The 120,409-nt window shown below is 47.6% G+C and overlaps 2 protein-coding genes across 3 annotated transcripts; both read left to right on the top strand.

Moving 5' to 3' along the window:
- The first annotated feature begins 16,213 nt into the window (after positions 1-16,213).
- On the top strand, positions 16,214-75,993 carry PINX1 (PIN2 (TERF1) interacting telomerase inhibitor 1). 2 transcript variants are annotated; one of them, XM_042032778.1, is made up of 7 exons: positions 16,214-16,260; positions 21,611-21,720; positions 23,490-23,582; positions 23,928-24,006; positions 27,666-27,758; positions 30,304-30,380; positions 74,775-75,993. In XM_042032778.1, the coding sequence occupies exons 1-7, from the start codon at positions 16,242-16,244 to the stop codon at positions 75,378-75,380; spliced, it is 1,077 nt and encodes a 358-aa protein (XP_041888712.1). In that variant the 5' UTR covers positions 16,214-16,241; the 3' UTR covers positions 75,381-75,993. The 2 variants fall into 2 exon arrangements, with proteins under 2 accessions (XP_041888712.1, XP_041888713.1); XM_042032779.1 differs by lacking the exon at positions 23,490-23,582.
- A 7,695-nt stretch (positions 75,994-83,688) lies between these two features.
- On the top strand, positions 83,689-88,160 carry SOX7 (SRY-box transcription factor 7). Its single transcript, XM_042032932.1, is given in 3 exon segments — positions 83,689-83,823; positions 83,825-83,958; positions 85,904-88,160. Coding segments are annotated over 3 exon segments (1,131 nt in total). The 5' UTR covers positions 83,689-83,731; the 3' UTR covers positions 86,809-88,160.
- The last annotated feature ends 32,249 nt before the right edge of the window (positions 88,161-120,409 follow it).

Raw genomic sequence — 120,409 nt, 5'->3', positions numbered from 1 at the left:
TTCTTTCTTTCTTTCTTTCTTTCTTTCTTTCTTTCTTTCTTTCTTTCCTTCCTTCCTTCCTTCCTTCCTTCCTTCCTTCCTTCCTTCCTTCCTTCCTTCCTTCCTTCCTTCCTCCTCTTTATTTCTTGTGAGATGAGGAGCTTCCACTGGCAGCCACTGGAATCTGTGAAAGAAAATCCCTCTGGTCTTTCCATCATAGTTCCAAAGCTCGCTTGAGAGGTGCTTGTGAAGAGCCCACAGATGTCCCTTTGGAGCAGCCTTTTGAAAATGCTTTTCTTCATGTCCCCCCTCCACACCTGACATCCCAAATCTCCTGCAATCTCTCTTCCACTGGTCTTATGCCCAGTGTACTTTTTTGACCTTGAACAAGCCAAATCCTGAAATACAAAAGGAAAATGAACGTTGACCTGCTGTCCCAGGAGCTCCTTTGGTGTCTGTCCCACCTTCCAGCAGACAGACACGTGTCTTCTTCTCCAGAGAGGAAAGCTCCCTGGAGCAGCAGGCTGGCATCCTGGATCCCTGGATCCTTGCCGTGGCTTTTCCTCACCCTTTCTCTCTCCTTTCTCTCTGTGTGACTCCATTTGCCCACCAGGTTCAATATCTACCTCACAGGGCTGTTGTGAGACCCTTGTCTGGGAGGTGGGGTAGGAAAACCCACCATTCATGGATCAGCTCATCAGTGTTCCCGAACTCTGTCTTGACACATCCGTGTTGGCAAAAATCAGGAGTTTTACTCATTCCTTTCATCTGATGCCAAAATTTGGGGCATTTATATCGACATCCCACAGGCTGGTGTGAGATGTGGAAGAGATCAGATACAGGAATTTCTGCTCTTATTCCTGAAGTACATGAAATTTCCAACACAACTGAGGACAAAGGAGTTTTGTCCCACTGTCCCAGGCCACCACCAACCACCTAACCACCTTTTCCAAAGCAAACTCAGCCTTTGGATTGCAAAACTCACTGAGGAATGGTGCAAGTGCACATTTAGTCTGCGTAAGAGACGCCAGTGCTTTCTGTGCCACAGTCCAGACTGTCCTACAGCACCGCAGGAAATGTTTCCTGGTTGCTATTTGAAAGGATGTGCAGGGAAAAGTAATTTTAAAATCATTTCTCAGCTTCGACAGGAGTTTAGCACCCTCAGCCAGCCTCTCTTTGGCTGTACACACTTCAGGCAATGGATTTGGGCTCCAGCAGACAGGATTTAGGACATGTATCCCATGGCACTGAAGAGGAAAACTTCATCACCATCTTAGCCTACCCCATAGTCAGCAAAGAATGCTATTATATCCCAAGTTTTATCTTAATCGTGCTTAGCAGGATGAAAATCATTCTGTTCAAGTGCAGGAATTTCTGCTCGGAATTTCTGCTACTTCCTTCAAGAGCTCCACTGAGGTGGACTTTTGAAAGCTGTAAGAAAATTGGATTAGGGAACAAAAAGGTAAAAATTTAAAGAAGAAAGAGCAAAATGCCCTCTCAGGGGTGGAAAAGGAGCCCACAAAAGACCCTTCTTGTGCACCATGTGAATTTGGTTCAGGGAAAACAGTAGGAAAAATTACTTCATTTCAGCCACCCTGGCACATGGAAATTCTTGGAGCAGCTTCGAGTGGGTCCCTCCTGCCAGAAAATAGCGCTCAGAGAACTTCTGCTTTGTTTGCCTTTGAAAACCGAGTCACAAGCTCAAAAATAGAGAAAGGGAGAGCTTTAGCTAAGGTGAACCAAGTCTTCTGCACAGGGGAGTTGGAACTGTTCCATCCCTTAAGAATTTCTCCGAATTTATTTTTCCAACCCACATGGAAACCTCAAGGCTAAGAGCAAACATGAAACAAAAATATGCAAAACAATGCATATGCCAACAAAAACAGTTTGGGTATCGTGGATGGAGATTGTTTTGATCTTTTCCTGTTTGCATCCTCTTTTTTTTTTTTAATATATATAAATTATCCTGCATTTTGAAACAAAAGCTTTTCTGAAATGAAAAGAAAACAAACTGAAGGAAAATGTCAAAGAAGACCACCAAGAGCTTCAAATCACATCATTAGTTTCCCAACAGATATGATATTTTCCAACAGGAAACGGCCTGAAGTTGGCATTTCCCAAAAAGTTCTAACTGTGACGCACTGGCTTTTTGTGGAGGGAGAGAAAACAATTTTCCTTCCCAAATCTTGACCCTCTATCACATCTTTACAGGGCTCTCTTTACAATGCGATTCCCTTTGATATGGGAGTCTGCAGCAACATTCAGAGCCCTGCAAACAGCGGGGGCCACGAGATCCTTCCTCACAGGATGGGAACAGCCGGGTTTCCAAGAGGATTTAATCCCCATCAGACTGTGGAGCACCAAGAACAGCACAGGCAACACCTCCTCACGTCCTGCCTGCCCTTCAACCCAGCCAGGATGGAGCTGTCCTTCATTTCTGAGGTGGTGGAGTCTTCTACTGCCTTCAAACCAAGCAAGCAAAGAAAATCCACCCTTTGCTTTGTGTGGTTTCACTGGCCAGCAGCAAAACAACCCAAGCCTTGAGAAGGTTCATCCAGAGGTTGGCAGGAAGGTTCTCTTTAATTCTGTTTTAACAATACCATGTTTCTTTTCCCCTTCTGAGTGAAACTTGAAGAGTTCCTGGAATGCCGAAATTTGGAAGAACTCACCATTATCCATCAGGGAAGGCCATTCTCCCACACCCAGCCCCCAGCAGGACCTTGCCCATTGCCCAGAATGATAAGCACATGGTAGAGATCAGAGGGACCACGACAGCCCCTGGCTGCAGTGACAAAGACAAAAAGCACACTTGAGATTAAAGCACACCTCCAAGCCTGCTCCATGATCCTGATAAAACCTGCTGCCCAGGAGGGAATTCCTCACTGCCTCTCCTCCAAGGTCCCAAGCCCACACTCACACTTCCCCCTCTGCCCCTCTCGCTCTGTGATTCCTCATCTCGATGTCACCGCCTCTCCCAGGCCAGGCTTACTCCAGGATACTCTACGGAGCTCAGCTCTTGCTTCACCACCAGCGAGGAAGGAGTCTCTGCAGAAGGTTCCTGTGTGCCAAGGGGGGATTTTCCTGGGAGCATGAACACCCCTGGGGGCTGCAGGGGAGCCCAAAATACCTGGTGTCATCAGGGCTGATCTCCAAGCCTGCATTCCCCTTTGGAGAAGAAGCTTATCCTGGCCAAAGCTGTTTTCTTAGACCTGGCCTGGAGCTGTGCATCAGATCTGGGCTTGTGCACTTGCCTCTTCCTTGTCCCATTTGTGCGCTTTGGTTTCTGAGCTGTTTTCCTTTTTTTGCACTGTCAGGAGTTTCTTTACCCGTGTTTAATTGTCGTCAGCTGCAAAATGTTTGTTAAGCCTCTCCACCAAGCTCTTTAAATGAACGTCAGTGGCTGTCTTCCCTTGGACAATAATGAATGTATATATCGTAAGTGCAGACTATACAGAAAAGTGGCTAAGTCAAGGATCAGAGGGTTTTGTAAAGCCTGTTTATTTTTTTAAATAAGTTTGAGCATTTATATTTTACCACCATTTACGTGGTTTTGGGGAACCCAGATTGTGTCAAGATCTCATGCCAAAACAAGCCAAAAGTTGTTTGATTTCAACCTTTTCTTCCATGAACCATATTTTAAACGATACTTTGTCATTTTAAATGTTTTATTGAAACATGTACTGATGAAAAAAAAAGAAAAAAAAAAAACGAACAATGTCATCTTGACAAAAGATTTATACATGAATCAGAAAGTATTTATTTCAATTTTGTACCTTTCCATTTTAATACATTATAATGTATTGACTCAACTGAGATAATATAAACAGTTCATTTTAATAACATGTTTGCAGTGTGCTGTGTCTTCTTATTCTTTCCTTTCTACTTCACATTGAACACAGAGATTACAAAACCAAAAGAAATATTTTAGATCCTGGCAATCCTGAGGTTTTTTTAGACCAGAACACGAGTGTCTCTTGAGCAGAAGCCTCCAGGAGAACCAAATGGGCGCTGGGTCAGACCATGGGATGAGGTCTCCTGAGAGAGCAGAGGATAAGAATGGTCCAGGGTTAGAGTAACCCACATGCAGCTGGAAATCCAATTGCCTGCTGCTGGCTCTGGGTGATGTGACCCCCTGTGGAGTCCCCGGGCAGGGAATGGCACCACCATCACCCCACGTGTCCCGTTTCCATCCTCTGGCAGAGGTGTGGTCCCTGCATTGAGACCCCAGGTGGGCCACTCCCACAGGGACTGAGTGTCTGACACCTGTCCTGGCCCTCCTCATCCCCACTCACTCAATCCCTAAGTAAGGGATCCCCCAAATTCAACGCCTATTCCCAATTTTCTTCATTCACCTCCTTTGTCCCCTGCTGCTCCTCCAGTCCCTGCCCAGGGAGATGCATAAATCCCTCACACACACAGGTGGCCACATCTCTGCTGCTGCCCAGGAGCTGTGCTTTGGCTTCTCTGCTTTGTCCTTTGTTGGGGCAATCCCAGACATCAGCACAGACTGGGAGAGGAACTCGCTGAGGGCAGCCCTGGCAGAAGGATTTGGGGCTGCTGGTGAGAGCTAGACATGACCCATCCCTGAAACCCCCATGTCCTGGGGCAGCAGGGGAGGGGGGGGGGATTCTGCCCCTCTGCGCAGCTCAGGTGAGACCCCACTTGCAGAGCTGCCTCCAGATCTTGGATCCAACAGCAGAAGGACGTGGAGCTGCTGGAGAGAGCCCAGAGGAGGACACAAAGCTGCTCTGAGGGCTGGAGCCCCTCTGCTCTGGAGCCAGGCTTGGAGAGCTGGAGGTGTTCACCCGGAGAAGAGAAGGATCCAGGGAGACTCCACAGTGGTAATTAAAGGGAGCTTGTAAAAAAGAGGAAGAACAACTTATTACACAGACAGATGGGGATTGGACAAGAAGGAATGGGTGTAAACTAAAAGAGGAGAGATTTAGATTCGATGGGATATTGGGAAGGAATTCCTGTCTGTGAGGGTGGGGAGGCCCTGGCACAGGGTGCCCAGAGAAGCTGGGGCTGCCCCTGGATCCCTGGAAGTGTCCAAGGCCAGGTTGGACGGGGCTTGGAGCACCTGGGATAGTGGGAGGTGTCCCTGCCCCATAGCAGGAGGGTGGAACTGGATAATCTTTGGAGTTCCTTCCAATCCAAACCATTCCATGATTCTCTGATCCAGTTTTCTGGCCTTAGTTTGTGTCTCCGGTTCAGTCCCTCTCCTAACCCACTTCTGAACCAAAATATACATTTGATGACAGCTGACCCTTCAATCCATCGCTCCACAGGGAAAACCCAAGTACTGAGCAGTCTGTGCCAGCAGTCCCCCCTCAGACATGGGTCTGCTGTGCCATGGTAATTCTTGTCCACGGGCACCCAGGACATGCTGCTCATGAGGACAGAAACCTGCTCGTGAGGGCTCTCTGTTGGTGCTGGAGGTTGGTATCATGTGGACAGCAAATCCTTTTGTGACCATGAGGGAAATGCTGATTCCTTCCTGGGATCTCAGGCACCTCTGGCCAGGTTCATGCTCCCAAACTCCAGGGGAGTGGGGGTCACATCCAAACCACCTATTGGGAATAGTCTGTTCCAACTCCCAAGACAAGTCCAAGGATTATTTGGGACGTTTCCAGCTGACCTGGTCCAAAACTGTGCTCAGGAGTGTGCTTGGAAACCAGCACTTGTTTAATTTACTGCTATAGATATAAGCAGTGAGGACCAAAGCACACAACAAGGGAGGGGGGACACTCATTGTACAGCCCTACTGAGTGCTGATTGCTGGTGGCAGCTTTTGGGTATTATCAGGAAAAACAGATCATATTCTCCATGACTGAAGTGTAAAGCTGTTCCCCTCAAGAAACTGCTGTTCTCTTCACTCCGGAGGGGGCTTTTGTGGCAGTGGAAATATGGACCTGAAATTTCTCCACCTCTGCATCTCAAAGCAGGGTGAATGCCCAGTACAGACTCCAGGAAAGTTCCTCATCGTATTTGCCAGTTTGGTACTGGTTCTTTTGTAAAATACCTGATCCTGGGAGGTGATGGGGAAAGAGGATTTCTGGTACAGTGATGGCCCAAAATCTTGGCAATTTTCTCCAACAGTTATCAGCTTCATCTTCAAAAACTCCCTAAAAGACAAAGATTGTAACATTTTGTGCCACATCTCTCCCAGTCTGCTGCAGGAAGGAGCCCACAGCTCTGAAGGTCCAGCATTTCATTGCACATCAAGGAATACAGAGTAGGAAAGGAGGTGTCCCATACACAACAAGAGTGCAAACCAAACATCCTTGTGCTTCCAGATGCTCTGGACTGGATCTGGAATTCAGGATACTGCCAGAGTTCGACTGGAAGGCAGGTCTGGGAAATATTGAGCGGGGAAGGAAGGAGAAGGGGGTGGGAAGCTGTGCAGCCTCATTGTCACACCTGAGGGACATCAGAGACGAGAGTTCATGGTTATGGAGAGGCATCTGGAAGAAAACCAGGTGAGGGTGGGCGCTCCCTGCACACGGTGTCCTTCATTCTGGCCTGACTTTCCCTCTCTGGGGATGTCACAACAAACCCCTGCAGCACTGCAGGCTGGGGCAGAGTGGTTGGAAAGCTGGAAAAGGACCTGGGGGTGCTGGTGACATGAGCCAGGTGTGCCCAGGTGGGCAAGAGGCTGGGTTGTCCCAGCTCTGGGGTGGCAGCACCTCTGCTGGGGCACCTCCAGTGCTGGGGCACCTCCAGTGCTGGGGGCAGCTCTGGGACCCTCCCAACAAGGAAAACATTGAGGGGCAGGAGTGTGTCCAGGGAAGGGAATGGAGCTGGGGAAGGATCTGGAGCATCAGGAGCGGCTGAAGGATCAGCCCTGAGATGAAAAATTCTTAGCTCTCCATGCCCTCGACTCCCCAGATGTGTCAGGAGCAGTGAGATTCCTGCACTTTTCCATATAAAATGGCAAGTCTGGGCCACAAATCTCAGGCAAATGCTTTTGCAATGGGGTCTTTGAGGCTGAGACATGGAGGAAAAGGGAGAGTAGGATATAGGGATGAGGCTGCAGAGATCCTGAGATAGTGGGAGAAGCTGAGAAGAAACCTAAGGAAAGACAGAAAGGGAGAGGAACTCCTTAAGGGTGGGAAGGGAGACAGAAATAAATACCAAGGGAAGAATTCCAAGGAATTTTAACCCGCACCAGGGCCAGAGCAGAATAGCAATCCTGGAAAAACCATCCTTCACCTATTAGGGTGGAGAAAAAACAAGTGAAGAAATTACTTTACACAGCAATTACTTCTCTCCTGCTAACACCCATCCCAGGACAACCTTTTGACAAATCAGGCTCCCTGTTCCCTTTCATCAATCTGCCAGCTTCCATTTTAGCACTTTGCCTAATAATCTTCCCTGGTTTGCTGCTAACAAACAACTTCTGGAGAGGACAACTGCAGCTCAGTCCACAACCTGGCTGCTTTTTGTGCTGCTCCCCACCTGCCAGAGAAGCGATCTCCTGCCATGTTACAGCACAAGGTAGGTAGCGGCTGCCTCCACCTAGACCAGATATTCAGTGGGAATTTCCTGGAGACTTTCCCAGTCTTGGGTTTTGTAGGAAAGCCCACGGAGAGGGTCAGCATGGCCACACCCAAGCTGCATGCTGGGACTAGAAAACAAATGAGTAAAACCAAAGAAATGGGTTGAAAACCAAAGAAATGGGTTGAAAAGGAGCATGGGGTGACACAACAGGAGCAGCTCTCTCCTGGTAGGATAAGTGGACACTGGGGAGGTTCTGAGGATGGGAGCTGAGCATTCCCAAGTGGAGGAAGAAGGGGTTGGATATAATTGAGCAGGGCCGGTGCAGGTGGCATTGTCCTGCCCTGTGGCAGCACCCGCTTCCCGAGGGCCACTGAGAAGGGGGACACTGCTCCAGGGCTTGTTAGGGGTACCCCTCAATAGATTAAACTGATTAAACTACAACTTAACAAATCCTCTGACCACGTGTGCATGTGCATTTCACCTGTTTGTGAATCTCTCTCTCTCTCCCTAGAACAAGCTGGGACCCCAGCGCTGCAGTAAAGTGGAGATCTTCTTCCCAAGCCGAGCACTCTCCAAAGTGCTCCAGAGAACCTTAAGCAAGCAATGGTATTTACAAGCCCTGGTAGTGCTGCTGCTGCCTTCAACTGTGGATTTGGAAGTGTCTGTGGGATAAGTGTGCCACGATAAATTCCCTGGCTCATTGACTCCACAATGGGTGAGCAAAGGAAAGCTCCAGCCCAGCTCCTGCTTTACAGGGAACAATTCCTTCCCAATATCCCACCTAACCCTGCCCTCTGGCAGTGGGAACCCATTCCCCCACATCTTGTCCCTCCATCCCTTGTCCCAAGTCTCTCTCCAGCTTCTTGGAGCCCCTTTAGGCACTGGAAGGAGCTCTAAGGTCTCGTTGAGGTTTCTCTTCTCCAGCATGAACAGTCCCAGTTCTCTCAGCATCATTCCTTGATGCTTGTGCTATCTTGGGCTCATGGGGGAATCCTGTTCTTCCAATGTGTGGAAAAGGTAAGGACAGGGACACAGACTGGCAGTGAAAGACAGCGGTGTCCCCAGACCTGGCATTCCCAGTCAGTGTCTGTGGGGAGCTCACAGGACAAAGTGTAGACGGGAGAAAGGAAAACTAACGTGTAATTAAAGAGCTAATGAGCCCATCTTGGCTATTTTTAGAGCTCTTTTATTTTCCAGTGGTTGCTCAAACAGCCCCGAAATGACAGTACTGGGTCAGCCTTGAAAGTGCAGCTCCACTTTGAAAAGTGAGCAATGTCCTTGTGGGTTTCCCTCTTTATTTCTGTTCAAAAGCCCTAAATCTAATTTGCTGTGTTTACAAAGCTGAGCCCTGCTGGGACTGCGAGCAGTGCTGGTTCTGAAATCTTCAGAAGGAACCTCCATCCTGCCACAAGAACATCCCAGACAGCCAGGGCTAATGAATAAAACGGGCTGGAAATTGGCTGCGTTCAAACAGTTTAAAACCCATTGCAGGTCTATTTGCTTTCTTCACTGCTGACCTCTCTTTGCTGCTGCTGGATCCTGACAAGTCTTCAGCACATAATTCCTTATGAATAATATATCAAACACTCTCTGCTGGGCCTGGCATTTCCTCCTGCTTGTGGAAAGCGATGAACTTTCCCTGCAACCATTCGCAAATCCAAAAAAAGAAAAGATATCTGGAGTAGGGATGGTTTGTTTAATCTTACCAGTTTCTTCCCAGTATTTTCTGTGGGTCCTGTTGAAGTGAGCTACTGGCATTGCTTTTGTGCTGCTCAATATTTCTTTTTGTGCTTCATGACCAGAGGAGTGATTCCTGCATCTACAAAAGTACCATTTTCCTCTTATCTCATGTGAGTGGTAAATAGCACTCGAACCCCTGGCAACAAATGTCTCGTGCAAATGAAATTTGCTGCCCAGCTGCTTCTCAGAAAAAGAACACAACGATGGTGGAAGGGGATTAATTTTGAAATCTGAACCAGCATCTGCAGGAAATATTTTTTTTCCCCTCTCCCATCTCAGTTTGAGCAAAGCAAGTGAGTGTTTCATGGCATCAAATGGGACACTTTATTCCGCAGAGTGAGCTGCACTTTACAGAGGAGCAGTCAGCACAGGATTGGGTTTGTGGTTAAGTCATTGCATCAGGCCTGAGGGAAGATGCCCTCTCAGATGGCTTCCTGAATTAATTCATAAAGTGATAAGGTCTGGAGAACTGGAGGAGCTGGAGGAGCCTTTGGGCAGCCACCTATCTCCTTTCCCCATTCTGTGGTCAGGTCAAACAATCCATCCCCAACAGATGTGATCATCAAAAAAGACAATCCCAGCACCCCTTAGCCATTCCCAGGTGTTCTGTCCCCTGCCTGTTCCCCAACACGCTCAATTATGTTGATTCCTGCTTTTCCAGGTGGCAGTGGGCAAAGAAACCAATCCATCCCTAGCAGCTCCTGCGTGCTTTTCATTTCTGGACCAAACAAGCCCAGTTCATCCAAGCTCTTCCTCAGACCATCTTCTCCAATCATCTGCTTGTCCCTTCCTCTCCCGTCTGCTCCATACCTGGTTCATTCCTGATTTCCTGAAGTGCAGTGGCCAGATATGGGCACATTGTTACAGCTGTGGGGCTTTTCCATCTCCGAGACTGGGAGCAATTATCCTCTTCCATCACAGGTAATGGGTCCAGAAAGAAATTGGTTCTTCTGAACCATTTTTTTACTACAGGTTTTCATTTCACTTGTTATTTTCTAGCTTTACGCCTTCCTCCTTTTTTATTTCCCCCCAGTGTTGGTGCCTTTTGGTCGTTCCCACTTTCCCAACTCGGCTGGTGCCCAGATGAAAATTTTGCTCCCTTTTGACCCTTAGTCACCAAAACCAGCGTCATCATCAGAGAAAAAAATTGGGTTGGTTTGTGGAGGATTGTCCCCAGTGAATTATTCAGGTGGTTTTTCATCACTCTGCTGTCCTCCAGTGTACAAATATTGAACCAGTTACGGAACAACTTCAGCAGGGTTTTCCCAGGGACTGCAGGCAAAGTAGCTCATCTGTGATTCCCTGAATTCCACCACTCTCCTCTTCCTCCCAGTATGATCATTACTGATTCAAAGGGTGTTACATGACAGTTCTCCAAATTTCCAGGCTGAGCTTTCCCTCAGTTACCAACCTCCCAGGAGAGGCAGAGCTCTCTCTTCCTACTCCCAAACCCGCACCGTTAAATTGCGCTGAATATTCACTCAGGATTTCGGGGAAGGCTGAAAACAAGAAACCTGCAAAGCCCTCAGTCTCCTGTCAATGCTTCTTATGGGCTTTTCACCTTCTCACCCAGATCAAGGTGAGATCAAGGCCAGGTTGGACAGGGCTTGGAGAAATGTGGGATAGTGGAAGGTGTCCCTGCCCATGGCAGGGGGTGGAATGAGATGAGCTCTAAGATCCCTTCCAATCCAAACCATTCCATGTTTCCATTATCCCATAAAGCCCATGCTGATGAAATAGCAAAACGAACAGCAATAATAATAATAATAATAATAATACCACACTGCACTCATGGGATAGAAGGAAAATCATCAGAATTCCTCTCTGCTGCCTCTTTTGCCACACTCCCTCCAGTGTTCCCAGCCAGCCACTGCTGAGCTCTGTGCTGGCAGCACTTCCAGGAACAGCAACCCCTCTCCCTGAGCCTGTTCCTGCTCCTCAGTGCCCCAGTAGCTGTTCTTTGAACCCCTCGTCTCCTGGCTGTGGGCACTCGTTGTGACATCCTTTGCTCAGTGGGTCACACGTTGTTAATCTCTTGCTCCCTGCCTGGCGCTTGATGGGCAGCTTCTCCCACCAGAGCTCACCTCTAATCCGTGTGCTCCCTCGAATCAGTGTCCTAAATCAAAGCTGTCTTGTCGTTTTAAGGTCTCCAGGCAGCCCTTGTCCCTAGAGCTTCCATCCCACCTCTCCCAGGACTCCCTCAATAAGCATTTCTAGCCTGGCCTCAGGCCATTTATCACACAACAGAGGCCGAGTTGCCTCACAAAGGACTTGTTGCACAGCCGGGACTCACATTCTGTTTCTTTCCTCGCTTTCCTCCTCCTTCCCCCCTCCCCTTTTCTATTCCTGGCTGCCTCTCCTCTCTCTCCTCACATCTCCCAGGTTTATGGGCCATTGGAATGGGGCCCTTCTGCAGGGCACGGAGCTGCTCCTTAGCTGGGAAATGTAATTCTCTCCCTCCTGACTTCCAAGGGTCTCCTCCAGGTGGGAAGGGGTCGGCAAGGTGAGTATCTGGCTCAGATGTGCTTCCAACCCTCCTCCACTTTCCGGCTGGTTCAATTCCCATGTTGTTGGCTCTGTCCATCCCAGCTGGATTTTTCCCTGTGACCCCAACTCAACCTGAGAGTGGCACCAAAGGAATTCCCCAAAGCCTGAAGGGACTCTTGAGCTGACAGCAATTGATAAGGACGTGCTGGGAGGAAAATTCCCTGCTCAGACCCCGAGCCCTGGGTGATCCTTGTGGGGCTGGCTCTCGGGAAACACCTCTTTCCAAGGAAGACCCTTGGGAGGAATCGCTGGAGAGCTCTGGATGGAATGCCCACCAGGCATCTTTATCCCTCTATTCTTCAGACCAGAGCTACATTTCAACCTCCCTCCAAGCACACTGGAAACAGGATTTTAGGCTATTTTCTTAGAGGGCTGGAATCACCCACAGCTGCTGTTATTTCTCCTGGCAGAAAGTATATATTCAAACATTCACACATTTTTCTTTCCTGTGACACCAGCTTTTAGTCAGGGATGTAACTGGGAAGCACAATAATTGCCCCTGGATGGAACCTTTTCTCTGCCTGATTTCACTTCCCCTGTGCATATTCATGGACTTAATTGTTTTATAAACTCCTCATTTGCAAGAACTGTGTCAGATAATTTGGACCTTGACCTCGAGCCTCCTGTTAAGCAAATATTAAGTAATAATTAAATCATGTGCGACCTCCTTTGTGTTTTGAGTTGTGATTCTTTGCTGGCCGGGAGTGAGAGCTCTGGAGGCAAAAGTGCTCTGATGCGGCCGAATATTAAGTTTCAAAACCAAACAAGAGAAAAATCTCAACCTGAAGGCATCCTTTAACAGAAATTACTTCACGTTTTCCACCTCCAGCGATGTCTTTATATCACCACGAAGCTGTTCCAAACGTGGGGAATGCTGCTCCCTGTTGGAGCGACCAAATACAACACTCAGCTCTCAGCCGGAAGATTTAAACGTCTCCAAAATTAAAAACAGAGCAGAACTTGGCTGGTGTGAAATGCATCACACAAGTGACCATCAAACACTCCACACATCAATTTCATTGATGTAAAAGAGATCTTAGAGGGATAATTCATGGAAATGGCTGCTACTGCCAGGGAGGGCACTTGGATCAGGGAATACAGGTAGAAGGATGAGGGATTACTTCAGATCCAGATGCCAGCAAAGAGTGGCCACTACAGAGAATCCCTGGGTGGTAGTGAAAGGGGAGAAGAAGGCTCCTACAACTCCCTGAAAGGAGGAGGAAACAGCCTCAAGTTGTGCCAGGGGAGGTTTAAATTGGGTATGAGGGAAAATTTCTTCAGTGAAAGGGTGGTCAAACATTGGAACAGCTGCCCAGGGCAGTGCTGGAGTCGCCATGCCTGGAGGGATTTAAAAGCCTTGTGGATGTGGCACTTGGGGACATGGGTCAGAGGTGGCCTTGGCAGTGCTGGGGGATGGCTGGACTTGGAAGTTTTTTCCAATCTGAGTGATTCTATGAGGATGCTGGTGAGTGACCTGTGAGCACTGGAAAGCAGATGAGGTGACACAGAGCTGGGAAGGGGCTGGAGCACCAGGAGTGGCTGAGGGAGCTGGGAAAGGGGCTCAGCCTGGAGAAAAGGAGGCTCAGGGGGGACCTTGTGGCTCTGCACAACTCCCTGACAGGAAGGGGCAGCCGGGGGGGTTGGGCTCTGCTCAGAGGGAACAGGGACAGGATGAGAGGGAACGGCCTCAAGCTGTGCCAGGGGAGGGTCAGGTTGGACATCAGGAGGAATTTCTTCATGGAAAGGGTGGTCAGGCATTGGAAGGAGCTGCCCAGGGATGTGTTGGAGTCCCCATCTCTGGAGGTGTCCATGGAATGACTGGAGGTGGCACTCAGTGCTCTGGGCTGGTGACAAGGTGGGGACCAGTCACAGGTTGGACTCAGTGACCTTGGAGGGCTTTTCCAACCTAAATTCCATGATTCTGGGATCCTGTGTGACTCTATGAAAACAGAAAGAAGGCTCTTCTGTGGTTGATCCTGATCTCCAAGGATTTCCTCCTGGAGGAAAGTGTTAAGTGAAACTTTTGAAAGGGAAAATCTCTCTCTCTCCCATGTAGTGAAGGTCTGGGCAGTATTTATTTGTTTTCACATCAGTCGAGCCTGATGAATGTGACCTGAAAGTGCAGAGAACTGGCAATAAAGTCTGGGGAGAACAAACCCTGTGAGGATACCTGGCAGCGGGAAATGGCCTCAGAAAAGTCTAGAAGGACCAGTTCAATACCCTTGTTTAAAGGAGGAAGTGGGGCAGCCAGAGCAGCCAGTGTAATAGGACCTGAATATGGACTATTAAAAATAAATCATCAAGATAATTGTAAATTTAGAGATTTGCCAGGATCAAGCTCCATCGTATCAATGTAACTGCTGACAGACAGAAGGGGTCTTAGAGAGGAAAAGCCACAGATATAATGTTTGCTTGCTTTGCCTATGAAAAAACACAAATAAACCTTATCAAAACTGTCCTGCACAGTGTTCCCAAAGCAAACAGGGAGCTGTAACATAAATCCAAAGGCACAGAGGCAAAGCAGCGGGAAAAGCTGAGCCAGGGGAGCTGTAACCCAGCTGCCATCCAGATGGGAGGATGGATGGAGAAAGAGCAGTGGGAAATCTGTCCTGATCCTCTCCTGTGAGGAAAAGCTGAGGGAATTGGGCTTGTTCAGCCTGGAGAAGAGAGATTTGGGGTCACCTAATTGTGGCCTTCCAGTACCTGAAGGGAGTCTACAGGAGAGCTGGAGAGAGACTTGGGACAAGGGATGGAGGGACAGGACACAGGGAATGGCTTCCCAGTGCCAGAGGGCAGGGATAGATGGGATATTGGGAAGGAATTGTTCCCTGTGAGGGTGGTGAGGCCCTGGCACAGGGTGCCCAGAGAAGCTGTGGCTGCCCCTGGATCCCTGGAAGTGTCCAAGGCCAGGTTGGACAGGGCTTGGAGCAGCCTGGGATAGTGGAAGGTGTCCTTGACCAGCAGTGACCGGAGGGCAAAGAAGGTCAATGGTATCCTGGGGTGCACCAGGAAGAGCATTCCCAGCAGGTCAGGGAGTGATCCTGCCCCTCTGCTGAGCCCTGTGAGGCACATCTGGGGTGCTGTGTCCAGGTCTGGGCTCCTCAGGACAGCAGGGACACGGAGCTCCTGCAGCGGGTCCAGAGAGGGTGACAAAGTTGATGAAGGGCCTGGAGCATCTCCCTGCCCAGGGAAGGCTGAGGGAGCTGGGGCTGCTCAGCCTCAGAGGAGATGCTGAGAGGGACCCTCAGCCCTGGGTGTCCCTGTGTGCAGGGAGGGCTCAGAGCAGGGCCTGGGCTCTGCTCCGAGGCCCAGCAATGGCACCAGAGGAACGGGCAGGAACTGATCCCAGGAAGTTCCACTGGACATGAGGAAGAACCTTCCTGTGCAGAGACCGAGCCCTGAACAGATTGTCCAGAGAGGGTGGGGAGTCTCCCTCATGGGGGATATTCCAGACCTGTCTGGACACAGCCCTGTGCTCTGGGATGGCCCTGCTGGAGCAGGGAGGTGGCACCAGAGGAGCCACCGTGGTCCCTTCCAACCTGACCCATCCTGGGATTCTGGGCTCAATCCTCCCATTATCAACCTCACTCAAGGTACTGAGGACACTTGGGACACTTCCAGGTGACTCCAGCCGGGAAAGAAAAGGAAAACCACCAAATATCCACAGTTCAGAACAGCACAACAACATGAACAGACGCAAGTATTGATTCAGTAAAGGGTAGAAGACAGAATTAACACACGCCATGAACACAGAATATAAAACCCCTTCCTGGCACTTCTACAAAAGGGATATTAAAAAACAAAATATTGTGCTTGGATGCAAAATGTAGGCAAGGAGGATCCAGAGGAAGCTGCCTGAAGAACTCAGTCATATCTTGGGTGCTGTTCTTCAAATAAAACAACTGAAGAGATGCTAAAAACCCAGAAAATATGAACGACCAAGGGCTTAAGAACATAACTACAAAAATTATTCCTGTATAGAAGAGCTTTGACTCAGCAACTCATCAAACAGGGGTTGCTCCAGTCCTCAAATAGAGTTTGTGGCAGAAAGGAAAAAAAAAACCTGTTTCATTTCACAGAAAGGCTGGAAGGGGATGCTGCTCAAGATGCCTCTGTGTGTCCCCCACCCTACCCTTCCACGACAGCGAGATTTGGGGAAATCCAGGCACAGCCAGACCCGCAACTCCCTGGAATATTCACCCTGCCCGTGCCCCTTATTTCCAATCACACACAGCGAGCGCTGCTCATCCCCTTCCCCCGGCACGGGAACAGCCGATACACAACCGAGACCGTGTTTTGAGATATTTACTGGAATTTCAGCAAATTTGCAAACTTCATTTTCATTTTTTCATTTTTACTTTGGTGTCCGCTACGCTCGCCTGTTTTAAAACTTTTTTAATCAGGCGCCGCTCACGCCGCCCTTTTTATGCGCCGGAGGTCACGAAAGTCCCCCTGCAGGAAGGGAGGCCCCCAAGATGGCGATGCTGGCGGAGCGTGAGTGCCGGTCCCGGTGGGAATGCCGCGGGAATGCTGCGGGAATGGGAGCGAACCGGTGCCTCGGGAGCGGTTCTAGACCCTCCCCACAGCCCTGCCTGAGGGGTCCGGGCTGCGCCGCCCCTCCCCATGGGTGCAGGGGGGTCTCAGTAGCGCATAAAGGGGTTCGGGGAGTTCCGCTGCTGGGGAAGGAGGTTTCAGAGTTAAGGAAAGGGGAGTGCGGGGACTGGGAGAGGTGGGATGAGGAGGTTCCTTTGTCCATGAATTGGGCTCTAGGGGTCCCCTGTGTCAGGGGAAGATGGGGGGTCATGGGGTGAGGAGACCTCGGGGTGGCCGGGAAAAGGGTTTAGGGGTCCCCCGGTGTGGAAGAACTGGGGGCTGGGAGAGGCAGGAATGAGGGTCCAGAGGGTCCCAGTGTCAAGGAGAAGGGGGGGTCTTGGAGCTAGGAGACCTGGGCTGGGGCCAGAAAAGGGGCTCAGGAGGTGCCCGATGTTGAAGAACGAGGGGTTTCGGGTCTGAGAAGGGCAGGAATGGGGCTGCGGGGGATGCCAGGGTGAAGGAAAAGGGGGGCTGGGGCCTGGGAGAGCTGGGCTGAGGGTGAGAAAAGGCTTCAAGGGTCCCTGGGGTTGAAGAACGGAGGGGTGTGAGGGCTGGGAAAGGCAGGAATTGAGGAAAAGGCAGGGTTAAGGAAAAGATGGGGTCTGGAGGCTGGGAGAGGTGGGATGGCCGGGAAAGGGGTTCCAGGGGGACACTGGTGCAGGATGAGGGGTGCAGGGGCTTCTCTGTGGGGTCTGTCGTGTCCCGGGCGGGAGCAGTGGGAATGTCCCTTGGACACCTTTAGGGACAGCTTGTCCTTTCAGGGGCTCGGTGCCATCTCTGGCCGTGTGTTTAAGGGGAGACACCTCCAGCCCAGGGGTGCTGGGGACACCCCGGGGACGTGGCAGGGCCGTGGGCTGGTGCTGGGTTTGGTGCTTGGGTCACTCCCGGGGCAGCGCTGGAGCTGAGCCAAGCTCTGCCAATCCACAGCTTTTAGAGACCCTCCAGAGGAGGCTTTGGAGGTGGGGAAGGGTCTGGAGGGGCCAAATGAGGAGGGCCTGAGGGCACTGGGTGTGGTCAGCTGGAGCAGAGGGGACTGAGGTCAGACCTCACCAGGGGCTGCAGCTCCTCCCGAGGGGCAGCTCCGATCTCTGCTCCCTGTGAGCAGGGACAGGACCCAGGGAACGGCTGGAGCTGTGCCAGGGGAATTTGGGATGGATAGCAGGGAAAGGTTCTTCCCCCAGAGGGTGCTGGGGCACTGGAGCAGCTCCCCAGGGAATGGGCACAGCCCCAAGGCTGCCAGAGCTCCAGGAGCGTTTGGACAATGCTCTCAGGGATACACGGGGTGGGATTGTTGGGGTGTCTGTGCAGGGCCAGGAGTTGGACTGGATGATCCTGGTGGGTCCCTTCCAGCTCAGGATGTCCCCTGATTCCATGGATTTTGTTTAAATTCCCATGATATTGGAAACAAAGAGCTTCACTTTTGCCTCTGAGGTGATTGAGAACTTGGGTTCCCCATTTCTGATAGAACTTTCTGGTGTCAGGACACCCTTAGCCGAGAGCTCAGGGTCTGCTGAATTTGTTTGCTGGGCTGCAGGAAATATGGACAAGACAGGCTCATAACAAATGTGGTTTCCATTGGGAAGTGAAGATGTGAATTGAGGAAAACAAATCTGCATTTGCACATGGAGTTTTCTAGATATTTTCAGTGTGAACTTTGGTACTTTTTTTTCCAGAATTTGTTAATTGTTTTAATTGGACGTGTCAATAATAGACTCACTTGGAGTGGAAGGGACCTTAAAGCCCATCCAATTCCACCCCCTGCCATGGGCAGGGACACCTTCCACTAGCCCAGGCTGCTCCAAGCCCTGTCCAACCTGGCCTTGGACACTTCCAGGGATCCAGGGGCAGCCACAGCTTCTCTGGGCACCCTGGGCCAGGGCCTGCCCACCCTCACAGCCAACAATTCCTTCCCAATATCCCATCCATCCCTGCCCTCTGGCAGTGGGAAGCCATTCCCTGTGTCCTGTCCCTCCATGCCTTGTCCCAAGTCCCTCTGCAGCTCTCCTGGAGCCCCTTTAGGCACTGGAAGGGGCTCTGAGCTCTCCCTGGAGCCTTCCCTTCTCCAGGTGAACACCCCCAGCTCTCCCAGCCTGGCTCCAGGGCTGTGTCCTTCCTGTGCTCCCAGACCATCTCTGGGCTCATGGCAGGGGTTTGGATGGGAACTTTCAAAATTATAGTTAAAAACTTGCTCCAGGCATAGAATTCATCTTGGCAAAAGGGATTAGCAATGGATCTTTTTCAGATCATAGAGTGTTTGAGTAAAGAATTTGAGTTGTCCAGCCCTGGCGCAGCTGCCCAGGGCAGTACTGGAGTCCCCATCCCTGGGGGGGGTTTCAGAGCCATGTGGATGTGGCACTGGGGGACATGGCTCAGTGGTGGCCTTGGCAGTGCTGGGGGATGGTTGGACTGGGTGATCTTAGAGGTATTTTCCAACCCCAGTGATTCTGTGATTCCCTAAGGAAATGAGGATTTTCTCCACTGGATGGTGCTGCTCTCCCAGAGTTCCATCACTGTCTGTGGCATCATTTTCGGAGCAGCCCAGAAAGTTGGTGTTAAATTAGGAGCTGAATCTTGTAGCTGGAAGTTCGTACCTGGTTTCCTCTCCCACTTTAGAGACATCAGTGAACAAACGTTTCTGATAAATTATTGACTAATTAGTGGATTTTGTTGTTTGTTTGGAAAGGGAAGATGATTTTATGTTTTCTGGAAATGGCATGGAGCTGTTCCTGGCTTTCTTAAATACTTCTCTAAAGATGAAAGCAAGTTTGCTTGGGGTTTTTTCCTATATTTAAGTCACCCTGTTTAAAAATCAGAGTATGTTATCCTGGCAGAAATCTGAGGATTAAACCCACAGTGTTTGAAATACTCGGATTGCAAGTGCTGAGAAAGGGAAGGTCTCTTAATTTCAAGCTTAAGAAATACTTGTGTCTGGTGCCCTTGTGCTTTTGTTACCAACATCCTCCCAGGAGCAAAACATCTCAGGGGCTTCTCCACAGGGAGATGCTCAGGAAAAAACAGAGAAGTTCATTTTTGAGGTGGTTTAAAGCACATCAAACAACTCAATCTGGAAGTTAATTCACCCATTGTTGATAAATCCTGAGATACATGGGGTGGTTTTACAACTGTAGGAGTTGCATTGGATTTAATTTCTTGGGGTTTGCAAAGTCACCACCTGAGGAACTACTTACAGAGAGTGTAAGAGTATGGACATACCTAAAATGTTGGATTTATAAGGGGCATTGAACCGTTTTTGGTGGCTGAGTGAGGGAAAGTTGATGTAAATTGAGGGATTTTAGAGGTAGAAATGAAGAAATGTGAGTGAAAAGGAGGGCAGCTGCTTAAGTGGGCAGCATAAACTCTATTGGAATCATAGAACCTGAATTATTACGGTTGGAAAATCCCTCAGAGATCCCTCCATCCAGTCCAACCATCCCCCAGCACTGCCAAGGCCACCACTGAGCCATGTCCCCAAGTGCCACATCCACACGGCTTTTAAATCCCCCCAGGGATGGGGGATACCCTGGGCAGCTCTTCCAATGTCTGACCACCTTTTATCATGAAGATATTCCCTCATATCCAATCTAAACCTCCCCTGGCACAACTTGAGGCCGTTTCCTCTCATCCTGCCCTGTTCCCTGGGAGCAGAGCCCGACCCCCCCTGGCTGCCCCCTCCTGTCAGGGAGTTGTGCAGAGCCACAAGGTCCCCCCTGAGCCTCCTTTGCTCCAGGCTGAGCCCCCTGGTTCTCCATGGGACAGCAGGGAACCCCAGTTTGTTTAGAAGTTAAAAATCAGAGACCACAGTGGTGCTTTCTCACATTTTGTTGGCAGCACGGGCAGGGCTTGGAGGAGGTTCTGCTCTCAAGGCTTCCTGGTGGGAATAATCACAGAATCCCAGGATGGTTTGGGGTTGAAGAAACCCTAAAGATCATCCCATTCCACCCCCTGCCATGGGCAGGGACACCTTCCACTCTCCCAGGTTGCTCTAAGCCCCATCCAGCCTGGCCTTGGACACTTCCAGGGACGAGGCAGCCACAGCCTCTGAGGTTAATAAGTTGTTTCCTGTAGAGAAATGAACCAGCCAAAGGTTGGATTCCCCTCACAGCCCTCGGGTGTTTAACCCACTGTGAAAGCTGTTTAGGGACTGTTTGGAGCTTCAGAGTTTCAGAAGCTTGTTAAAAAAAGCCCCCACCTTGCATTCTGACAGCCTTAGTTCCTTAAAAATGAAACAAAACTGGACAAAAAATGAGTCAAACATCCCTGTAATATTCAGTCCCTCTGGCCCAAATCCCAAATCTTGTCTTTTAGGGAACGATGACTTCCTGATTACATTGAAAACACCTCGTTGGATTTGGCTTCTCCCTGCCTTTGTGTGGCCTTGGGTTAACCGGTCATTTTTGATCCACCATTTCCCATGGTGTTTAATGAAGTTTGTGATCTTCCTGTCTCCCATTCTTTGTTTGTCTTGTTTATTTAGGTTCTCTTCCTGCCTGGGTTTAGGTGCACACTTCAAGTGACTGGTTAACTGGGCTGGCTTCTCTTCCTTGATTTCAAGGAAGCTGTTCCTGGTGGGAAAGGCAACATGTGGGTCTGGGAGAATGTAATTTCTTCAGGAATCTGTATAGGACAAAGGAGCCTTGATTTTCCTTTGGATCACTTAACTCCTGCAATCATTTCTGGCAGCTTTTCAGTTTTCCCATAAAGCATTTTTGAGAAATCCAAAAGCTGAAATCCCACGGGTTTGTGTTCTGTCATTCCCTTTCTCTGTTCACTTACATTGGATTTTTGATTTGGCTTTTGTTAAGAAGGCAAATACTAAAATTTCTGGGTTCTGGTTAAAGAGAAGTCTGGAGAATGGGTTTTGTCCAGAAGTGGGAGAGCTGCATCATAATCTCCTCCTCTGTAGATTCCATGTTGAAGCCAGATGTAAAACAAAATTGGAATAAATATGGACTTTACACCCAAATGGTAATCCTTAAAGCTTTCCCTGAATCACAGCCCATCCTGAGGGACAGCAACTTCCATAGCAATTCTGCTTTGGCATCTTCCCATTAATAATTAATATTTTCACTGGGCTTTTATTGTTGTTGTGGTGGTTTTTGTTTAGTAAAATGAACCCCCAAAATATGGTGAGTCTGGCCTAAGTTCTGGAGTGGTGTTTTTGCAATGAAGAGCTTTGGTTGAACTGATCCAATACCAAGAACTCTCTGGGAATGCCAGTAGAGCCTGTTTGAATTTTCCCTTCCTGCTCCAGCCCGGAGAAGGCAGAAGTGGTCCGTGGATCCACGAAACAGCGCCTGGAGCAATGATGACTCCAAATTTGGCCAGAAGATGCTGGAAAAGATGGGCTGGTCCAAAGGAAAGGTAGGATCTAAGGGAAAATTGTCGCCGAAGGGTCTAAAACTGCCATAAATCAAACTCATTTGATTTATTCTCTTAAGTGCACAGAGAATTTGAGCAGTGACAGATTTCTACACTTAGTTACAAAGTCTTGTTTGTGCCTCTCCTGCTTTCCAGTTTCTCTCCATTCTCTGACAACCTAAATTCCCAAGTGAGAGCAGGAGTTGGAACATTAAATCAGGTTAAAGGTTTTAAGCTGCCTTTAAACCCTCAATTCTCTCCGTGTTTGGTGCTCTTTAAAGCAACTGCAGGACCTGCTTTAATCTTCCACCTGGTTTCAATTTTTTTTTCTGCTCTCTTCCTTGAACCCCCAAAATGCTGTATCCTGTGAGCTGTGTCCCTTCCCAGCTTCAGCCAGGACCTGTGGTCCCAGTGACTGGTTCCTGGCACTAACAGCAATCTCCAGGTCAGCACAGACACCTGCAAACTGCAGGTTTAATTCCACAGAGGTGCCTCAGCAAAGCTGAGATTTGGGGCTGCACATCAGAGTATTTAATGGTAAGAATCCCCACAAACCCCTACTTCCTTTAATTCTCCTTCTAGATTTCCTCTTACAGACTTTCCTTAACAGGAATAAAATTAGGATAATTCTCAATTCTCTGAATGCTTTAAAGCCTATTTTTGGATTTAAACTGTTGCCTCAGTTGTCTCACAACGTTTCCCACTCGAGCTACTGGATCTTCCTTGGCAGCAGTTGTACAAGAAGGATTTATGTCTCCATTCCACTGCAAACTTGGACAAATGGAACTTTCCCTTGATCAAATTAAGGGGCAGAAGCCCATCTGGGCAGGGAAATTAAGCTGCTTCCACCAGTCCTGTTATTGGTTGTGTTGGAATTGGGTCAGGGCAGGTTGTGTGGCCGAGTCTCCTGCTTGCTTCCATATCTTTTGGTCAGCAGAAGTTTCAAGGCAAATTTTCCACCCCACTGATCAGAAAAACTCCACTTTGGTTGTCCAAACATGCCTCATTCCTTCAAATATTAGATATCCCAGGATGTGTCTGCAGGGCTTCTCTGCACTGCAGCAGCACATAAATGTTTATTAATTCTAGCACACTTGGCTGATGATTTGTGACAGATGAGGCAAAAAGCAGGTCCCAGGAGCAAAGTTTTAAACCAAAAGCTTTGCCTTTTAATTTTTTAGCCTTGATCATACAGTTAAGAAAGATAACCCTGGACCTGATTATTGCTTCATATTAAAGAACCCTAAAGTCATTTGCTCCAATATTTTCATCCAATTATGAGCACAAATGAGGTGGAAGAAGTTGTGAATGTCCTGCTGGCTCCAGTCTGCTTCTCCCCTGCCCCTCCCTGCTCGCCCCCCGTATAAATTTGTTCTGGATTGTGTGTTCCATGTGGATCTGCCTTACTCCCATTACCCTTCCCAGTGACAGAGGGATTTTTGGGGAGAGTTCTTCTTATATAGAGTCTTGTTGGAAAGGTGGAAACACTTTGGGCTTGCTTAGGAATGTCAGGTGGCTTCCTGATTAATCACCCAACTACTTCATGTTGTTGCTGTTTTAGTGTTTGTAATGCTTTGCTGGAGGCTTAAGTAGTGAATTTAAAAGCCTTTGTTTGTTGTGTGGTAATGCCTGTGAATGAGTTCAGCTACAAGCAGGCAAATTCATAGGAAGTTGTGATTTCTTGCTGTATTTCTTTGTGAACTATCTGACAATCCAAAAGCTCTAACTGCTGCTGTAAAATCCTTACATTTTTACCCTCAAATCCTCCTTAGGGTCTCGGGGCTCAGGAGCAAGGAAATCCAGAACACATCAGGGTTAAGGTGAAAAACGACGTGCTGGGATTAGGGGCTACCATCAATCACGAGGTGAGCACTAGACCCAGGGCAGGGAATGGATCCCATTTCAGCAACAGCACAATTATTTGAATGGAACATCAGTGAAATCTGTTGTCACAGCTGGTGGTAGCACGTACCAAACAGGATTGTTCAGGACTTCCCAACACAACCCTGATAATTTCATTTCACTTTGGGGTGGCTGTAGGAGCTGTTGTTGGTTTTACCACCTGTGGAGCTTCCCAGGCTCCCTCCCACCAACAGGGACTGGATATATCCAATTAATTTACTTCTCAGAGTCTTAGTTCTTAGAGTTTAGTAAAACTTGTGTTAATTCTGAAGACTTCTGCCTTGTGTTCATGTGGGTGATATTTACAGGACAACTGGATTGCTCATCAGGATGACTTCAACCAGCTTCTGGCTGAGCTGAATAACTGCCATGGACAGGGTGAAACAGGTAGGTTCATGCTTGGCTCAATCAGATGCTGGAAGCTCAGCAGAGTTTCCATTCTGTGTCTTCAAAGAGTTCCTGAGGCCCAGTTTGGGCTACAAGTAAGGTTAACAACTCCCTCTTCTTCCCCAAAATTACTGGGAGCCAAAGGATGTGTTGCCATCCATGACCATGGATTTGCAGATCTCAGTGCATCAGTTTTGCTCTCAGGACTCAAAGAAAGGCTTTTTGTTGAGGAAGGAAAACATAAGATATTGAACTTGTTTGTTTTATCCAGATCACAATATTTGGGACACTTTTCCTGGGCTGTACCTACAGGAAGAGTTATTTCTTTATGAAGCACCCCGAATCTGTCTGAAGGCTCACAAAAATCACTCAGCACTGCAATGCTTTGCCTTCCTTTTACAAATGAACTGTCACACTTGGCTTCCATGCTCCAGTGGCTTCTTAAATACCTCCTTTTCCTGTCCTTGGAGAGCTGCTCCATAGCTTTTGCCTCAGAGTTCTGCATTTCTGCTTTGAGTGTGGTATAAAGTGATTTTTGTAGCCCTTGTGTTGAGCACACAAGTGGGGAAACTTCCCCAAAAGGGCTATTTTTAAAGTCTTCTATTTTTGAAGTTTCTTACAAGCTGACCTTGCTTTGTGAAAATGAAGTTAGGAAACTGTGGTGGGTGTGAGCTTAGAGAAAGAATTGGTTTATCAAATGATTTATCATCTCTCCTCTAGTTAAACTCATGTTTAAATGCTGACTTTGTATCTAAACAGCTTTCTGAAGTGTTGTTAAACCAAGGGCTCCTGTTTGGACACAGCCTGTCCGTGTGCTGCTGGGGCAGCATTGCCAGCTTAGTGGATTCACCAACTTCATTTCATTCATTCATTTGTGTAACCTTTGAGCACTGAAGGTTTTCTAGGAGAAAAAATGTAGAAAGAAGAGGAGGAAAATCAGTTAGCAAGGAAGTTTTCTAATCCTGGTGAGCTAGGATTAAAATTCTGAGCCTGATGCCTCAAAAGACCTTTTTTAGCTTGCTGTGCAAGTCGTCCTTGTGGAATCATGAGGCCACCCAGGACTCGGTGCTGTCACTCAGCTCCTCGAGAGCTAGGAGAGCACTTCACGGGGAAATTCCAAAAGTTCCTGTCTACCTTTAGAACTAAATCCTACCCAAGTTGCAACTTGAGCCCTGGGAAGATCAGGGAGGTGTAACTGGTGGGAAACCTGCAGACTGATGAGCAGAGAGCTGAAATTACTTGCCCAGGGCCACGGTGAGTCAGCAGAGGCAGGTTCAGGGAGCAAGGCTTGGTCTTAAGCTCTGCACTCTTGCCTGGGTCACCTCATGCAAAGTGACCCTTGAAAACTCCCATTTCTCCCTGTTTCACTCAGTTCTTTTCGTCCTTTTAGGAGCTGGGACAAGTTTTCAATCACTGAAAGCAAATTTGGGTGCACCTTGAAAATTCCAGGTCAGAGTCACATTTGGTGATTTACAGAAAGGCATCACTCCGAAACTTGGTTTTTTTGACAATTGTTGAACTGGCAGAACTCATCCAGAAAAAACTCTCCCTGCAGCTGTGCTGCAGGAGCAAATGTTACATTATTGGCCATCCTCCAGTTCCAAACTGCATTAAAAGTCAGCTGAAAAACTTCATTGTTTTTAAAGAACTGGTGCAGTTGCCAGAGCTTGATTGCAATTAGAGGTCGGAAAGGAATGGACCCGTGGGGGTTGATGCCAACACTCAAATGCCCTCAGTGTCTGTAGTTTTAGCTGTCTTTTCCTTTTTTTTTCTAGGTGAGCACCCAGTGAGGGCAGGTTTAGATTAGATTAAATGTTAGGAAGAAATTCATCTACTGGTGTTAAGGCCCTGGCATAGGTTGCCCAGAGAAGCTGTGGCTGCCCCTGGATCCCTGGAAGGCCGGGTTGGACGGGGCTTGGAGCCACCCTGGATAGTGGAAGGGTTTGGGGCTATGTGGTCTTTTCCCACCCAAACCATTCTGTAATTCCAGGCTGTTTTGCTGGGGTCCTCAGTGATGATGACTGCCCCTTTCCCATTGATAAAATGTGGGAACAACACCCTGCCTGTGCTTTGGCACTTCCACTTCGATCAGATTTGCTGCAGAAATGCCACTTTGGAGGCTTTATTGCCCTGACTGAATTTCTTTGAAAAGCACATTAACATTCCTGCAGCGCTTGCTCAGTTTGTCAGGATTTTCCAGTCCCTGGAAGACACAGGGATGTATTTGCCTGCCCACTGCAAGTACCAGCATGTTCTGGAGTGAAATCCCTCTCTGCAGGCACGAGGCGGTGCTGCTGCCCCTTTCCCTGTAGGAATAACGTGGAGGAGGAAGCTCTGTGGAAACCTTTTGCTGTGTAATGCTCCTTTTGCTACCAGGAGGTTGGAAACCAGGCTCAAAGTGCTGCATCTCTATCAAGATATTTTAGTTGTGATCCTTGCTTTCCCCACAGACCCTGTTATTGATGATTTTTTTATTAAAAACTGATTTGCTGGTCCTTTCTCTTCCCATTAGGGTTTAATGTGTGAGTGAGAGAATGGATCTCAGCCTGCTGGCCCTCAGCTCTCGCACTGCAGGCTGAGGATTTCACTTTTAGCTCGGGGATTCTGTCATCAGGTGGCACTGCCTATCAAACAGGGAAGTGCTGGAATTCCAGTGGCAGAAAAGCTTGGGCTGCAGAGCTTTCCAGGGTGGGATCATATAAAAAAAGTGACTCAACTTGGCCCTCAGGGTATGGGTTGATTTCCCTACCCATTCCACTGGGAGGAAAAAAAACATCTCAGCAGAGTAACCTTCTCTGGAGTTACAGAGTAGAGACTCCTGTGGTGCCTCTTTTCAGGACTGGTAAGGCAGTAATTAGCTGTACAACAGGTTAATTCTCTCTTTCTTGTAAATTAACAGGCTCTGTGGCTGCAAAGAGAACATTTGTACCCCTGAAATAACCTTGCACAGCACAGGAACGTGGTCTCTGTGCTGTTAAATAGTGAGGTTAATCTTTCATGTGGCTTTAACCTGCTCACAGTCTCCCAAAGCACTCCTGAGTGACTCTGGGACTGAGCCAGCCCCGGAGACCATTCCCAGAGGACAGTTTAGATGCAGTCCCTCTTCTGGAAGCCTGGAAAATGAGATAATAGGGATGTGGCAATTTGTTCTAGTTGGCCTCAGGGACAGAAATGCTTTGTCACCATTCAGTTTCCTTACACAGATGTATCAGCTTATGTCCAAATAAAGGTATTTTGTGTAGGGTTAGAAATGAAAATCCTGTGGGGTTTTTTTTCCCCCCTTTTTCTTTTTGCTCAGTCAGGTTCAGTATTTTATTTCCTACTATTTTTTACATATTTCTCGGACTCTGGTTCTGAAGACACTCCATGAAAACAGCACTATTATTATTTTCTAACCACAGAGATGGATTTGCCTTTGACCTGGAGTAGCTCTATCTGCCTTTTCAAATTACATTGGATTGGAAATGGGAAAGAAGGGATGGGGCGAAAAAAAATCAAGCAAAAACTTAAGAGTGCTTCCTTCAATAATATTTTATGATATGTTGTTGACTGAATTTTGAGAGAGAAAGTTGAAAACACTGATGTTTGAATTTGGTGGTTAAAGTGCCTCTAACAGAGCTGGAACCTGTTTGCTTGGGGTTTGTTTCTGGCTTTTTTAGAGCCCTCAGTGAAAAAGCAGAAAAAGACATTCAGCCTCGAAGAAAAATCCAAATCTTCCAAGAAACGTGTCCATTATATGAAGTTTGCCAAAGGTAAGAGGAGTTTTGTTGTTTCATAAGCCCTGGCCAAGATTAGAACAAACCCTGGTCAAGGTGATCTGTTGCCTTCTGGAGTCTAAATTACGCAAGTAAAACCTGGGTTTAGAAACACCCCCTGCAGCTACTTGCTTAAAGCTCTAATGCACTGTTCCTCTTTGTTTTGGGCAATTTTGGATGGCCTTAGGCTGATGTTGGGAATAAAACAATCCCTAAGTGAAGGAGCTGAATAAAGGAGCAGCGAATATTCTGAGGGTCGGGGCGTGGGCAGGGGTGGGAGCAGGAGGCAAAGGCGAGGTGGGAGTGACTGAGGCATCTGCGTGGCACTAAACCCTGCAATCCCCAGTAACCCCTGCTCAGAGATCATGGGGATGAGATCAGGGATCAGATTAAACCTGCATGAAGGAAGAGGAAAGAGCTCTTACATCCATCAGATACTTTCTGGGATAAATTAGGGCAGCGCTTGGTGGCCGCAAAAACTTTACCAAGAACTTGTGGAGTTCAGTAATTTCTTTCTTTCTTTCTTAGAGTGATGACATGATTTGAGTCAGTCCAGGTCGTGGCCCTTGACAGTTGTTCGGTCCTGTCCCTGTTGCTCTGTTCCCCTTTCACACGGTGTGTGTGCCTGTTTCAGGGCATGGATAGGATCAGTTTCCACTAATGGCTGATTTATTAAACTGAAAGCTCTGTGTCATGTATTCCAGCAGCAAATGCCTCTGCTAAGACAGAGCTAATTGATATCTGAATGGAGGCCAAATTTTCATATCGGGGTTTGGGATTTTTAGTGGGCTAATTCAACCTTTAAGTCCAAGCTGTTAACATGAGCTTGCCACTTTATGACATTAAACAATTAAATTGGTTCAGGGCTTGCAAGTGCAGAGGCCATGGCCTACTTGAGGTAGTAGCAAAGAGGACTTACTTTGATTCGGATTTAACCTTTTACTAAATATAGAGGAAAAAAGAAGTGTCTTTTGAACATGTAAAATACAGCTCAAGGCTTTCATATTCCCAATATCCCTGATTTGCTTGGTCACATTTCCACAAGGCAACTCCTCATTTGCTTGTACCCTCTGTGGCCTGACAAAGGGAAATTGTACTTTTTCCGAGAAAGAGGAAAAGTTGAGAAAGGCTCATGCTGTCGTGGCCCTTGTTGTTGAAGTCCAGTCCTGCTTCCTTTCAGACTAAACAAGACAAGCTCACACAAAAGCGGGAGAAGGGAACAGCGACGGCACCAAACGCGGCTTCCGCTCCTGGGGCTGGTTTGGAGCGTCACTGCTGAAGGAACAGGCACCCCTGGATCTGGGAAATACACCCACACCCCAACCTCAGATTAAAACACTGATTTCAGCTGCTTTTCTAGTAGCTGCTCCCCTGTGATGCTGCAGGAGATTTGGGCTGTCAGCTGAGTTGGTTTTCTGAGAGGGAAGGAATGGGGGATGCACCCGGGGGAGGCATGGAAAGGAAGCGTAGCCTAAAAATGGGAGCAGGAGGATTTTAGGTGTCACATTCCAAGCCTTGGCCAAGATAAAGCTGAAAACAGACCCAATCTCATCCAGCTTGCTTGCACAAAGCCATTTAGAGGCTGTGCAGTGAGGCAGCAGGAAGCTGGGGAACACTTGCTCCTCTAGGCTGATGTGTCTCTTTACCCTCTGGGGGTAGGAAAGGATCCCAAGAAAAAGAAACAGGTTGAATCGTCAGATTTGGGGATTTTTTTTGTTTTAGGTTTTTTTGGCCATTACGAGATTCATTTTGAGGTCAGCGATTTTGGAATCAGAAAATCAAGCGATTTAAGACCCCAGCAGACTCTTAACGAGTTTACCTGTCTGGGCTGATTTTGTTTCTTTAACTTTTGCTGACCTTTTCCAAAAGAATTTTCTGACAGAAGTAGCGGACAACTCAACAAATTCTGCACTGTGGAATTGGCTAAACCTTTGCCTGTATCTCTGAGTCTCACATCACACCCTCCTGCTTCCCCCTCCCTGCTCCGTGTCGATATCCAGCTCACCACACAACAATCAGATGGGAATAATGGACCTCCTGGAAATCTTTGCTTCACCCTTGCAGTGGTTTTGAGTTGGAATAATCCAGTGTGTGGCAGAGGTGGAGGTTTTGCTTTTCAGAAGCAACATCAGAAATCGAAGAAAAGCCTCCACATAGTAAAAATTGATTTTTTTTTTTTTTTTTCATTGTGTGGAGGAGCTGTAACTCCCTAATTCTGTCAGAAATGGAGAATCCTCACAAGAATCCAAAGATCCCAGTGCATACACACATTTCCTCATGTGTACCTTCATTTAGTGGCTTTAGCATAGAACCACAGCATGGTTTGGGTTGAAAAGGACCTTAAAGCCCATCTCATTCCAACCCCCTGCCATGGGCAGGGATACCCTCCCCTATCTCAGGTTGCTCCACATCTCGTTCAACCTGGACTTCCTGATTTTTATTCACCTCCAAGAGCAATTCCTCTCTGTGGGTCACACTGTTGCCAAAATGCATCCTCAGATGTGAAGGTTTGGGGGTTTTTTCCTCTCTTTACCCCTTCCAGGTAAGGATCTCTCGTCACGCACTGAGCAGGACCTGTCCTGCATTTTTGGGAGAAGACAGAAGAGTGCCAAGACCCAGGTAAACAAGAATCTTCTCCTTTCTCTTGTTTCCTTGTTTATTATCCCTTAAACAAAACATCCAAATGTCTTCTGCCAATGTGTTTTTTCTCCTTGAAGGACTGTGCTTGAACTGTGAGGAAATAAGAGTAAATTTAATCCCTGTTTTTTTGGATTATTGTGATGTAACTTCTTTGGAGTTGGGGAACTCTCCAGTATTTTAATTTTTTGTTAGGAAATGTACATCACAAAGGAGAATTTTGCTTGACCTGGTTGGACTCGATGCTCTCAGAGGTCTTTTCCAACCTAAATAATTCTGTGAAAGAACCATAAATACCCAAAATAAAATTGGACATTCCGTGCCAACAGGGCAATCTCCACAAAAATTGCCCTCGTTTTCACAAAATTGGGAAAGGCTGAGCAGCTGCAAAAGATTCAGAGGTGCCCTGAACAGTGATAAATATTTGATGAGAAGACCTCTCCCCTGACTTTGTGTAACGAGATCAAGGTTTGGACCAGCTTTTATTTTATTTATGTGTTCATTAGCATTTTGCTTTTGCAGAGCGCAGACCTGCTCTATCAGTGGACAAAATAACTGTGACATGACCAACATATCCAGAAAAATTCTTTTGGAAAAAAAACACCTGGAAAAGCACAAATGGATGTGTTGCAGGAATTGCCCTGTTGGTTCCAAGTTCTTGAAAATCTCTTGTTTTAAGGGAAAAATGGGGCTTGAGTTGAGTGGAAATTTAGTGGAAATTTCTGTAGTGTTTGACACCTTGCTCTTGGTGCTCTTGAAAATTGTTGTGGATCTTCACTGCAGGTCACTGGGAGCTGAAATAAGGATTTGGTAACTTCCAGTCTGTGAGAACTGTTGGAGCTCTCAAATCCTGTGCCAGGGAGCCTTGTTGGTTCTGATCACCTAAATGTACCATGGATCTGCTCCTTGGCTCCCTTGCTTGTCAGATCAATGGGAAGCAGGAAAAACTGGGATTTAAAGCAATTCAGCACTGGTGGGGTTGAGAGAGCAGATTTTGTCCGCTCATGAGTTGTCTCAAGTAGTTGGTCTTGTTTTCTCTGTCTGTTTCACATCTTTTGAAATTCCGAGTTGGAAAGTTGCTTCTTCTGGGTCTTTTTCCTGCAGAACATTTGCTCTTTTGTGGATAAACACTGCAGATCACATGGATTTTATGGAGGGTGTCTTAAGTTTGTGCATGTTTTTGCCAGTCCCTTGACAGATGCAGTGGTTGGCTGATGGCTGCTGTGCTGATTTCCTGAAATGGTTCAAGCTTCTGGCAGAAAAGTCACAGACTGTTCCCTCCTAAGCACCCAAATTTCCCCATGCAAATCCAGGCAGGAGAGAACAGAATTTGGAGCAGCCACAGGGAGAGGAAGCCAGAGGCAGCACAATTGCTCCCCCCAGCTCCCCCTTCTCCTTCTCTTCATGGATCAGAGATCTGTGGAGTTTGCACAGAACAAAAGTGCATTGCTCGGGCCCTCCAGCTCTGAGCAATTGCATTTCACTGCACCCATGAACTCTTAGGATCCCTTTCCATCATGTTCCAGAGCCTGGTCCTTAAGGTGGCACCAAAAGAAGTGCCCTGTGAGGCCTTGCAGGAATTCCCTGTGTTTGCATTCTGGTTTGAAATCCCCAAGCTCTGGGCATTTCCCTGAGTGCGCAGAGCTCACTGCAGGAGCAGGAAGGTGCTGCCGTTCTTCTGGAACTGAGTTGTTCCTGCGTGGAGATGATGTAGGAAGAGCCCTGGTGCCCAGCAGAGCCCTGGGTTTGCCTCCAGATTGGGGTAGGCTCCAATTTCCTTCTAATTTCAGCTCCTACAACCCTGGGTGGTTTCCCTGTTCACAGGATAAGGACTTCCACACTTCCATAGGGGCCAGAACTGCTCCTATCAATGGATCTAATTGCACGCTCCCAGCTGTGGTTGCAGTGGAGATGGTACATGGAAGTACTCCTGTTGACCCTGGAAGAGATGTGATCCCACAGGAATCTCATGGATTTAACAAGGCCAAGTGCTGGTGCTGCATCTAGGTTGGAGCAGCCCCTGGCATCAGCCCAGGCTGGGCATGAGCAGATGGAGCAGCCCTGGGAGAAGGACTTGGGGGTACTGGTGGGTGAGAGCCGGACATGACCCAGCCCAGAAACCCTCAGTGGGCAGCAGGAAATGGGTGGATTCTGCACAAGGAGAGCATGGAGCTGCTGGAGTGAGTCCAGAGGAGGCACCAGGATGATCAGAGGGATGTTGCAGCTCTCCTGTGAGGAAAGGATGAGGGAATTGAGGTTGTTCAGCCTGGAGAAGAGCAGCTTTGGGGTGACCTAACTGGGGCCTCCCAATACCTGAAAGGAGCTACAAGAAAGATGGAGAGAGACCATTTACAAGGGCCTGGAAGGACAGGACAAGGGGGAATGTCTTCAAACTGACAGAAGACAGGGTTAGATGGGATATTGGGAAGAAATTCTTTCCTGTGAGGGAGGTGAGGCCCTGGCACAGGGTGCCCAGAGAAGCTGTGGCTGCCCCTGCCTGGATCCCTGGAAGTGTCCAAGGCCAGGTTGGACAGGGCTTGGAGCAACCTGGGATAGTGGGAGGTGTCCCTGCCCATGGCAGAGGGTGGATCTGGATGATCTCTAAGATCCTTTCCAATCCATGCCATTCCATGATTTTATAGCTTGAATTCCTGTCTCAGACTCTTCCTGAGGTATCATCTCCTTCCTCTGTTCTCTGAGGTGCAGTTTGAGAAGCATTCAGCACACATTTGATGTGCACTGAAAGACCTGCCAGCCCCCAACAGAGCTCCCATTCCACTCTTGATCTTTTGACAATGCATTTCAGCTTAATTCTTTTTCCCTTATTTCTGTTTGTTTCAGTCTGGGATCAGAAAAGCTTGGGTGTAATTTTATGGGAAGATGCAGGAACTGCTTTTCATACAGTCACAGAATTGCTGAGGTTGGAGGAAACCTGGAGGTCTCCAGATCAGTCACCCTGCTCAGGGTCAGCTGTGGCAACTTCTTCAGGAGTTTGTCCAGAGTTTTGATTATCAGCCTTCCTTAAAGCCTCCAGTTTAAGCCTGTGACAAAATTTCAGTGGGTGGATAAAAGAGGAGGAAAAAAGGAGAAGAGATCACAGAATCATGGAATTGTTAAGGTTGGAAAAGACCTCTACAGTCCTCAACTCCAAGCCTGTTCACCACTAAACCATGTCCTCAGGCACTTTATCCTCATGTTTCTTGCACTTCCAGGGATGGTGACTCTTTCACTTCCCTGAGCAGCCTGTTCCAGTGCCAGACAACCCTTTCCATGAAGAAATTTTTCCTAAATCCAATCTAAACCTCCTCACTGTTGCATTAGAGCTGGCTGGTTGGCTGGTGTCACACCAAACTGCCTTTAGAGCTTAGGAAAAGGGAGGAAAAAAGCAAAACACAGGGAATTCTGTCTGTGCTTATGGTCCAAGGAGAGTCAGTGGGAGGACTCAAGGCTCAGTGATGGTCTCTGGACCAGCAAGATAATCCTGGCTTTTCTGAAGTGCTTGTCAGAAATCTGTCACCCCTGAGCTGCTGCAGTGATAAACAGGGTCTCAACAAATCAGATGTGTCACTGTTCCACTTAGTCCTGTCCACTCTTTTCCAATGTGGTCATTAGCAGTCATTTTATGATCTTGACCAGTGCAGCAGCCTTTGGCAGGAGATGCTCTGTGTGAGCTTAGTCTGAGCTGTCTTAACTGTGGGGCTGATCTCAGACTCACTTTTCAGCTGTCTCAGTGGCCAAGGACTGATCTGGTAATGGATCCTTCCTCTTGTTTCGCACCAGCTCTGCAGCAGTAAGTGGGGAATGTTGAAGCTTGGATTATCTACCTTATCAAAGGAAGAGGGAGTTGGCCAGAGGATTGTGAAGATTGTGAAAGAGGGGAATTGCAAAGGATGTGGAAGGAAATGCTGTTTGCCCCTGAGGGTTGAAAGGAGTTTCTCTAGAAGTAATAAAACTACAATACAGTTGTTTTGATGGTTCTGGGATATGTGTTACTAGTCAGAGGCACTTGCAACCTTTAATTCTCCTGAATGTTCAACATAACCATCCTTTTTTAAAATTATTTTTGATAAATCATCTGTCCAACTCAAACCTCCTTAATAAACTACACAGGGACCTTTGTTTAAAACGAACAACAACAACAAAAAAATACAAGTCAAAAAAATGAGGTGGGGAAGAAAACAATGGCTGGGCTTCAGAGTGGACCTAAATTGAAAACGTCTGCAGTTTTTCCCAGGGAGAGCAAGTGATCGAAAATATTGAATTGTAATTATGAGGTTCTCTGGAGACCTGCAGTGAGGACCTGTTTTGCAGGGTAAGATCTGCCAGACTTGTTTTTTGCCCCCACTTTCCCTGTGATTTTCTCACTTGCTTAGGAACACTGGGAGCTGGGGAGACAGAAAAACAAATTCCATTAGTTCCTATCTGGTTGAACTTCCTGGAACCCCCACTATTTTTTTTGCTTCTCAGAATTTCCTTCCTCCATCCAGCTGTGTTTCCTGATGAAGCCTTATCACTGGAGAAAATGCTCCTGAGTGAGGCTGAGGATTTGGGAATGAGTTGCAGACGGTCCCAACTTGGTTGCTGAACAACATGATTCTGGCACTGATTTCACTCTGGGGGCTGGGGGAGCAGCTCTGATTTGCTCAAACCCTGTTGGAGATGCATAAAAACCTGAGTGTTTTGCATCCATCTCACATCCATGGCTCAGGCCATTCCATGAGTAATCTGCTTCCTCCAAATTTGTGTAACTTGGATGTAAAACCTGCGTAAGTTCCCTTAAGCCACCCAATCCAAGTTGCTCAAAAGTCTCAGGCTTGCAGTGATTTCTTCCTTGTTAGGCATTAGAAATGGAACTGTCCACCCCTGGTGCTTTTTCACTTTTTTTTTTGTGTGTGTTTTTTAATCAGGAAATTGTCTTCTGACACATTTTGCAGAACTTCCTCAACTGACTTATATTTCCCAGCACTTATCAGAAAAGCATGTTGGCTAATCTTAAGGGACATAGCTGAAAATCCATTAAAGTCTGGCTCTGCCATGGGCTCCCTGAAGTTGTGGGTAAGCTGATATCATTCCCTGCACCTCGACTTTGTCTCTCCAAAATGCCAATCTTGATATTGGTGTTTGTGGGGTTCCACAAGTGTGACTTTTAGGCAAGTTTCAAGTTTAATCTTAGGGGGTTTTTTTTAACCTGTGACCAAATTTGTTGCAAGGTTAGCACATAAATTAATTTGCTGCTCCCTTTTGTGGCAATGCCAGGGGATTAAAAAAAAAGCAGAAGAGAAAAATGAGTTACAAATTAACACAGATTTTTCACCGTTCTGCTTTGGAGACCACAGTTAGCATGAGGTATTTGGGACTGAGAAGCAGAACAGAGGGAAAAAAAAAAAGACATCAAAAACCTGGAGAGAGTCCAAAAGGATTTAGTAAAATGGGAGACAGGGTTAGAGGGCATGTCCTAGAAGGAGAGAGTGGAGGAACTGGATACGTTCATCTCAGAAAAGAGGCAGAAAAAAAGATGACCTCTCTGCCTATAAATATCTGGGGGTCGCGGGGAGGGAGGAGCAGAGGAAGGGAAGGGACAGTAATCAGAGTAGGCAAAAGCCAGGAATGGGACTGGGGGGTGAGAACTTCAATTAGAAAGAGGAAGACACAGACTTACTCTTCAGCAGGCTTCCTCACAGTGATGTCAGCGGGGCACTGGAGGAGTCTCCTGAGGGAAATCCCAGCTCCTCAGTGAGTGACGCCGAGAAAAAAGATGAATTTAACACTTTTAGACTCGTTGGAATGGGCAGAGAGGGATCAGTTTAAGTCAAACATCTCTAAAAAGGCATTCTGTGAGCGACTCCAGTACTGAAGTTGGGTTCCTGTGGTTGTGTTGTGCTTGGATTCTGTGTGGCTAAAGGAGGTGAGCTTGGGCTGGAATCCATGTCCATGGATCTGTTGGGCTTCCTTGTCCAGTCATGAAATATTTTAGAGTCTTAACATCCTTGAAATCTCTGCTGCTTTGATCAGCATGTTTTACTTGCTTCTGAATTTTAGTCTCAAGTGGTAGGACAGGGGGGAATGGTCTTGAGATGAGGCAGGGGAGGTTCAGATGAGATATGAGGAAAAAATTGTTCCCTGGGAGGGTGGGGAGGCCCTGGCACAGGGTGCCCAGGGATCCCTTGGAAATGTCCCAGGCCAGGTTGGACGGGGCTTGGAGCAACCTGGGCTAATGGAAGGTGTCCCTGGCTGTGGAAAAGAGTGCAATGGGATGGACTTTAAGGTCCCTTCCAACCCAAACCATTCTGTGATTCTATGATTATTTTCAAGGGCTTTTTCTAGCCTCTGTAGTACTGCAGGAACTTCTTCGGCCTCTCCAATCCTTCGGCTCTGCACCCCACCATGGGCTCTCACATCCAGAAGGGCCAAAAAGAAGAGAAAAAAACAACCCAAAGCCAAGACTCTGCTAGGAGTGAGCAGAGTGCAGCAGTGCCTTTGGCTGTGTCTGAGGAGCAGTCAGGACAGGCTGGTGACACAAAGTCACAAGGAGGACAATAGGGTGGTACAGCTGAAGGGCTAAATCACAGAACCACAGAATGGTTTGGGCTGGAAGGGACCTTAAAGCTCACCCAGTTCCAGCCCCCTGCCCAAGTAGTACAGGTAGGGCAGATCTGGCAGCACACACCCGTGGAAAGTGGGTCTAAAGCTCTGTTGCTTTGAGCTGGTAACTTATCCTACATAGCAAGTCAGAAAATGAATTAGGCTCGAGGTGTTAATTTGGGCCGTATTTTTAGTATTGCTGCATGCAGATGAGACTTTCAGGAACACCAGGAAGAATTCCTTTACCCAGCATTCTGTCCTAGCTGTGCTTTTGATAAAAAGGTGGAAGAGCTAAGTATTGATGTTTTGTTGCCTATTCTATAAGCACCTTGTTAATCAACTGGAGGATAAATTATTGCTGTTCAGATATAAGGAGAGAGGGAGAGGAGGAGATATCTCCCAGTCTGGAAGAAAAGGTGCTTTTTCTTCCTCTCTTCATTGGAGAAGAGTCTTGCCTCCACATTTGTTCCTTGGGGGGGTTGTTAAGGAACAGAAACAAAACTGGGGGGAGCGCTTTTTGATTTATCTTCTCTCCTTCCCTTTTGGTCACTTCCAGAGGCTTAAAGAGCCGAGTTGGCTTTAATGTGTTACCATTAGAGACCAGGCATTAGCTGGAATAACCCATCCTGCCTCACAGTGAAAAATATCTCTTGATTGGCTTAATTAATCAGTCAAAGGGGAATGACATGGCCCTCGGCTTGAGGGACTCTGCTGCACAGGTAAACAGGTCATTGATAAATGGTTTACCCACAAATTCATATATCAAGAAAACTTGGTCATTTTTTAACTACACTTGGTGTGAAAGCTGTGCTGCGTTTTTTGGAGGTGGATTTTTGCTGTCTTCGCTTTTTTTTTTGTATTCTGGGAGCTTTTAGGCTGTGGAAGTTTGCAAGAGGAAAAGGCCAGTCAGAACTTCGTCATGACTGGAGTTCTTCTGTTTCCAGAATTGGAAGAAAGAAAACCCTCAAGAATTTTTTGTGCCCTCTCAAAAAAGAGGAAATCATTGACATGGTTTTGTGTTGAGATTGAGTGGGTCTGAAATCAGGATGGCTCAATTGCTTCTGTCATTTAAGTATCCTGAGGCTGCTCAGTTGATCATATCCAGTCCTCAGGCACTGCATGCACAAAAAATAGATCGATAAATGGGTCTGATGAAATAATTGGGGAAAATCTATGGAGTAAGAGGCAGGTCTGTGTTGGTAAAAGGCTTTAACTGACCTGATTTCCTATTGGCTTTTGGTATCTCTCTGCTGGACCTTGTCATCTGTATATTTTATAACACCTTGTCCTGCAAAGGTGGTTCTCCAGTGGGATTCTTCACTGAGATTTAAAGAAAAAAAGAGGGGAAAAAGAAAGAAAATGAGAAGGGGAGGGAGGAAATCCAGCTCTAAATTGCATAAAAATGTGATCTAGAAACACTTATCCATGGGGTAAATTGGGTTAAAGCACTGGAATCGTGTAAAGAGCTACAGAACAATGTTTGGCACAGCTGCTTAACTGGGTGCTCAAAACAAATCCTAATTGTGCTTTTTTCTTGCAATTGTCTTTTTTTTTTTTTTTTTTTTTTCTTATTTAACTGTGTATAATGTGAGAAAGTTACACACCAGTAGCTAAGAATATGGGTTTGGCTACTAGGGAATAAACCTCACCTTATTTTTGTCCTGTGTAATCCCTTCCTCCAGGCAGCCCTTGCCGTGGGCCTGAGCTTTACAGACCAGCCTTGTTTTGTTTTTCCTTTTAAAAATATTTGTCTGATCAAAGAGCTGTCCTTAAAAAAAAAAAATAAAAAAAATTCCAGCGCAGCAGATCAAAACAAGGAAAAGTACTTTTTTTGATCCTATCATAACAGGATTTGTATATGGAAGTGTGAACTAAGCAGGTGGCTTCCTGTTGATTTTTAAGCCAGGTGGGCAAGTTCTTGGTGATGAGTTGGTCTCCTTCCCTGCCCTGCTTTCCCTGGGGCAGGAATGTGCTTATTCCTGTGCCTGGAGGAGTGGGATTTGGGCTGACAGCTTGTAGGGATAATGCTGCTGTGGGAATGAGAGGGAAAAACAGCAGCTTGTTCTCTCTCAGAAATCAGGGGTTAGGATACATTTTATTATCTCTAAGGGGGCAGCTGGATCTACTCAAGCAGCCTGTGAGGACTGGGTGTTCACAGCAATCTGATTTTTGCTGACTTAGTATCATTAAAGGGTGTCTAACCTTCCTCCAAGGGTGTCTTCTGATTTTTGGCTCATCAAACTGGTTATGAAACTGCTGCTTGGTTCAGATGGGTTAAACAAACCAGAAGCAGGAGCAAAAGAAATGATTCAGCCTGAGAAAGTGCTTAAAATCTAAAGAAACAAGCTTTTCCACTTCCAATCCTGTATTTCAGCTTCTCTGCTGGGTTGTTCTTTCTTCAGCTGTGACTGTTCACTTTTTTAACTCTCCAGTCAGGAGAAATACCTGGTGCTGGAGAATGACTTGGTGGTAAAGTTCCCCCCAGAGTCCAAGCTGGTCCCTCCTCTCTCTAAGCTCCCTCCAGCTGCCTGACGTGTGCAAACGTGGCCATTTGAACTTAGTTTGGGCTTATTTGGGCTTTCCCAAGGTTAAGACAAGGTTAAGAAATCCAGTGTCTGTTTTTCACTGCCTCTGCAGCCTCACTCTGCAAACCACCATCGATCCCAGCGCGTTTCCTTTGAACAATTGTGGTGTTGCCATAGGGAGAGGGGCGAATGTGACAAAATTGCTGATTAAGGTCATTAATTTGGCCATCTGTTAATAACTGTGTGCATCCCTCAGGTGAGGAAAGAGGAAGAGGATGATGAGGAAGACAAATCGTGCAGGGGCAGAGTTGGTGCCTTCTGTGCTCAGGTGACTTTAGCATCAGCTTTAAAATGATGTGTCCCTTGTCAGGATCCTGGTGATGAGGACTTGCTGTTCTCCATCTCCTCTGTGGGAAGGGCCTCAGATTTGGTGTTAAGGATGAGTATTGTCCAATTTTGATTTCTTGAGAGGAGAGAGCAAGGACTTGTGGACCTGTTGGAATGTTAGCATCACAAGGATGCTCCCAGGACCAGAGCCCCTCTGCTCTGGAGCCAGGCTGGGAGAGCTGGGGGTGTTCACCTGGAGAAGAGAAGGATCCAGGGAGACCTCAGAGCCCCTTCCAGTGCCTAAAGGGGCTCCAGGAGAGCTGGAGAGGGACTTGGGCCAAGGGCTGGAGGGACAGGACACAGGGAATGGCTTCCCAGTGCCAGAGGGCAGGGTTAGATGGGATACTGGGAGGGAATTCCTGGCTGTGAGGGTGGGGAGGCCCTGGCCCAGGGTGCCCAGAGAAGCTGTGGCTGCCCCTGGATCCCTGGAAGTGTCCAAGGCCAGGCTGGATGGGGCTTGGAGCAATCTGGGATAGTGTCCCTGCCCATGGCAGGGGGTGGGACTGGATGGGCTTCAAGGTCCTTTCCCACCCAACCCATTCCATGATAACAACTGGAATCGGCCACAGAAAAGGCAACCAAGGGGAGTTCAAGAGTTTTGCTGATTTGGGCAGAGTTTGGATACTCTACTGAGCAGATTCCGAAATTTCTGTGCAGGCAGCAGGGTCTGAACTCTTCCCTGCACTGGATTAAGGGATGTGAATCCATCTGGGTGCAGTTTGTCCCTTCTCCCCTTGGGCACAGTTGTTGTGCCCTCAGGTGTTTGGATTCACAGACTTGCGGTGCAACAAACCCAGGGGGTGTCGGTGAGGGCAGGCTGGAGGTTGGTGTGCCTTTGGAGCAGGAGATGCTGCTGCCTGTGGTAATTCGTCAGAAATCTTTTGTTGTATCCTGGGATGAACCTTCAGAAGGTTCTGCCTGGATGATGCTGGTGGAAAACGCTGGAGTCCCTCCAGATCCAGAATCCCCGGGGTGGTTTGGTGGCCACCTTGCAACTACATCAGCTGGAGTTAAAAACCAACATATGTTGGATAAACTTCCAGCTCCCACAAAAAGTCAGGATCAAGGATGATTTCACCATGGGTAGTAGAGTGGAGAGAGGGTGGAGAGTGGAGAGAGGGAATGCTGTCCACAGCATTCGAGATTTAATTCTTTCTTACTCCCGTTTTACCAGGGTTTATTTTAAACCTGCTCTGTTTCACCAGGAGCTGAGTTTTTCCAAGTGCTGGGACGTGTTTTTGACAGCAGAATCCAGCCCAGCTCAGGGTAACGCTGATCCTGTGTCACCTGTGTGGTGCAGGTTGTTTTTTAACAAATGAAGGGAAGATCAAAAATATTGTCTGCCCTAAAATCGTGTTTTCCAGAATATTGAAGAATTTAAATGTCACTCAGTGCTTCAATACTTGAAAGAAAATTATTTATTCTCAATACTTTTTTGCAAAGAAATTTCTGAGCTTGGGAGTAGAAGAAAGTTTCTGTAGTACAAGGTAGTCAAAGGCTAATGCTAATTAGGAAATGTTTTCTAGTTCACAGAAAATACATTTTTTGGCAATTTTAAGAAAAATAAGTAGTATTTTAATTTCAAGTTGTCAGCTTGTGTGTTTCGCACTGAATATTTGCAGTTAGAAAAATAGTAATTGCTACAAAACATCTTGCTGTGGTAAAGTGCAAGCTTGAAAGTGCTTTTTTATTCTTCATTAAACCACTATCTCTCATAATGGAGTGAAAAAATCTTAGATGAGGAAAAAAATCAAGCAATTTTATTTATTATTTCAGGTAACCCTTTATTTATATATTTATTCTTTGATGTCTCATAATATGAATGTGGGGTTTATATTTAGTGGAGAAAAAGAGGAACAGTTCAAGTAAATAAGCAGAAGGTTTTTGTTGTGTCTCTCCAAATCTCAGCTACTGCTTTAACTCTTAAAAGTATTGAAAAAGCACAAAACACTGCAAGTGCCTGGAAAAGTTCTTAGGTTTAGTACAATATTTGTAAAGTCCTCCAGCTATCAGTGCATGTGGAATTTCTCTCCAACTACTAGTGGATTAACCCACTTAGAAATTTGATATGAACTATGTCTAAGACAACGTCCCAAATTCTGTCTGGATGCATTTTTGGGGGCTGCTGACTCTCTGTGTCCCTGCTGTCACATCCAAGCAAAAGCTGTTTCCTCCAACAATTCCCAAATTATTTTAGAGCTTTCAATGTTTATTGAGTTCCCTGGTTCAGTTCATCCCGGTGTCAGCTCTTTAATCAGTTTGTAAACACCACATTTAGCCTGGTGGGTTATTAAGTTTTCTAAATATCTCCCTTTTCTAAGGTCTTAATTTGTGCAGTGGTGGCACCAGTTCAAAACTCCAGTTGTTCCATGAAGACCACCATAATATATGAATGATATAAATTATCTAAACCTCCTGGTGCTGCTCAGCTCCAATCTGGGGCAGTGATATAACAAAACATGTGACTGTCGAGTTATCCAGTTCTCAAATTGCTTCCCCCTAAAAATGTTTCTCCTCCTGAACTAAAGAATGGATGTTCTGTGGGGAGCGATTCAGCCTTGGCCAAAGTGGCCTAAATTCAGCCTTTTAATATCTGTGGCTGTGCTGATGCTGGGAGCTTAAGCATTCATTTACATTTCGTCTTAAGAGCAATGAGAATGCTGGGCCAAGCTTTGAGGTGATGAGAGAAAATTGGGTAATCCTACACGTCAGCAAGCGGCTGGAAGAGGAAGTTTTTTGTTGGAACTTGCACACTGAGAAGGCACAATGTCCCTATTTTAACTTCTGCCTTGCTAAGCCTCCTATTAATCACTGCTTTTGAACTCCTCTCTCCCAGCCCCTCTGGATTTGGAGGATGGGATTTGTCTGTAGTGGATCCCAGGAATGTGGCTCAGGTGAGGCAGAGCCAGGCTTTAGTCAGGGCTCTCTGGTTCCCTTTCACCACCTGCTGTGCAGCCTTGGGTCACGTCTGCATCCCAATTTCCCAGCCACTAAACCTGGGGATGATTCACATATCCCATGCAAGCGGTATCAGCTTAATTTGTGTTGTGTGGGGTTCTTCACGAAGTGCATTGAAATATTGAGATGATAATTGAGAATTTTGAAGTGCAAAGTGTCTCATCCAGGTTTCTCCCAATGGTTATTTCTGGAAAAGCTGTTGGAAGCGTTCTGTATGTGCTTCCCTGTTTACCTTTTGAACTTTACAGCCACGGTGCCCATATTGTGGTTTTAAGACATTGCAACTTAATTAAACTTTCAGAGAGTCCTGGAGCGTGACTGTCTCCAGCTTTCCTGAAATCCCTGCAAAAGCAGGGCTGTGTACATAAAATCTGGGTGGGAGGGGGATGCTGTGCTCCAGAGCATCACCTGAGAGCACAACCCAGGGTGGGGGTGTGTAACCCCGCAGATTTGTGGCGCTTGGGAAGCTGAGGTCAGGCAAGAAGTGCAGGAGTATCTCACCTGCAGGAGTGTTTGTCGAAGTGGTCTGAGAAAATTAACAGTGAAGTGCAGCAGCAGCCCTTCTTTTGGCAGGCAGGACTTCATGTCTCCCTTGTGCTGCTGATTCCCTGCCCTCCTCCCATTCCAGCAGACCCCCTCTGCCCAGGCCTCCCCACCCACAGCACCACGGGGCCGGGGGTTTTTTCCCCAACTGCAGGGTCAGGTTTTTTTCCCTGTTTTAATAAGCCTGGTGTTTGTCAGTTACCAAATGGCAAAGGAATGCTGTGTGTAGCAACTGCGATGGATCTGATCCAAAGGCAGGGATCGTGGCCCGTTCCTTTTTTCCGGCGTTGTCGTAGGGAAATGGGTGTCTCCAAGAGACGCCCAGCGGCAGAGCCTTCGCTGCGCAGCACCAGCGGGCTGGGGGTTCTGATTTGAGCACTTGCTCCTGGAAAACAGAGCTTTGTCACTCCTGGCAACTGGCTGTATGAAAACACTGATAACAATAAAGGGCTCCCTGCCCAGTCCAGGCTTGCTCTGGCTTTCTGGGAATCTTCCAGGGTAGAGGAGATGCTGCCCCTCTGCTTTAACCCCCAGGGGTGTAGGGCATTTCTTCTCCCAAATTCTGTATCCCCACATACCTAAAGCCTTGCAGGGCTGTGGCAGGTCCTGGTCCAATCACGGAATTTTGAGATTTGAAACTCCTTTCTTTCCTGTATCAGCAGAACACAGTGCTCTTCAGCTTCCCAGAGTGGCTGAAGGGATGGGAACTCTCAGAGGAAGCTTGGGAAGTAGGAAAAATTCTCTCAAGTTCATGTCAGGCAACAAGAGATAAGAATTTTGCCATGACATCTGTAAAGGACTTTTCAGACTTAACTTTCCAAGAAGCTTTTATGGTTAAAAGTTTTGGACTGAAGGCTGCAAAACTCTTCTGACCTAATGAGTAACCAATTTTTCTGGAACCTGGATTGTCAGGCTGGTGGGAGAATTCTCTGTTTTCCTGGGTCTGAAGTCCTTGAAATAAAAGATGACATTGCTCCCAAGGGGGAGTTGCTGGGTTTGACACCACGTAAGGGCCCTGACACAAAATCACCTTCAGGGTGTCACACAGGAGGCACCCACCTGGCTTCTTGTTTTGTCCTTCAGGATCTCGTGTTGCTGTGGAGATCTGTTGATCCTGATGGATTCAAGGCCATATTCTCCAATTGTTCTAGAGTTAAGCTAAATGCCGTAAAGGAGAGGGAGATTAATCCCTGCTGAGAGGTTAAATATAGTGATGTAACATCTAAGAAGCAGGAGAAGAGAAAAGCCCCAGTGGAGGGGCCATTTAACCTGCTTAAGGTGTGACCTCTGCATTTGAGGGTCACCTCTCTACATTGGATATTACGATTTGAGGCTCCAGATTTAAAGCTTCCACCAAATATTAAATCTTTGTTTTGAGCTTTAGGTACAAAGCTCTTGGTTTATAATCATATATTGCAAATATATAAAAGCTTTGTGTTATTTTCCTTTCCATACAGACACTTAGGCAAGGCAATATGCTTTTGACAGTTTCTATCTTATATTTTTCATAGAACAGAATCACAGAATGGTTTGGGCTGGAAGGGACCTTAAAAATCATCTTGTTCCACCCCCCTGCCAGGGACCTATTTTTGGTGCTACTGAAAGGATTTAATACACAGAACTTGCTTAGGACCTCAAGGAACAGTGGAAGGGACCACATGCACAGAAATTATTCTGTAAATTAATGCCACTTCCTAACTTATTTAGAGAAATTATCTTTCTGTCACTTCTGATTGCTTTCCTTTACCAAGTTCTGCAAATAAAAATACCTTTCTGTAGGAGACCCAAGCAGAAATCCTTAAGGCAGGAGCTTTATGTGTCCAGGAATTTATAGGCACCTTTTCCCCAGTGTGCAGCTCTGAATCGGTACCTGGCTGTTATTTAAGAGGGCATATTATTCACTGTTCTCCAATATTTGGGAAAGCAGGACATGCTGCTCATTTGAAAATCATACCAGCTCCTTTATCACTGCCAGTCACAGTCAGCAACACTGCATTCCCAGCTTGACACGAAGGAGGAGGTTTGCCCTGAATAAATAGAGGAGATAAATGGTCTTTCTGTTCCTCAGAGGAATTTGGGCCACTTCTCAAAAGTTGGTGCCAGGAGTACAGTAGCAGAGTGGCATGGTTAAAGTTAATTGCCCTCAGATTTTAGTTAAAAGTCTAACTAGCTTGTCAGCTTTGAATTTATATTTTCACAGTTCACTAGGGAGTGAGAATAGGGAGGCTTTGATGTAGCTGCCTGGTTTTTGCTTTGTATGAAATGCTCCCAAGTTTATTTACTAAACTTTTATTGGGAGGGGGGTAGGATTGACAGCTTAGAGGCAGCCAGGAGAATCACGGATATCCCCTCACCACGGGGCAGAGGGGCAGCAGGACATTGGTTGGGGCTGCATGGCTGGAATGATAAAGGAGATTTTCATGGAGCACTGTGCTGAGCTCTCGAAGAAACAGCTCATCAGAGATTTGTTAATTAGCTGTCAGCAGAGACTTGCTGAAACACTGGAGCTTCGATGCACAAAGCACTGCCTAATTAACTCTTTAATAGCCCTGGAATACACTTGCTAGTTCCCTCCACCAGGGAAACTGAGGAATGCTGGATTAATTCCCTGGGGTTGTCCTGAACAGCGTTTGAAAGAATAGAGATGTGAGACTGATTCAGGCCTTGTATCAGGAGACTGTGGCTTCTAAACCAAGAAAAACCTCGTTAAATTAATTGTTTAGAAAGATGGTCTTTCTGGCTTTAGCTGGAACCAAAGTATCTTTCCCTTTTTTTTTTAAATTTTAATTTACGATGTCTCTTACTGTATACTGTACTCCTACCCTATAGCCAGCTGGGAGGGACCCGAGCTGTTCAGTCATCTTTCAAGTCCAGAAGCATAAAGGCACATCAGAAAGCATTTAGAAGATTTGCTACATCTTATTCTAATATTACTATCTTATTCAATATTACCTAATAATGTCACTCAGAGAGTGGGGAGGCCCTGGCACAGGGTGCCCAGAGAAGCTGGGGCTGCCCCTGGATCCCTGGCAGTGTCCAAGGCCTGGTAGGATGGGGCTTGGAGCAACCTGGTCTGGTGGAAGATGTCCCTGCCCATGGTATGGGGTTGGAACTGGGTAATTTTCAAAGTCCCTTCCAACCCAAACCATGCTGGGATTCTGTTATTGGTTAACTTTCTATTCACAACATTACTGTGTTGATACCTTCCAGGCAGCTGTTTTCTGGATCAAATCCCAGAAACTGGAGTGCTCCCCCTAATTCTCACTAGAAACATTCTTGAACACTTTTAAAGCATTTTAATACAATTTCAATCCTTTCTCATTAAACTGAGAAGGAATAACTTATTCTCCTGTTTCACCTGGTGATGTGAAAAGAAACCATTGAGCTGCCTGAAGGTGCAAGTGGTTTTCTTGGATCTGCAACCAGGGTGGATGAATTCCATTGCCAGGATCTTACTGCCATACAGACCTTGTCTCAGTGGGCTGCTGGTTTTTGGAATCTGTTCTTGAGCACTGCAGGTGGTTCTGCAGAGCGAGCTGGCTGCGTTCAGACACGGAGATAAACCTGTGCCGCCTTTGTGCCTGAGCTTACACAAGCTCAGATCACCTGCTGGCCACCAGGAATGTGGTCTAATCTTGTTCTGGCTGACCCCAGTGAAAATGGGAACTTGCATTGCCAAAACTATTGGAGCATCCAGTGGCTCCAAGGAGTCCAACAGGCTGCAGACAGGTTTGAACCGTCTGAGTGGGAAGGGACTTTCTGTTTTGCCAGCCCTGCAATATTGATTTCAGCACCTTGTGGCTGGGGCAGAGGTAATGGCAGTGCCTGGAGGAATAGCTGTGGCTCTGTCTGAAGGAAAAGTTGGGATTTGTCCACTCTGAAACCATAAGAGTAAAAATGTTACTGCCTTCAGAAAATTCTTAAAGGAGCATTAGACAGAAAGAATCCCTTTGTAAGGCAAACAATGAAATGGTTATCTGTAAAAAGCCATTATTGCTTTAACATAAAATCATGGAATCACAGGGAAGTTTGGGTTGGAAGAGACCTTAAAGCTCATCTTGTTCCACCCCCTGCCGCGGGCAGGGACACCTTCCACTAGGCCAGGTTGCTCCAAGCCCTGTCCAACCTGGCCTTGGACACTTCCAGGGATCCAGGGGCAGCCACAGCTTCTCTGGGCACCCTGGGCCAGGGCCTGCCCACCCTCCCAGGGAAGGATTTCTTCCCAATATTTAATCTAAACTGAATACCTAATCTAAACCATGACATGTAAAGGGTGGCTTTCTAAGTTTCAATGCAGGCTGAAATAATGCGTTGATATTTAACATTTTAGCTTCTCTGTATTTGAACTTCTCTTCCCCTTTGTTTATTTGTTTGACACAGTCAAGCATTCCAATGTAAATTTCCTCCAATTAATTTTTAGTCAAGTGTCTGAGTTTTGGTTGAACTCAAAATTCTGAATTGTTTCACACTTTCTGGCTGGTGCCATAAGCTCTGTATTTGAAAATTACTTGTTTGAGGGAGAGGATGTTGCTCTTGGGTTTTTAAGGCAAATTTTTGAAAAACTTGTCTCTTGAAAAAGTTTATGCCTTTGGGCTGTCTTGAAAAAACTTGAATAAATACAATCCTGGAGTCCTGGGATGGTTTAGGTTTGAAGGAACCTTAGAGCTCATCCAGTTCCACCCCCTGCCATGGGCAGGGACACCTTCCACTACCCCAGCTTGCTCCAAGCCCCGTCCAACCTGGCCTTGAATACCAATTAATAAAATCCATCAAAATTTTGGGGGATTTTCCCTTCGTAAGACACGTGAGGATGTCCTACAAGGAATGTTTAAGCTGCCATGAGAATTTCAGTGCTTGTACTTCCATCAGGCTGGAACTGCCATGTTCTCCCAGAGAGATTTTGGGCTGGCTATGCTGGAGTTGGTTGACCCATATCTCCTGGAGGCCTTTATGCAATGCCCTTCTTGTATAGTCAGGAGTTTAAGGTTTATTTCATCCTTTTTCTGCTCTCTATAGTGTCACTTCTCCACATATTATACTGAACCTCATTCAAATACCAGTTTGTGTAAGAAAAATGAACAAACAAACAAAAAAAAAACCCTAAAAATGCTGAATCTGAGCTTGATCGTGTAACTCGACTCGCTCCAACCCTACAGTGAGATTATTTAGACAATCATGATTGTTAATTACATAATTATGTACTGTTCATTTCTCTGGAAATGGCACTCACATAATGAACAGCTATTCAGTATGTTTGGGGTTTTTTTTCACTTGGGGTGTGCCCTTGGTCTTTATTTACTACATGCAGTTCACATGCTGCTCAGAAGACAGGATTGGGAATATTCTTGCTGGGAATTTGGGAATGTTCTTTCTGTGTTGTTTACTGTAGTTGTATCTACATCCTTTCTTTTCAGTCTTCCCTCTCTGGTCTGGGGATGGTATCAGGTACTTGTAGAGGACAGTTTGTTAGATCCTGAAGAACAAATCAAAATCTGGAATCTGGGTGCATCTGCCCCACAAGGCAGTATAGATATTTACTGATTTTAGGTTTGCAGGTTGAGATGGCTGAGACCTCAGCTCTTTCTGTTTTCACATTGCTTCAAATGGTTGAGTTTGAGCCCAAATTCACATATCTGGAGCTAAAAGATTTTGTGTTTTCACTACCAGTCTTTGGTGGGATAACTGAAGTACTAAAGAAAAGAGTTTCTGATGTCAGCCCTGCTGTTTTGCTGTTCATTTGTCATACATGGGAATGCTTTTCTCATCCTTCCATATATTCCATATCCAAATATAAGCATTATTTCAGGTGATATTATTCATGACAGCACAGAGGGAAGTTATTGTTTTATCAGAGAGGCAAATTATGCCTCAGGGAAATCTGCTGGTCCCATCACCTTCCATTTAGATTTGGAATTTTTTTCCCTATTGGATTCCATTTTTTTGATGTATTGACACTTCTGCCTTTTTTGGGAGGGGTTACAGTTTCTTAGATAAGTAGAGTCAGTGGCTCTACTTATCTAAGGGAAGAGAGATAAATACCTGGCTGGGAACTCAGCCTCTGGAGTTGCTCTATTAATCCGTGCCATCCATCAGGGGTGCTGCTGATGGATGTCACCTTGTGAACAATGCAGGTGGGAAAATGGAGCATGAGAGCTTTCCAGACAGGGTTTCCTGTAAAAGTACCAGGTGATACTTTCAGAGGCCTTTGGCTACCTGAGGACAAGTGGTGTCCTTGTGTATGATGCACGCAGGCCTGGTGCTTGTCTGTGTGCCTGGAAGTGCTTGTGAGCACAAATTCACAGCTTGTGCCTGGCTGGCATGGTTTATTGATCAGATCCAATTGATAGCACTCGTTGGGAATTCCCTGTGAACATTTCAAAGTGCTCCATGCACAGGTTTTGTTTGCTGGGGTGTGATTCCTGGTGCGTTCCGTGCTGCTGTGTGGCCTGAAGGCTTCTGGAGTCTGCAAAGTGCCTCGTTTGGGATGGATAAAGGTGCACAGGTACAAGAGGGATTCTGCCCCTCTGCCCCACTCAGGTGAGACCCCCCTGTGGAGCTGCTGGAGCTAATCCAGAGGAGGCACCAAGATGTTCAGAGGGGTGGAGCAGCTCTGCTATGAGGAAGGGCTGAGGGAATTGGGGTTGTTCAGCCTGGAGAAGAGAAGGCTTCAGGGTCACCTAATTGCCCCTTCCAGTACCTGGAGGGAGGCTGCAGGAAAGATGGAGAGAGACTTTTGACAAGGGCCTGGAAGGATGGGACACAGGGAATGGCTTCCCAGTGCCAGAGGGCAGGGATGGATGGGATATTGGGAAGGAATTGTTCCCTGTGAGGGTGGGGAGGCCCTTGGGTCCCTGGAAGTGTCCAAGGCCAGGCTGGACAGGGCTTGGAGCAGTCTGGGATAGTGGGAGGTGTCCCTGCCTGTGGCAGGGGAGGGAACTGAATGGTTTTTAATGACCCTTCCAACCCAATCCACTCTGGGATTTGAAAGGCAGGACTGGTTGGGAAGGCAGCACTTTGCTTGATGCACTTGGGTTACAGAGAGAGAAGTGTCTGTGTGCGTTTGCTCAGTGGTCTCTTCACACTCCAGTTTCCATGGCTACAACCCAAACCTTTTTCCAGTTTCCCACCTTCTTCACAAGTCGAGTGTTCCAACAGTTTCTGATGTTTCCATTTAATCTAAAACACGTCACAGTGGCAATGTAGCAATCATACAGAGTTTAGACCTCACTGAAATACTTCAAAATATCCATGTTTGTGGATGCACAAACCATTTACTTATTAGTGTGGAGTATTTTATGAGTAGCAGCAGGAGGAGTATCTATGGGTCAGGTGAGTTTCTTGTGCCAGGGTGTAAAAGCATCAATTATTTGTCATATTATGGGATACTTCTCTACTGTGCCACATTCCTGTGCCATACCTTCTCCTTTTTTCCCACTCTCCAGCCCGAGCTCTGCTTTTGGGGTGGATCAGGGTAGAAAAGGACAGCTTTGTGTTTCTTGGAGAGCTGTTAAATTTACTCCTGGAGAGGCAGGAGCTGCCCAGGTTTTCTCCTCTTCAGATACATGTTATCACACATTAACTTATCTTGATTAATTCTGCACCAGATACGGGAGCAGTTCCCTGGAGTTCTGGTGAAAATGAGAGGGACCTGCTATCTCCCCATCATCCTCCCTCGGCGTCAGAGTGTCTGTCTCTGGCATGACTGGGAGCCAAGGGAAATTGCTTGACATCACTTCAATTTCTGAATCTCTCGGCAGCAGGAGCTTGGCACTGGGAAGGTGAATTCCAAAACCAGTTTTAGCCATTGGATGTTACAGATCATGTTCACACATTACACATTCTTTTGCTGCTTGTCCTAAATCCTCCAGGAAGGCTTCCCCAGGTGAAGTCACAGCAGCTTGAAAAGTTCAGGATTTTCTTTTTTTTTCCCTTTTTCCTTCCCTTTTTTTTTTTTTTTTTTTTTTTTTTGGCCAGAGATGGGCAGATGCCACCTTCCCATCTAAACACTCCTTGTTTCTGAGCATCAAATGGTGATTCTGGTCACTGTAAGATCCAGATGTTTTTCCCAGTCTGAGGTAAATCCTCTTCTGCATAATACAAGCAAATTAATCAACTTTGGATAGAAAGTCACATTTCCAAGCCATGATTTCAGTATCATATCCAGGTAATAGGTCTGCATGTCTTCAAGACAGAATTTTTTAAACTATGTCACTTTTGGCTCATTTTAGTTGATGGAAACCCCATTTAAAAAAAAAAAAATCATAAAATTCAAATAGCCTAGTTTCTGCTGGGGAAACTTTCTTCTGAATTGAGTGTGAAATGCTTTTTTTTTTTTATTCAGAAAATCTATTTCAGATGTGTTTCAGACTTTTGCTTTGATCAACAAACAAGTTGCCAATCAGCCTATTGAAATTTGCTTTTCCAAAGGAGACCAAAAAAAAAAAAAAAGAAATGCTTTAGGAAGTTCATTGCGAGTTTTGTTTCTTAGACACCACCTCAAAGCCGCTTTGCCAAACAGATTCCCCCTGAAATGGCTGGTGTCCGTCTTTTTGTCTTTTTTTTTTTTTTCTTTTTGGCTTTTCATTTTTGTTGTTCTTTGACATGATTATCTCAGCAGTGTCAGAAAGGACCTGACTTACCCAAAGCAGCAGCAGTTAACGAAATCCAGCCTCTGATCCGGGTTTTCCTCCTGAGACTCGGCTGAGTTTATTTTGCCATTCTTAAGAGGTGGTTGCTTTTCCAGTCAGCTCTGTCTTTGATATCCCAGCTAAGTAAAGCTGCTAAATTTGTCCTGGCTGTGTTTTCTTTCTGAGCATTTTCTGGACAAGTGTTTCAACTCTTCCTTTCCTGTCCTGTCTGATATCCAGGGATAAACACACCCCGACACACACACACACATATGCTGGTTTATCCAGAATGCTGGGCTCAATGCTGCTTGCATGTGATTAGAGTCTTAAAATACTTCTTTCATTCCAGTCTGAAGGAATATTTGACATTTTTGATGCCATCACCATAATTCCTGCCTTGCCCAAGGAGCATTTCATCATCATTTCCTTGTTTTTGTATTATTGCAGGAGGTTTGAGGGAGGAAATTTTTCTTTATTGTGGTAGAACTTAAAGAGAAATGGCAGAATGAACTTGGAGAAATGCTGAGATCTCATGATTTGCCTTTTGAATTCTTTACTCAATAGCAGTAGGAGTAACATCATAAGTTTTGGTATTCAATGTATGCAGAGAAGTGGTTTTTTCATCTAATGAAAATCCTAAGTCAGGTTTAAGGGTAAAAATGTAGCAGCAATACAATTATTTTAAAAACAAAATTTTAGAAGCTTCTTTTAAGGAGGAGGAGGAGCAGGAACTTCTACGAGTGAAGTTCTACTTTGCCTCAAAAGCCATGGATTATTTCTGCGTTTGCCTGTTGTTTATTTTGGGTCTCCAGATGTTCTTCTGTATATATACATAGTAATGTCTTTCAATCACCTGGAAAGTTAATAAATTTTAGAATCTTTTGTGCTTTTAAAGGTGAAATTGGACTGCTCTTTTAAACTCCACCCCAAACACCTTGTCCTAGAAGAAATTGGTAGCAGGAGTAAGTCTAGAATTTGGGAATCTTGAAGTGCTCAAGGACTTTCTGTGCCCTGGCACATCCATAAAGTTCTCCTCCCATTTTATGGCACCCTGTGACATCTGTGATGTGGATTTAACAGCTGCTGCAATTACATGAGGGATATTATTGTTTCAATTTACAAACTGACCGTGCAGCCATAATTTTAATAATGATATTGAGGGCTGAGGAGGAGCATAGGAGCAGTTCTTGAGGTTTCCAAAACAGCCATTTGGCAATTATATGTGGGTATTTGCTAGATGATTTTTGGTTTTCTCTACATTGGTAGGTCCAAGTGGGGCTTTGTGGAGAGCTGGACACTTGGCTTCCATCTGGAAGGTTTATTCATCCACCTCTATGTTCAAGTCTTACTTGAAGGTGCCTCCTAAAATGACGTTGAGTCCCTCTCGCTTGTGGCTGACAATGTTTTAACAAGAAGCAACTCCAGCTTTATAGAGGGTGGAGACTGAAGCACCCATAAATTAAATCCTATGTGGGCAGGAGATGGAAAGATCGAGATAACCCAAAATCCTTGGAGGCTCTGTCTAGCCTGTCCTCTGCACACTAAGAAAATGAGGTGGAAGGACTGAAGGAACATAAACAGAAGGAGGGAGCAGCAGAGAGAGAAAGAAAAACAAAATCAAAATATGAAATGAAAATATTAATTTATAGAATGAGGCTTGGAGCAACCTGGGATAGTGGAAGGTGTCCCTGCATATGACAGGGGGTGGAACAGGTTGATCTTTAAGGTCTCTTCCAACCCAAAGCATTTTGTGATTCCACGATCATTTCCACATGCAGGGAGTGTCCTTTTGCCAGCTAATTGGTTTTATTTGCAGGGGGAAGAATTCTCATGTAGTAAAGATTATTTAAGTAGTGAGATATCTTTTAAACCCCAAGTCATCCTGGGTATGTCAGAGTAGATCAGTTTGCACTGAGGATACAGAAGATTTTAAGTAATTTTCAGTACTTCTAAAAATCCTACCACAATTTTTTTTTTCCCAAAACTTCAACCTTTTGAATTACAATTATGAGAAATACTTGTCTCTCTCTTTTTTTTCATTTTCCTCCTCCTTTTGCTTAAGTTTAATTTTTACTGCCAGTCTTGGTGGTGTCTGTTCTGGAGAGTAGCAGGAAAAGCTGATAAGGGCATAGGACAGAAATCTTTGTGCTTATCTCCCTGCAACACATGGAGCTGAGAGTGCATCCTTTTCCTGTCCTAGGACGGGAGACGTAAACTGACCATCTCCTGACAGCAGGGACTTCAAACAGAGCCTCCAGCGTCCAGAGGGTAGGAATCTTCTCTCAACTTCAGAGGCCAGCTAGGTGAAAGTGGGTCACTGGCTGTTTAGAAAGCTGGGTTTGTGCCAGAAAGAATAAAAAAAAAAACCCACCACATTTCTGATAACTGCTGGGTCAATAGGCATCTCTGTAGATATTGTAGTGCTTTGTGGTGGGGTTTTTTTTCCCCAAAGGGCAGAAATTCAGCCTGACTCGTAATTGTTTGTTTAGACTTTTACCAGAAGGTGAATTAAATTTAGGGGGAAAAAAAATGTGTTTTCCAAGAGAGTTTTATAAAAATCAGAATTTTGCTGCCAGATTTGGAACAAAGGTCAGCCTAAAATTGTCCTCACAGAAGGAGTTATTTGGACAGTGTTGCTACAGATGAACATCAGAGGTTTTCTTTTATGTATTGTCTTTATGTGACCTAAAAGTGAGGGGTCTAAGGCAAAGGGAATGGGAATTGGAGCAAAGAGAACCTTCCACCAGGAATGCCTGAGCCTTGGTGTGCCTGGAGCTGTGCCAAGGTCTGGGCTGTAACTCGGGGTTGGGAACCAATTCTTGGAAAACTGTCAACACAGTTAGGAATTGGTTAGAGCAGCTCATTTGTTACACTTAATCATAGTTAGGATTCATTCCTAATTTTCACCATTAAGAGGAGGCACAAAAAGTCCCAGCTCTTCTGGCTCCGTGTGAAAATCCACCTCAGTGGCCAAAGCCCACGAAGAGAAATCCAGGAAGAAAACCAGGAGTCCCCACATCAAATATTGATGCTGAACAGTTTGGGACAAACTGCTTCAGTGCTTCCCAGGCCTTGGTGTCCCTGGTGTAGGACAGCCCAGGAACTCCATGGCAATGCCAAGTTTAACACAAAAGATCACAATGGGAAAGAGGCTTTGGAAGTGTTTTTCTTCTAATTAAGTGCCTGCCTGGCAGCCTGACCCTTTCCAGAGTGGCTTTGCTCTGGAGTCTCTCTTCAGGGAAGCGCAGTGCCAGATCTTCATTTTCCCAGAAATCCTGGGACTCTGCAGGTTTCCCAGCTCTGACAGCAGCTCAGTGTGCTGCCACATCAGCTGAAGGTGCAGCCTCATCCTCTGAACATTTATTTATTGCTCTGACATTGGCAGGCCTTGCTGAGGCAAGTCTCCTCATCTGCTTCGTATGTTCACTTGGAGACCTCACCAAGGCTGAAGAAACAGCGATGATCTCATCCTTTCCCTTTGTTTCAGGATGCACAACAGTTCCTCCAGAATGATTGATTTGTTTTATTTTTTTTAACAGTCACTCCTAGTAAATGTGAGGGCTGGAGGAATTAGGAGCATTAAATCTCAAAGGTTTTCAGCTCTAGGCTGGGATTTGAGGTTTACTACAGTCCTTAATCTCGGCTCGTGGTCACATAACTTTGATAAAGGCTGGCTTTGAGTGGAAAACCAGCAAACTTTTATCTCTTCTGTCTTTCCAATCTGATATTCCTGTCTCAGCAAACCTCAAATAACTTCCCAAATGCAGTTCAGGCAGTGCAGAGCAGCTCTAGGACCCTTGTCCCTTCTAGGACCCAGCAGGATGAATGGGTTCCCTGGAGTTGTATGATTAATCCCATTACAATCCCTAGTTCTCTTCCAGTCCCTGTGAATTGGATGCAAATTGTACCCTGTGGAGTTGGCTAATCTGTCATCGATAGCAGGCTTCCAGCTGCCTATCCAGGCCTTTTGGTGTTTCCAAAATCATCTTGAAACCTTTACATTGTTGTTCTTCCGTGACTTTCACCTCTCTCCAGGATTCATGGTATTGTCAGCTCTGCTTTAAAGACAAAGCACAACTGCGGGGAAATGTTGTAAAAGCTTTTCCTAAAGTGCTGTGAATCTGAGACTGGGTTAAATTTGCTGAGATTAAGGGTTTTCTGCAGTCTTCAAACTAGTAATGGACTAAAGGCCTAAATTTTAGATTCAAAATCCAAATATAGGGATGCTGAGTTTTCTGAGAAGCAGAGGAGCTGGAGCTGGGAGTTCAGCTCCCAGCTTACACCCACATCCCCTTTTGTCCAAGGCAGGAAAACTGGGAACTGCTCTGAGCACAGGGTGTGAAGATCCCAGTCTGGGAGGGAACATTCTTGTACAAAGCTCACCCTTCCCCTGGACTTGGCCAAATGAGCTCAGCTTCCTCCCTCTGAATCACTTCTACCTTCTGCACTAGCACAGAGTTGCCTGCTTAGGTGGTGAACTGGGGTAGAAGATGCAGAGGCAAAAATTTAGGTGGTAATTAGAGTTATGGATGGTTTGGGTTGGAAGGGACCTTAAAGATGATCTAATTCCAACCCCCTGCCATGGGCAGGGACACCTTCCGCTATCCCAGGTTGCTCCAAGCCACATCCAGTAACTCTGGTATAAGAAACTTGCCATTTGCTGTCGAGCCTGAAGAAAAATTCAAGTAGCTGTTGATCCTGCAAAAATTTCTGTCCTCTCAGAAGGACCCTGACCTGGAATTTATCCCCAATCTTCCACATCACTTGGCCACTGCCCGAAAGGCCACATTAACCCAGTAATTCCTGTTGGATATCGCAGAGGCTGTCACTCATCTCTGAAGCTGCCCAGCAGCACGGTAGGAGCTGTTGTTACATGAGTCCCATCAGCTTTTCCGTGCCCCGGGACATTTGGGAAGCGAATCCCACCGCTTGCCAGGGATTTCAGGGCTGTCGGTAAATTCCTTAGTTCCCTGAGAAGCACTGCCGTGGAAGGTGGCCTTTTATTCCTGTTTGTGCTGGCTTGTCTGCCTGAGTGTCAATAGCAGCATCAGACTGGGCAAAATGAAACCTGTCAGTAGCTGCCTCCTGAGTTAACGTTGGCAGCAGCTCCTCGGAACTGTTGCAGGGAAGTAGCTCCGGTGGCCAAATTCTTTCAAAATTCAGCTATTACCTTTTTGAATGGTTAACTCCTTCAGGAGAGCTCTCAGTCTGTTTCCAAGCTGCTCTCCAGGTTTCTTTATGTAGGAGGTAGTTTAGGAGAGGACCTAAGAGCTCATCAAATCCATCACCTTTTCTCCGAGAGGGATCAGCTCTGCTCACGTTGAGTCTTGACAAATGTATTCAAAAATCCCACTATAGCTGGGTGCTCTTTTACATCAACCCCACAGGCTCTGCACAGGCTGTTGTGTGCCTGACTAAACATGGAAAGGCTTCTCCAGCTCTTTAAAAAATGCATCTCTGTTGCTTCTGTTTACAATCATTATTTCTTTACCACAGGGAGCAGAACATGGAGGTGAGACCATCGTTCTCTCCCAACCTTTGACATTCACGTTGCTCTAGGAATCATAAACCCCAAATCATGCATTCCTGCCTGGATCCCTGGTTAAGGCTTTAATAGCTACTGGCACTCCAGGCAGAGATGAGGCTGGCAGTTTTTCAGGTTCTCTCAATCATCAAGGCTAAATTACCATTTTTCTCCTCACCGTGAGTATAACCTGACCAGCCCTCAGTGTGAATCATGGCAGGCTCAGACTCTGAATCTGTAGTCTGGCATCTTAACCATTACTGTGACCCTGAACCAGCAGATTGTTGCTGTTCCTGACCTTTCATTTGAGCATATTTTAGGGAGTTAAAGCAGAAAAGACATTTAATATTGTTTAGAAAGTGTGTGTGGGAAGGGGGGAGAAGATGGGTAGGGCAAGTTGAAGGATGAAGGTGCTGGAGCACCAGGAGAGGCTGAGGGAGCTGGGAAAGGGGCTCAGCCTGGAGCAAAGGAGGCTCAGGGGGAACCTTGTGGCTCTGCACAAGTCCCTGACAGGAGGGGGCAGCCAGAGGGGTTGGGCTCTGCTCCCAGGGAACAGGGACAGGAGGAGAGGAAATGGATCCTCCATAGAAGTAAATTCCCTCCCAAACTCTGCTTGGAAGCGAATGAGCTGTTTCCCTCCCCTTTCAAATTTCTGGAGACAGTGTCAGGAACCCTTCCCATTCCAGCCATATGGGCAAGACTGAACCAGGTCTGCCTCCTTCCACCCTTCCAGCCATTTTTTATTTCCCTGATGTGGCCTTTCAGAGGATGTCTTAACAGGTACCTTCACTTCCATGTTGGGAGAGCAGTGATGCCTGGCTGTGCTGGGTGGGCTTTACAACAGTTAAACTGTTATTAATGGAAAACCAGCTTGAATACACACACACAAAACGTGTAACAAGTATTTCTAGAGCAGGATCCCATGGAGAACTCCCTCTGAGCCCAAGCAGAGAGATAAATCCAAATTTGTGCTTTTTAACTCCTACAGACGTGCAGCAAACAGAGGGGAAGACTATTAGGGAATGAAGAATGTGGTCTCTCTCCAGAGAGTTGAATCTGTCCTGGTGACTCCAGGCAGAGCAGGAGATACAAATGGTTCTGTTTCGCTGCTTTGTTTTAATGTTGATTTGTTTGTAGTCTGCCCAAGGTACTAATTGGTGTTTTACAAGCAGAAATACAAAGGTGTCTGCCCTGAAGAACTCGCTAACAAAAAAGCACTGCAGCACCGTGTTAATGACAGTCAAATTTTCCGCCTAATGAACCAATCACTTTGATAAAATCTCTGCCTCCTGGTGAATTCCCTGCTTTGATTTCCCCCTCGACTCCCATCTCCCGTTACACCTCGCTTTGTATTCTTTTTCTTTTTCCCCTCTGCTTTAAATTTTGGGGGCGGTTCGAGCTCTAATCAACATTTTACGGTGCAGCTCCTGGAGAGAAAGTGAATCACCTCTTTCATTAAGAGCAAATAACGCTGGGCTGATGTTGCAACTGTAGATATTTCAGCTGAGAAAGGTGAAGCCCCTGGCCTGGCACGAGATTTTAAGAGGGATGGTGGCCTGTCATTAGCTTTTAATCCCTTCAATATGCTGTGGTCGCTAACAGGTTGTAACACGGATGTCGGTGCCTGCATTTGCAGCACTCATACCCAGGACAATAATTGAACAATTCCTCCTCTTCAGTGCCGTGTTGGCTTCTTAGCACCTATGTCTTAGCATGGATTCTTTCTTTTTTTCTTCAGGAGCTGTTGATTGCTGCAAAAGTAGTCATGTTAATGGTTGCCATCGGCACCTTACTCTCACCGCTTCCATTTGGATGTTGTTGCCCCTTTTCCGGAGGTGATTTCCTCTCTGGAAGAGGCTCTGTGGCTGCTTCTTGTCTGCTTCAGCACAAAATATTATTCTAAATGGTCTTCAGTGGTCATTTATACTCTTGTTACTGCTTTCCTGTTTCTCATTGAGCCTCACTTCCACCTTAAATCAACACCTCATTTTAGCACAAGTCGTGTTCTCATGAAGGAAGTGAGGAATGTCTGAGAAATCAGATTAAGGGTAGTTTGAATTAATGGTAAATAGTTCTGGCACATTTGATTTTGGGGAGCTTTGGACCAATCAGCATTAGAGGGGTTTCTTTTTAACCTCTACCTGTATGATGTGCTGCTTTCTAAATTGTCCAGCTGCTTTTGGATGTGGTATTTTAGACACGCAGAGTGTCAATAACATCCAGTAACAGGCTGGATGAACTCCTGAAATAGGTCGTGACTTCCTAATTTTTATACTATTTGATGCTAGGTTCTATTTTACCCAAGGGCATTTCTTTTTATTTATCAACACTGAATTATTTTGGTTTTATTTCATCTGCCTAAAGGACTGCTTCATTTTTAGCCTGGTTTCCAGGTCAGCTAAAGCATAGATGATTATTTTTTTGTTTTGAACACTCACCATCCTTGGAAGTGTTCGGAAGACGTGGATGTGGCCCTTGAGGATGTGGTTTATGAGTGAACACGGTGGTGGTGCTGGGTTGACTTTCCCAGCCTTAATGATTCCATGATTTTTTTGGTCTATTCCATCCTTTCTCACTGATTTTAGGCCCAGTCCACAGGCAGACAGCAGCCTCACAAATACGAAGTTCCTACTCTTTGTGAAAATAAATGGTTGCATGAAAAGAAAAGGCAAATTGTTTTCCCAGCTGGGCTCAACTGTATCATCAGACATCAGAGAATCCACATGGAAAAGAGACATTACAAACTCCATAACCACAGGAACAACTTCTTTCAGAACCTGTCAGAAGCTTTATCAGGTCCAGGGTCATCCAGCCACAGGATCCAAAGCCACAGAAAATTGAGTTGCTTTGCTTAGGGTTACCACAACCATCTTTTTCTAAATGAAAAACAGAGCTCCCACCTCAAAGAAGCCGTGACCTTCACCTGTGCTTGGAATGACTTCTTGGAGAACTCCGTGGCTCCACCCTCCTGCTTTTCTCAGGGCATTAAGTGTGGGGTAAGGAAGGGAATAAACCTGAGCTGGCATTGCTGAGTCACCGCAGGGATTTGAGATGGGATGACTTTGTGGTAGAGGGACCACCCAGCTCTGGAGGCAGCAGGAGGGATCAGCAGAGGAAAAACCCAAGGAAAGAACAGGGCAGTGGAGGATTAACTGGAAGGAGGCAAAGTAAAACTAGAAAGCAGATTTAAGGTGGATTTTAGAGTGCAATTGTGGGTAAGCAACATCTCTTGAAGCTTCTGTTTAGTTCCTGCTCAATGCGGGGCCACTCAGGTCTGCTGGATGAGGGGACACTCCCCATCCCTGGAAGTGTTCAAGGCCAGGTTGGATGGGGTTTGGAGCAACCTGAGATAGTGGAAGGTGTCCCTGCCCATGGTCTTTAAGGTCCCTTCCAACCCAAACCGTTCTGTGATTCTTTATTCCCCTTTTCTCTACACCCTTTTAATGCTCAGTCTCAAGCAAGAATTTCTCTGCTGTTTGGCATCTGTTTTTTTCTCTGCTTCAGGACACTTAGGAATTCTTGGTGAGCTCTTCTGAGGCTTCCATTATGGATTTGAGACCCCCACCAGCAGCACTTCCCTCTCAACAGCTTCTCAGGATGTGGCTGAGGAATGGGAGAGGGACTGGGTACAGCAGCTCTGTGTTGGGCTGATACATCCCTGACAGGAGGGTGCAGCCAGATGAGGATCGGGCTCTTCTCCCGGGTGGCAAGTGACAGGACCAGAGGAAATAGCCTTGAGTTCCACCAGGGATATTAGGAAAAATTTCCTCATGGAAAGGGTTGTCCAGCCCTGGCACAGCTGCCCAGGGCAGTGCTGGAGTCCCCATCCCTGGAGGGATTTAAAAGCTGTGTGAATGTGGCACTTGGGGACAAGGCTCAGTGGTGGCCTTGGCAGTGCTGGGGGATGGTTGGACTCAGCGATCTCAGGGGGCTTTTCCAATCTCAGTGATTCCACGATTCTGTTTTCCTTCCCTTACCTGCAGACCTCAGAGCATTAGGAGCAGATGAGATGTTGGGAGCAAATTGGTCTTCCCTTTAATCTGACATTTCCTCTTGAGTCTTCATTTTGCTGCTTATTCCTGGAGCAGTTTGCTGCTGAGCTGTGATAAGCATCCCATTCCCACTCCTTTTCCAGAGCTCCTGTGCCAGGAGACGTTCCGGCTTGGAACACGCGCGCTGCCTGCGGGATCGCCTACCTGGCAATTATTTGTATTGTTTTGTACCCACTCAGAGCTTTAACCTGCAAGTCCCCTGGGGCATAGGTTCTGAGTTTTGTGTGGTTCACTGGGCAACCACAGAGCTCTTCACTCCCTTCAGGGCATTACACAAAGTGTTAATAGTAAAATCCTAGCAAATCTATCTGGAATTGCAGGCACGGGGATTTTCTCATTGTCGTTTTTTTGCATTGCTGCTGAATCTTTATGCAGTTCCATGGAGCTCATACTTGGTGTAATGAAAGACAAGTGTGTTTTCAAAACTCACCCAGGTCAAAACCAGGGATGCAGTCATCACCAAAACAATAAAAAAAGGGAAAGCACCTCTGTTCTGGAGCCAGGCTGGAAGAGCTGGCAGTGTTCACCTGGAGAAGAGAAGGCTCCAGGGAGATCTCAGAGCCCCTTCCAGTGCCTAAAGGGGCTCCAGGAGAGCTGGAGAGGGACTTGGGACAAGGGCTGGAGGGATAGGACACAGGGAATGGCTTCCCAGTGCCAGAGGGCAGGGATAGATGGGATATTGGGAGGAAATTGTTCCCTGTGAGGGTGGGGAGGCCCTGGCCCAGGGTGCCCAGAGAAGCTGTGGCTGCCCCTGGATCCCTGGAAGTGTCCAAGGCCAGGCTGGACAGGGCTTGGAGCAACCTGGGCTAGTGGGAGGTGTCCCTGCCCATGGCAGGGGGATGGAACTGGATGATCTTAGGTTCCCTTCCAACCCAAGCCATCCTGGGATTCCATGAGAAGCAGAGCAGAAGCACAAAGGTCGGCCACAGAAAGCAGCCCAAAGGAAAACAAGTCCAAGGATGGGTTTAAAGGTGGAAAATGAGGCTCTTTACTCCCAGGAGAGGAATTCAATGTCAACCCGAGAGCAGGCTGGACAGATACAGATGTGAAACAAAAATAAACCAAATGTTTTCACCTTTAATGCTTGGGAAATCAGGGCTGGATTGTCCATGAGCAGAAAAGCTGAGGTAAGACCCTGTCTGTGAGGCTACTAAGTGTCTCAGCATTACAGGATCAGAGAATCACAGAAGGCTTTGGGTTGGAAGGGTCCTTGAAGATCATTGAGTTCCAGCCATGCCGTGGCTTTTTATCAGTTTTGAAGGACAAGACCTCTCTTCTTCTCCTGGACTATTAAAATTTCCTTTGCCATTGGAGCAGGCCCGGAAAATGCCAGTCCTGTACATGCTGATCTGAGCTGTTCTCTCCTCAAATGACCTAAGGTTAAACCAGGTGAGCTGTTCTGCAGGTTGGCAGAGCCAAAGTTGTGCCAGGGATGGCAGATTTCACAAAGTGACCATGGGGAGCCTTTGTCCCAGGTCACAGCAGACGTGCTCTGTCTTGCCCAGGCTGCAGGGCTGGGTGAGACATTCTGGCACTCGTAGGCTCCAGGGATTATCCATAAATTAGTGCCAACTGCTCCATTACAGGTTTTCCAGCTGCTCTGTGGCCGAAATGGGCTCTTCACTGTCCTGTTCTCAGTAGGGACCACCTCAGTTTGGTGTTCCAAGACAGGATCTACAATCAGTATTTCAGAGCACAGTCACCACTGCTGACCTACTCAAGGCTGCGAAATGTGGAGATTTAATCACACACTTTCTCCCCCTTCTTTCCTCAACATTATTCCTTCTCTGTACATTCCAAATGCCATCTTTCTCCGTCCCAATGACCACTCCAAACTGATCATTTATCCTTTTCTTTCCTTTCTTCATCCTGCTTTATGCTTCCTAGGCTCCCCAGGTCCCCACGAAGTCAGAATTCTGCTTCAGCCTTATTAGAAACCTCTGTCTAATTGTTTTGGCACCTTATTTTTCAGTATTGAAGGTATACCCAGCACTCATAACACTTCCTAAGAAGTGTGCAAGAGCCTGGAAGTGCTCTCTTCCAGTAGGAAGCCTCAGGAATTGAAAATGTTTTATTTGCTGCTGAAATAAGAGGGAGTTTTTAGGCTTTCCCTGATAACTGTTATCATTTCCTACTGGCTGTTGTGGGGTGTGTGGATAAAAACCCAGGAATAGAGGTTCTGTCCTTGTCTCCTCCAGCAGTTTTTTCATCCTAAATGATGTCATTACATTGGTGTTGCATCTTGCTCATGGTTACACTCATCCTGTCTTTCCTTCCTTCAGCACTCCCGTTGCCAAAGTTAATTTAGAACCAAATTATGAGCCTTTCACCTCCAACTCTGAGATTTATTGTAGTGTTCTCTGTGTAAATACTCACAACGGGTCGTGTTAATGAGAGGGGAAAAGCAGCAAAGCCTGGAAATCCAAATAAAGTCAGAACATTTTATGTCTTCTTTAAAACACAGCGTTCACCTTTGCTTCTGTGCTGCCTTGGAGGAGAATCTGTGCCTCCAGGAACTTGGAAGCTGCAAGTGAGCACGGAACAATGCAAGTCCCTGCAGAAATGGGGCTGTGATAACTTGGCTTTTTTGGCCTACATTTCTCAGTGGTTATTATTTGTTAATTATGTTGTAGAGTGCTCACAAGTGGGCTAATTGCTTCCCCAGAGAGCTTGCAAGGAAATGATGGACAGAACAAGGGCAGGATGTTACACATCTCGGATAGCAAGAGGGTAAGGTAGGACACGGGCAAGACGGGTAGGGAAACACTTGGAGCAGCATTTTGAAGCTGAGAGGAGAACAGTTGGGTTGATTTTTGGATAGAAGGAAGAGTCCCAGTTGGAGTTGATCTGAGGAGCTGATTGTCAGAAGAGTTGTTTAAGGAAGCACTGAAACTAAAGACAGAAATGAAGAAGAAGTGCAAGAATTTACCAAAAAAAGGCTGCAGGGAGGCTGTACCTGGCTGGGTTGTAGACACTGGGCTGTGCTGTGTGAATCCTTGAAAACAAGGGTAACACCCTTATGAACTCTAGGCACACTGCATGAATGGTATTCCTTAAAAAATAAACCCCTTTCCTCAGAAAAACTCTTTTCTTCAGACCTTTATAGATGGGAGAGAAGAAAAAAAAACCTGTGCACACACATCCATATTTCAAATTTAATTCTTGCTGTTTGTTTCTGCATCTGTCTTTTAGCCTGCACAGGAGGGCCCTGCTGGTATTTATGGTATTTCTGGTCTGTGCTGCCCCAAATCGTGAAGTTCTGATTCATTTCCCTGTGGTGTGAATCCCCCTTCGCACCTGCTTAGAGGAAAGGAGCCAAGCCTGAGGAAGGCACACTAAAAAGTGGCAACAAAGTGACACAAGGTATTTCTCAGGGGCTCCTGGGCCACTGCTGGTGCTGAAAAACAGGAAATGTCTGTCCCCTCGCCCAGAGGCCTGAGCTGGTTTGGGTCTGTGGATCAGCTCTCCCACGAATCGCCCTCACGGAGCAAAGGAATGGAAGAGGCTCAAGTGTGGATTTTCCTTTTGAGAAGCATTTGCTGAGGGGAAGGGGAAAGGAGCAAACCTTTGGTTTAATTTAACTTCTTCAAATGCTCCTGGAAGCACTTCATTTGTACACAGATCTGCTTTTCTATATTTATTATTAGAAAAGAGCCAGGAGAGGAGTTTGACATTGGCAGGTGTTATTTTCAGGTTTCAAAGCACATGTGGTTTCCTCTGCCAGAAGCCAAAGCTGTGATGCTGGGACTGTGCTTGCTCTTGGAATTGCTACCAGAACTCCTTTCTCTCCTCTGGGTGCTTCCAATGGTTTTTATTCCATCCTTTCTTTGAGCATCCCAAATCTTCAGGCCCCTTTATAATACCTTTGCCTGTATTCACAATCTGGCTGGCCACGCCCCCTTGTTACTTCTTGTGGAGTTCTTCTGTATCTGTGGAGCACAGGAAGAAATCCTGAACTCGGGAATCAATGAGGGTTTGGTCTTCGGAATCCTGAAGAGCAGCTCCCATTCCACACACATTACAAAGGGATAACAAGAAGTGCCCAGGGAATGACAGGACATGTGGAGAAGGCTTGGATTGCTTCTGAGCATGGCAGTGCCACGGGACCAATACCCACAGTACTGGGGACAGGGATGACTGTCCTGGACTTTCTTAAAGCCTTTTTAGACGTTTAGAGTCTGAATTCAGGATTTAGAAACTCAGTTTGCACTGATTTGCATCCTGGGCTGATCCCCAGCATGGGCAGCAGGGGAGGGGGGGGGATTCTGCCCCTCTACCCTGCTCAGGTGAGACCCCCCACCTGCAGAGCTGCCCCAGTCCTGGGGTCCAACAGCAGAAGGACGTGGAGCTGCTGGAGCAAATCCAGAGGAGGCCAGAGATGCTTCAAGGGCTGGAGCCCCTCTGCTCTGGAGCCAGGCTGGGAGAGCTGGGGGTGTTCACCTGGAGAAGAGAAGGATCCAAGGAGACCTCAGAGCCCCTTCCAGTGCCTAAAGGGGCTCCAGGAGGGCTGGAGAGGGACTTGGGGACAAGGGCTGGAGCGACAGGACACAGGGAATGGCTTCCCAGTGCCAGAGGGCAGGGATAGATGGGATATTGGGAAGGAATTCTCCCCTGTGAGGATGGTGAGGCCCTGGCCCAGGGTGCCCAGAGAAGCTGTGGCTGCCCCCTGGATCCCTGGCAGTGTCCAAGGCCAGGCTGGATGGGACTTGGAGCAACCAGGGCTAGTGGAAGGTGTCCCTGCCCGTGGCAGGGGTTCGATGATCTTTAATGTCCCTTCCAACCCAACCATTCCATGTTTTTTCTCCTGCACGCTCCTTTAAAATACAATATCTGAGACTCCTGGTGATTTGATTCCTCACAGATCTATCACAGAAGTGCTGCTGGGTCAGTTGTGTTCAGTGTCCCAGCCCCAAGTGCAGGTGAGTGGAATTCCAGGGTTATTTCCATCCTTGTTCATCTGGGATACCTCTGTGAAGGATCTCAAGGCACCTTACAAACATTTTATGAAACTCCTGGTTCTGCTGTGAGTTTCATGCAGTTGATCAGGCATGTTCTGTGCTTTGATAACCTGTGCCAGAGCTGGGGGAAATAACTTCTCCAGGATTTTCCACCAGCTGGGAAGAGAACTTGGGAAACGTGACCTTCCCAGTCCTGAGCTCGCTTTGCTGGACTGTACTTCCTCTGTTATTCAAGGTGAGAACAGAACAGTTAGAATTGATTTAGGTGCTTTTTGGGAAGATGAAGTCACTGTGTTTGGATCTCTGCATCGTGCCAATAGAGAGATCCTAGGGGAAATCTCTTCCTTTAGTTTTGTTTATATCCAGTCTGAGGCACAGATGTAATTTGCAGGGAAATGCGAAGGAAGAGTTGTGCTGGCCTCAGCAGTGGAACTGGAGTGGAATGAGATGTCACAGGGATATCTAAGTGTCTCTCAAGAAATGAAAAGGATTTTCTCTGCCATGTGCTGAGTTTTTTAACTCATTCCTTATGTGCCTTCAGCACCTCTTGGGAATTATCCCACAGTGTGTATTCCTCCTTAGCCTCAGCTCCTGGATTTTACTCACTGCCTTTGTTGTGCAAAAACTGAAATAAATGTGGGGTTTTTTTCCTGAAAAGTGTAAGAACAGTAGGAGGAAGTGTGTGTGTGTGTGCCCTGTGGGACGTGGTGCCAGGATTCCCAAGCTGCCCTTGGAAATACAGGTGCTGTGGCCTGACCAGGATCTGCTCGGGACAGCTGGAATGAATCCCCAGGACTATCGTTGCAATCAAGTCCCTGGCCAAAATTTAATCCTCTGCACTTTTGCAACCCTGTTGTTTCCTGTTCCTGCTGGTGTTTGCAGGCTGGAGGCAAAACCTGGCTGAGTGTCACAGCTTTATTGTGCAGCTCCTGTTTCACGGATGGGAACGGGCTGGGCTCCAGCTCATCCTACACTCCTGAAAATGGATTGTTTGTATCACAAACAAATGGCATTTTGCATACCAAGAGTATTCAGCAAGAGAGATGGGGGCTTTCTGTTGTGTGAATTATAAGAATGAGTGAAAATTGCTAAAACTGGCCACTTGCTGAGGTACTGGATGAGCTTTTGACGAAAATATAAAATAGAAGGACGAGACAGGTTGGGAGAATTTGGAGGTGGTTTTAATAGAAACGCATCACTACGGAATTTAAAACTGAAATAAAAAATGGAATCAGCAAATACAATTTAAATGAAAATCAAGCACCTGTAGATTGCTGCAGTGGGGTGAAATGGGTGCTGTTAGGTGGCAACAAAAGCTCCTCACTAGGATGTGGCTCCACATCCAAGGCCAGGCTGGATGGAGCTTGGAGCAGCCTGGGATAGTGGAAGGTGTCCCTGCCCTTGGCAGGGGGTGGAAAGGGATGGTCTTTAAGGTCCCTTCCCACCCAAACCATTCCATGATTCAGAATAGGGGTGTCCTGAAGGATGGTAAAACCTCTATCTTTGGAGGTTTCCATGACTCCACTAAAAAAAGTGGTGGTCTAGCACTGATGGTAGTTCTGCTCCAGAGGTCAATGATTCTATTAATAACCCCCAGATTATTCTAGCCAGAGATTTACTCTAATAAAACTCCTTGGCCTTTTGATTGCAAGAGAAACAATCTGCTCTTTCTTTTGTAGTTGCAAGTGTAGCAAAAATGGATCTCCATAATTCCATGGAAGAACACTGTGTTTTTTTAAACATTTTTCCTTGTCCCCTTCCCATTAATTACTTCCTAACCTCTCTTCTTGTCCTTGCTGGGTTAGAGGCAGCTGGTGGCTCCTGTGGAGTGTATAAGTTAATATCAACTGCACGACAGCAGCTGATGTTTCAATATATTCTGGCACAGATAGAGTCAAACAGGGAAGTGCTTCTCTGTAGTAATTGGAACTTGTCCTTTTAACAAGTGTCATGTCACCCAGGTATTGGACATTCAGGATTTTCATTCCATTTCCCATCAGTGGATTCATTGCTCTGCTGGCACTCAGGATAAACAGTAGTAAAATTAAACCTTCTTGTGGATATGTGATTTGTCCTGGTGACTACACCAGCATGGCCAACAAAAACCAGAAGTTGCAGGTGACCTGAATTTTTACCACTTTTGTACAAATTGAGTATTCCTGATTCTCATCTCTTTTATTAAACCCTCATTTGTTTTAACAGCCTGCCCATGGAAGTGGTAGAATCATCATCCCAGGAGGGATTTAAAAGCTGTGTGGATGTGGCACTTGGGGACATGGGTGGTTTTAGCAGTGCTGGGGAATTCTTAGACTCAATGGTCTGAGAGGTTTCCAACCTTAACAATTCTGTGATCACCAGGAGGTCAAATTGTATCCCTGTTGAGGTTTCTGAAGCATTACAGGACTAAAAGATGGTTCTGGAGTCCAGATCCCACATTTTCCATTCCAAGCAATGATTAACTCCCCCTAACACTTCCCTGGTAGTTGTCTGAGTTGCTTTCAGTGGCTGAGACTCCAGTGGTTGTTGAGGCTTCACAAAGATACTGATTTCTCCTGGCAAAGTTTCCTGTGGATAATTTCCTTCTGCTGCCTGTCCTTTTCCTCATGAGCACTGGGAAATTGTCCCGTTTTCCCTTTGCATCAGCCCTCTCTGTTCTCATCAGCTCTTCACAAGATGCTGTCTGCACTAAACCAATTTTAATCAGGTAAATTAGAAGCATTAGAGCCTCCTGGGTACCTGTTCCGATGCCAGAATTGACTGCAGAACTGATGGTATGTGGCCTTATTTATGCATGTATTTATTTTAATCCTGCTTAAACTCATCAGGCTACAGGTCTTTGTTCACCCTCTTGCCTGTTTGATCCCAATCCAAACATTAATGCTCATATTTAACTTGAAGTTGTCAACTCCTTAAAGCAAGACTCTGTCATCGTTGATGTCTGCAGAGCTCCAGAGTGACTCTTCAGGAATTATCTGCAGCCATTCCTGGGATGGAAAGATACAGGGATGCCCTCAGCTCTTGCCTGTCAAGGTTTGTGCACTGTACAGGGGTCCTACCAACCCTTTGGTGAGGATCTGAAGCAGCAGAAACAGAACAGGATTATTTTAATCTTGTTACAGTTTCTCAACAAGAAAGTTGGTAAGAAAGGCAGAACAGGGGTGGCTGCATTTTAAAGCTAAGAGTGATCCTGTGTTTTCCATGGAATTCAGGCTCCATGTGCTTCATCCAGCCCACTTTCTGTAATGTAAGTGAGAACCTACTGAAATAGTTTAGCTTTATTCTGCCTTTATGATCATCCCTTCTGGACTTTGCCTTTTGTGTCGTTTTTGTGAATCAGATTTCATAAAATTGTTGTGGATTACTACCAACAAAGCAAAGGCACGTGAAATTACTGGGCTTAAGTAATAGTAGTTCATATGTAGCAGACTGAGATGGTCTAAGAGATTTTTGTATTCCCCTCTTTTAAGACCTTAAGTGCTAGAAAAGAAATACTTGCATTCTGAAGAGGAGGGAAACTTCTCTGAATTAATCCAGGCTGCTTCTGGTGCTCCTGTGCCAGCACCTTTTACTTTGCTGGTTGGTTCTACCTCACTTCTCCTTCCAGATTGCAGGTGTAGTTCCTCTCTTTGAATATTAATTGTAATAATCCCAGAATGGTTTGGGTCGGAAGGGACCTTAAAGCTCATCTCACTCCCACCTCTGCCATGGGCAGGGACACCTTCCAGTAGACCAGGTTGGGTTTCAAACTCATTTCATTTCATGAGGTGTCAAAATCCTTCCCACTTCGGGCTTCTGCTCTTGCCAAACTGTTTTCACTGATGTGAATTTCTTTGATAATTGACCATAATTCCCTGTTTTTTCCTTTCCCTAAATAACTGAAAGGTGCTCTGAGAGTGGGATGCCCTAGAGATCCAATCCTGATCCTGCAGGATTCAAGGGAACCAGGATTTCCCTCTGTAAGTTTAGTGTAGTCCCTTAATGATTTAATCAGCAAGCGAAGAAAGGCAGAGAAAAACACAGTGGTACATGGAGTGCTTTATGTCCTTCACATTATTTTCCATACATTTCACTAATTACATAAACAGATGATATTTACAGGGGACTGTAATTGACCTTCATCTCTTCCTGTGCACTTCCCAACCTCTCCTTGAATTTTCCTATTGTTTCCTCTTACTCATTTCACATTTAACACCATGTTTCAAGCAGTCCTTTTCTTTTGCTTGGGACCATCCTACCAATTCCCTATTCCCAATTCCTTTCAACTTCATCTCCTCAGCTCGATTTTGTGGACAATTTTGGAACTCATGACATGGACAAACATCTCCTCCAAAGCCCAATCTTCAGGTTTCCCTCCAGTTACAGCACAATTGCTCTTTCCCTTTTACCAGCAGTTCTCTGGAGCAGGAATATTTCTTTCTGTCTTTTATCTGGTGGAAAATTGTCTTTCAGAAGCTACAGCAGCACAATCCACTTCTAGGGATATCTGCCTTATTTTTCTTTGAAATTTTTCTCTGTGTTGGGTCAAGCAGGGGAGGAATTGCACAAACTGTGAGGGGTTAGAGAAAACCCCTGGTTAGAGTTCAGCAGTGTTCCCTTGGCTACTGGGAGAGGTACACCACGGAAGCAGGAATACCTTGGCATTTAACAGCCCTTCCAGGTGATTTATGGTTTTACATAAGCTTTTCCTAAACCCAGAGGTTTACTAGGGTTGGCACCTCTTTGCTTGTCTCCATGCCCTGTTAGTTCTGTGCTCAGTGGCCCGTGGTTATTAAAATTCTTATCAATAAAGGAGTTTCTGAGCAAGGTTCTTATTTTCTAAACTCGTACATACCTTTGGAACTCCTCTGCTTAACCAAAGGAACATTTGTTTTTATGCCTAATGTACTTCATGAAAAGAAACGTGTAGAGTTCAAGTAACATTTGCCTTCAATTACAGTAATTAAGTTGTCAGGACTTGAAGTCACCAAAGCAATGAGAAAATCCTTTCCTGGTTGGCCAGGGAGTAACGGGTGTTCTGGGCCCAAGTGTGTTTTACACATCGGGGTGGGGAGGGAAATGGTTCTGGCCAAAAACCTGGGAGTCTGTTTGTCCTTTTGCAATACAGGGTGTCAAAATCCTGCTCTGGGGGGAAGGAAAACGACCCTGTTTGCCTGGGCTTCAGCAGGGCAGCTATTTCTGCTCTGCACCAAGGCTGGATAGATGGGCTGAGAGCAGCGCTGTGAGGGTTACCGAGGCCAGGTGCCACATCCTGCACTTGGTCACACCAACCCCTGCAGCTCCAGGCTGGGGAAGAGCCACTGGAAAGCTGGAAAAGGACCTGGGGATGCTGGTGACAACGGCTGGACATGAGCCAGGTGTGCCCAGGTGGGCAAGGGGCCAGTGGCACCTGGCTGGTGTCAGGAATAGTGTGGCCAGCAGGACCAGGGCAGTGATTGTCCCTCTGTGCTGGCTCTGCTGGGACACCTCCCGTCCTGGGGGCAGCTCTGGGGCCCTCCCAACAAGAGAGACCTGGAGTGGCTGGAGCGTGTCCAGGGAAGGGAACGGAGCTGGGGAAGGGGCTGGAGCACCAGGAGCGGCTGAGGGAGCTGGGAAAGGGGCTCAGCCTGGAGCAAAGGAGGCTCAGGGGGGACCTTGTGGCTCTGCACAACTCCCTGACAGGAGGGGGCAGCCGGGGGGGGATCGGGCTTTGCTCGCAGGGAACAGGGACAGGAGGAGAGGGAACGGCCTCAAGCTGTGCCAGGGGAGGGTCAGGTTGGACATCAGGAGGGATTTCCCCATGGAAAGGGTTGCCAAACATTGGAAGGAGCTGTCCAGGGAGGTTTGGAGTCCCCATCCCTGGTTGTATCCAAGGAAGGCCTGGACGTGGCACTCAGTGCTCTGGGCTGGTGACAAGGTGGGGATCAGTCACAGGTTGGACTTGATAGTGTTGGAGCTCTTTTCCAATCTGAATGATCCTGTGATGCCGTGGGATTCTGTGCTTGTTGGGTTAGGTCTTATTAAAAACAGGTTTAATATAAAAGTAGCTCAACCCATTTATCCTGGGAATTCTGTCCTGTCAAACTTCTGCTGCAGCTCCGCTTTCAAACGTAACCTGTGTGAAGACGTGTGTGGATACATCCTGTTTTTCCCTGTGTTCCACATCCCTTTGCCAGAAGTCGAATAGTTTCAGTTACTTCATAACCCTGCAGGAACACTACAACATATCCCTACAAGAAAAGTCCCTAATTTTGATAAGTGCCCACACAAACATCACTGGAATCTCAAGTGCAGCCTTACTTTCGTTCCACTGGAATAGCTCTCTTGAAAGCAGATGGATGAGGAAATCACCACTCGTAATGCATCACTAATGACACCAATTTTTGCATTCCTGCTCATGGGAGTAAAGGTTATGGATGCATAAGGAGCCAGACCTGGAAAACCTTACTCACAGACCCTAATAAACCCCACTTCAGCCAGCAAGTTTAACGATGCCCTCAAGAGAGCCAGATCCCTTATCTGCAGCATCATGCAATAACTATAAAGTGTTGAGATAAGTGGGATTTTATCTCCCAGCTCTCTGCTGGCCTTCCCCGAGTATCAGGTCATGGCAGTGAAAGTGGCTGTGAAATGTGGCTGCTCTGATTTGGGCAGGTTTTACAGTCCCTTCATTCAGGATGTGTGGGCAGAGTGGATGTTCTTATCCATCCGTGCATTTATGAATGGAAAACCTGGGAATTATCTCTGACTGTAATCCCTGTGGACCCCCTTTCCTTCAAGAAGGGGCTGTAGGGCAGATGTTGGTGAGGATTCTATGCCTTCCCAGCTTCTCCCATCCAGAGGGGGTGCCTGGTTCCCTGTGGTGTGTACAAGGCTTTAAAGAAACAGTTCATGACCTGAGGGAGCTGGGAAAGGGGCTCAGCCTGGAGAAAAGGAGGCTCAGGGGGGACCTTGTGGCTCTGCACAACTCCCTGACAGGAGGGGACAGCCGGGGGGGTCGGGCTCTGCTCCAGGGGAACAGGGACAGGATGAGAGGGAACGGCCTCAAGCTGTGCCAGGGGAGGGTCAGGCTGGACACCAGGAGGAATTTCTTCATGGAAAGGGTGGTCAGACATTGGAAGGGGCTGCCCAGGGCAGTGGTGGAGTCCCCATCCCTGGAGGTGTCCCAGGAATGACTGGAGGTGACACTCAGTGCTCTGGGCTGGTGACAAGGTGGGGACCGGTCACAGGTTGGACTCGATGGTCTTGGAGCTCTTTTCCAACCTCAATGATTCCATGATTCTGTGAAAATTTGGGACATTTCCAAGAGTCATTTGTGACTTTTGCCAAGCAAAAGGCTATACCACAAAGGCTTTGTTTTGAGTGCTTTGGTATGTATGTGAACAAGCCTTAATTTCAGCTGCCTTTCTGGTTTGTTTATTTTGTAAATCTCAGATAATTTAACAAATTATACATTTCCATCTTGTGGCATTTGTTGCTTTGTCAGAGTCCATTCTCTTCGTGCCATCCATAACATCCAGCTCCAGAGCTATACTTTGCTTTTAGTTTGATATTTCCTTTCCAAAAAGGAGATTATTCACCTCCAGCTGGAGATGAGCAGCTCTTTATTTCATGTCCGCAGAAACCTTGTAAGATGTAACCTGTGATGTTGTTTGTGCCATCTGATAACGTGTGATCAAATGGAGCCTGTTTAAATAACAACATCTGGGACACCCTGACAGCAGAGCAGCTCCGAAACAAACATTTCCAAGGATCAGATAAGATGGAAGAGGTGCCTCAGTGCTGGATTGCTCCCTGGATCACAAGTTCTTTGCTGGAGAGTTATTCCAGGCGTGGGATTTCCTTTGTGCCACGGGCTAATAGATTGCAGTGGATCGTTTTTCATGCTGGTTTATGTCTTGCAGAGACATGTGCTTTGTAAAGTCAGTGTAATGCACTGAGTATGACAGTGGGAGACATGACTTATGTAGGAGCAGGTAAACTGAGGAACTCAAAACAACTGAAAGTTGTCTTGGTTTGTGTTCTCTTGCTGCCTCCCAACCTTCTACCTCTTTCTAAACCCTACAGCATTTTTTACATTAAGGGCTGCCTCACTTCCACCCAAATCTGTACTTGCACAGTTAATTTTCAAAGCACCACGTTACTTTTCAGTATTTTCCTTACTAGTGTGCAGAAAAACCCCAGCGTTATGTTTAATGCCATGATTCCTGACTCTCACTCCTGCTCCTCTCTGTTCACTTGCAGGAGGATACTGGTGATCCTGACTCCCAGGAAGAGAAGGAGGGGAACAACTGGCTCTCCAGCCCTGGAGATGGTTCCAATACAGTGAAGAGTGGTCTCACTGTCCAGGAATATTTCGCCAAGCGCATGGCAAAGCTGAAGGGATCCCAGAGGAGAACAGAAACAAAGGTGGATCATTCCAGCCCGACAGCTGATGAAGCTGTGGAGCCTTCAGGAGAGCTGGAAACCAAAGTCAAAAAGAAAAAGAAGAAGCAGAAGAGAGATGATGAGGCAGAGAGGACAGAGGACTGTGAGAAACCAGGGAAAAAGCCTAAGACAGGGAGCTTGAATGGAAAAGAACTGGATGATCCACTAAATGAATGTCACAAAAGGAAAAAAAAGAGAAAACACAAAGTGGAGAATGAAGGAGAAAGCATCAGTTGTGATGAAAATACAGGCAGTGGAGAAATTTCTGTGGGAATGTTGGAAGAGGAGGAACTCAGCACAGAGGAGCAGGAGGAAAAGCAGAAGAAACTCCGTAAGAAGAAGCACAAAAAGCAGAAAGAGGAGACAGAGGAGTGTGGAGATGGAGCCCCCAGAAAGAAAAAGAAGCACTGCAAGAACCTTTAACCCCCTTCAGGCTCAGGCTGGGGGTCTGGGGTGAGTCTGCACTAGAGGAGGCTCTGTCCAAGCACAGCAGCAGACAACACATTGTACTTCAGGCTTGGACACTGCGCCAGCTCCAGCTGGGACCACAGACTGGATCTAAACACAGGCTGAATCTAAGCTCAGACTGGATCTAAACCCAGCTCTCCCAAAGGAAAACTTGGTGATGTGCCAACAGGAGCTTCAGTACCACATTCAAAAGGGATGCCCGTGAGGGATTAACACATCGAGACTGTGAAAGGCAGGGAACGACTTTCTGCTGCTTCACACTGACTGTGTTTTTCTCAATCCAGGAGAAAAAATAACAACAATAAAAAATCACCCAAGTACTGCCTTTTTATTAAAGTTGTTTTCACTTGTGAGACCCCAGCTCTGCTTCTGGAAGCAGGAGGGGGTTTGCAAAGCTGTCTGTGTTTCTTCAGTGATTTTTGCAAAGTGGTGTCTAATTTTTACATTCACCTCTTTTTACTTATGAAATGAATGTTGTTTCTTCCCAAAATGCTTACTCTGATTAAAGGTTTGCTCCTGAGTGTCAGCACTAAAGGATGAAATAAAAAGACCTCCCTGTGCCTCCAAACCATTGTCAAGCTTTTATAACTTTGCACCAAAGCTAAAGGAAGTGTGTATTAACCATATAATTTATTAACCATATCCCTATCTTTGATTCCCAGGCAATATTCAGGATCTCTTCAGTGGTCTCTGGAATTCAGAAAGATGCCTTGGATAGAGCAAGGTTTTTGCCTGAAATTGGGAGACCAATAGATTTTAAAAGCACAGTTAGATGCATTTGGTATTGCCATTCACACATCGAAAACTTGCAGTTTGGATTTATAACCAAACCAGAGCTTGTTTCTCATTGTAAGACTGGAAACAAGGAATGCTGGAACTGGGCACTGCCACGAGCACTTTTGTGGGAGATCTGAAACATTCAGCATGAATTTTGGGATGTTAATATCACTCAGAGCTGTCAGAAGAGATGGGTGATCTTGGAAGTGGTGGGATGGGAAGAAGGATTCACCTTCCTGGTGTCCTGTTCTGATATTTCTTTGGCCACAGCAAACTGGCAGCAGAACCCTGAAAACCAGCCAGTTATCCTGGCAGAACCCAGAATCCAAATCCATTAGCTGCTCATTTCATTCAGGCCTGGCTGGGTTTCATCAGTGTAAATCTAAAACATCCCGTTGGCTGCTCTGCTGAATAAAACGGGTACATTTTTATATTGTCTCAGCTCAGTGGAGTTGCTTAACATGGTTTGAGGAACATTGTCAAGATGCAGATGTTAATAGGGAAAAAAACTTCCTTAAGCAGCCTTTATTGTGCAGTGGAGGAAGCTCCATCTGCAGCACCCAGACCACATGGATGGTTTGGTTGCAGCTCAACTCCTCCGTTTTTAAGATCTCTTGGTTTTCAAAGCACCTTTTTGGTTTTTTTCTGCCCTCAGGACATGCTCGTTCACTGCAGCAAAATGAAGTTGCACTTCTTATATGGGAGAACAAGATGCCTTTCACACACCAGGGGTTTTTAACCCTTGTTGCATCTCCTTTTCAGGCTGTACAGTTATTATCCAACATAATCCTGCTTGCCCCTGGCTTCCTTAAATGAAATGCCACTGAATACCATCAGTTGTTATCAGACTGGGAGGAAACTCCATGCTTGAGGTGAAAAAACCGTCTTCTCAATGGAGGAAGACAGCAAAATAATGTTTTGTGTTACATTGAAGCATCCCTCCTGATCTCTTGCTCACCACAAGTTGGAATTTTTGTTATTAGAATCCAAAAGCCTGATTGTTTCCAATTATTATTTTTTAACTCTTAAGCAACTAAACTTTACAGTCTAAAATCTCTGGAATTTCAGTTTAAAAAGGTGCTAGTCAAGGAATAAGGTTTCCTTCTGCAAATACTGCTGGGCTTGTTTGTTTGTTCCCTCTGTGAGTTTCCATGTGTTTCTGTGTGCTGGTTCTTGTGGGTGCTTGGCCACGTTCCCGTGTCAGTTACAGGAAGAATAAAACCAGGAATAAACCTTTGAATTCGTGCTGTTGCTCCTGTTAAGTTCAGGATACCCAAGACTTAAATCCGGCTCAGATGGAAGTATCAGCTACCAATGGAAGATTCTCTATTTCTGCGAGAAATACATGGCACTTTATCCTGGGAGATGTGGGATTTTAATGTGCCCCGAGCTCTCCATGTGGTTGTAGGAGGGGAAAATCATAATAAATAAATAATCATAAATCATGAATTGCTTGTGTTTGACAGAAGCAATTGATTTAACTGCTCTGCTCTGTGTTTGTGGTCAGCATTACTCAATGAAAAGCTCTTCTTACCAGATACTGTCCAGTGAAATGGATGGTTGGAACAAGAGGAACATGTTTCAGAGTAATAAATTACATACATATAATTTTTTTTGTTTGTTTCTAGTGGGTTTTGAGTTCAGTTTTAACCCAACTCTGGTTTGGCAAGAAGGCCTTTTTTAGAAAGCACAAGAAAAAGAATTACATCAGTGCCCAGATGGTGGAATTAGCAGAATGTGAGCACAAAGGAACGACTTGGTTTCATTTCCGCGAAAATCAGACTTTTAAACTCCAAGGCCTTTTGTTATGAATTCATCCATTGTGCTCACAGAATGAGGTGGCTCCCAGTGAAATTACCTGGACACCAAGGAAAATGAGACTCCCCGCTCTGCTGTGGCTCCCAAACGGAGAACGAGGCACGCGCAGCACGGATATTAAAATGTTTTCAGTTTTGGTAACCCCGGGTCAGCACTGACAGAAGGAAATTTTCCTTTTTGCATTGGGAACATTCCAACACTGGTTTCTCCTGAGCTGTTCCATTCTTTGCAGGGATAGGGCTGTTCTTCGCTTTGAGGCTTGGAATTCGCTGCGGGATCCACGGCCAAGGACGTGGTTGGCAAGTGCAATGTCAGAGCAGCAATCCCGGAGGTTGAATTGTGTTGTAAACACCTGCAGGCACCAAACTACCCTGGGCAGTAGAGACCATGGAGAAATAGTCCTGGTACCATTGTTGGACCCGAATCTGCAGGAACTTTATGGGCTTTTGGAGTTTTGTCTAACTGTGGAGCTTTCTTGAAGCCAGGGATGGGAGATGGCACTGGAGCACCCCAAGTGACAGCCCAGACATGTGGAGCAGGCAGCATTCCTTGAATTTCCTCCCAAGTTGTTCCAGCTCTGGTGCTTCACACACAGCCAGCATAAAGGGGAGGTAGAATTGTAGAATCATGGGATCATTAAGGCTGGAAAAGCCCTCTAAGACGATCGAGTCCAACAACTCCCTCAGCACAGCCAAGGCCACCACTGCCCCATGTCCCCAAGTGCCTTTTAGTTACAGCCAGGGTTTGTTTAAAACATAAATGCAAGGCACCATTGAAGATTTCAGAACCACCTGTGCTTGTGTTAAAGTGAATTTGAGTCCGTTGAGATGCAGCTGCTTTGTGACATTTGTGAATTGAAGGGGCTGGAGCATGTCCTGGGAAGGGAACAGAGCTGGGGAAGGGGCTGGAACCCCAGGAGCGGCTGAGGGAGCTGGGAAAGGGGCTCAGCCTGGAGCAAAGGAGGCTCAGGGGGGGACCTTGTGGCTCTGCACAACTCCCTGACAGGAGGGGACAGCCGGGGGGTCGGGCTCTGCTTGCAGGGAACAGGGACAGGATGAACCTCAAGCTGTGCCAGAGGAGGGTCAGGTTGGACATCAGGAGAAATTTCTTCATGGAAAGGGTTGTCAGGAACGGGAAGGGGCTGCCCAGGGCAGTGGTGGAATCCCCATCCCTGCAGGGATTTCAAAGCTGTGTGGATGTGGCACTTGGGGACACGGGTCAGAGGTGGCCTCGGCAGTGCTGGGGCATGGTTGGACTCGATGATGTCCGAGGGATTTTCCACCCTAAACTATTCTGTGGCTCTGTGAAATGTTTGGGGCAGCTCAGCATCGTGTCCATGGCTGCACTTCTCCTTTCAGCTGCCCTGGTGCTCTCTGCCTTCAGCTCCTCAGCTCTCAGCAAGGACAATTAGCTGCACTCATCAGCGTAATTAACCAATTTTCTCCTGTTTAAACACACGAGACCGAAGTTGTTGCAGCATCCACCTTCAAAAGGCACAATTGACGTCACGAAACCTCCGAACCTGCCAACACTGAGGGGAGGAAGGAAGCTCCAAGAAGAGAGGGAAACCACACAAAGTCTATTGGAAACACTGCCCGGCATCACGCCTAGCTGGAAAAAAGATCTGGGAATAGTGTGTCCTATTGGATACAGCGTGAGGATTGTGGGCATCCAAAGCCATCCTTTGCCTAATTCCTCCTCATTCCTGGGCAGGAACCCCCAGGAAGGATCCGAGCTCAGAGAACTTGGGACAAGTTCTTGGGCTTTTGTCTCTGTACCTGTTCCATCCAGGGATAAAGCAATTTTTTCTTGGACCAGCAAACTTTTAGTGATGTGGGACTTGGAAATGCAGTACAAATACACAATTTTGTGGTGGCAGAAGTGGGAATATTGTTGTAAAAGAAATTGAAGCTCCATTTCTCAGCAAGTCAAAATCTGCTTCTGAATCACTCGAAGATTCTTTTCTTATCTTAATCCATCTTTATAAATGTAAAGCTGTAAGAGAGAAACTCTTTGTGATTCCCTTTAACCTTAAGGCACTAAAATATATCTTTTTGTAACCTTAAAACTGCATTTTAAAAGTAGCAAAAGCAGAAATATTCAGCACTATGCTGAAGAATTTAGAATTTTGGGGCTGGTGGGGGGGAGGTGTCTGCATTTTTTCATATAATGGGAAAGCTCTGGGGTTTTTTCCCTAGAAAATAAATGGCCTAGGTAGCAATCCCTGGGGAAAACCTGGTGGAATCAGGGAGGATGGGCAGTGGGCAGAGTTGGGAACTGCAGCACTGAGGGAATCTTCTGCTGGGAACCCCTAGCTGTCTCTGCAAAAACTTCCCTTGGGAGCCAAGAGTTTCATCAATAATTAAGGAACATGTGAATATTGAGCTAATTTAGGTTTTGCACTTTCTCACACATTTTAATGTCCTTGAAGGTTGGTGGGGTGTGGGTGTGGGGGGCGAAAATAAACCCTCCCTTCACAGGAGTAAAATTCCAGATGTCAGATCCACCAAAAAAAAAAAAAAAAAAAAAAAAAAAAAGAAGAGGGATATTTTTAAAGAGATGGTCCTTCCATGTAGGGTTCAGCCACTCATTTTCTGCCTGGCCCATGGGAGTTGTTGCCACTGTTCCCCATCCGTGAAAATGGGGGAGAACAAAGCTTTCTTCCCCCCTTTGTCTGCTCCGTCTATTTTCGCTCGCGGCTTTTCGCCGTAATTTCCCTGTTCCCAAAGCCCTGGGAGAGCTCTGCTGCTTCCTGTGCCCCAGATACAGGTGAAGCCTCGCAGCAGAGCGGGGAAGGTGAGCACACACACACATACAAAAAAAAAAAAGGTAGTCCCGAGGTTTTTCCAGACTAATTACCCCGATCCGGTGGCAATTAAGAGGTGGCATTTTCACATGGCCCCAGCCTCCTTTATGTAACGTGGGAGCTTCCGACAGGACAGGTTTGACCAGCATTTTAGGCAGGGTGCAGAATGAAACCCTCCTTACTAATGGTATCAGAATGCCAGGTGCTGCAGGAGAGGGGGAGAAGGGGAAAGAAAACGGTTATTAATAACAGTGTTTGCACTTAAAATTCTGTGTGGGGGCCCTGGGAAGGGAGGAAATCCAAACGAGGAATATTCTGCTGGATTTCTTTGTGCTGTAACCACACAGGAGCCCCAAACTGTCTCTCTGAAAAGGCACGAGTTGACCCCTGTGATACCTTTGGGAGGTCAAATGTCACTCCCAGGATGTGGAGGGAATAATGAGGATCAGGAACACCCAGAGAGGTGCCCCAAGAGCTTCTTGGCTTTGGCAGCAGAGGCAGGAGGTGGGTGCAGGTCCTGTCCTTGCTCAGAGTTTTATCCTCTCCCGAACCTTTCCACCCATCCTGCAGAATGTGGAAACACAGGGCAAGGTGGAGGCAGTCTTGAAAAAGGGAGCCAGTGGAATTCATCCATCTCATTCATTTCCCCAGGAAGGGAAACTCTGCTGTTACTACTAAAAGTTCCTGGCCTCTGGGGCCTCGATAGAGGTGTTTTTATATTGATGATATCCAGGTCCTCATCATCCTGAGGGTTAAAAAACAACACTGAGCCATGCACTGTAATCACCCTACCCGAAGAACCACCCTATTCAGAATAAAACCTTGCAACCCCGGGTAGCCTCTTTTTCAGGGCACTTCCACCCCTCCTAAAGGGAACTAAACGAAATTAAGGATGTTCCAGGTTTTCTTCCCAACTTCTCGCTGCCAACCTCTGCAGCAGCTCCAGTCTGTAAAGTGCACCCGGGAGACCTGTGCAGGGCAGGGTGGAGGGTTTGGCATCCTCCCTCCCTGCCCCATCCCGGCACTTCCATCCCGGCACTTCAAGGCGTGAGACGGGACTTTGGGAGAGATCTGGAGCTGCTGGGACAGAACAAGCTGTCCCCAGGAGCGTGCCCGGCTCCAAACCCCAGATAAAAGGCAGCTCCTCTGTGTGTGTGTGGAAAGGGTGTATAAATCTGTCCCGAGACCAGGAAATCTCCTGCGCCTTTTAGATTTAAGAGAAGTTGCCTTCCTGTTGTATTCCCAGATAACGCAGCTCTGATGGAGCCCACTTGTAAATAGCTTAATAGATTTAATCAGTTCCTTTGGAAAATGTTGTTGCTTCCGCAGGGTTTTAGTTCGGTCCCGGTAAAAAGCTCGGGGAGGGCAGTTGCTGCTTCTGCTGCGAGCGAAGTTGGCAGATTCCAGCTCTCCTGACCCCAAAATCGCTGCAATCCACGCGAAACCAGAGCCATCCCGCTCCTGTGCGGAGGGAAGGGAGGGACCAGGAAGCCCAGGCGGATCCTGCCCGGCTCACATTTACATGAGCTCTCTCCATCACTCCTAATCTGACAAGAGTCAATAGGAACACCCAGGCACGTGGGAAACCTGCCCAAGCTCCCCGGCCTGGGATCCGCGCCGGGGTTTTCCCCCCTGGCTTGGGGTCAGATGGGGCAGTCCTGGCCAGCCCCAGGAAACGCCCGCCCATCCCGCACCCCGTCCCGCTGCTTTTCTGGCAGCGCGGAGAGGAAACCCACGGTCAGTCAAAGCGGAGCCGCTGCAGCCCTGCAGCCCCATGTCAGCGGGTCAGAGTCATAAAGGAATCCAGCCACCAGATACATTCCTCAGGGCAGGCTGCGGGGATGAGCTGGGAAAGGGCAGCCAGCTGGGGATTTTCGGTGCCATCACCTTCCTGGAGATCCTTTGTCCTAGTGAGGGGAATGCTGCTTGGATGACTTTCCCACCCTTGTGAACACCCAGCTGGGGTTAGTGGGGAACACATTGTATGACTTTGGGACTTCCATTCCATCCAGGCTTTGTGGGATGGGGCAGCACTCCATAAAATGCAGCAGCAAGGAACAGATCCTTTGTCTCCCAGTGTCCAGGAATGGGCAGCAGGGACGGACTGGGGATGTTTCAACCTCTTTGAGCTGTGCCCAGCCCCATCCCTGCCTTGTTTTCCCCTAAAAGCTTCCTCAGGAGTCCCACCAGGCTGGACAAGCACCCGCCAGCAGTTTCATTGCGTCCCAGTTTCCATCCCATACAAGGGGACCTGGAAATTTGGGGTGAAAACTCACATGGGGTGGGCAAAGCACAGCCTGGTCTGGTGGGTAAAGCAGGAGGAGTGGGGGAAAGATGTCCCTGCCTGTGGGATCCATGCCCTGATTTCCCCTGGCAAAGAGGGTTCCTGCAGCTGGCCAAATTCTGGGGAGGGGCCTTGTGCGCCCCAGTGGGATCTTCCTTTCGGTGCCATTTTCCTTTTCTTTCCATGTTTTCAGTGCGTTTATCTCCTCTCTCTGTGTTACCTCGAGCCTTTAAAGTTTGAAGTCTCTGAGATGCAGGAGGGCAGCGGGGCTGTTTGGGGGAGGGACATTTCCAGCTCTCTCCTCGCTTCCTTTCAGCGGGCAAAATAAGGAAAAATAATAATAAAAGAGGGGGAGGGGGGCGGTGGGAAGGCGAAGGGGGGCCGGGGGGGTGCTGCTTCCCCGGGGGGTGCCGGGCAGAGGGTGGGGAGAAGTTTTCTCGCGGCACCATCCCGGCCGGGGCCGAGGAGTTTGCAAACAAGGAGGAGCAGCGAGTCCCTTCGGTGTCATTGGAGGAGGCTTTTTCCAAGGAGCTCATAAATACGGGAGAGGCCGGGCAGGAGGCTGGGACTGCGCGGGGACCCCGAGGGCAGCGCGGCGGGGCGGGGGGGGCGGGGGGGGCCATGGCTGCGCTGCTCAGCACATTCCCCTGGCCGGAGCGGCTGGAGGGGGACGCGGGCGAGGGGCTGTCCCCAGGGCCACCCCCCCCGAGCCTCGCAGGGCGAGAAGGGCTCCGAGAGCCGCATCCGCCGGCCCATGAACGCGTTCATGGTGTGGGCGAAGGACGAGAGGAAGCGGCTGGCGGTGCAGAACCCCGACCTGCACAACGCGGAGCTCAGCAAGATGCTCGGTGAGGAGCGCGGCGGGCGCGGGCTTGGGGGGCGAGGAGCGGCGGGAGGTCGGGGACTCACCCGAGCATCCCCTGGGGTGCAAACCCTGCCCGGATCCGGTGCCCCGGGGTGAGCACCCGAGCACCCACCCAGCCAGCCAGGTGTAAATCCTGTCGGGATTCAGTGCCCTGGGGCACCCACCGGAGATCCCTGCGGGTGCAAACCCTGTCCGGGTTCGGTACCCCTGAGTCCACCGGGACATTTCCGGGGGTGCAAATCCTGCCCGGATCCAGTGCCCCGGGGGAGGCACCCACGCACCCACCCGGGCATCCCATGGGATGCACACCCTGCTCGGATCCAGCGCTCCGGGTTTGGTCCGCAGGCACCCACCTGCGGTCCCTGGACTGAAAACCCCGTCCGGATTCAGTGCATTGGCGTGGGGATCCACGCACAACCCCGGGGTGCAAATCCCGTTCGGATCCAGTGTCCCGGGCTGGGCACCATGCACCCACGCGGGGTGCAAATCCCATCCAGATCCTTCCCCCGGACTGGGAACCCCAGCACCACCGGCCATCCCTGGGGATGCCAACCCTGCCCAGATGGGGACCCGGTCTGGCACGCAGCAGGAGGACACCCCTACACCTACCTGGCCGTTTTGGGGATGCAAAGCCAGCCCGGATGCAGCACCCTAGGGCTGCAAAGCCTGATGGAGTCCCACACCCCGGGAGCAGCACCCCGGGAGCAGTACCCGTGCACCCACCCCGTCACCCACGGGGTGCTCACCCCAGAACTGTCCCACACTCCAGGTGTGCAGTCACCCTTCAGGGTGTCCTGATGGTGTCCTGCATCCCAGGGGACAGGCACCCTGCCACTTCTCTGCTGCAAACCCTGAGGGTGCTGCCTCGCTGTGCAGGGAGGGACCCCAAATTTCCCTGGCCTGTCCTTGCTGTCCCACTTTGTCCCAGTATTGCGTGGCTGGGGTGTGTGTGTGTATTTCTGCTGTTGCTTTTGGGGGATCACAACCCATTTCGCGCACACATTTGTTTCCCATTCCCCATCCACTATTTCTCCCTTTCTCCCAATCCCCATTTTGATGTGAAACCAAGAGGGCAAACCGAAATTATTGGCCCAGACAGGCTGAGAAAGAGCTGCCCGAATTGCAACACAGCTTTGCTGCCCAACCTCTTATCCAAAGTTTGTGTTTCCCTGGACAGTTCTGCGGTGTTTTCTTTGGTGGTTTGGGTTTTCTCCTTGCTGCTTTGCCATGCAGCATCTCAGCTTATTAGTGTTATTTCTGCTGTCTCAGGCCATGGGAAGGCATCAAAGGCTTTGATCTGTATCCTCATTTCTCCCTCTTACCCTGAGGAGCAGCCTGGGACAGCTTCACTGTGGGATAACCCCCCCCTCCCCCTGCCCAGTGCTGCTTCTCTGTCCTGTGTCTTGGGAACATTTTATCTCAAACAGGGAGAGCGAGGTCACAGAATTACAGAATCATGGAATGGTTTGGGTTGGAAGGGACCTTAAAGACCATCTAATCCATGCAGGGACACCTTTCACCATCCAGACCAGCTGTCACAGTGCCCAGGTCTCCTTGTGCCTTGGTGCAAGTCCTGGCAGGGCACAGGCTGGGACACCTTAAAGGACACCACGTCCTGACTCCCTGCTCAGCCAGGCACGGCCTTGGCTGTCCCTGCTCCACAGCCCAGCTCTCTGTCCCAGCCCAAGGAGCTGGGAGTGTTCATCTGCCTGGATTTATTTACTAACCCCGAGCCCGCCTTGTGTGGGGACTGGGGATGAAGGGAGTCAGAGACCCCACAGTGGCCTCAATTCCCCCCTTCTTCTCGCACCCACTGCCACCTCGTCCTCCTGCAGGGTTTTTGGGATGTGTCCTCCGCGTGTGCCAGCTGGGATATCGGGAGCCTTTGGGAGACTGCGGGTGCTAAGGGAGCGTGTCCTCCGTTTCAGGGAAGTCCTGGAAGGCGCTGAGCCTGTCGCAGAAGCGTCCCTACGTGGAGGAGGCCGAGCGGCTGCGGGTGAAGCACATGCAAGATTATCCCAACTACAAGTACCGGCCCCGGCGGAAGAAGCAGGTCAAGCGCATCGGGAAGCGGGTGGACCCCGGCTTTCTGCTGGGCAGCCTGACACGGGACCAGAACTCTGTGCCGGAAAAGCGGACCTGCAGCCGGGCTGGGGGGGACAAAGAGGGCCCGGGTGAGTACCCCCCCCGCCCGGGGCTGCCGGCTGTGCGGGGGTACCGGGAGGCTCCGGGCAGCGGCGGCAGCAGCACCAGCGTGGACACCTACCCCTACGGGCTGCCCACGCCGCCGGAGATGTCCCCGCTGGACGCCATAGACCCCGAGCAGAGCTTCTTCTCCTCACCCTGCCCCGAGGAGCATCACCGCTCCCACCTCGCCGGTGCCACCTTCTCCCCGGAGTACGCGGGCGGCTCCCTCCCGTGCGGCCATCACCCGCTCAGCCCCATGCCACAGCCGGCCACCTGCATGATCCCCCCGGCCTCCAGCTGCCCTCCCCTTCCTCCTCCTCCTCCTCCTCCCAGCTACTACACACCCGCCTTCCCCTCCCTGCCCCCTCCCAGCCTCCATGCCCACCTGGGCCAGCTCTCCCCGCCGCCCGACCACCACGGCTTCGACACCTTGGACCAGCTGAGCCAAGCGGAGCTGCTGGGGGAGATGGACCGCAATGAGTTTGACCAGTATCTCAACAACCCTGGCCACGGCGACCACCACGGCGGGGCCTTGGCCAATGGGCACGTCCCGGCGTCCGGCAGCTCCCACAGCTCCGAGAACAGCCTCATCTCCGTCCTGGCCGATGCCACGGCCACCTACTACAATAACTACAGCGTCTCTTAGGAGCCCAGCCGGGGCCGTCTGGACCGGCCGAGGAAGGACCCGACACTGTTCTGAGGCGTTGCTCCCTGGGGACATCGCCCGCGGCCCCTCAGGGTGACCGAGTCCGAACCGCAGGGCCCTGGAGTCTCCTCGGTGTTGTAGGTAAAGGATTTGGGTCGTTGGCTCACCACCGTGCAAAGCCTGGAGTGCTCTGCTCCGACCGGGGCCAGGGGGCACTTCCCGATGCCAAAGCCCTTTGGCCAAGTCCCTCTTCCAAAGCGGGGATGCTCCTGGGAGTGCAGGAAGGCTGCCCCTCATACTGGGGCATTCCCAGCCCTGCTTTGGAGTCAGGAGTGCGGCAGCACCCTGCAAATGTCGGGTCTGAAAGGCAGGGGTGGCAGAAGGGAAGATTTTGTTGAAGGTCTGTGAGCTGGTTTTGGGTTCTGGTGGCGGCGTTGCTGCAGCCACCCTGACCTGCCCGACTGTTCCAACGGGGATTAACCCCCCCCCCCATCTCCTGCCCTGGAGCATGGACTGGGGGCTTCATCCCTCAAGAAACCCCGGAAGGGATGGGACACCAGCCAGGAGAGGGGCAGCCAGCCCTGAGGGTGCTGAACCTGTTCTGGAGAGGGGCAAGATCAGGGCTGGGAAAGGCAGGATCCGGCCGGCATCCACCCCTGGGAGCAGGTCCTGGGATGAACATTTTGGCCAAGAGGTGATGATGTAGCAGACACTTTTTTTATCAAACATCCTTTGAAGGGGAAGGCTCTGTGTTTGGAGCCACAGTGCCCAATGCCTCTCCTAACTCTGGCGTTTTATTGCTTGTAATAAAGCTGTACATTGATTTATTCCTTCCATTATTCCCCCGCCCCCCTCGGATTTTGTATTGCTCGAGTTCTCTTCCTTTCCATAAAGATGAAGCTTTATTTTAAATCAGTTATATGACATGATTAATCTTAGTGTTTACTGTATGGCACTTGGTAATGATTAGTTAGTAACGTGGTTATGATTTCCTGGTTTTAGTCCCCAAAATGTATTAATAATAATTGCAAAGAATACTTAAAAAAAAAAACAACCCAAAAGTTCACTGATTTTTAAGCTAGACATTCCATCTCTTTTGTGTGGCTCTATGCATTTTGAATGAGTGTAGATACGAGTTTGCATAAAATATTTAATTTAAATAAATATGTTTTTATACAATGATCATTCGATGATTTAAATTGCTGTCGCTATTGACAACAGTTTTCAAAACAGAAACATTTCCCGTTCAAGTGCTATTTTTTTATATTTTTGTTGTCGTTGTCGTTGTTGGTATTTTCAGCCAAATTTTTCTACTTCCATTTTTTTATAAATAAAACAAAGATCTGTGGTTATCTTTGCAAATTGTGGATTGCTTTCTAACAAACCAACTCGGGGCATGACGAGTGCCTACCCTCACTTTCCATAGAGTGTCTCGGGGTTCAGGTCACTGCTGGCCTTGATTCTGCTTTTGCCATCTCCCAGATACGATCTTTTTAATCCTGTTTCCATATCACAGTGAAGTCAAGAGCTTTGCCTGTGCTGTCTTGGTGAGCGTAGATGATGTTGCCAATTTATGGAGCGAGTGCCAGTGCCTGGAGCATGGGTTTTAGTCACATTTAAGGCTCCCTTTTCTTTCCCAGTTTGGGCTGATTCACCTTTAAAGGTGCTCCACGGAGTGAGGATCTTAAAAAGGGTCCTTGTTTCAGGTGCAGATCAAGGCAATGAGGCCTCAGAAATGTGTGGGGGCCAAATTTGGGGAGCCACGTGAAAGTGATGTTGAGTGATGGTCTTCAGGCCTGGCCAGCAAAGAGAAAAGCTTAATCCATGTTGTTGTCCGTGGAAAAACATCACAGCCTTCTCTTGCCAGACATTAAATCAGGCTGTGTCCCTGCTGTCCTTGAGGTTAAGCCGTGCACAGAGAATCCCAGAGTTGTTAGGGCTGGAAGGGAGCTCTGGAGATCCAAGGCAGGGTAAACGCTGCCCAAAGCAGTGTCCTCCCAGGCTGGGCCCTTCCAGCTTGGCCTCAAAAAGTGGAGGAGCACTTTTCCTAGTGCCCTTTGTGATGCCACCTCTGTGTGGTGGCTGGGAGGGGTCTCCAGAGGTCACCCAACCCAATCCAATCCAACCCAATCCTGTCCCTCCGGATGCCCTGTCTCCCATAAGTGATGTCTCTGATCCACGGAGCCCATGGTCCCAGAAGGTGAAGGCTGTGTGAGTATTTGGGGAGGCATCAACAAGCCCCTGTCCTGTTCTCCTTCATGCCCCACTTTTATCCCCTGGATTCAGCTCTCCCATCCTGCCTCTTCCTTCTTCCATCTCTCAGGCATCCAAACTCACCCTTGGCCTTTCGTTTGTAGGGGGAAAGGAACGGACACCTTTGGGTGTCCTGCCAGCCCCAGGTACTGTAGTGGCTCCCTGACGGGGGTGGCTCAGCCCAAATGTGACTCTTCCAAGAGGATTTTGGAGCTGGAGGGAGGGAGGTGCCAGGATCCTGTTTGGCCTCTCTGCCCAGCATCATTGACTCATATGGGACCATGCCAGGAGCAGGAGTGGGGCTGGAAAAGTCCTGCTTTTCCCTTCTCCATCTCTCCCTGCAATCCCTGGGGTGGCCCAGGCCCGAGAGGCAGCTGAGAACAGTGAAACTGCCTTGGGGAGGAGGCTCAGTGGTCCCACCCCCTCCAAAAATCAGCTCTGGGTATTGCCACCAGCCTGGTTTGGGCTGTCACATTCTTACCCTATAGGACCCTTTCTCCAGGACACTGGCTGCTCCTACTGGTCCTTCTCCTTATTCCCATGCCCCAAGCAGCAACGGGATCAACTGCACCACCCCATGAGCCTTTTCCCTCCTTGCTTTCATCCCGTGCAGGGTTAGTGGAAGCAAACCCCCCTTCAAGAGCTCCCAGCACCTCCCAGAGTCTGATTTCCCCAGGAAAAGGGGTTTCTCCATGCACCCCATCCCCAAGGAGCCCGTCGGGCTGGGATAAATGGAGAGCCCCGCCAGCCAAGCCTGTCCCCACTTGCTCAACCCGGAGCCACGTGGGGAGAGGTGGGAGCTTGTCCCTGTGCTCTCTGCACGCCAGGAACAGCTACAGGCCCCAACTGGGAGCCAGGGCCCCCCGAGGGCGTTGGGAGCCTCAGCCAAGGCGAGGTGCGGCTCCCTGGGAGCCACGGCCGGATCCGGGCACACGCCCAGAGCCGGGAGCAGCCGGCTTCCACCTCCAGGACACTGCAGCCGAGATGAGATTCAGGAGCAAAACCATCCGCCCCTTCTCTGGTGGGATGGAAAATGAGATGCTATGGGTCAACCCCCGCCTCACAGCAATTTTTTTGGGATGCAGGGCATTGCTGCAGGGAGCAGGTGGAAAATAAGACTGGCAGCGGTGGGAAGGAGTGGTTTTGCTTGGAAGGTGGACATCCATGTGGAAGAATGCTGGCCACGGTGGTTATGGATGTTGGGGGGGTCTCCACCCCAAGCAGGACTCGTTCTGCGTCAGTCCTGGGCACGTTTCTCCTCCCTCCCCATCCCAAATCCAGGAGCCCATGGCTGTCTCCGTGCAGGCTGAGGAGTCTTGTGGCTGTGGCTTGTGGCCTGCTGTCCCCAGCCTGGGAACCAGCAGGAAAATCAAATCAGGGCTGCAGGAAGGGATAAAACGGCCTCACACCACATTTGGGCTCCTGCTTGGGGGTGCCAGCTTGGGCCAGGACAGGGGTATCTCCTTGCCAGGAGGTGACCAGGGTGTGAGCCCTCTGCCCCCAGTGTCCGGTGGCCCTGGCCAGTCCTTGGCCCCCATGGCTGTGCAGGTCACGCTGCCAGGCATCGGGAGCAGGGATGAGGTCACCTTCCCGGATAGCTGGGATTTGGGCTGGCCGGGAGCTGCCGTGTGTGTCATGCCCTGGGCAATTTCCTTTGCATCCCTTAAGCAGGTGGTGAGTTCTCTCTGTCCTCACTCTGCTTGTCCCAGTGCCACTGGGCAGGGGTGGGTGCTGGTGACAAACAGCCACGCGGATGTTCCATGCCTCAGTTTCCCTGTCTGTAAAACAGATAATTCTTCCTTCCCTCACGCCCTTTTTCTGACCAGCTCTGAGACATGATCTGTCTCTTCCCGAGAGTTTGAACAGGACCAAGTGCTTGTGCTGCCTTTGGCACGAGGGGTCCCTGCCCCGTGCGAGGGATCTGGATCCTGCTACGAAATCAGCAGGGAGACAGCACTTTTCCCTGATTTTTTAAAGCAGAACCAGGTGAGGGAAGTAGAGGCAGAGACAGGAGTGAGGTGACTGGACTGAGCTCACCCTGCAAATCAGTGACAGAGCCTAGAGAGACCCTCAGCATGGCCAACTCCCCCAAATTCTAAACCCCCTTTTGCCCCCTTTTTGCTCACCTTCCCCCTCCATCCCTTTTTTCCCCCCCACCCCACCCTGAGTCCCAACCCTGCTACACCCCACAGCAGGGAGGGCAGGATCAGGCCCTCCCTCCCGTCTCTCCAGAAGAGGGAATGAGACAAGCTGCTGAGTGGTTTCCTGCCCGGCACTGCCAGTGGGAGCTGCTTGGGGTGCCGGGAGCAGGGGAGGATGTATCCGGAGCTGAGTGTTTCCTGGCAGATAAGGCCAACCCCTCCTGCCGGATGTTATGAGTCCAGGTCCTACCTCCACGTTTCAAGAGAAGGGGCCGAGGAAAGGCTTGGATGTTTATGGCAAGGAAAAATAACTTCTCCCTCTGTGTACAATCCTCTGGCTCCCCCAGGGCTACGTGCGGGAGGGTAAATGCTGGGAATAGGAAAACAGGGGCGAGGAGGGTGATGGGGGACGAGGAGGGCTGTGGGCAGGCTGGGGTCTCTCCCTGCCTGCTGGGGCTGCATGGGAATGTGCCAAGGCAAAGGCAGGATGGATCTGGGGAGAAGAGCCTGCTGGTGGATAGTGCAGGCTCAGCACTGTGGGATCAGGCTCAGCACCAATCCAGGGCCAAACCCAGCAGTCACCTCTGGTGCCCACCTGGAGCAGATCCAGCCCCGGGTTAGCATTTCTCCTCATCCTTCAGATGAGCCCCTTCAAGGCCAGAGCCAAGGCCAACCACGGCAGCCCCCACAGCTGGAGATCCAGGGTTATCCTGCCCACCTCTGTCATCCAGGGAATCAGGTGCTGGCAGAGGGAGGATGGTGGCAGAGTTGGGTCTGGTGGCCCGGCTGGCTGAGGAGGAGGGGGAGGTTGTGCAGTGGGTATGGAGGGAATGAGGAAAACAGGGATTTTCTCCATATTTTTTGCAACAAATAAGTAGAATCCAGTGCTGGCCAGTCTCCTTTTGGAATGTAGCTGTGCTCTCCTAACACTCTTCTGGGAACATCCCCAAGGCTCAAGCCAGAACCTGTGCACTGCCTGAGGGCTGGTACATGTCCAGGGCCACCTCTGGATGATGGAAGGAACATGGAGAGACCTGCACTAGACTTAGACTGGTAAAGAAATTAGGACAGAGAAGACCCCCAGCCCTCAAGTGTTGCCATTCCCACTGAAATTACCCCAGATCCCAGCACAGCTGTGCCCAGGCCACAAGTCCTGCCCCTGCCCCAGGACAGGGGCAGTGAGGACATTCCTGGAGAAGGTTTGGATGTGGTCACCTGGTTTGGATGTGTCCAAACATTGAACAGCTTTTGATGGAGAGTTTTGTCTTCAGCATCAATAAGAAGAAATCTGAAAACAGACAAAATCTGGCGATCTCCTGTCCAGGGTGGTTAACGAGAGCTGAGCTGCCTCTCACTCCCATTTCAATCCAAAAGAGGCTGCTGGAGGTCCCATTCCTCACCCAGAGGGAGGACTGGAGGACGACCTGAGCAGAAATGAGAGAGGGAAAAGCCCTGTTCTTCCTCCTCTGCCAAGCTCAAGGAGCCCATGAGGGTTCCCTCTGACAGCTGAAGAGCATCCAGGGAGCGCTGCTGCATTCAGGGAGAATTTTTGGGACAAGAAGCTTTGTGCTGGAGCCCTGACCTGTGCTCTCCTCCAGTGTCTCCCAGCCCTCTTCCCTCAGCACCCGGAATTCCCCCGTGTCCCATCCAGCCAGGACACCGCACCCGGCCTCGGCCAGCCCAAGATGTTGTTCTTTCCCTTTGATTTCCAGGAGCTCCCACTTGGCCCCCAGAGCTCCACGGCAAACAAAACATCAGAAGCCCAGGCTTGGCGGTGCAGGAAGGAAACCGGCTCATGCGGGGCTGAGTCACGATCCCGCTGCTCCCTCCCGGCATCCCAGGGAGCGGGATCAGGTATCAAGGGATGCCAAGCCCCACCGACCCCTGACCAGCTGGGGCACCAAAAATCCTTGTCCACCACCACCACCCCGTGTTATTTGTTTTGATAAACAAAACACGGCTTGTGGGCTTTTTTCGTGAAGTTGGAGTGGGAAAGGCTGGATTTGCTTCCCTGGTGAGGGAAGAGTCTCCACGCTGCCCGTTTGGGCCTCAGCCAAAATTCAGGGAGGATGCCAAAAACCTGAGGTTTAAAAGAGGCTCCTCAGCACCCCTGACCTGGGACCAGCTGTTGGATTTCCTCCTTTGAGGGCAAACTTGTTGTCTTGAGCATCACATGGTTGTGATTGTCACCACTCAGATATGTTCCCAACTCTCCCCCTCATATTTACTGGAGATAAAAAATATACACACATACACATTTGTTTTATATATATATATATATATATATAAGATGAGTACTCCCAACTCTATCCCTCTCATTTACTGGAGATACCAAATATACATATAAAAATAAAAATAAAAATAAAAATAAAGAATAAAAATAAAATATAAATATAAATATAAATATACACATACAGGAAATATGACATACACATATATGTATGTATAAGGGATCCTTATATATAGATAAGAAAAATGGGTTCAAACTTTTTAGCAAGGCCTGCCATGATAAGATAAAGTGTAATTGTTTTAAACTAAAAGAGGGTAGATTTAGATTAAATAGAAGGAAAAAACCTGATTTAGTGGAAGGTGTCCCTGCCCATGGCAGGGGGTGCAATGAGATGAGTTTTAAGGTCTCTTCCAACCCAAACCAATCTCAGATTCCGTGATTTTATGATTTTATACGTGTGTGTGTGTGTGTGTGTGTGCACACACAGAGGACATGGGACATATGGCTTGGAGAAAGCGGCATCCCTTGGTCTCCTATTCCACAGCTCTCAGCACAGTCTGGTGGAATTCTCAGCAGAGTGCATGTCCCATGTGTCCTTTTAGGGTGGATATTGGGATAAGGTTCTTCCCCCAGAGGGTGCTGGGGCACTGGAGCAGCTCCCCAGGGAATGGCCATAGCCCCAAGGCTGCCAGAGCTCCAGGAGCGTTTGGACAACGCTCTCAGGGATGCACAGGGTGGGATTGTTGGGGTGTCTGTGCAGGACTCATGATCCTTTTGTGTCCCTTCCAAATCAGGATATTCCATGGTTCTGTGATTCTCACAGAAATGCTGAGGTTCTAAGGGACCTCTGGACATCCCATATGGGATCTGTGGCAGATCGTTTCCGAGATGGAGGCCTTGCTTTGAGGCAGAAGGAGGTGGGACACTCCTGAGGTTGACTGTCCCTCTCCAAACCAGCATGGCATTCCAAAAGGCCTTTCCCTGGTGGTCTGGAGGCCCTTCACTTGGAACAGAACCCACATCTCCACTAGCAATGAACAGGTTGGGTACCTCTGCACCATGGTCCCATAGAGGATCCATGGAGGTCCCAGCTCTCCCAGGATCTCCCATGACAGAGCTCCCTCTAAGCCAGGCTCCTGCCTGCTCCAGGGAAAGAAGAGAAGGAAACCCTCAACTCATATCCCCCACCCCACCCTGCCTGCCTTCCATCCCCCAACCTCCTGAAAAGTCCCAAAAGCCACTCTGAGGGAATTTCTCCAAGGTATGGGACTCCCATGTAAAGGACCTGCTGCACTACATGATCCATCAGAGCTTCCTGGTTGCTCTTCCCTGCTGCCTTCCCGGGTTCAAAAGGTGATTTAGGATGACATGCTCTGCTCTACATGAACTTGCCAGCTATTGCCAGCTCTTGCCAGCAGCGTGACGAGACGCCCCTTCATTGTACATTAATTCCAGCAGGCATACAGCCCAGCAATCAAAGTGCCTCATTAAACTTTAATTAAATTTCCCAAGTGATTTGCTCCCGGGCAGAGAACCTGCAATGCAAGCCCAAGCAGGTCTCTGTGTGTGTGTGTATGTGTGTGTGTGTGTCTGGGCTTTTGGGGTGTCTTTTTTTTCCCAAAGTGGTACCAACACTTCATGGCTGGGGTATGAAACAAAGCCAGAGGTGGAAATGCAGTCCAGACTGTAGGAAGAAGAGCCAAACTGAACAGATTTTCTGCTCCTGCCACTCCTGCTGAGTGCTGCTCTCCTGGAAGAAGATTCTCCAGAGCCTCCTCTTCTCCAGGCTGAACAATTTTAATTCTCTCTGCTGTTCTCCTGGAAGACCAGGGAGATTTTGCACTACAGTCCCTTTGTAGGAATGGACAGGAGATAGAGAGGTCAGGAATTAGAAGTCGTCCTCAGATCGGTTTCCACAATCAGAACTCAGCAAAAAACCAGAGGGACAAAGGAATTCCAAACTTGGAATGGATGGCAAACAAAACTAGATCCATCAATGACAAGTCTTAGAATCAGAGGGGTTAGGGTTGGAAGGGACCTTAGGGATCACCCCATTCCAACACCCTGCCATGGGCAGGGACACCTTCCACTGCACCAGGTTGCTCCAAGCCCCATCCAACCCGGCCTTGGACGCTTCCAGGGATGGAGCAGCCACAGCTTCTCACATGAACCTGTGCCCATCCTCTGCCTTGATGACCATTTGGCCTGGTCCAGTCCTTACAGTCAAGCTCACTCTCTCCAGAGCAAGGCAGCTGCATCTGAACAACCACCAGGAACGGTCCTTGGGCTGCGCTGGCTCCTGACCCATGGCTGGGATCATTTGGGCTCACTCCAGCGGACTCAAACCCAAGCCAGGAGTGCAAATGAGCGACGTCCAGTCCATATCGAGACATATCCAGGTTGTCTCTGTTATTTCCTGCAAGCTGCAAGTCAGATTCAAATTCCCTGAAGACTCCAGAAGGAGCCAAAACCAAGGCCTTGTTTGGAGGACTGCACAAAACCAACCCAGCACGGACTCCACAGGTCCCTGCACCAGGTTCCTGCACAAGGTGATATTTCCCTGTGTTTTTGCTTGGACTGGAGTGGATGGATAGCAAACAAAGCGAATACTGGAGCACTTATTCACATCGAAAGAGGCACGAGCACAAAAACCAGTCACCCCCTTGAAACTTCGAGTGAGGTGGGGATTTCCATGTATTGCCTGTGCTTCCAGATCTGCAGATAAGGGTACAGCTGGTCAAACATTTTCCATTGATGATTTCCTTGCAGAAAACATCCTTCTAAGGAAAAAAAATCCAGTAACTTAAAGAAAACTCGGAGTTTAGCTTTGTTTCCCTTAAGCACACGTAAAATGAAAGTGCATTTTATGCAACTTTTCAAGTCTTTCTTGTTGAAAAGAAAAATAAAAGTGATGAGTGACCAGTCAGAGTGAGATTGTTTGATTTCTTATATAACAAGATGTATATTTTTTTAATGTTTTTCACAACAATATCCAAACTCCCCCAAAACATCCATAGAAACTAGAAAATTCTTTCAGGTTTTTTTTCATGTTCTGTACTTACTCCTTTCCAGTAGCTGTACTTAACAGTTTCTTGGTCAGGTTAAGCTTCTTCCTCATCACCAGATTCTACCAGTTTGAAGACCTATTTAGGTCAGAGTAGGTGATCTTTGAAGATCCCTTTCAACCCAGTGATTTTGTGATTCTGTAAATTGAATCCTTTCTTTTTCAATATTAGCTATATTCAGGTGAATAACTGTGAGTAAAAATAACAGATTTTTCAATAAAATTGATAGATTATTATTCTCAATTAAACAAAGGTAAAATCAAAGTAGAGAAGACAATTTTCCCTCTAAAAAAAGAGAAAGTTTTTTTCAGAAAGGCACATTTTGTTTTTGTTGAGGAGAGAATGATAAGAACCTAAACTGGGAGAACAATTGGGATTGTCCAGTTGTTTCTTGCTGATTTTGCCTGTCCCTTCAGTCAAATTGGATAAAGACATCTATAGAATTCAGGAATATTCCTAAAAAATATGTTTGGAGGCTGAAGGGATATGTTTCCTAACTCTGCGGTCTGCATTATGTTAATGGAAGAGAATAATTAGGAATGGAACCAGAGCTCTGCATTTACATGATTTTGCTTCTGCCACTGAATCATTCCACCCCCTTTGCCAGGTCCCTTAACCCCAGTGAGCTCTGTCTAACCTGTCAGCAGTACTGGGATGATAATTCCTCTCTTAAGGGACCTGGGAACATCCGTTATTCCCTACAAGATCCTAAAGTGAACACACGCTGTTGTTGCTTTCCTCCAAGGTGACACGAACAAGCTGGAGAGAGCTCAGTGTCTTTAGGGAGAGAGGTCTGCAGGAATAGGCTGAGCCTTGGGAGATGAGGCTGTTAGCATGGAAACATTTGTCTGGGAAGGAAGATCCATGGCAAAACCTGGCAAAAGCCCAGCCCAGCCCACTGGGGAAGTGTGGATAAACTGATGTGGTGATTAAGCCCAGCATTCCCTCAATGCCTTTTTGGTGGGGAATATCTGAGACAGCTTAATTACAGGAGGATGGAGGAGCCTGAAGCCCACTGATTTCACTTGGAGGCTCATTCCTGGACTTGCTTCAGGCTGGATGTCCAAAAATGAGTCATGTCCCAGGAATGGGGTTAGGGGGTGAGACCAGCAATTGACTGGGTACGCCTCATCCTGCCTAGGCATGAAAAATCTTTCAGGGATCCTGTGGGATGAAGAGGAACAGGTTATTGTTGTGCAAAGTGCCTGGCTACCACTCTCCAACCTTTTGCAATTATAGGTCCATGAGTAAAAGTGGAGTTCATGAGTAAAAACTGCACATGCTTTGTGCAATTATACAGGAAAAAACTTGCAGGGTTGAAGTCCCCAAATCCTGCAGCTTTGAACGCATCTCCCAGCAGACAAGGAGCAGTATTATTTCTGGGGAACTGAAGGCCAGAGATCCACCCCCTGCTTCTGATTTGTGCGCAGCATTGGTGGATTTCCTTGTCGTGAAAATGGCAGGATAAACCTCAGCATCTGTCTGAGGATCACGATCATAGAGGTCTTTTCCAGCCTTAAGGATTCTATGGATTCTGTGAGCACAGAATAAAATGTAGGGTGCTCTTCATCCCCTCTAAATTAAGGAACTCAGAATTTTAGCTCTATTAGCTGTCTAAATATTCTAGGGGAAGGTGTCCCTGCCCATGGTCTTCATGGTTTCTTTCAACCCAAACCCTTTTATGATTCTATGATTTTACTATTACTATTCCCTGCCTAAATAATCACAATATTAAAGATTTTTGGATGGTATACCTACGTTGCCCACTGGGAATCGCTCTAGGCAGTGCAAACTCCCAAAATCTGCCCAGGAATCCCCTGGGTGGGTGCTGGATTGTAAACAAAAAAACAACATTCCAATGCTTTTGCTCTCTTTCAGAGGGGACAACAGTGCTCCAGCACTGGTGCCTTGGGACTTCCCGGTTTGCTGGAAGAAGAATAACCAAAAAATCCAGAACCCAGCTAATTTGCCTCTAGTCCAAGAGGAGGGCTGAGAACCTCCAGACATGGTCAGGGCATTTTTACAGCTATGTTAAAATAAGGCAACCTTCATTCTTACTCTGTTCTTCAGTTTCATTCTCCAGAAGGTGTCAAGGGAAGCAAGAGTTTGGATTTGCCCAGCTCCAGGGTGTTTCCTGCAGTTAAGTGAATCCCAACAATACATGAAGAGCCTGGCAGCCTGTGCCAGGGCTTGACAACCCTCTCAGGGAACACACTTTTCCTAATATCCAATCTCAACCTCCTGCCTTCCCAATATCCCATCTATCCCTGCCCTCTGGCACTGGGAAGCCATTCCCTGTGTCCTGTCCCTCCAGCCCTTGGCCCAAGTCCCTCTCCAGCTCTCCTGGAGCCCCTTTAGGCGCTGGAAGGGGCTCCGAGGTCTCCCTGGATCCTTCTCTTCTCCAGGTGAACACCCCCAGCTATCCCAGCCTGGCTCCAGAGCAGAGGGGCTCCAGCCCTTGGAACATCTCTGTGGCCTCCTCTGCATTCACTCCAACAGGTCCACATCTTTCCTGTGCTGAGGATCCCGGAGCTGGACACAGTTTAATGAGCTTCATCCCAGAGACTGATCATCCCGCCTTTTCTTTGCAGAAAGACAATCCAGATCAGGGAATGAACCAGAAATGTTCTATTTCTACCACTCGGTCATTTGCTTTTTCATTCAATTTCATCTAAACGTTGGCTGCTGGAAGCTTGGGGATTCTTGTGCTCCAGCTGACTTTGCTCCTCCAGCCTCCCACTGGAGATTTCCCTCAGTGGAGCAAAGCAGGAAGAGCCTTTGTGCTCTCTAAATATGAAATAATTTAGGGTGGCTTAGAATTCCCATGCAATCAAAGCCATGCACTGTGGTTACAGCTATTAACCTCAGGATTTCTGTTAAAAACCCTTCTAACCAGGGACAATTTCTAGGCTTGCAGAGGGAATATCTGAGAAAATGAGCCCTCCAACTCCTAATTTTCAATGCTCCTCACCCCTCCAGACCCTTTCTCACTCCCAGGACCCCACGTCCCTCATTGCCCCCTTCACTGGTCCCTGTGCTTGTGGGGAATATGTGAGAGCAAGAGCTGCCTCAGGATTTATTTTCAGGTATTAATACTTTTCCTACAGGAGAGGAAGTGCAGTAACAGAGTGAGAGCCCAGAAGGCAGTTTCTGAAATATTCCCCCAAAAAATTGCACATCCAGAAATTAATCAGGAACTCACAAAGTCCTCAAGGCTGTGCTTTCCATCCTGGTTTATTAAACTGAAATGATCTTTTTTTTAATTGCCATCTCCCCACCTCGTCTCAAAAAGAAAGGAGTCATGGAAGTACATCCTGGCTCCTCTGCAGGACTTTGGACTGTCGTTAGCATCTCATGCATTATTCAGTGGGCTGATTATGAATGAATCAGCACAGATCCCTCCCCTTGGAAAGCTGAGAAAAGCTGCAGCTCTGTCAGAATGCCCCATGGCCCTTCCTGACCCAGCTGGCTGCAACGGGAGATGTAATTTCTTAGTGACGTTTAATTAAAATTTAATTAATTTGTGAAGAAGCAGTGGATGTCCTGAATAGATTTTTATTTCAAAGGGAATGCTTGAAAATTGGTGCCCTGATCCTGTGAAGTGCTGGGAAAGTACTGAATGGACACTTTTCTGTAAGGATTGGGAGATCAGTGAGGCAAAAAGCACATGGAGGAGGGTCGGGTGTGGGATGTTTGATCCATGACTGAATTTGTATTATTTGCAAAATAAATAAGGGATTAATTATTGTTAAGCATCCTCTGATTAGGAGCATCAGCAAGAAGCAAAGATCCCCTTCAAGTTATAAAGCCTGGGATAAATTCCACCTAAACCCAGCAATCCAGGAGCAATTACCACAGTGAATTCCAGCTGGTTTTCCCTTTTCCTCTTTCCTCCCTCTCAAAATTTACCCTGTGACAATTTCCTCAGCCTGAGAGCTGATCCCCTATCGAATGTGCTGAATGGATAAAATCTGCAGCAGCAACAAGTTGTCTGTGAGATTAATTTGTCTCTGGAATCAACATTATGCAAACAGGACCCACCCTAATTTGTGTGAACAGGCTGCCTGTGTTATCTTATGATTAAACAGCTTTGTAAGCATCAAAATATCTCATATGGCTTCCCTGAGCAGGGTCTGATCCAGGAGAGGCTGCTGCATTCCCTTCAGCTCTGCTCTGCACCTCCAGCATGATCCTTAGGGCTTAGAGGGTCCCAGCACTTTTTAGGGGCAGGAACCAACTCTGTGTCGAGTTATAAATTAGTGGCATCTTAATTTTATTTCAGAGGTGCCCTAAAAGCCCCAGTGGGCAAAGGTTTAATCCAGCATCAGCACAACCCTCTGTTATCTCTCTTTAGCCATGCCATGGACATGGACCACCTCCCAAAGGTGGGGGAGGTGGGAAGAAAACCGGGATATTGTGCAGAATTCTATGGTGCTGTAGCACCATTCCCTCTTTTCTCTCCACTCAGTACAGGAGATGTTTTCTCACCCAACTGTTTTGTGGAGATCTTTTGAATTGATTGATGGAGCTTCACTGGCTCCTCTCATCACTTGCTGCCTTTTCATTCTCCATGGAGGCACAAAGGGAAAAGGGATCATCCTCACCTTTCTCTTAGCTTGGATCTGATTTCTGCCTTACCTGCATCAATTCAAATGAGAAAAAAATTCAAAATGCCAAGAGGATGGATGTGAAAGAGTCCCAGAGGAGGAGAATCCTTTTTACACCTTCTGGAGTGCAATAGGGTGTAACAGAACAACATCAGAACGTCATAGAGGACTTTTCTCCTTTCTGTGGGAGACTTTGGTACATGTAGGACACATCCAGGATACCGTGCCTGGTGTGAGACTTCCCAGTTTTGGGCTTGTCCACAAGGAGGGGATTGACAAACTGGGGAGAGTCAGACAGAAGGTCAGGGTACATATATGTATATATATATATATCTATGTATCTATATATATATTTATACTGATGTGTTTAGGGAGATAAAGAGCAGGATTTGGAAGCAGAGGTTGAGGGATCTGGGTTTGTTCAGCCATAACCAGGGATGTCAAAGAGGGATCTCACTGCTGCCTTCAACTATCTGGTGGGAAGGTATAGAGAATGTAAAGACAGATTTTTCTTGGATGTTCAGAGTGAAAGGAAAAGAGACAATTGACTTTAATAGCAAGAGCAGATATCCCAGTTAGACATTAAGGGATTGAAGGTGGAGGAAATCCATCATGAAGAGAATAAAAAATGGGAGGCGTGACCCGGAGATGCTGAGGGGGTCTCCATCCTTGGAGATAAAATATTGCTGAGGATGACCCCAAGCAATAGAACTTTGAATTTACATCTAACTTTGAATTGGGTTTTGGATCAGAGACCTCCTGAGGTTTCTTCTGATCCTCGCTGCTCCGTGATTCTGTGGGGAGCCTGGACAAGCCTCCAGCTGCAGTTGTCCTGCCCAACTCTGGAGGTGAGGGAAGCTCTAAGGAAGCTCCCACCAGGCTCCACAGTCAAGGGTGATGTCCCCATCACCACAGAGAGCTGTGCTGGGGCACAGGGGGCACACCCCATGCTGTGAAGCTGCTCTGTTATCTCATAGGCAAACAAGGGAAGTGTTAACTCGGAATTATTTCTTGGCAGTGAGTGCAGGAGAGAAAGAATTCAACTGATGATGGTTTTAAATGGCCCTAACAATGCAGATACTTCAAAGCACTGAAGGACTGAGTGGGTTCAGTCTGAAGCCATTAACACAAGGAAACTGAGGCTCTTGCAGGGGGAAGCCCTCAGGATACTCTTACCTGCCTGTGCCTAAGATATTCTTATTCAACAAAGCCACAACCAACAGAGGCAACATAAAAAACCTTTATTGCAATATCTATAAATCAAACAGTACCTTTCCATTCTCTGGGACTTCATCCACCTGATATGGTTTGGACATGTCCATCCTGTCAAGCTCAGCCTTCAAAACAGGGTGGACCTGTGCTGATTCCTAATCCACACCTGGGATTTGCTCCTGAGAGTGGTGCAAGGTCATGCTGAAACCCTGCCAGGGATTTGACACTGGGTTTGGAGGCAGCCAAAGTTCCCAGAGACTCAAGTCAGCATTCAGGTTATCCATGCACAGGCACAGACACACTTCAGGGCTAATTCATTCCTTAAAATTACCAGTGCACTCCTGATGATCCTCAGGGGACTCCACTACGGGGAGTGAGGACAGTATGCTCCATTAAAAATCATCCCACCTCTCATTAAAGAGTTGGGACCACTTCAGTGGAGAGTCAGAGCTGGGCAAGGTGGTGACAATTCCTACAGCACCAGGGGTGGAGGCTCAGCAGATGGAGACAGGCGGTTTGGAAGAGGAAGAGCGCAAAGGCAACCCTTGTTCTCTGGGAAGAATCCATCTGCACTGGGATTTGCAGCAATGGCATAGCCAGGCTTCTGCAAACTCCACCCAGCAGAGCCAATTTCTCTCCCCTGGCCAGACTGTGCTGCCCAACATGAATGTAATAATCAGCATCAAGTGAGGGGTTGAATTCTGGATTTATTTTAATCGTGTAAAGCCACAGTAGCTCCTTCAAATTTAATCTGATCAGATCAATGCTACTGTGATGGAGAATCTGTATCCAGACCTGATGCCCAAGAACATTTATAAGCCCAAAGCAATAGAAGATACAAGTAAAATCAGTAGCAATATTTTTTACTGCCATACAGGGGACTGAAATCTCAGGGTTTTTATTTAACTTTTCACTTCTGACGTGGTGTAAAGGTACTCTGAAAAGGCTGGGACAAGGAAAGGGTCTGGATAAAACCCGAGACCTGGTTGCAAAGCCACATTGCTGAAGCTAAAGAGCCAGTTTTACCCAGGAGCAAATCCTCACACAGCTCTGTCTGGTAAGCGTGTATGTGTCGAGCAGAGCCCCTTGCACAAACCGCAGGTACTCAGAGGTGTGCAGGGGCCATGGGCAGGACCCCTCCAGCTCAGCACCTCAGGGATGTTTTCCCTGCCACACTCAGATCCCGCTTGGCAAGGCACAGATGGATGTTGTCATCCCTATTACAACACAGGGAAGCTCTTCACAGCTCACTGGGAGGCAGGGTGAGGGCAGGATTTCATACCAGTCACAGCGGTGTGAGCACACCAGCAACCCCACCAGACTCGTTCTGCCGGGCTGTGCTCCCAGACACTTCACCCAGAGCATGACTGCTCCTGGTGTCCCCAGCAACCACAGCTCCAACAAACCCTTCCCTCCTGGGCTTATCCCAGCCTGGGGCCACTCTCAGCCTGCCATGGACTTTTCTGCCTGTATTTACACTTCCTCTCTGAAACAACGTAGAATGGTTTGGGGTTAGGACAAGAGGACACTGTCTTAAACTGCACCATGGGAGGTTTAGGTTGGACGTTAGGAAGAATTTCTTCATGGAAAGGGCGACTGGGCATTGGAATGGGCTGCCCAGGGAGGTGGTGGAGTCCCCATCCCTGGAGGTTTTTAAGAGAAGACTGGATGTGGCACTCAGTGCTCTGATCTGGTTGACCTGTGGTGTTTGGCCACAGGTGGAACTCGATGATCTCAAAGGTGTTTATCAGCCTAGTTAATTCTGTGATTCTGGGTTGGAAACAAGCTTCAAGACCACCTAGTTTCAACCCAGATCCCATGGGAATCCACCTGCTATGGCCTGGATTTTGAGCTAAACACCCCACACTCTTTATGTAAAACCCCTCTAGAGACATCTTTCCCCTCTGCTCTCCCCACTTCCCCTCACCTCAGGAGACACAATGGGCAAACAGCTCGTGCTGAATGACACAAGGTCAGTCCTCCATTTCCTTGAGGAGCTTTTCCATCTTCCTCGCTACTGTTGTAGAGGACAGCACTGAAGATCCCAAATCTGGTTGCAGTGGCACCCTTTGTGCTTGGGAGGGGTCTTCAGTCTCTGCTAGAGGCTTTTGGGAAGACAGAGCAAAGATCTGGAATGCCATTAGAAAATTATTGACTCCCACTATTGGCTACTTCCGGGGAAAAAGGAACTAAATTCATTCCTGAAGGTGAAAGAAGAGTGAAAGGGAGGAAAGAAAAAGGAGAGAGTGCCTGGGAAGAGCAGAGTGAAGTAGCTGAGAGGGTGGATTTTGAATCCCAAAAGGACGCATAGTACATCCTGTAACATTGTCATGTTTGGGAGTTTTAAGGCATTTCTCATTTCAGCAGAGCCAGGAGAAATCCAGGCCACTTTCCCTGAGGTGTCAAGTCCCAAAGTTGTGATTAATCTCTAAATGTCATCTCCTGAAAGCTTTTCCAAGAAGACCAGAGTTGGGTGGTGGGTAGGGACAGAACCTCCAGTTTGCACACAGTGTCATTTCCCTGGGGAAGCATTTCTGCCCTGATTCACATTCCCTCTGGCACTTGAGAGCCTGACCAGAGTCAGATTTCCTTTTCCTCAAGGTTCTCCACCCTCTCCATCATGTTCCTGGCTTTCCTTTAGTCTCCAACTCTTTGTACTCTCTGAATCCAGCAAAGTGATGATGCTGAGAAGAACGGTCAGGGACAGGCATTGGGTTAACTGGTCTGTAAAAGCTGTCTGACCACAGTCCCAGGTCTGGCCCAAACTGGTACCAAAGTCCATCCCTGATCCCAGACAGGAAGCATTCACCTCGCTGTGGAGGAAGTTTAGTACTGTGGACGTTGCCAGCCCTGACAATTGTCCTCAGGACCAGAAAATTACTCCAAGCACTGATTGGTAGAGATGTCACCTTCCTGTCCTGTATCAGTATTGCATCCTAAAAACTGAGGTATGAAAATGCTGGAGCAGACAAATCCTGGTTGTCGTCATCCCCTCTCTAAACCAAACAATTTGTAGTGGTTTTATCTGAATTCTAAGATTATTACCCACGTCTCCCTTCCCAGCATCATGTGGTCATTTGTATGACAATCCCAGATAACAGAGGACATGCTCCAGCATTCCCCAAAGGTGTCTTCTACTCCTACATCCTCTGGTTAACCATGGCTGCTGATCAGGTGAGATGAAATAAGAGTTCGTGTCCCAGTTTTAGAGGATTTGCTAAAGCATTCCCAGTCTGTGGCACAGCCAGGAGAGCACCAGGGTTTTAGACTTCCTACTCATCATTTCCATCACTGTATTTTGGAGGTAAAGTTTTCAAACAAGCAGCTCCTGGATGAGTGGGAGAGGTTTCCCCATGCACTGACATGACAGGCCAGATCTTCAGTTTAAGATTTAAGAAGTTGCATCATTCCTCAGAATACAGACATTTCCACATATGATGTCTCCCACCTCCGCCTCCTCTGCATGGCCTGAGTTTTTCCCAGCAAATATCTTCCCTAAGGAAGATCTCCATCTACTCTGTAAATACCTACAGCTTGGTTAGATGAATGCAGGCTGATGTAGCTGAAATCGTGGAAAAAACTAGCCATGAAAAGCTCTGCTTTGCAGAAATTCGCTTTGGACTGGAGGCAAGGCCTCAAGGTGGAATTGTTGTGTTGTGGCTACAGGAATCACCCAAAACAGCTGATTCCTGCTGGGAAATTGGAATCACCCAAAGCAGCTGATTCCTGCAAGGAAATTGTATCATCTGAGGAGATACCAAGCTGGCACGTGGCTTATTTGAGTGCAGCTGCAGATTAGGGATGACCTAACTGAGGCCTTCCATTACCTGAAGGAAGCCTACAGGAAAGATGGAGAGGGAATTTTTACAAGAGCATAGAGTGACAGGACAAGGGGGAATGGCTTCGAACTGCCAGAGGGCAGGGTTAGATGGGCTACTGGGAAGGAATTGTTCCCTCTGAGGGTGGAGAGGCCCTGGCACAGGCTGCGAAGAGCAGCTGTGGTTGCCCCTGGATCTCTGGAAGTGTCCAAGGACAGGCTGGAGAGGAGCAACCTGGGATAGTGGAAGGTGTCCCTGCCCATGGCAGGGGTTTGGAACGAGGTGAACTTTAAGATCCCTTCCAACCCAAACCATTCCGTGACTCTACAAGATGAGGAATGATTGCTGGAAGGCACAAGGACCAGGTGAGGATGGAGCCCTTTAAAGGCCGGTGACATGGTGGGCGGGTTGTGGAGATTGCATCAAGCCCCTAATGCTCTTAGTGCTAATCCATTAATGCCTCAGCATATAAGGCAGTTACTTCTCTCTTAGACCGATTTTGGGTCCAAGGGGATTAGGACAGAAGGTCTCTCATCTCCTGTGCTTGTGTTGTGCAGCACACCCAGCACTCCTTGCATCTGCTGCACCTTGGAGGGTGGAAAAATGCACTTCTGAAACTGCATTACCCGCTGCAGGTGCAACTGTGGCAAGGCCAGAGATTTATCCTCAGCCCAGCAAAGCTCAGCTGGCTCCCAACAGCAACGTGAGACCCTGATCTCAGAGCCCACCACACTGAGAGCGTGGTCAGGGCAGGGATGTCGCCCTGTGCATCTGCTGCTCATGTCCCAGCACCGAGAGATGGAGCTCTGAGGAGACAGCAGGGGCTGTGCTCCAGCTGAGATGAGCACAGCCAAGCCTGGCAAAGCTCCAGCTCCCCTTTAGGCTCACCCAGAAGACCTGTTGCTGATGGAGGGTTCTGCTCCCACTGTGGCGAGCCTGGGGTTGGTTTTAAAGAGGAGCCCGGGCAGAAGGTGAGGTCTGGAAGATGCTCGAGCATCCCACATCTGTCTCTTAACATCTGTGATGGACAAAAGCAAGGTAATGTCACTGCCAGTCAAACCTCCACACAATCGGTGTTTTGAGACCAGTGGTTCTGGCCTCTAACTCCTGGCCCTGCACAGGACACCCCAACAATCCCACCTGTGCATCCCTGAGAGCCTTGTCCAAACACTCCTGGAGCTCTGGCAGCCCAGACCGTTCCCTGGGGAGCCTATTCCAGTACCCAATCACCCTTCTTTCACTGACACACGTAGTTTAATGCATTTATACAGCTGCATTTCAGGACAAAACACAGTTTTCAGGCTTCTTTGGTTTTCAGGTGTTTCTATTTTTGTAAAATCCAGCAGCAAATGAAGAGCTTTCTCAAGCGACCCTGCAAGGCTGAAACAGGATGTGTGTTTGGTGAGGAAAGAGGAGAGATTTGGCAAAGAAATAACTTCAGTCTCAATGGTAAAGAGCAATCTGTCTTCAGCTGCATTTCAGAAGTTTCTTGACTCCCCTCATGCAGTCCTATAGAACAGAAACATGGGATGGTTTGGGTTGGAAGGGACCTTTAAAGTTCATCCAGTCCAACCCCCTGCAATAAACAGGCAAATCTTCAACGAGATCAGGACAGTCTTGCTAACACCCAGGCTTTTAGGCCTCCTGGAAGCTGGTCACTCACCATTGGGATCATCTGAGCAAAGCAGTCTTAGAGTGCAGTCTGCCTAAAATTGTACAATTCTGATGTGTCACCATACACACAATAAAAATTTCATTTACTCTGGAAATTATTTTGGTAGAGAGCAGAAACTGATAACTGAGACAAGGAGATCTAGGCTCGTTCTGTTCTCCTGGGCAGCACAGTTACCTCTTGATGAACACCTCAAAGAGGCTGGGACTGAGATCCTTCCACTACATGGAAAATAACTCCATAGAGAGAAAGCAAGGCCCTGTTCAGGAGAGGAAAACACAGGAGGAGGTTAAACATCTCCTGGAAATGAGGTGCTGGATCATATTCCTCTGGGAACAGGGAGTAAGTGATTTGCCCAAAGTAAACCCAGTTGTACCACACTGTTTTTTCTGAGTGACCCAAGAGCCTTGGTAATTTCACTGTTAAGTGTAAAACCTTTCCATAATGGATTAGAAACAGGTGCTAATAATATCCAAACATAAGGAGGGATTTATGGGAGTCAAAGGGATTGGTTTCAGCGAATTTTTCCTGTCTTCTGCTAAATTTCTCCTCGAGGGGCAGGAGGTGTTTGTTAGTGGAGGAGGGGATTAGAACAGGGGACCCCTGGGTTTGTTGCATGACCTGCTGCTGTGTCATGTTCTCTGGGTTTTTGAGCTCAAGACCTTACAGAACTCTTTATCTGGGGAGGAAATAGGGTCAGAACAGCCACTGTGGTGAGGAGCAGGGACCTACAGCTTTAATGTATTAAAAAGGCTGGAATCTGGGTTGTTATCCACCCTGGTGCTTTCTCTCCCCTGTAGACTTTACTGGGGTTCAGCCTTGAATTTGAGCAGAGCTCCCAGCAGGAGTTTTTCCAAGCCTAACACGTTTTCCAAAATGCCTTTTCCCCCCTGCATTCTCCCTTAACACTTAATAAAAACTCCTCAGCCACCTTGGTGGGTGAGTCTATTTTCATTAATGCCTGGAAGTTACATGGAGATTTACAGGTAAAACAGGCCAGGGAGGCTGCCAAAACACAATTAATTATAATAAACAATCAATTATTAAGATGGTCTGGGAGGAGAAAAGTGCTGGAAACCCCACTCCAAGCGATGCTGTGTAATCTCCTTTTGGAAAAACCCCAGTCAACCACGGCAGTGTGAGGTCAAGCTGATCATGTGCAGCTTTAGGTGACAAAGCCATTGCATGGGGTAAAGCTGGAGAGATTTCCCCTATTCTGATGATAAACTGCCACCAATCCCTCGGGAGATTTAACATGACACCTGCCTGGGTTTACAGCCTGCAACGTGTGGAATCCTCACACATGGCTGAAATCAGTTCCTTTTTTTGAGTCTCGGAGGGAATGGGGTGAGGAAGGAGGTGGGAGTGCAACACACCAAGGGAGAGTCTTTTTACACCACTGTTGTTGTGGTCTTGTCTTTTAGGGTGTTATTTTGGACCAATCATGCAGAATTTTAGATTTTTCTGTGGTTACAACCATTGAATAATTGCAAACAGCCTCTGGTCTTTCATCAGTGGGGCGAGAGTCACTTGCAGGGCTAATTCAGAGCTGGCTGAGCTTTCCCTGTTTCCCTTCATGTAGAAGAAACAGAAGCACCTGAAAGTAGGTAAGAATTTCTGGGGCTTCTTATTATTGGCCACACCTCATTTAGGATTATAGGATTCACTGAATAAACTCAAACATTGAACTCTTTATGCTTCTACTGCATGTTTTACATATGATGTTCCTCCTGGATGAGACACAGTCAACAGGGCCTGGAAAATGGTTCAGCTCGTTTTAAAGCAAGGATTCCAGAGGTGTCTTCCTGGAAGGAATAGTACCACTTATTGCATGGCTTGGAGCAACCTGGGATAGTGGAAGGTGTCCCTGACCACGGCAGGGGGTGGAACGAGATGAGCTTTAAGGTCCCTCCCAACCCAAACTGTTCTGGGATTCTGTGATAGTTATTCTGTGCTACAGTCAGTTTTCACTCTAGGATGCAGAAAGATTTTGGAAAGTGCTTATCCTCGTGTACGACCGGGCACAATGAGAGTAGGCACCCATCCCATGTAATTCCAACTCTCCATTCCAGAGGTATGGAAATCTGAGCTAAAATCTCAGATTTCACTTATTCCCTGGAGAGATGAAGTCATCCTTGAGGGTAATCATGGAGTCACGGAATATCCTGAGTTGGAAGGGACCCACAAGGATCATTGATCCAGCTCCTGGCCCTGCACAGGATGTCCAACAATCCCACCCTGAGCCTGAGAGTGTTGTCCAAACTCTCCGGGAGCTCTGGCAGCCTCGGGGCTGTGACCATTCCCTGGGGAGCCTGTTCAGTGCCCAAGTGGGAACGGAGCCTAAGAAAACACAAGAGTTTTGACAAGGAGGCATCATCCGGGGTGAGGATGTTGAGCTCGGCATTAGGACATTTGGGATTTGCACTTGGATTTACTGTGGGGAAAAATACCAGAATAGGAAGATGCCTCTTCTCCACTGAAAGGATGAAACCAATGAAGGAAGAATAACACTTACCCTCCCCTCTCTGGGGTTGTGATTTTTATCATTCCTTATAACTTATAATACACTTTAAGAGTCCCTGATGAAATATACGAAACTTTGTCCTGGATACTGAATTGGTTTTTTTCCATCCATGAGGGATTTTTCAGGTTGGGAGAGGATTTTGCACTCAGTCTGATTTAATTATTAGATATTAGAGGCTGGAGACTTAAAACTTGGGCTTCTGTGATCAGAGAAGGCAAGAAAGCCTTTGCCACCAGGAGCCAGCTTTTCCCTGTGCTCCAGCTCCTGGCTGGACAGAGGAAGAGGAGGAGGCACTGAGTCAGGCTGGGTGAGCAGCAGAGACCACGATGCAAAACTCCCCATCACCAAACCTGCAAGAGGAACAAGAGGAAAAAAACATCTTTAAAACCTCATTAGTTAATCATCGTCACCGCAGATGGTGCCCAGCTGTAAGCTCCTTTCTGCTCACCCTAATCCCATTCCAAGCAGCTCCCCTTGCAAGAGGAGCCTGTTGGCTTTGTTATCTGGAGAAGTGGCGAGCATGGGTGCACCTGGTAGTGGGGAGAGCTGCCTGAGGGGGAGAGATGTAAAGCTTTAGGAGGGGAGGTGGGGGCCCATCTCCCTGCGCAGGCAGGGGCTGAGCAGAAGCATCCCACCCTTGGCTCCCAGGGCTGAGGAGCAGGAGCCAGAGGAATTCTCTGCTTGGCTTTTGATCTCCACTGTCAGTGCTCGAGGAAGGCCTGACCTGGGATGGATTATTGACCTGAGCAAAGCTATGTACCTGGATTACCTTCGCTGTGGTGAGTGGAACCTGCCTCCCTCTGTCCCTTTCTAAGCTTTTAAATCAACACTGGGAAAAGGAGCAACAAGGGAGGTACTGGAGGATTGATGTTAACGCTGACTGCCTTTTTTCAGCAGCTCTGTCATCCTTTTTGATTTGTTTCCTAGTAGGAAATTGGGATATTGCTGATTACGTGGGAGAAATGGGTGCCTGTGATAAACAGGAATTCTGCTTACAGGGAAAGGTTCCTGATGGGAACAAGCCATAGCTGGTGGCTGTACTTTGCTCTGTTGAGCAATGCAGATGTTATCCCTGGAAGGCCTCCAAGGGCTGTGTTTGTGTTTTCCTGGGAGGTTTTGCAGTGGGTCTGTGTCCATCCTTTTTGAGACATTTCCCAAGAAAGCAGGTCTCCTTTCTGACCAGAGCTGGATTCTGGTTTTTCTGATGTAACTTGCTGCAGCCACTTAAAGTCTCTGCTGCTATTTAGGGACAGCAGGAGATTGAGTGGATCAATCCCATAAGAAGATCTGTGCTCCTGTGCATGGAGAGGGGACTCCTGTCCATTTTAAGTAGTGCTGCCCAGGCAGGGAGCCAGGCTTGCTCCAGGCCCTGATGGGAGAGATGTCACTGTCACCACAAGCCCAGTTGGAATCTAAACCAGAATTTTTACTCTGATTTTCTCTGTAAGAGCTGAATAACCACAAGGCCTTTTTTTTTCTTTTTTTTTTTATTTTGTTGGCAGCCCCTCAGTCCCTCTAAGCACAAGCTAAAAGGGGGGGCCTTGTGTTTTCTGGCTAACATGAGTCCCAGGTCATTAACCCTTGACAGTTCTTTGGTGAATTACTATCAAAAAATGAACTGATTTCTTGGGCTGAAGAGAGATTCACACAGTTGATGACATAAGGGTTATTTAGATCATCAAATGTGACCGTTTGAACAGAACATAGCCTTGAATTTCATCCTGTAGCTCCTTTGCTTTCTGACCTTTTCACATTGCATTAAGAAACTCATGGCAGGACCACATAAACTGAATTAATACAGAAAGGAAGGTGAGAACGGATATAAATTCACCAGGAGGCCACAGGACAGCATCCCACTGAGACTTTGAGGTGAAGAACGCAGCAATCCGTGGTTGCCTCTGCTGAGAACCCAACTGATTCTACCTGTCTTTTATGGAAGGATGTTTTCTGGTGCCCATACCCCTGATCTGGGAATTTCTGCACCTCTGTGGCTCTTTTGTTTGGATCAGGATTTGTATTTGCTTGTAACATCTGAAACTCCAGTTGGTTCTTGGCCTGGCTGCAATCACTATGAGTTACTGGTTGTGCTGGTGATTGATTTCTCTTTATCTTCCATGTCTTCTACTCCCCCAAATTGCTCCTTACAGCAACTGAGGGCACAAGATAATGTTTCCATCTCTTGCTGGTTTTTTTGCTTGTGGGTTTTTCCCCCCCTGCTTCACTGGATCTCCTTTGGCTCTTTTTTGGAGCTTCAGTAAGTCTTTTTCTCCTCTCTTTTAATTTATTTCCCTGTAATTAAGGCTGTCTTCTTATTGTGCTTTGAAGAAACACAAACCATTGGCCAAGAGGTGAGTTTTATTGCTATCAATTGTTAAAAGTAATTCGTGCCCATTAATGTAGAAGAGGGACAAACCTCACATTTAAGTATAAAACGACATTTATAAGGCTTAGGTGGTTTAAATATATTTTAAATAATTTTGGAGAGATAAACAATGCATCTTTTAATCTCTTCCCTTCATAGTGTGATTCTTTTCCCCCTACCAAAAAAAAAAATCTTTTTTTCCCACTCAGTCTAGTTTTAAATAACCTGTAGGAAGGGGCTTCCACTCCTTCATTTGAAGGTTATTCCAATCTAAATGACCTCACTTGCCCTTTTCTCAGTTTTATCCTATCACATCTATTTTTACCCTCTTGCTCTACATTAAGCTGTTCCCCTGCACGCCTGGGAAGAGGAAAAATTACAGCCTTAACATTCTGACCACTTAGAGAATGAAAAATACAGGAGAAAATCAAGACCCAGGTGCCTGGCTACTGCCATAAATGTTGTTCCAGAAAGGACTTGATTTCATCTCTTTGTGCAGTGCCTCCACTCCTCATCTTCCCCTCAGCATAACTTATCTCCTGGCTCCCAGTCATTCCTCATTGTTCACTTCCAAGGGCTGAGAGCTCTCAACAATCGAGATCCTACTTTTTCCTTGGATCTTGGCTCCCTCCTGCCTGCCAGCTCTTGAGTTTTCCCCCGGGCATTAGTTGGCCAAGCAGTGTATATTTAGTTCTTTCAACATTTTCTTTTCTCCCTCCTTCATCTCACCAACCCCTCAATCACTCTGCTGCTTTTCTCCAAAACCTCTCAAAATTGGCAGCATCCTGCAGGCTTGTGGTTGTCCAGTGCTACCCTGAGTCTTCCTCCTCCTGCAGGGCATGGAAGTCGAGCTTGTTGCCTGACTTTTTTTGGTGTTTCCGCTGACGTTGGTGCCCTGGATCGTGAGAAGGATCTGGTGTGTGCTTAAGGGCTTAGAGGGAGAGGTGGGTTATGGAGAAGGGAGAGCAAATGCTCCCATGGCTGTTTCCAAGCAGCTCACCTGGAAACAGTGGAATTGTGTCAGAAATTGGCTTTGTCCCCCTCTCTTTGCTTTAATGCAGAAGTGAAAATCATGATATCAAGGCCAAGGAGACAAAGGTCGTGTTCCTACTGCTGTCCCAATGACCAAGCAAGTTGTACTGGGCAGATTACTTGATCCATCAGGACCTCAGTTTTCCTTTTAGCCTTTGTCTCTTCTGTCTGATGCTCTGAGAAATTGTGGATACCCAGTCCTGCAAGTGTCCAAGGCCAGGTTGGACGAGGCTTGGAGCAACCTGGGATAGTGGAAGGTGTCCCTGCCCATGGCAGGGGATGGAAGAAGATGATCTTTGAGGTCCCTTCCCACCCAAAGTATTCTGATTCTATGATCTGAAGAGGAGGCTCAGGGGGGACCTTATCACTCCCTCCAACTTCCTGACAGGAGGTTGCAGTGAGGTGGGGTCAGCTTCTCCTACCATGACTACACTGAGAGGTCCAGAGGAAATGGCCTTAAGCTGAGACGGGAGATTCAGATTAGATATCAGAAAAAAATTTTTTCACTGTTTGTGTGGTCAGGCATTGGGAGGGGCTGTCCAGGGAGGTGTTTAAGGAATCATCATCCCTGGAGGTGTTTAAGAGGTGTGGATCTGGTACTGATGTGGTTTTAGTGGTTTAGGGGCTACAGTGGCAGTGCTGAGCTGATGGTTGGACTGGATGATCTTGAAGGTCTTCCAGCCCTGATGATTCTATGATTCCATGATCCAGTGACGGCAATGCAGCACGGCCTGGATGTTAGCCAGAAAAGGGAGGCTGGCTCACGTTGCGGCACCCAGAGAGCAGAGGTGACTCTCTGTGTGCTCACACCTGATCCCAGCAAGTCTGTTCCTGCCCGAAGGCCTGGGCCTGTGCTGCCTGGCCGTGTCCATGTCCCAGCGTGTGCATTCCCCATCCAGCCTTGGAGCACTGCTGGAATCCAACAGAGTAATAAATCAGTAGAAATTATACCTGCTTGCTCAATAGACATGGTGCTCATCCCAGAGCCACCTTGTGCCAGTTCTGCTCTTTAAATAAACATGGTTTTTTTGACTTTTTATCCACGTGCAGTCAGTAAAGCTGTGAGAATTCTTTCCTGCCTGATGGAATCGTGTACAGGTGCCAGTTAACCTCCAGTTTCCATTCTGGGTTGCACTGGGTAGGACTGGGAGTGACAGAAGTGCAGAGCCCAGAGAGCAATGGGACTGGCAGGTAATAAAAATAACCTGCTAAGTTGTCACCTGGGCAAGGGGCTGGAGCACCAGGAGTGGCTGAGGGAGCTGGGAGAGGGGCTCAGCCTGGAGCAAAGGAGGCTCAGGGGGGATCTTCTGGCTCTGCACAACTCCCTGACAGGAGGGGGCAGCCAGGGGCAGGTCGGGCTCTGCTCCCAGGGAACATGGACAGGATGAGAGGGAGCAGCCTCAAGCCAGGGGAGGTTTAAATTGGAGAATAGGAACAATTTCTTCCCCCACACAGTTGTCCAAGCCTGGCACAGCTGCCCAGGGCAGTGGTGGCATCCCCATCCCTGAAGGGGTTTAAAACCTTGTGGTTGTGGCACTTGGGGACATGGGTTAGTGGCCTTGGCAGTGCTGGGGGAATGGTTGGACTCGATGATGTTTGAGGGCTTTTCCAACCTAAATGATTCTGTGACCTAAATGTAGAATATTTGATCGAGTGTTACTAGGGAGAAACACATTTGCAGCAACTTTTGGTACTAAAACTGCACCTAAGAATAATGAGGCCACTACAGCTGCTTCAATAAGTTGCAACAGTTTGGTGGAACTTTTTGCCCTACTTCTGGGAACATTCCCAGCTGCATCAAAGTTTGTTTGAAGTTGTCCCATACCAACTGCTCCCAGGCTTCTCTTGCGTTTAGCATTCTTTCTGCATTAGCTGACCAGACTTACTCACCAGGTGTCATCCTCAATTCTTGACTGCATAAGCCAATCTCTTGTCACTGAGATGTGGCCACGAGGCCTGGCAGAGAGGGAGTTCTGACTTGCCCTCCACAAATACCTCAGCGAGCCCATGAGCACATTTGGCAGGTGCCCTTGCCATTAAGGTTCAGGCAAAGTGAACACTGAAGTCAGAGAAACATGGCCCTTGGCCAACCCATGGAAAAAAATTTGGCATAGATAATCCCAGGTATTTTTTGCAGTACTTTTCCAGACCTATTCCCATTCGCTTGGTGATTCACTACCCATTTCAACATGCTAGCACTTTAAGCTTCCTCAGAGGCATGCAAAGCCTCTTAATAAATAATCTTGCTATTCCTTATCACATCTGCCTTTGAGTGAGACGCAGGACAAATGGAACAGTGTCCCCATCCGAATCCAGGTCAGGATCAGATGTAAGCTGCGAAATGGTGGTAGTGAGGGGCTGAGCGATCGCTGCAGTGTTACATAAGCTCTGCTTTAGCTCCAACACGGTTTACAAGATCTGTGGTTTTGGGATGGGTATGAGGCCAGGGAAAGGAGGTGCATGGCAGCAAGGACTGTATCTCTCCCTAAACTTTTACTTGCTGCCTAGTCCCATAATGTAAAAAACATTTCATGCTCCATGGATTGAGAGGTGTGAGCTGGATTGGCCAACCCTCACAGTCCTCAGGAGAGGCAGGTGCAAGAAAGATCTTCAGATCAGCTGAGCATGGTACGGTCAAAGGTGAAAACATGGAAAAAAGTGAGAGGTTAAGCGCTGGAAGGGGCTGCCCAGGGAGGTGGTGGAGTCCCCATCCCTGGAAGTGTTCCCCTGGATGTGACACTCAGTACCGTGGTCTCCTTGACAAGATGGTGTTTGGTGGAGTCAATGGAGTCAATGATCTTGGAGAGGTTTTTTCCAACCTAAATGATTCTGGGATTCTGTGACTGCAGAAGTGAAGAATTTTATAGGCAGTATTCGGAATGGATCTTGTATAATATCGTGAAAACTGATAAAAGTTTATAAAGGCTGAGATAAGGTCACTCAGAAACAGGTGTTTTACAGGAAGGGATGGCAGGAGGTTTGGGAGCAATTACAGCCAGGAATCTGTAAGATCTGGCAACAGTCCAGATGGGAGTGTTTGGTGTGAAGGAGATGAAGGTGTTGAACGTGACACGGAGGTCATGAGCTTGTGTGAGTGTGGGTTATTCCAGCAAGGAAGGAGGAGCTGTGGTGGGAGATAAGAGGGTGTTCTTCTAACTGTGATAAAAGGCTGTTCAGGGATTTCATGGAGTCTCCCTCTCTGGAGGCGTTCCAAACCCACCTGGATGTGTTCCTGTGTCACCTGCTCTGGGTGATCCTGCCCTGGTGGTGTGGGTGGACTGGAGCATCTACAGAAGTCCCTTCCAACCCAAATTATTCCATGATTCTGTGGATATTGTTGACAGAACCAGCTCTGGGAAAGCTCAGGAAGGAAAGGACAGACCCAGCAGTGGAGAGTTACACCTGACACCATGAGTGTCAAGGCTGATGTCACCAGCTGACATCACGGAGATCACGATGTCGACAGAGAGGGAATGAGGGTGAGGAGGAAGCACCAGGACACTCAGATCCTTATCTGTGGGGTGAAGGCAGCAGAAAAGACCAAGTCTCAAAAACATGGTGTCCATTGCTGTGGAGGAGAACTGGATCTCAACTGCAGCTCACATGGAGAAGGGGCAGAAGGTGATTTTTTTTTTTTAGCTGTTTTGATTTTAAGTCACAAGTTCAAATGTGGAAGCTTTTAAAGGACCCAAACCGTGTCTAAATACAAAATTTCTATTTTTTTCCAAGCATTCTTTCAAATGCTTTGAAAGAGTAATTAAGGTGAAGCAAAGCTTTTAATTTAATCTAATTTTTTTATTTGACTTTCTCAAGAATATCAAAGGGATGCTATTTGAAGGGTCAGCTAAGGAGGAAATGCAGTGCTTTTGGGGGACTTTTTCCCCCTTCCTTCTCAGTATTTCAGGTGTTCATTCTCAGTAATTCTTTTAAATTCAATTTAAAAAAAAAATTAAAAAAAAATTTTGAAGGGTCAGCAAGGAGCCATTCGAGCATTCATTTCTCATAATTTAGAGCCAGGACACAGGGAATGAGACACAATGGATGAAACAACTTTCTTGTCACCTTCTGTGTTCATCACCTTGAGCTTCTTTTCCAGACAGTCGAAAGAAACAATAGTTCTAAGATAGAGTTCATTTGAGACTTCCAGTTAAGGATTAAGGATATAGAGCCTGTTAGAGTGAGTCCAGAGGAGGCCATGGAGATGCTCCAAGGGCTGGAGCCCCTCTGCTCTGGAGCCAGGCTGGGAGAGCTGGGGGTGTTCACCTGGAGAGGAGAAGGATCCAGGGAGACCTCAGAGCCCCTTCCAGTGCCTAAAGGGGCTCCAGGAGAGCTGGAGAGGGACTTGGGCCAAGGGCTGGAGGGACAGGACACAGGGAATGGCTTCAAACTGCCAGAGGGCAGGGACAGATGGGATATTAGAGAGAAATTCTTCCCTGTGAGGGTGGTCACCTGGCCCAGGTTTCCCAGAGAAGCTGTGGCTGCCCCTGGATCCCTGGAAGTGTCCAAGCGCGGGTTGGATGGGGCTTGGAGCACCCTGGGCTAGTGGAAGGTGTCCCTGCCCACGGCAGGAGGTGGAAGAAGATGATCTTTAAGGTCCCTTCCAACCCAAACTCTTCCATGAGTTGAACGCAGCCTGAAAGACATCATATCTTTCTGGTGGCTCTGAAGGAGGGCTAGAGTGACCTTTTCAACTGAAGATATTGCAGACATCCACGTCCAGCCTGAATTTTCCTGCCCAGTAGGATTTGTCTCACATTATCCCGGCATTGCCTGATCCTTGTCCCTGCTCCCTGTCTGCACACGATCTCCCTGACCCTATTTAGGATTGAGCAGTTGTGGGGCCACCTGACTGTATGAACCCCCCAGGACACTTTGTTCTTCCAGGAGGGCCCCACAGCATCTGGGAAGGAGCATTTGTGTCAGAAATACCCCCCATTGTCCCACAGCTGGTGGTGGAGGGGAAGCATTGTCCCTTCTGCTCCTGCACAGTGCCCGAGCAGAGCAGGTGTTCAATCCCAAGAGATCCCATGAGCTCCTGCTGGCTCATCTGATCAGAGAGTCTGGCACTGGGATTCAATAGATGAGGGAAATTAAGAACAGTTTAATTGTGTTAAAAGTGTAGGAAAGCAAAAATCGCAGACAACACCAAATTTAGACTTTGGCCAGGGTGCCAGCATTAGCAATGCTACCCTGCATGAGAGGTCAGAGTTTTGCTGGCATGAACGAAAATCAAGGATAAGTAAGAACTGGAAGAATGTAAATCTTGGGGGTAGAGAAAAAGTAGTGGAAAAAGCAGGATTAATAATAAATTAATAAGGAGGACAATAATTCAAAACTGGCTATGTTATTGAACACCTTTAAAAAAATCTCCTAAAGAAGAAAACTATAGGAGAGTGGTTTGGACAGGATTTGAAGTGAGGAAGGAAGTCACTATAAAAAAATGCAATTGGTAAAGAACAAATGGAGGAATCCTTGAAAAAAAAAATGGAAAGAACACAGATCAGCTTTGCTGATCTTGACAAGTTCGAGTTTAGAGAATGAACTGAGAAACCACCTCTGTCACTTCCCAAAGGCAGCTGATGTGAACTGGGATGAATAAGGGAGAAAAGACTGGGATAATATCCCTGATAATTTTTTTTCCCCTGTTACTCAGAGCCAAAAGGAGTCACTCCAGGTGAGACCTTGTGTCTTCTAATACAATGGAGCAAATGTTGAGGCCCAAATAAGAGCACAGATGTATGGCAGAAGAATTCCAGACAAAAGGCCAGATAAACACCTGATTCCAGAGAAATTTGACTGCTTCTACTCTTTATCAGATTTTACACAGTGCTGGATTTGTCTTGGTAAATTATTTAAAAGCGTTTTAGAAAGAGGCATTGTTGGATGAATAAATGCTGTCCATGGATTCAATAATGCACATTGAAAAAGTGAGAGAGAAAGGATATATGTGTTGGAATGTGGAGGGAGCTGATTTGATTTAATATATTTTAAAATAACTTTTTTAAGAGTGTAAAAGACACATTAATGAAAACCAAAATTGATATTCATTTGGACGGAGCTGAGGGTACAAGAAAGGAAAGAGAAATCATATAAAAGGGCTTGGAAATGTTAACAATGGTTAGAAAAATTAGATCTGTACTGGGGAAAAAAAAAAAGGCAGTGTTGCATTCAAAGGTTTAATAATCTCAAGTAAATGTTTTATTGGAAATGGAAAATAGGGAAATGATGGTGGTGTAGAGGAAATTGATTTGTGCCTTACAGAGATGGAAACACTGGGATGCAAATGGTTGTTGGACGTATGGAGAACCACATGCTGAACTCAGGAGGTCTGGGCAATAAACTGTGTGTGTTTGAAGGGTTGGGTGTTGTCCTGAGGAAGGCTTGGAGTGGTTTTTTGTGGAAACTGAAAAAAACCTTCCAACCCCTGCAGTTTCTGGAGCCTGTGGTGAGTTCCTTCTCCTGACATACAGCCCTGAGCTGCCAGGCCAGATCCAGCTGCAGACTGAAACCTCTCCAAAGTTTGTGGGGACTCTCTTCATTCATCTCTCAGCAATCATCTTCTGGGTGGCAATTTGTAGGCATGGCTTGCCTCAGGTTCTGGGTTTTGTGCATATTCCTGGTTCTTCAGCTGCTCACTCCAATCACCTGGTTTGCTTCCCTGGATGGTGACCTTTCTCAGCTTCTT

This window comes from Corvus kubaryi, unplaced genomic scaffold (assembly GCF_017639235.1).
Source record: "Corvus kubaryi isolate FWS band 111438036 unplaced genomic scaffold, C.kubaryi_AGA036_p1.0 37354, whole genome shotgun sequence".
NCBI lineage: Eukaryota > Metazoa > Chordata > Aves > Passeriformes > Corvidae > Corvus > Corvus kubaryi.
Note: the sequence above shows the minus strand (reverse complement) of the source record. Positions and strands in the feature narration are given on the sequence as shown.

Excerpts from the sequence above, each read along its gene's own strand:
- PINX1 (XM_042032778.1), top strand. Across the intron at positions 23,583-23,927 it reads GGGCTACCATCAATCACGAG|GACAACTGGATTGCTCATCA; the intron begins GTGAGCACTAGA and ends TGATATTTACAG. Across the intron at positions 27,759-30,303 it reads TTATATGAAGTTTGCCAAAG|GTAAGGATCTCTCGTCACGC; the intron begins GTAAGAGGAGTT and ends TACCCCTTCCAG.